Raw genomic sequence first — 144179 nt, 5'->3', positions numbered from 1 at the left:
AAGGATCTGCTATGAAGATCTCCCGAGTGAGAACTCACCTGCTTTTACAGGTTCCAGCACCAGACCAGAGAAGAGACTCAATATCATTTGGCAGGAAGATTACTCAGTACGGGAAGACAAGCGTTTACAAGCAATCACAGATACAAAGGTTAAAATCAAATTGATGCCACAATCAGGAAAAAAACCCCTTAAAAATCAGCAATTAATGTAGGCAGTGCTGGGGATAAAAGAGGCTTGGAGGAGAGGGGGAGATGATATATTGGGGGAGAAGGTTAGTGGACAGGAGGACACTCAGAAGGTGACTGGAGACTTGCAGGTGAGATGATACAAATATTTTTCACTTGTGGGCTGAAGATTCACATGAGAACTGAAATCTGCAGGGTGGTCGTAGGTTGTTGTTCCAGTTTCTGGTGGTAATTTTATGCCCCAAAACGTTTGTCCTCCTTTCTCACAGTCTCTGCCACGTTCAGATAGGGAGGCATGATAGACTTCTTCATGTTTTTATCCTTTGCCACCTCTCCTGTTCACCGCAAGTGTCTGTCCAGGTTGGGAGATCCTAAGATACACATCTCTCTCCCTGCTGGGTGTGAGACAGGCATTTTCGTCTTTGTGCTCTGGGCTACCAGGAGTGCTAAATTCTTTCCAAAACTATTCAAAACAAACAAGGAAACAATTTCTTTTTGCTGAGCACTTACTGTAAAACACAGGCGCAGCGGTAACTTTTTAAGGACAAATATTTCCTAAGGTTTCCGTTCACGCTTGGACACAGCGATTGCATACAGAAGCCGAACATACGCATACATCGGACCAAGCATAACAGCACCTGCTGCTGCTCCTGCTGCTACTAAAGAGAGAGCAACTAATCTCTTTAATTATTGGAGAAGAATTAAGGCTTTGATTTGTCTTATTGCAGAAATATAGGTATTTCCCCCCTGCAGGCTGGGGAGGAGATGCTGTTTGCCTTCCTGTTCTGCTGCAAGAGGAGCTTAAACCATTGGGTGGGTGGCCTCCGCCAGCAGCACCCGAAGGCAGGACAGGGCTGTATGGACACCCACCCCTCCGTTATCTATATGAGAGTTGGCACCTGTGGGTTTTACCCCACAATGGCAGCGCTACGTGTGAGGCAGAGGGGCTGGTTCACTCTCTAGAGCTGAGGTAGAAGCGATGCCCTTGGATCCCATGGGCGGTGGAGGGGGTCAGGCTGAGGGCAGGGTTAGGCTCTCTCTGGGAGCAAGGCGAATGCAAATGGCAGCGGGATTGTCTGGGCGCTGCTGGAGCCCGCTTGTCCGCAGGCGTGCTGCACGCTCCGGGCGCGCCGGGGAAGCACAGGGCTGCTGGCGCATCGGCTGGCTCCGGCAAAGAGATGGGCTTGTCATCAAGCCAGCACATCTGCTTCTTTCGCCTGGGAGGAAGAGGTGGTGGATTGGGAGTAGAAAATAATCACAGGGTAATTGTCTTCTTGATGAGGATTTTGTAGCACGTTATTAGGAGGACCTTGCTGGCCACATGCTGCGCAGTCATGCTTTAAGGGGTGTAGGGAGTCAGAGGAGTTTTTACAGGGCTTGGAAGGGTCTGTTGCCAGTATCCCCAGTTAAAACTGGACTGGGCTGGGCCACAGTGGTCTTCTCTTAAAGGCAACCAACATTTGGAGAGCGTCTGTTTTTCAACTCCCCTCCCAGTCCCCTCTTTCCCCCCTTCCAGACCCTTGCCTCCTTGTCAATGTTAAAGCAAGAGGAGTGCAGTCATGGAAAAGAGCAAAAAAGATCGTTTCTATCCTTTCAGCTCCCCGCTGCCCTCCCCTCGCTCCCTCCCCACAAAGGAGCCGTAAGTATTCCTCTGCACCACAAAAAGGACCTGCCAGGGTCTAGGACAGAAAGGGTTAAGCTCAGACGAGCACTAGCTCCAACACAGTTAATCCATATAAAGCTCATGGATTTCTCTGCAGTGATCTTTGTGGTTGTCATTTGCATTTTTTTCCTTTTGTGAAATCTTTTCTTCTTTCCTTTTACACTCGTATGCATGCAGAAATTAGCATATTGTACCGAGAGTGGGAGATGTAAGAAGCCGACCCCCTGCTGTTCAGCGGATTGTGCAATCTGCAGGCGGCATCAATTTTTCAGCAGTTTTCTCATTTCTCATTACAGTCAGGGCAGCGCACAGCTCCCGATTCAACACAATCCCTAGTGGTCCTACAGACAAGCATATGGGCTGTCGAATATCCCTACTGCTACTTTCATAGCATTAATATCCTTGTTTATGCTTCCACTGTAATTAATCCTGGTATTAATATAGTTTGGGTTTAGCTTTACTAATTATGTATGGGCTAGCAGGATAATTATGTCAGCAGACGCTGGCGCTGACACTTGACAGCAGTTTGCTAACCTTAGGAGCGGCACACAAACACTTTGGCCGATCCTGCCTTGGAAACAAGGAAGGCGAAGAGATGAGGAGGCGGGTGGATATGGCGAATCGATGTCTGATATCTATAAATAGTGTTTTTAAAATAAGGAAATTTCACAAGCACAATAAAGTTGTCCTCGGGTATCAAACTCCATGGTTGTCATAGTGATGTGTGCATTATTAAGAGGGTGTTGTTCACTCTGGCATCTAATCTTGTAATGAGGGCGGCTCATTATCGGCCCAACGAGAGTCCCTTTCCCTACTGACCGCATCACAGCTTGGCGGGTGCTTGTCGCTGAGGGGAGCTTTTTCCCCGTGTTCTTTCCCTGCCCTCTGTCCCACCCCACTCTGAATAACCTCGGCAAGCTCTCGGTGCGGGCTAATGGACGGCCAACGCTAGGCAAGCCATTTCCCGATTTTCCTCTGGTTTTGAGCATGCCTGTGACTTTAATGGGTACAAAAAATTATGCTGTGGCCACTTTAGTCTCTTTGGCTCTCCCTGGCCCTCGTGTTCATTAACACTGCAGATTAGAGAGTCTGAAACGAGCCGTTGGTTTGCTTTTATTTCTGCACCTGTTTCTGCTGCCTGACCATTCCCAGCAAATATCCTTCGTGGGGTCACTGATGCCCCTTCGCGCCAGGCACACAGCTTAATGGAACTTCCTTTGCTTATCATTAGCCACTTTGCATTTTTATAGAGCTCTATTAACCGGGATGCAGGCTCGCTTTTAATTCCCTTCTGAGGTTTGTGCACAGTGGTCGCATCCCTCTCCCGCTCCCCAAACAATCCAATTATCACAGTTTGTCACACAGGCGCGGGTGACCCACATGCCACCTGCTCCGCTAGAGGGCCCGATCCTTCGGGATGGCAGCCAGGCATGGGAGCTGGAGTTTTGCCTTAGCGGCACCATTTAAATGGCTTTTAAAATAGTGTATCTGCTTTTGTTGGCAAAACCAAAACCAGAACCCAAAATCAGCTGTGAAATTGCATTGTTTGAAGGTCTGGGATTTGAAAATGGCTTAAAAGAATTTCATTCTTCCCTCTCCCCCTCTTTTTTTTTCTTTTTTTTTCTTTTTTCAGAAATAGATTTATATCTAGACAGGCAACCTCTGCATTGTTCCAGCCGAGTTAAGATTAAAATGACCCTGGCGATGTAAGAATCTGATCAGCCGGAAAGTCTAAAAAATGGAAGTTAATGGGAGTGCTGCTGCCAGCCTCTTATACAGGTACATGTGTACCCGTGAGGTCAGAATTAAGGATGTGATTAAATGTCATCATCTTCAGTTTATCATGTGCTGATGCATTTTCCTGAAATGGCTCCCAAATCTTAACCCAAATACACGCGTGGAAATATTCCCCATGTCTGCAGTTAGTTTTGGAGCAGCCCCTTTGAGCTATGCCGTTAAACACTCTCAGGTTCGACTTTCCTTGGCTCAGCCCTCCCTGCGTGATTTCAGCCCCTTCCCAGCAGCTTCTGGCTCTTGGCCAATGGCAGCCCTGCCAGTGGCTGGGCCACCATCGTAGAGCACGGTAGCATGGGTCCTGCTCCTGCACCTATTTTTTTAATTTAAAGGGTCACTTGTTAAAACACAGAACCAGTCCTAACACCAGGAACTTCATCACAGATCTCCTTTCTCCCAGGCAGAGATTGCAATTAGAGATGACAGAGGCGTGCGCTCTTTATGGCCCCGAACCCTGAAGTTTTCTTTGGCCAGCAGCAGTGTTTCAGGAAGGGTAGAGCCCTGTCTGAGTGGGAAGTGCATGGCCTCATGAATGGCATGGCACTAGGCTCATGTACTCTAAGAGATGCTGAATCCGTAGCTTGGGTGATCCACCTACATATTGCCAAGGGTGAGCTGTGATTTGCCCAGAGAAGAGGTAGTCCCTCTAAGTTCTCCACTAAGTGTTAACGAGAGATCTCTTCTTATAGAGACCTGTATGTTTACAATATGCACCAGGGTTTCTCCACAACTTCCTTCCAGTTTTATTTTCTTTTTTCATTTGTCCATTGCATTTCAGCTGAAAGTAGTGGGGTCCCTCCAGTAAGGGTTTCGTGCTGTGTGTTCTTTGTTACACAAAAAATCAAAGGGAATTTTGCACATGACTAAAACAAGGGGCTGGAAGAGCCCCTCAAATTATAACTAGAAGGTCCTGAATTACTCCACCAGTCTACAGGAGAAATCTTCCTGCCCTGAAGCAGTCATCTCTCCAAGGAAAATCTATGTGTTTTTAGACTCTGGAGGAAATTTGGGTGGATCGTGGAACTGTACAAACGTGTTACCTTTCCACCAAATCCCACACTTCCAAATCTTAAGATACAGATCATCTGAAAGATATGTAGTGTTTAAATGCTGGACATTCCTCTTGGTTCTGTGTAATTTGAAGGCTCAGAGTTGGTAGCAGGGAGCAAAATAAGAGAAATGTTTTAAATATGTGTGACTAGTAAATGGATTGACATTTTGTCTTGTATTTCAAAAGGCTTTTTCTACTGAGAAATTAGTCTCTCCTCATAGCATTGTGATAATCCGCTTATAGTCCAGTTCATCAATATCTTAAGTACCCACATGCTTTTCCTCTACAACAAAGTAACTGTCATTTACGTGCTGGTTGTCAACCATCTCAAGTAAATTGTCTAGCAGAATATGGGTGAGTTTTAGCCAACTGTACGTACTTTAATAGCATAGAATAAATAGGGCTATCAGTAATTATATTTTCCAGTTACTGGGAGCTTCTTAGACCCCTCAGAGTACAGCTGCATTGCTCTCTACCCTCAGGACCTTGTGGGCTGACATGAGATGCCGTAGGAGAAGGGAAGAGCATGGAGGAACGTGGGCATCAGCATGAGAATGTGGCTGCTCAGCAAAGGTCCATTGGCAGAATGGAGAGGTAACAAATTGACAGGACAAGTAACAAGCATCTTTTGTTTGGCTCATTCTTGGTCAGCTACATCAGTCCGTCAACCTGGTCCTTTTGCATTCTCTAAAATGGCGGAACAAGTCCTCAGTTCTGCATGCCGGTAACTCACTGACAATGGAAACAACTTGTGGAGCTACAGCCACAGATTGTTGTGGCAGCCCTAAGTGTAAATGGTTTTAGCAAAGTTTTGGGTAGAAATGGGGAGGATGGATCTACTGGTAACTAAAATACAACCTGAAACTCAGAGAGTGCCTAATCTGCTGACAGGCAGAAGCTGAGAGGGCACGTCAGAGAAAGAACTTTGTATACAAACCCTGTTTCTCTTCTTTCTAAACTTCTGCTTCTGACCACTGCCAGAGAGAGGCTACTGGGCTAGACAAACCCTTGTTTTGATGCAATGTGGCCTTTCTTAACCCATTTTAGGGTGTACTGTTGCATACCCGGTGCTTCTGGCTTTGCAGCATTCCCTCTGCTGCAGGTAGCACTGCAGACATCTGGGCAGAGATCAAGCCCCTTGCGCTCCATCTTTGTGAGTCAGGATGATGGAAATTCATTTCAACCCCTGTGAGGCAGAATTACAAATGCAGAATACCACTAAGAGCTTGCCCTGTTACGCTGAGGTCTTGAAAAGGGAATCCTAGCAAACTGGGGTGGGTGTCAGCTTGTTTTCCATCACTGCCCTGGGTTACTACAAAAGTTACTACAGGGGAGCAGAAACATAAATGGAACATGGGATTTTTTATTAGTGCATGAGCACTGAAGATGTTACTCACAGTGTATAGTTTGAGTCAATGCAGTTTTAGGTTATCTGCTGCACGTATATTCACCATACATAAACATCTGACAGCAATTACACTTGGTGATGTCATTGGAAATGAGAATCGTATCTCCTCCCTGAGTTTATAAAAGGACCTTTTCGATTTTAAGACCCCAAATTAGCAAGCCAATTATTCATATGTGTTATTTAAGCATGTGCTTTAATCCAGGCCCACTCCTCTAAGCGCACCTTAAGCTGAGCAAGTAGGGGAGTGCTTTGCTCAACCAGACCTGGGTGACTTTTCCAAAGTGCTTGTTAACGAAGTCAGTTGGAGGAGGATAATTCCAATTTTGGACCAGCTTCTGAGTTTTGCCATTTGTTTTCATTCTTCCCATTCAACATGTTGGTGGCAGTGGGTGAGGTGGTGCCCAGCTTGGACACAGGAGGACAGCCAGGTTATTGGGTTATTGATTCCTGTCCAGAGCTGTGGATGACCCTGGGTTTTCCTTCCCAAGTGCGTAGCTGAACGTAAGCAGTGCCGCTCCACACTCGGTTTAGTCAATGTAGAATTTGCTCTCCTTTGATGTGCACTGAATAGGTGAGCTCACCCACTTTTTTATTCACCGCTACACAATGATCTTTGTTGCATACCAGGAGTTAATCCAGTCTGTGATAGCACCACATATTCTCTCTCATGAAGCCTTTCTCATGGAAGGTAATTTGCCTTGAAGCATTTGGACTTCAGCAAAGCAGAGAAGTCACCAAAAATGTGCCATCGACGATTTCTGCTCTTAGCATTTGGCCCCTTTCCCAGTGATGTGAGTAAGGATAGTGAGGGCCTGGGTACCACTTTGTCCTTTAGTCCATGTGGCATAGAAAGCTCTTGGTGACAAGGTCCCACTTCTGCACAAGCCCCAGGTGTGCCAGGGGTGAGCTGAGAGATCTGGTCTTTCACTGCAAATAAAAAGGGTCAGGACAGAAGGAGCGGGTGTCTGATGAATTGCGTGCTAAAGGAGATCCACATTCTGCCAGTTGCGTGATTATGCACTGGGACATGTTTTTTTAATGAAGACAGAAAACAGGCATTTTGACAGGACTGAGTTTTGCTCAGGGCTATCTGTGTGCTGCTCTCACTGAAGCCTCTTGGCCAGATTTGCTGCCGGTTTGAGAAGACACAACTCTGCTGAGGCACGATGGAGCAGAGTTTGATGCTGAGGTGCAGCTGAAGAAAAATATTCCACCCTGTCTCCTGTCAGGACAGTGTGAGGAGCCCTGTGAGAACCTAGATATGAAATCCTACTGCTGCCCTGTGCTTGTTTGGCTGGCAAGCATGCAGATTTACAGAACAATGTTTTGGTTCTCCAACTGATCTTTAATTCCAACTCTCCTCTTTTAAGCTTGTCTTGTTGAACACGCTTCCTGTGAATAAACTGTTATTGGGGCTTTGCCTATTCTGAGCACTAGAAAATCTCAAAGAATGTCTGATTTTCATGGGCATAGAATTTTATTGAAATATAAATAAATAGAGACAGAAAGGAAAAAAATACTCAATGGAGTAATCTGTAATAGCATTTAAACTCCTGCAATACAAGAGGAGAAAAACTTTGCAAAGTCCTTGGATGTGGATCTTGCCACAAGGGATCATGTCAGTGCAAGGTGACGTTTTCTTTCCTTCAGTGACGGCACAAGCAAAACTTTGGAAAGCCCTAGTACTTTAACTACTGCAGCATTATCATTACATAGCTATGGGTGGAATTTCTGTCCCCTTTTTCAAAAGTACTTTTGATTGAAATGCCTACACTGATGCTGAATCATCTGGAAGACTGCAGGTCAAGGCTAAGACTGTGTGGAAAGGGGCACTGTAGTCAGATGCAGGTGAGCTTTGTTGAACTGCAGAAGGGTAAATCTCTCACCTGTATTAGCCCTTGGCTCATATTAAAAAAGTTAGATTAGATGATTTGATAATCAAACCTAAACCCATTACTACTTTACTAATAGGAGATAGCAGGTTAGTAGGTTAATGCCAAAATGTCAACAGTGACGTCTTCCTCAGAAGACCTCAAGAAATATTGGAAAGAGTTTTTAGTTTGGCAAAAGAGGTTTCACATACTCTACGCATGTGAGGCAGTCCGACTGAAGTTGTGGTATTTATTCTTGTCTTTTGGCCCAGACATGTTTAGCTACCTTGGTGGACTATAAGCTTAATATTATCATGAAGTGGGGTTTGCATGCTGTTTCATAGAAAAAAAAAAAGGCCAAGTCCGTTGTGGCCTCAGGGATGGGAAAGGGAATGATTTGGGAATATGACTGGGCTCTTCCCCATGCAAGGGCTACTGTATAATGGTGCCAGCGATGGCTCTATCAGTGTGGTACTCATCGTACTCTATAGGTAGTCCCACCTAACTGTTTAATTTAACTGACCTGAGTTAAAGTATCCTGCAATAACAGTACTGGAGAAGAACATCCTTCATTTATCCATTAAAATCACTGAATGTTGCCAGCTTCACCTTGCCTAGCATGGTTTTAGTACCCTATAGAGCTGTGTGGGAAGCTCAGATTTCCTATATGATAGCTCATATGAGCTCATATCAAGTTCATTTGAGTTGTGTCCTGAGAGGTTCAAAAGGCCACCAGGCAGTGACTAATGGTTACCTACCAACTGTGGTAGTTAAAGCTAGCTGAAGTCACTCTATCTCTTGCGACAAAAGTGACTCTACCACCTAATCCCCTCCATCACTGAGCAGGCAACCACTAACAATTAATTTAATCATTGTCTGTCTCTGCAGGGCCCAAAATGAAGCTGTAGAAGACAAAGATCTCCGCTACCATTGCCTGTAGCAGCCCGTTTCCTCTGTGTTTGTGAAAGAGTGTTTCTTTGGATTTTTTTATGAAAAGTCAAATATGACAAAAGGGTGTGGAAGAAGAAATTGAAATCAAGCTGGCTGCAGTGAACGGAGAAATAATTCCGAGAAACAAGGCAATTTAGATACTAAAATCTTCTTTCTCCACGAGAGAAAAAACCATCCATTAAAACAGTCATAAAGCCCTTTAAATCAGCCTCAGGTACCTTTTTGGAAGATGATTGCCAGTTCAGGATCTGTTCAATGTGGAGAAGTACAAGTGCACCATTTTTAATCATGATAAATAACTTCTCTTTTATCAAGTCATCTCTGCTGGAAATAGTTTCGCTCCATGCAGTAACGATAATTTGCGCACTTATCATTCGGTACCTTCCCAAGACAAGCAGCCAGCCATGGGAGGTAATTTAACAACTTATCAACCACAGGTTCATCCAGCCCTTTCCAGCCAAAAGGGCATTTCACATTATTTAAGAGACTTCACCATATATTGCCATCAATTTAAGGTTGCACCAGCCCCTAGTCATTAAAATTTTCCACTGAGCACTTCATTTTATAACCTGGGGACGTGGCTGCTGCATGGTGCCAGCAGGCCCACTGAATTATCTGCTCCATGCAGGTGATGGGATAATTACCAAAAGGATGCAGATCGCTAACTGACTATCAAAGCGAGCAATCATTATTAGCTGTGTGTGTCACATACAGAGGTGGGAAAGGCATGATGGGGGAAAAGAAAGGGGAATCTGTGGCACGCTTATCCCCTTCCTTGTGTGTTTTCAGCTGGAGGTCTCTCTGAGGTTGTGTCTGTTGAGTGCTCAGAGCCGTTGCATACCGTCTCTGTTGAGTCAGCAGTGGAGAGGCAGGGAAGGTCGGCAAGGTCCCATGGTTCACTCCCCTGCAAACCTGTGTGTCTGGAAGAGCCCTGGCCTCTAGGTCAGAGCATGTGTTCATGACACTGCAAAGGTGCGTGCTGTGTTATCGAAGCTGGGCATGTAGGAGTTGTGTTCAGGAGGAGCAGGCAGTTATTTTGGTCCTAGCACATGAGACTGTTAGTGCACAGGCTTTTGTTCATCTTGTGCATCTCCCCAAATCTCTCTGGGGCCTGCAGCAGACCAAGAACTGGCTCAGCGGCTCCTTTGCTGCTTTCTCTGGTTGTCCCCTGCCAGAGGCACCAGGAGACCTTGTCTGCTACTTGGCCAGGAGGGGGGAAAAGACTGCATAGGAGGGGACGGCAGACTTTTCCCAGCTAAAGAAACCCACCCTGCCGAGTAACACGGGATGGTGTTTTGTGGCAAAGGCAGATAGCTGTTCGTGGAGGAGGATAGCAGATGAAGTCGTGGGACCAGTGAGGTCTGCTGGATCTGCTGATGGATGTTAAGCTCAGCTTGTGCTGTGCAGCACCTGCAGGCAGAGGCAGTTCAGGAAAAGCCTGCAGGGGATTTACCAGTATGGGGGAGAAGCAGGAGAAAAGAGGTGGCAGTTCTGCCACGCTGCAGCTTCTGCAAGAGGATACGTGGGCAATGAAACAGGTTCTTACCTTTACCCCGTGGTCAAAGACATGAAACAGGATGACTGCAGGAATCCTTTTAAAAAGAGAAGTTTTTAATAAGATTTTTTTTTTCTTCTTCATTATTTGCAGCGTCTGCAAATTAGGTCTCTGGGGGTGCGGTGCTGCTGGGTAGACACGCAGCCACACAGCTCGCTACGGCTGGCAGGCGGCTGGCCTGTAGCTGAGATCTGCCTTTGTCAAGAGCACTGTTTGGTCCCTCCATTGCACTTATGGTAGCAGCCTGGTGGTGTGCTCGCTCTCCCGCCTTCTCCCTGGCTTGAAGGACAGAGAATTAGATGGTGCTGTGGAAACGACTTGCAAAAGGAGTGCTGGGCGCAAGAGAGCGCTTCTCTGTATTTAGGGAGCAGTGCTCTGAGCCACTTTCCTGTGTTAGCTGACCTAGGGTTTGGGATCCCCTCCCTGCTGAAAATATCTGCTTATGGGAGGGTAATTTCTTTTTGGATGGCAGGCTCAAGCAAAGAGAGATTAGAGGGACTACTGGATGGCAGTTATCCACATGAAGAAGGATTTCACTGTCCTAGATTTCTGCAGCAGTGACCCTTGGCTTCCATTACAGTCAGTGTATGCGTAACTAACATAGTCTTGGGTCTTCCTCTTCTTGTCCTAAACTAGGTCGTGGCACCCTAAAACTCTGTTGTTCTTTTTCTATAAATAGAGACTGAGGTGATGAGCTTAGTGGCAGACTTCTGTGTTTCAATGTAAATACTGAGATGAGTCCTACTTGCTCCCATTGGGACAGATTTTATGAGACTGGAGACCACCTCCTTCTGACAGCCTTACCAGCTCTTACTGGCCCTGTTGTTGTTGTTGTTATCTTAAAAAAATGCACTAGTGTGGTGCTTTCTGACTTCCTGACAAACACAGCCAACTATTGGAGCTGTAGCTGATGCCCCAAAAGCCTGCGAGACTCTCACTGCAGCTTCCTCAGGTTCCTAACTGTGTCTCCTACCCCTCCTCAGAGCCATGCTGCTCATGACTTCTTCCTTCCTCTTACTCCTTGCTCACATCGGTAGGTGACCTAACGTGAGGCTTTTCTTCTCAGCTGGCTGCCTCGAAGCCCACAGGAAAGTGTCTGTCTGTTTGGCAAACCTGGCTGAGTCAGACCAGCCAGCTGAAAAGGTGTCTGGGGAATCGGTCTGCAAGTCTCATTTCCTTGAGAAACCATCATTTATTTAAAGATTTTCTTCATTTAAATAGACGAAGTCTTTCCCCTCCTTTGGCTACTTGCCTTGAAAAGGTCCTTTGGACTGAAAGAAAAAGCATATGAGGCCTTTCATAAATGGATCAAGATCCATTTTAAAACCCTAAAAATTTTGAAGAGGTCATCTGCCCCTGCTCCACTTGCTGCTACTACTTGGGGATTTGAACATAAGACCTACAGCACAGGAACCAGAAGTCAGAGACCTGGACCAGCCTTTCATGAGGCTGCGCTGAAATAAAAGGAGAGAGGAGGGATAGGAAAAAATGGAGAAGGTAAATAGGATGGAGAGAAAAATATGCACATTAAAATGAATTCTAGAAGTATTTTTTCCAATAATTTTTAATACTGAGGGGACTTTTGAGCAGATCAATGTGCATGGTATTTCAGCCAGACCCATTATGACAAAAGCTCACAGTGCAGCACAATTTAATTAAAAAAAAAAAAAAAAGTTGCAGGATTCCCAAGCGCTCATTAAGCCTCCCACCACCGCTGCAGTGTGGGAAGGCACGCAGAACAGGGGGCTGAACTGCCTGGTGTCACGCAGCACCCGCGTCCCTGGAGTCCCCAGCGCCTGTTTTAGTCATCGCATCGTTTTTTAACTCTGTGCATCTTACCTCTCTTAAGGCTTTACTGCCTCCAACGTAGGCAGTGCCTGGTGTTTTTACAGTTGGGTACAAGCTATGGCAATCAAGGAGGTGGTGAGTAAGAGGGCTGGCTGTGCTCCTGCTGTTGGCCACTGGCACCGCACTAACCTGCTGATTTGGGGACCATCTCACCCTTCTCTGGTGTTGCCCTCTGTGGAGACGTTTAGTGCCGGGTGCTGGAAGATGTGCGGGCCAAAACACCACCTCACAGATTTCAGCAAGTACCTTTTCTATTTTTTGCTAGCTAACAAAGTGACCCTGCCATCAGTTTGGTAAAATGCCACCCTACTGCTTGACAAAGGAGGAAAATCCCTACTACCAGCTGTGATGAATATATTCCTGGGTTTACACCTGTGTAAACATGAGGAGAATGAGACCAGGCTTGGTGTGACAGGGCTGGGAGAAGAGTTGTGGCTGAGAGAACACTATAGAAAGATGTTGAGAATAGTGGTCTGCCTCCACCTTTGCAGCCAGGATCATTATCTCTCATTGCCGTAACTTTGGGGTAGACTGCTTGTGTCTGTGTAGCTGTTCATCTTCCAGATGGCTTACAGGTTCTGAAAGGGATTGGCATTCATGTCTGCTTGCATAAAGTATTAAGGAGGGAGCATTTACTTTAAAAAAAAACAAAACCAACTTCTCAAAATGCAGGATGCCTCTGCTGTGTCACGTTACTAAAATCCAGAGATCGGTCCGTGGATTTTTTGAGCCACTGAGAAGAGGGCCGGGCTTTGCGGAGATGTCCCTGCTCCCTGGGTAGGTAACCACAGGGCAGGGTCTTCACCAACACCAGGACTTTGTGTCATGCAGGGAGCGGCTCATGGTGAGAGTTTCTGTTTTACAGAAGATGATGAGTATTTTTTAAGTCTGATCTCAACTGTATCTCTTCTGAAAAGACATCTGGTTTGTTCTTCAGCGAGGTGGGGAGACCTAGGGACGTTGCTGACGGGCCTGGAGGAAAGCTCTCCTGTGAGCACAGCTTCCTCTCTCGGGGCTGCAACCTTAGAGACTCTCCTTGTGCTTTTTCTTCACCCATGCGAGTGAGGATATTGTTGCATAAGCTCTCAGTCCTGGCCCATATTTTGGATTTGTGGAGGGGATGCCTGCTGACTATACTGCAGTGTTTGTGTTCAGTGTTAAAAACATTACTAGGGTGTGTGTACTTCTTTCCAGAAGTCCTGCAGGAAGCCTAACATGCATGCACCCGACCAAGCATGGCGCAGGACGATCCCTCCCACCTGCTCCGTGTTTAGCATCCACTGAACACCTTTGTACATCCAGTGGATGGGAGACCCCCCGTGCAGCCAGCAGCACTCGGCCGCACAGCCCCGAGTAGCTCAGCAGAGAACATCAGCGCTTCCCCCGCCTGCACGAGACCCAGGGCAGTACCAGCACGCTGCATTTTCTTGGTGGCAGCTGCCTAAGGAAAGACTACACCCACAGGGCATGCAGAGACATCTTTGTTCAATAAGACCTAGCAGTTGCTGGCAATCAGTGAAATAGGGGACTTCACAAGACAGAGACTGCAGCCAGATCCTCACGTTTAATAGCTGCCAGTGGGCCCAGTATCCATGAATTTGTCTAATCCCTTTTTTAACCCATTTGCAGATCCAGCCTTTGCAACATCCTGCAGTGACAATTGGGTCTTTTTTTGTGTTAAACCTGGTATCTGGACATATCGTTGGATGGCCATTTCCCCTCCTGCCAAAGACACTTGGCTTCACCTCGTTTCTTCAAAGAGGGCTGTGATGCAGCACCATAAATCATCATCGCCAGAAAGTATCCTTTGAATCCCACAGTATCGTTTCAAAGCTCCAGACTGTGTGTGGTCTTTTAAACACAAAATATACGCCTAAAAAATTGAAGAGTATTTTTTTTCCCCCAAGTAGTCTGGCAAGAAGCAGATTGTCCTTGGACTGTTTGCGGAAGCCAGAGTTCAGCAGCTGTCGTTCATTGACTTCTCCCCACCTCCAGGACTGATGATATCCTGGAAGGCAGGAGGGAAATGGGGATCAGAAGGGCTGGGGCAAGTGGAGCGAGGTTTTCAAATAGCTAGCAGTGATGCTTTCACATCCGAAAGATCTCTCTTCTCCCACCTCTTGAATTTATTGTTCTTATTTGTTATTTCCTTTGACCAGAGGCCAACAAACAGCAAGCAATGCGTATGGATTTTGTGGAACAAAACTAAAGAGTGGTTTCCAGTACAGGGCAGACGCAAAGTCTTAGAGTGTTATTAAAGTATCTATATTCACCTTGCATGATAGAAGGGGAGGAGGAATTAATGCTGCGATCAGCTATTCAGAAACAATCCATTTCCAAAGCTAAAAAAAAAAAAAAAGGGCAAAATTTCCACCTTTTAAAAAAGAAAGTGAAAAGGAATCTGAGCAAGTTTAAATTTTCTGGGCATTTTGGAGATGTGAAATAAAGTGCTACCAGGAGCTCAGGATGGAGCAAACCCTGGTTCACTGGCCAGAGATTTCAGTAAAAGAGTGAAACTCGCTGAACTGAATGTGTTGAAGGATTCAGAGCCTGATCCTGCTCTTCTTGGAGGTCGTGGGACTTTTGACTTGGTCAAACGAGAGTCAGCCCTAAATAACGGGCTTAGGTCCCCAACAAAGCAGATGTGCTGCCCTGGAGCGTATGGGCAAAGCAACTCTGTCTAATCAAGCAGGTCTTGTTGTCCTGGCAAGAAGAATTCCTGGCAGGGAATACCACTTTCCTTACTTCAGGACAGCAGTTTCCCAGGAACTGCAGCCATGCAGAATATCGCTTTGCAGCAAACATGAAAGTCTTATGCTCTTGTGGTGTCCCAGAGGAGGTCTGTATCTACTACAACCATCCTAGTACAGAGACTACGCATTTTATTTCTGCCTAACTCATCTGCTGCACATTCATTTAAACAAATGAAGGGGGCCACAAAATTTTGCCTTGCATGGATAGAATACAGCATAGCGAGCAGCTCAGCGAAGCTGGGCGGGGGAACGCTGTAGCTGTCTGCCTTTTCCAAAAAGGAGAAAATTCTTTTGCTCTGATATGTCGTGCTGGATCCTGACGGTAGCGGGCTATTAATAGCAGCAGGTCACTCTAGGAGAATGCATGAGGAGGGTGAAGCATATAGCATATGGGTTTGCACGTCAGGGGATGCAGCATTTAGGTAGCCAGAGGCTGGCTTCATCTGGGCCTCTCTTTCTGATCTCACAAGCTTTGTCCTCATAAATATGTTTGCTTGGAACAGGCTGTACCAGCAGTTTCGGTCACTTTCGGACTTCAGCCTCGAATTGTGCAAAACTGCACACGTGAACCGTGCAAAACCGCCTGTAGTGATTTGTTAAACTGAAAAATAAAAAAGAAAGAAATGTCGCCATCCTGACATCTAGCCTGGTGCATGAGTTTTTCCTGGAGACTGCCATATGTACACTTGTCTCTAGATCAGAGAATCTGGGTTAACCGAGGATAACAAACCAAAGGGCCAGCATCCGTTTTTGTATAGTGGTGTCATGAATGTGGACTAAGTTTACAGAGCCAGATCTTTATTTTGTTTATCCCTTCTCTGGTAATATCTAGATTAACATTTGAGGTGACAGGCCATATAATCCATAACAGGCAAATTAGACAGCATCATAGTGTCACCAAAATGGACTCACTGTATAACTGTAGAGTAGCATAGGTGGGCATTAAAAGTGAATATCCCTTTCTGATAGAAAGCAAAGCCCTCTCTACCCCCTTTTTATTAGCAGTGGCTCTGAAAATGACACTAGTTCTACTGCTGTCCTTAAGGCTAAAAAGAGGGGCACATGTGACTCTTTGGTCTTTCAATTAAAATGAACTTTACCGCAAGACATTTGTTCTTTTGTGGTCTTGCCAGCTGGGTGGCTTCAGGAGCTTGAATAATACATGTGCAGCGTTGTACAGTAATTGTTCCCCATCCTCTAAGATTCACAGATTATGAATTCATAGATTGTTTGTGCAGCTGATGGTGGCTTTGAGCTTCACCATAGTTAGAAAAGGACTGAACCCAGTGCAGGCTGCATGTTTACAGCTTCAGTGAATCCAGATTTAATATTTATCCTTAGCCTGAGTTGGGAAAACAATACATCAACCCCAAGCCTACCGCAAAGGGTACATCCAGCTGGCAGGGTAGAAAGCCCAGATTCATCCTGGCTGCCCTGAGACAGAGGGAAATCCAGCTGAGGTGCCTGATTCAAGAGCATCACCTAAGCGTATAACCTAGGCCAGTGCAAGTGAGAGCACTCCAGAAGGCAATGAGAACAGGATGAATCAGCTTGCAGGACCTGTTTATCTGTCTTGGGAGGAGAAAAATAGAGGTCCGAGGGTGACAAGTCAGCAATGCAAAGTTCAGGTAATGCACTGAGTTGACATGTACCCAGCCCTGTGTGCCCAAAAGTGTTCAGGTCCTGCCAGAGAGGGCTCTAGAGCTAGTGAAGTGTCAGAGTGGCTGCTGTTGTATTGCTAGGACTGCTCAGACCCGTGAGGAAGAGTGGCCTTGCAGCTGGAGATGGGAAGGAACGAGGGAAAACAGTGAGGTAAAGGCAGAGGAGCAATTGGGAGTAACGAAGGTGAGGAAAGGAAGGAGAAAACACAAGAAAAGCTAGAACAAAGAAGCTGAAAAGGACACAACAGTGCGGTAAGAGCACTTTATAATGGTGTACGTATCTACAGACCTGCTGTGAGCAGTGCATTTGTTCCTCTCTCAGCAGAATGCATTGGTGTTCCAGTTCCTCACTGCTGAGCGGCTCTAATGAACGCTCCTCTGTAGTCTCCTAAACACCTCCCATGGCTGATGCAGGATATGCTACCGTATTTGTAAAGGTTTGCTTTGCAATGAATAGAACTGCCCTAACTTCAAAATACATCAGTGGCATGTAGCCTCAGGACCCCTGGTATCTTAAACAAATTCCTGGTGGCAAGCCAGATTTAACTGTACACAAAAGCAATGCTGTTTGTTTGCTTTTTTTAGGGCACAGCCTTTACATTCAACTAGAGGAGTTGCAGCCATCTACAGCACGTTGCCCTGATGTGAGCCAGAAAGGAACAAAGGCGTTTTCTTCACAGGTGCATTCATCCCTGCGCATCATGTGTGCAGGCGTCAGCTTCGGCGCTGAAAAGCGTTTATATTTGATTACTCTTCTTTTAAAAGAATGTCACTCTCGGAGAGAATTTCAGTGCCTCGGGGCATAAGGAAAGGGTTGTTTTGGTTGTTTTGAATTGAGCGAGTGCTCTTTGCGTGTCAGGGTACTCCACTGCAATTTCCCATTTGTGGGCTCTTTGCCCTCGTGCTGGTGTCTTTCAGCAGACCTCCCTGGTAGTAGGGTAATAATGGAGCGGATTGGTGCCATCTTTCAGAGGGCTTGAAATGATGGTAATTCTCTCTCTAAAACAATGAAGTTGTGCCTGAAGTGAGGTCCTGAAGACTTGGCAGGTATTCATAGCACAAAAATTGGGCATAGAAGTCTCAATCCTAAATCTCGTTCTGGCCATACGAACACAAGTGCTCCATGGAGGATTCCTTTAGGATGGACGTTGCACCCGAAGGAATAAATTTTGCATGGAGAGACCGATCCCTGCTGCCTCTGAGCACCAGGGATGAGTGAAGCATGAGAGGGAACGGCACTGAGGACCCGCAGCGCATCTGTTCTTGGCTGCTTGACAGCCCTCAAGGGTTACTGCAGCTGGAGTGTGGTTTGGAGCAACCCCAGGTCACATCTCAAGCGAGGGGCTACGGGAATCTCCTCTGCCCTCACTTCTCTGGTGCTCAGATCTGAGTCCCAAAGGTTTGAGGCTTTGAAGAAAGCATTGCCTGTGTCCAACCACATAAATCCACAAGGTTACTGGACTTACGAAAGCTGCTGATGAGTATCTGTGATGGGAAGTGGCTGCTGCAGAGTAAGGATTTGCTTATGCAGAGTTGCTGAGGAAAACAATCTGAATTAACTAAACGTGTGGATTGAAAGTGGATTAGCAAGGCCACATAAATGGATGGATTCCTTAGATTCTTCTCTTCGGAATTAAAATGGTCCTAATTTATTTCAGCATAATTACGAGAACGTCATACAGGTCTTCAGTGAGATATAATTACCGACTCTAAAAGTTAGTCTGGGTTAATTTTTTTGTGTCTCCCAGCAGGGGTGAGATTGGAATAGAGTCCTGAATTTTTTTTATTAGGAAACTTGTATTGTCTTAACTGGGGATTTTAGTAACTGATTCTGATAATGTAGTAATCTGTTTTTGTTACGATTATACTATTTTTAGTAACTTAGGATATAAAAGCTCTGAATAAGCAACTAATTAATCCTCAGCATGTCCCTGTGAGGTTGGTAAAGGCGCTGTAACAATCACTTCATTCGTTGCTGTGCTATGTCTGCTTTTATTGCGGAATACAGCAAGGCAAAGAAGTGCTACAAGATATGGGAGGGAAGATGAATATCAAATCTTATTGAATGCATGGGAGGAATTAAGCAAGAAGAAAAAAATGTTACTACCCAGCTTAGAATTTGGTCAAGCCACCATGATGCACTCACAAGAAAATGTCAGGGGAGCTTTAGTGATCAGGGCGTCTGCTTTATGTCTAGCCAAATCCACAGCGCATATAATGGTACCACACACAGTGCACTGTGGTGGGGAATGGCTTAATAGCAGGGTGTAAATATCAAGGATTAAAAATAATTTATCTCATTTCCTTTTATTTGGAAATAGGATTTATCTATTTAAACTACATTTCTTCAAAAAAAAAAAAAAGTGAAGAAAAGAGAAAAAGAAAACCTCTGAGATCATGACTGCTCTCTGAAGGCTGACTCTCCGTTTTCATAGCCTGCTCCATCGGTGTTGCAGTGCAAAGCGGTACTCCTCACAGTCCCTTCTCCATACGGGCAGCTTCTTTCTTCTCCTCAGAGGACAGTTTATTTTCTACTCAATGCTAAGTCTCGTGTTTCTCTTGCTTCTTTAAATGAGAGCAAGCACTGTGCTTGTGTTCTGCTCCTTTTCCAGTGCCTTTTTGCTGATCTTCTCTGCATGTGTCAGAAAGGTCAGGAAAACAAATCAATACAGAAAAGGACCTCCTGCCCCTTTTAACCTAACCTGTAGGAGGGAGGAAAGGGAAATCGCCAATTACATGAAAGGGAATTATAAATATGCTTGAAAAAGCACAGTGGGAGTGGGAGTTTGGAAGGACAGGTGTTGACAAGACCAGTCTCTGCAGTTCATGGGGTGCCTGTATGAACTCACGGTCTTCTCATCCACGACAGCATATCTGGGCAGATCTGTAGAGCTGAAAGGCATTCCATGAAAGAGGCACTGTAACAGGGAATGGCCCTCTCACTTCAGCATCACTGACCATGAAGGTGTCTGCAAAGGAGACCTTGGTGCACTGGTAGCTGGACTGAGACTCACCACATGATTTCAGGGCTAGCAAATGCTGACCGCTGTCTTGTACTGGCTGGGTTTGCTTCAGTAAACTTTCTGGTTACTGCTGTCTTATTTCCACTCCTCCAGGTAACTGGCTCCTTCTTCTGCAAATAACCACCATGCATGATGCAGAACATCAGGAAGCAGGAGAGAGGGTCTATATCTGCACAACAACTGGAATCCTGCTGCACCACTGCTGGAGCAGTGAGGCCTATAATTGAGTTTTTGTCTGAGCTCAAGCCTGAATACTACAGCTGGGTTTACTAATGATGGCCTCTGCATGCAACATCTAGCATCAAGCGCTCAGCTGAGGGTCTTCCATTAGGAGAGCACTCCTGGGAGCTTCCTCAGCAGTCAATGGAGAGAAGATATCTCTCCCTTCACTTCTAATGATGAAGACTTCTAGATGGCTCATATAGGGTCTTCAAGCAAGTGTCTTATGTTAGATGCTAAAAATTCAGGCCTCAATCTCTTAAATTATTCTAATCTTTAGACATCTGCCTTTGAATTCAGCCTTGATTGATCTATCAGGTGCAAGACTTTTGGACACCCTGCTTTCCCCCCAACTCCACCTGAGGTGCCTTACTAAGAACTGCTTTTCACTTGCTACTAATATGGCAAATACCACAGTGTAGAAAAGTGGCTAATCTCTCTGCCTGTCTCCTAGCATCAAGATCAGCATGTAGAGAGCTGCAGAAAGCAAAGTGAGCCACCACTTTAAAACCCAGGAGTTCAAACAGTGGCCATCCATCCTGGGTAAGCAGCAACACTTTGCACAGGTATCAGTGGATGGCTACTGCACCCCTCGCTAGCTGTTTGCTGAACCTCTGGTCTCCTCTTTGCATTACATTTTTCTCACTGAATGAGCAGCAGAGATCAAACTCTCTTTTTAAATATATCTACATATATAGCCCTCTTGCAGGGGAAAACAACAATGTCTGTATTTCTCAGAAAGATCAACATGAGTGCTGCTGAGCACAGGATGGTGGTGCTCCTCCTGTGCAGTGGTAGAAAGTCAGTCACCAGAGCAAAGAGACAGAATCAGGGCACAGAAACTACAAAACAAATGTTTTTCCTTCCCGTGGTGGTCTGTTGTACTACTGAAATATTGCTTCATTAAAAGGTTTTTACAAATAAAGTTCATATGTTGTTTGCAGTAAGAACCTTTTGAAAAAGCAGCTGTTAGAAAAACAACATTCTTTTGCAGATGCTAAAGCCAGAGGGCCATATTATGGATGTTTTTAAGTGTTCACTTTTTCTCCTTCTTTGTGTCCTGCACTGAGTCATTACACTTTGGGCCTGTTTTTGCTCTTCAGCTGACTATGCAATGCTGATAGCAGAGCAAGGCTAGAAGATGGACGACGCAGGTGTGTTGCACCCTCCATTTTTAAATGCCTCCTGGAAAGGTCTGTTTGGATAAGCTGCTGACATCTGCAGTAAGGTTGCTGTGCCTCTTGGTACACTGTTTTCCTACAAAGGATAAAATCTAGGACTCTGAATAAAGCCACAAGTTAGGAAACCGTTCAGGGTTTTGGGGTGAAATTTCTCACACTGAAATACCCTATGTTGTCAGATAAGTAAGCCTAAGATTTATATCCCCAGAAATGAAAGCAGAAATTTGTCCATTAGACCGGGCAGAGAGTAATTTACCTGCAGATGCCTTTACTCTAAGTGAGAACATGGATGCTTTACTAGGGAGAAGCAATAGGCTTTGAGACAAGTTGAGACCGTGGCTTTGGCTTCCTGTGCAGCTCTAGGTGGTTCTGGTCTTCGTTCAGGGCTTTGGAAGGCTTCAAAATGCTGTTGATAAGGAATTATTAACATGAAGACCCCTTGCATTGCTGGATTATATACACCTTAATGGGCCCTCCTTATGGAGGGCCCCAGATTTTGATCCCAGTGGTGTAAACCTGGAGTAGTGTATTTTAGTGGATTTCAATGGAATTCTCTAGAAAAATCCACATAAAATGCAAATGAAGCAATTTTAAAGCAATATGTTTTTATGCTAGTTACCTGCCCCTGTCCTTCAGCCTCAAAAATTGTTTGGGATTCTTATGTTGATTTGAAAATGGCTGGTCAGAAAGATATCTAATCAATCACTATTCACACTGTTATAGGAATTTTCCTCTTGCAGTCCAATGTACCTCGGAATGTGACACAGAAGAGCTCAGCATCTCTCTGAGGTGACAGTATGGTCACCCATCTGTAACTTGCTTGGGAGCGTTTTGCAGACCTTTTGGGGTTTAGCTGCTCAAAACATCACGCAGCGATGTTTGGCATGAACTTCTGCTCACGTTTATCTCTCAGTGGAGACAGCAGCGTGGAAGCAGTAGTCCCCCCTGGGACGACTCCTCTAATGCGTGCTCTAAACGGTCAAGACGTGCTGCTTACCTTCTCCTCAATCACAAAAAGAGGAGTATGTGGCTCACTAAGACTTAAGCAACGAAAATCAGAGTAATGGGCTGTAATGAAGTAGATTGATGACAGAAAAGCTGTGTAATTAGCACGTAAAAGTTAATTGTTGCAGGCATTGCACGTGGACTGAGATGTTTTATGCAGAGGCAAGCTTGGCTGTTTGCTGCGACATGGCAGGGTACACTGAGTTCTGTGGATTTACACAGCGTGCTTCACGCCGCAGCTGCGCATTTATTCTGCTGATCAGACAACTCTGCGGGCAGTTACCCCCATCGCCCCATGCTGTTCGACTTGTACCGTGTGCTGACGTGCTTGTGCTGTGACACAGCCCTGAGTGTCCTGCCACTAAGCTGTAATAGCAAGCATGACAAAAAAATCCTCCTCATCTTTCCTCTCCTGCTATTTTGACTCAAACTCTGCTGGAAATTTGGCACCAGATTCCAGAAGCCCATCAAGCCCTTGTCTACCGTAGTTTACTCACAATTTCCCTTTAGAAAATGCTATTGACAACAACCCTCAAGCCAAGATGTTGTGAAATTATCCTGAAATCGCATGCGATGTGAGCCTGCAGAATTGGTTTGTGATTCTGATACCTCTAGTGTTATGATTTAAGGCTTTAGCTTTAACCACAAATGGAATATTCTGTGTGTATGTGTGTGTGCATAACACAATTGTATTTTTACTGCCCACAAACACACACACAATTAGACAGAGCAAGCTGTCGCTGCCCATAGGTTGGGGTTCAGGAAACAGATGTGCCTGTATCTTGCAGTGTCCTCAGATCTCTAGAAGAGATGAACAGCAAAGATCAGGAAGAGAAATTACTTTAAAAGTGATTTTGCAATAGTCCCCTAAAGGCATGAATGAATGGTAGACATTTACTCCAAAATCCTTCTACATAGTAGTTTTTAATCTGCAGCGTAAGAATTGCACTTGCTTATATAGTAACAGAGAATCCTGAAAATTTTATGGGTGTCTGATAAAGCTAATAAGTGAACCTCAGCCATCTTCTTCTGTGAAGTCCTTGAAATGGTGAGACTCATGCTGCAGCGCAGCGCCTTTGGGTTAGATGGCTACTTCATGGCACAGAAATGACAAAGCTCGGGGTAGCTTGTTGGAGGGTATGGTAAAAGCCTTTCCTGAGTGACTGGTCTTTTAAATTCCTAAAAACACCAAAGGTTTATGAAACACACCTAGCCATCGCAGACATGTTTATTCATACATAGCCATAGATTTGCTTACATGGGAGAGGTAAACGAAGACCTCTTTTTGGAGTCCTCTTTCCCTGGCAGACTGTTGGGCTGCAACTATGACAGGACCTAGATTTGAGCCATCCATGGTTTGAGGTTTAATTTTGAAAAACACAAATCTTCCACTTGATCTTTCCAAAGAGCAGCTTCCAACGTTACCTCATGTCAGATTTTCTTTTGTGGTGGCGGGGGTGAGAGCAGCCAAGCTGTGCAAGGAGACCTCTATAACCTTACGACTGCTGTCATGCTGGGTGATCTACTGCTTCAGTCCTACATGAAGCATGGGGGAAAGTGAAGGGTGTAGGCAGGAGCAACGATAGGTCCATCAGCTCTGCTGCTGAATCTTCACTGGTGGCTAAGCTAGTGTCCTTGGAAAACACTAAAATCCCAAAAGGTAAGGCAGAACAGTGCTTAGCTTCTTTGATATGTGAACAATGTTGGATACCACCTGCATTCCCACTCTCCAGTAGCAGTAGCAGCAGTAGCAGTAGTAGTAGTAATAATAATAGTAATAACAATAATAACAATAACAATAATAATAATAATAATGCACTGCATGCCCAATTGGTTTCCTTCATTATGAGTTAGAACTACAATAAGCAACATCCATCTAGTTTTAGTGTTTTTCCCGTCCTGGGTTTCTGAGACCTGTTTGTAAGTCTTCCTGAGGCAGCAGCTTGAATCTGTGACAGGAGGGGTTGCCTTTCCTCGTTCTGATGCAGCCTCTCTGACTAATCCAAGACCTTCCCTAAAATAGCCCTTGGCATGTCTTCTGGATGGTGGAGAGTTGGTAAAAGGTAGTGGAGGAGCCTCTACAGAAAGTAGAAGAGTGGAGGAGCCTCTGCAGAAGACAAGAGCTTCTGTTCCAATGCTGTGAGTCACTTCGTGTGGTCGTAGGGGTTTATCTGGAAGGGCGAAAGCCTGACAGTGGAGAGGCTGTGTCACTCCAAACGACACCATGGACATCTCTGCTATCATTACTCCCTGTAACCAGCGCCACAGCATGGCCCTGTTTCTAATTTTTCCTACTTATTTGATTATATAGGCCCCTTTCTGTCTGCAGGCAAGTCAGGCAGCAAGCTTTCCAGCAATGACAGCAGGCGACAGTATTTACTGAAGGGAGCAGAGCTGTCAGTTTGGGAACACATGGGAAGGCTGCAGGAAAAAAAGACACCAGCCTCGGTATCGGCCTCAGCTTCACTCAGGCTGAGCCGAGCCTACCAAAGTCTTAGAGGTCTGAGTGGGTCACGAGGACTCTGAAGAAAGCAGCCGTGAAGAAATCTGGGAGGGATTAAAAGAGTTAAGTCTGTGCATGGCCACCCAGCAGTGCGAAGGACTGGCTAACTCCAGAAACCAAGGCCAAACACGTAGGAATGAAGTACTAGTGTGATTAAATTTGGGTTTGCAAACTCCAGCCAGCATCAACAGGAGCCGCCATGGAAACAACCCGCAGGGTCCTGCTGCACAGGATGTCTAAGGCAGGGAAGCCTAGCCCTCTGTAGCTATCAAGAGATGATGGAGCCAGAGCATGTCACCACCAGAGGTACTGACAAAGCACAGCCTGGTTCCCAGAGGCGAATCCACTTCCATCAGCAGCTCAGGAGTGCTCACTCGCTGGCCATCTGTCAGAAGCCATGAAGGATAGGGAGCTGGGTGCATGTGGAGCGATTTGAAGTTACTGGGATGCTGCTCTGGGTTCTCAAGCAGAGGAAACACACTGCTGCTAAATCCAGGGTTGGGTCCATAACCATTGGAAGACAGCCCAGAAGTGTTGCTGGTTGATGACTTCTTTATAGCTGGGAGAAAAGCTTGAGTTAGGCTTAGAGATTTTGTTTTCTAACCATAACCTTGATTTGCTCTGACTTCGTATGAACAACAAAATTTGTGAAGTGTCACTGCTTATAACATACTTTTTTGGGGGGAAGACGGTCTTACACTCAGATGAACGGTGCCATACAGTCTTTAAGGGAAAAAAAAAGGCGGTTTGTAAATTGAACTTCTTTGGATGCCTGGTTATTACTTGCTTCACTTGATTTTGGCATCCCCCTTCTTGAAACCCGAACACATGCTTTGGAATAATGATGGTGATTCGGGCTTTTAAAACACCTTCTAGCAATTTTATTTGACAATGCAAATTCCGTCATCTCAGACAAGTTCAGACTTTGGCAGTTGCTTTTCATTCACGCTGGCGAATGCAAGAGCAGAATGGGATCCTGATAATTAAAAACCCTGGAAGGCATTCCTTGCCCTCCATGACTTAAGGGAAGGTTGTAAACACTGCATCCAATACCCCTGGTTATGCTGGCTCAGAAACAAATTTGACAGTGCAGGGTGTGAAACCATTAATTTTCGGCTGATGCGCTGAGGACTGAATTTTACTCTGACACTGGAAAAATGATGCAGCTCTGGATTTACATGGTGGAGGTTATGTTCTGTCTGAGACATTTGTAGTTCAATAAATTGGTGAAGATATTGGAAGAATAAATTTTGAGGGGAATGGGATCACCTCATCTTAATCCTGAAACTTGGGCTAAGACTAAAAAAGTACGGCGAACAGTTCCTAGTACTGCAGAGCAACCTAAGCAGATGAGACAGCCTCGTCATTTCTGTACTACAGAGTAAAGGAACAAATAAAGGCACCTCCTAAGAATGCTACTTTCTGCCTAAACTTTACAAGTCCCTTGAAAAAAGAGGTATAATGAATTGATAAATACAATGCGAAACTCTTTAGGAAAGAGGAAAGAACTGGAGTTAATGACACCGTTTTCCAGCCCCTGGATCTACTCAGGCTCATGTTCCTGGAATACTTGGGTTCTGGCATTTCAGCTATCAAGTAATACCATTGCACGGACATCGTGTGACAGGTCTCTTATCACACACAAGCTTGCATGTTGTCTGCATAAACATGCTTATCACGTGTCTCATGATGGCGCAGGGGTGCCAGTTTTTCTCTCCTTAACAGTAAAGCAATATTAATCCCACAAAAGACCTCGCATGAACCTGACAAGTCAGTCAAAACTGGTTTTGTGTGGAGTAGCTGCTACTTGTTTTGTTTGACTTGTTTGGGTTTTGTTTTTAATTCATATTCCTGCTCCAACATGGATTGCAGAAGTTGCCTAGAAACCATCTCGCGTCAGCTTACTCATCCAGGAAACACGACTACCCATACGCAGGCAGAGAGATGAGCTTCCTAATTTTTTAAAGAAATGCAATTAATCCTCCCCGTCCCCTCCCATGGATGTGCTATCTGAGAATTTAGGGTGAAAAAAAATAATACATCACTGAGTCAGAAAAGTCTGGCACACATATTGTGTGGGAGTGTGCAGATGGAGAAGGTGCTTTCAAGGTGGTGCCGGAGTCAGAGCCACATTTGCCCCCACTAGAAGGTCCGTCAGGCTTCTGGTGGACCTTCCACTTCTTCTGGTGACACAAAGCAGCCATAGACATAGTTTGACTGGGCTTTACACTTTCACCTCCTTGCTTGTGAAAATACTTGTTATTCTTTTGCTGTGCATCCTGTCCAAAATCTCCTCTTGGCTCTCCCTATCTCCCATAGTAGCTGTGACCCACTGCTCTTCTGCAGCCAGTAAGAGGGCTATGTGCTGGGCAGCCAGAATATCAGGGGAGTTTCTTGTGTTCTTCCAGGATAAAATCACCTTATGCGTGATAAATCCAGAGCAGCTGGTAGCACTAAACACAGATCTGATGTTGGAAACATCCTGTGCAAGTAGAGCTTGGAAAATAAGGCATTTGTCTGGGCTAGATTAATTTGGGGTATGAATCAAAACTCAAAGGTTTTATTAGGCTGTCCAGGAAAAAGCAAAACCAGAAAAATAATTTTGGGTTGACCTGTAACACTTTATTTGGAAAATACTTATTTTGGGGTGCCTCGCCTTTTCACTTGTAACTTCAGATGCTCTTTAAATAAAAAATGACATCTCAGAAAGAAGTGGTGAAAGGAATTAAATACTTCTTAAGTTGAAAATGAATGTTTCAACACTGCAAAAAAATTACTCCATTTGTGGGACCTGAAACAGTTAAATTTGGATTGAATTGCCCAATGCTTCTGCTTTTCCGGGAACTCCACTTTCTGGCAAGGTTTACTATGCCTTGGCCATTTTTATGTGATTGCAGGTAAGAAGTAAAGGTTTTCGGGACACGTGTGAATACCTGCACAATAGGAGGACCTGGATTGCAACTTCCAAATGTAATTCAGTACCAATTTTAACCTATCCCTACTCACTCCTTCCTCTCTCTTAATGCCTCTCTGCTGCTGCTGTTGGCTTTTTTTGATGGAGGGCTTTAACCCGTTCCCCATGGAATGGACTTTCCATTGCATAAAGTGGCTTGCATAGAGGAGATTATTAAAAAAAACAACTAACAAAAGCTGCACTTTACTGCACTGCTGCTGTGGTGAAGGTGGGCAGGCGTGGGGGGCTGAGACCCTGGGGGTCAGAGCTTGCTGCGCCTGGGGGAGGCAGGGGAGAGCCCCTTGCTCACCATTCGGGCAGTGGGGGCAGAGGCCCCCGAACTGACATCTGGACAGCGTGGTCCGACGCTGTTCAAAGTAGCAACCTCCTGGTGTAAATGGCTGTTGACCAACTGACTGACCTTCATGTTTTAAGCCAGCTTCTCTGCTCGCCAGGCAGGAGTCTGAATCTATTAGCACTGGGATGGTATGCAAAGCTTTCATTTAGAGATGCTGGCGGAGACGGTATGGCTGAGGATTTCTGAAAGCCTTGGGAGCTTGGGTGGTTTGGAGCGGAAAGGGTGCATACATGGACATGGTATGGATTGTTTATATGAGCTCTGATCCTCTTTTTTCTGAGCATTTTAGCAGGTGCTAGGGTCACAGAATCACAGAATGTTAGGGGTTGGAAGGGAACTCTGTGGGTCATCTAGTCCAACCCCCCTGCTGAAGCAGGGTCACCTACAGCAGGCTGCACAGGACCTTGTCCAGGCGGGTCAGAAGGAAGGGCAACTAAGACAGCTTTAACCATTAGGACTCAGTGTTTATTTATGACTTTCAGGAACCACAGGTAGATTTTGATTACTGCCGAGTAATAATGTCCTCTCATTTCTCCATGTGCACCCAAAATGCAAAGGGCTGGCTCCCACCAACTCCAGGCTTCGTGGGCAGCCCTTCACAAGGATGGCAGAGAAGGTCTTTCCCGACAGGTGCCCTAGTGAACATGCTGTATTGGACTCTCTGGGTGAGTCTGAAGAAACGTAAGGGATACTTTGTTTATACCTTTGTCTCCCCTGAGAGTGATAAAAACTATATGAGTACCTGGCTCAGGCCTCTGAATATGAATTTGCGGTTACTGATTGTTCCCACCTTTAACGGGGTGACACATGAGCTCTGAAAGACACATGGAATTTACTGGCACGGTAGGGGTCAGGCAGCAAGACATTGCTATTTGCAAGAGGGACGCTAAATCTGCTTACGGATTTAAATGCACATTGGTCTTGGCAATGCAAGCCATCCTGTAAGACTTGAACACTGACCTAAGGAAATATGTCTAGTAAAGGTAACTAATTTCCTGCAAATCTGAGCATATCACAGGCTTTTATCTGAAATCAGAATATCATTGTTCCGATCATCTAACAGACTGAAGATGGCTTCTCATTGCAGGAGCAATGGTATCGCTATCACTGAAGAAATGTTCAGATCCTCTGACCTCGAGGAATTCAAAGTGCTTTAAGGTGGAGTGTTTATTTCAGCAATGGAAGGATAAAAAGCATACTGGGGGACATCTGAAAGATATCTTTTTATGCTACTGCAAGAAAGATACAGGTTAAATCTGCCAAAAAATCCCAAATTTTCCCTGCAAAGGCAATTTAAATCTGTAAGCAAAAAACCTGATCCGGAGCAGTAAAAGCTCAAGCACCTTCTTGTGTGGTGGTGTGGCTCCAGTGTAAGTGTATGGCAGTATCTCTGCAGGTTACAGCCAGCAGAAGGGGGGTCTTGCTAGTCCAGGAGTTAGGCAACATTTGAAAGGGATGTAATGTGTTTTTGAGCACAAACAGAGCTACGCTTTAGGGATCTCCTAACCCTCAAGTTAATGCAATGAATTGCAAATCTTCTTTACTTCACCTGCGTAGCCAGTTACTTCTGGCAGTCTGGAATGCTTGCTTCAGACAGCGAATTCGGCAGCGAAGCAGAGCAATGTGAAGGAGGGTATGCCTGGCTTAACACCGTTTTGTCTTGCCTGAAAGTTCCTGTTGTATTGGTGGCAATCCCAAGCCTGCCTTGTCCAGCTCTAGCTAGATAAAAGCAAGGCGTTCAGTTTAGTTGTCTTAAGTAACTCTCTAGTGCAGATCTGTAAGGTGAGCTGCCTCTGGAGAGAGCTATATCCGAAGGTAAGTCAGGAGGGACTTGAATTGCCTCTTCAAAGTGTCGTGTTCTCCCTCTGTTTCTCCTAGAGAAAACTTAGGCAGCTAATTTAGACAGGGTGCAGGTGGAGCTAATAAGCCACAAGGGACCGAGTGCCCTTTGGTTGCCATTAGTGCTCTGACTATAGGCCGTGGCACGTTAGCATCCAGTGTTGCTGAGACAGCATTGCTGCTGGTAGTTGATGCGTAAACGGTCAGGCAGCTGTGGAAATGACTGATCTGTTGAGTGGACCCTGCCGGTAGTCTATATAATCTTACATAGACTTATATAAACTTATATAAATTATTACCAGCTTGGCTTAATTACAAGATAATGTCTTCAAATACAGCCTGGGCACACAAGAGTTTGATTTTTAACTGTAAAGGAGTGTTGAACAGAGGACTGGCAGAAGTGCTAAGTATCATAGAGACCCAGTCTCTACTTTTAACACCAAGCATTTTATGGATATTGTTGTAAATCTCCTGAAAATTCACTTCATGCTCAAAGTGCGGCAAGTTTTTAAGAGCATGAATGCATTAATCATAGGTAAGGAGGCTGAGTTCCAGTTTGCAACTGAAGGGGGGAGCTGGTATCTGAACATCAAGGTGCGGCTGGTGCTTCCCTGGCACAAGCAGCTGTGCCTTACGGCTGTTTTCTCCGTGTTCTTCGGTTTCCTTCCAGTTATGTCCTGTCTGTCCTTGGTTATCCAGGCTATATCAGCAACTCCTGCAAAAGTTAATCAAGATTTCAAGGCAGAGTTGAGGCCTCTTTGAACATATTTTCCTCGACAAGAAAGAATAAACAGGAGACCCACAAAACTAAGATGGGAGGCTAATTGCAGTCATTGAAATTTGGCACACTCTGCTTTTTTATAAGTGGAGGAAAAGGCATTATATTCCAGAAAAGTAGTAAAACAAGTGTCATTTTGGTTTTATAGTGCTATAGTCTATTAGTATACCCAAACCAGGCCTCTGCTACTGAATCTTTGGGTGCCAGGGCTGTTAGGTCATGCTGCTATAGTTTCTAAATAAGCAGTCATCTAATGAAGTTCTTTGGTATAAATTCATGTGTGCCTTTTGCTGTGTCTTGCAGCTTCCTCTGCAGTGGTAGTTAAAAGTTGTAGTCGCTTTATGCTCTTGTTTTGTTCGCATGGAGCACTCTGGTTACTATCAAAGTAGTAAACTTCAGAGAGAGACCACAGTGCAAAATTCAAGTGCTAAAAATAAATAACAGGCCAAATGGTCAAGACTTTGGGTGCAATTTCCACTGAAGTCAAATGCAGCTCAGCCGCAGTTCTTGTGCATGTCTATCTGCAGGGACACTTGTATCCAACTTGGTGGCCATAAACTGTGCAGTCAAATTTGAATTTAATAAACATTCAGAAATGTGCTTCACAAAGCTCTGACTAAACACATCCTCCCACACTGTTCTGTTTAGGCAGCTGTCTCCTATATCTCCCAACCCTACAAAAGAACCTGAGTAAGGTGTCTGTCTGGTTGGACTCGGCAATCTAGCCATAAATCCCTAGCTGTCATTCCTGTGCTGAAAGCTGTCAAGGGGCTGCTGGAGGAAAAATTATCCCAAGCTTCAGCCTTGCCTTCTGTCTAGACATATTCTCCTTACCTGGCATGCTGTGGAAGTGAGAAGGTACGCTGGGGTGTTCGCTGATGCTGCATCTGGGAATCACGATAAATAGAAAATGTCTGAGAGCTGAAACTCAGCTTAGAGCCTCTAAATGCACAAAAGCAACCCAGCACCTGCAGCCTTGGAAGCTGGGCTGAAAGATAAGTGAATTTTTACATATGCTGTTTAAGGTTGTTACTGGCCACCTCGTTGCTGAAGATAGTTTAGGTAGTGAAATAAAATGCAAGTGGCCAGTCTCTAACAAACAGTGGGTCAGACAAGTGGCTGGGTTAAACTGGGGTGGATAGATTGTAGCTGCAGCATCTGGGAGCAGAGGAGGAGATAGAAAATGTATAGCCGTGGACTGAAGCCTGCACCAAGTGATGTCTGCGCTTAGATGAAATATATTCCTTAGCGATATCAGGGCTGCTGTTGTAGAGTCTAAATGGGATCCTGTGATGAGCCCGATCTTTGATGGTGTTGGATTAACATCACTGCTCATTCCAGCTTATTATGTGTCCTGTAGTATCTGTCATGTCTTTCTGCCATCTACAGCAAATAATGACTCCAGCAATTACGAAGGCTTTGTGTGCCTACAGATCAGAAATGCTATCTCGCAAAGGGCAGACTTTCCCCATCTCAGCATTGCAAATTCTTCCTTCACGTCATGATTTGGCTCTTTTTGTCTCCCTTTTTCTCTGCACCCAATAGTTCATGAAACAGCAGAAGCTTTACGGGGGAGAAAAAAATGAGAGGCAGCTTCACCTCCCATCTTTCCCATTTTTCTACCCGACCCTCCTCCTTCTCTCTGGAGCCAGAACAGAATTTGGTATCAAACATGCAAGTTCTGCTTCGCTCAGCGTCTGATCGAAAGTCCTCTAAAATCAATGGAAAAATTCCCGCGGGCTTTGCTGTTCTCTAGATTATTTCCAGCTCCCATCTAGCTATGTCCCTTGGGCTGTACAGGCATGCAGGGTGGCCGGGGGAGCTCAGAGGGGGGGGATTTTTGGTAGAGCCGCTCACAAAAGGGAGCCTTGTCTCCCTGTGTGAAGTGTGAGGCTCCCGAGTTTTCCACTTGGTCCAAATCTGCAATTCGTCTGCTTTCCCATGCTCGTGCTCACACTGTAACACACCACCAGACAGGCACGGGGCTGAGTCGGGAGCATGTTTTGTTTTGCTCTCCCTTTTTTCTCTCATCTTTGGTTGCTCCCTGGTCCCCCACACACTCCTCACCTCAAGCAGCAGTGATCCACTGCCCCTTCTCCAGTGCATCCTCCATCTCTGCGGACACCTGATTTGGCTGTTAGCATGCTGCTCCCTAAAATGGTTGTGAAATCTAAATCAGAGCTTGCTCTGCCATGCTGTCCCGATGAGCCTTCCACCGTGCCTGCAGTACTGCCGTGTCCTTGACTCCATCTTCACAAAATAACCTTGAGACCACAGATGGAGGCAGAACAACGGGGTGCATGGGGAGGGTCTGCTCAGAAAGAAAGCCTTGGAGGTAACGCTTTACATTTGACACACATGGCTTCGGCATGGGAGCTTCGGTTTGGCAAAAATATGGAAATAATAGCACTTTTGATCTTCAAAGTGCTCTTCGTTCACTAACTAATGAGTGTAATGTTAGGCTTTACAAATTGGTCATGCTCTGAAAATATATTTGGTAGCAAAGACCAAGGGTCAAGCTTTAGCTACTGTAATGGCTTTGAAATGTTGGTACCAATTTCATGGTTGAAAATTAAGGACCAAAGTCTGTTCTAAGGGTACGACATCTTGTTTAGTCAATGGGAATTGCATGCCCGTTAATGAGAGCTGAATCAGATCCTAATTAATTTCAGGCTTGCCACATATATTCTTCCATTTCAATACACAGGATTACTGGCAACATCTGCCCTTACATGTGAACACACCTGAGCTTTGCGATATGTGAATTGGATATTGGTCCTAATATGAGACTTCCTATGCCAGCATTTCTTGTATTTGTTCCTGTGGGATCCTTTGCCAAGGGAGCGAGAATGACCCAAAAGTACCCAGCCAGTTTCTGTTTACGATATCATGTGCACGCGCCCCAACACATACACAGGGTCAGCTGTAGCTTTGTGGATGCCCTGGGGTACCCAGGAGTGAGCCTGGGATGTTGAGTCCTTGGTCCCCCCATGCAGTCAAGGCTCTAACAAGAGCAAGCTGCATAAGCTTTACTGTTCATGTATGGATGGTGTGGCTGTGGCTCCACTCATTCCATCCAGGTTTATGGGAGGAAGGATCCCAGCCTGAGCACGGTGTGGGAGGGATGGGGGCTTTCTCCAGGAGCAAGACCAGAGTCACAGCCTTGCAAGGTAAATACAAAATGAGCTAATTTTAAAGGTATCAAATTATTCAGGACGGAGTAATTCAGCTCTGCAAAATGCAAGGTCCCTGTCTGGTGTCCAGGACAGAGCTAGGTAAACTCTGTCCCATGGCAAGCAGGGCCTAGATCCGCTGCATTAAAGAGCTGCAGGCACTGATTCCCAGTTCTCTCGGGTGAGAGACAGAGCAGTGTTGTGTTTGTGTTTTCAAGATTAAGTATCTCAAATCATAAATGTCAATAGAATTAGGAAGTACATTGAAAGCTTCCAAATTATTTAAAATTAAATAACAACCCTGTAATGCAGCCAAGCCAAGTATGGCTCAGGTCGGTTCAACCCTTGCAGGAGGCAAAGGAGGCTTTCAGTTTCTTTGCTCAATCACTTCACTAAATTCCAGTTCCTCTTAAAAGCTTGGCAGTCCTTATCCTCTCCCACTTACTTCTGATACAAGTCCCCTTTCTCTACGCTCAGATTTCTGATGCTTCCTATGCTTACCCACCTTCCCATATCCCGGAGCCTTGCTGAGCCTCAAGGCAGTGCTCCTAATAAGGACAGTGAACGATATTTTTGCTAGAAACTTACTTGTCCTGTGTCACCACTGCATTATGCTGGGATGTGTCTGTGCGCGAGCAGGAGAAATGTTGCCCTGTTGTTTCGTGGGATTTGTGGTGGGAAGTGCACTGCACACTGTTAGCCAGTGATGCCTTTGGGGGACATGAGAGAGTCTTGGCCAGCCCTTGTCCTCAGCAAGGTGTGGAAATAACCTGAAGTGAGATGCAGGGCAGATGTGTTGGTGGAGGTATATCGTAGAGGTGAAGCTTCTGACCTCAGGAGTGTCATTATTACACAAGAAAAAAAAGCAGTCAAGAAATGGCCTGTAAAATCCCAGCACTGCTACCTAGTGAAAATCCCCACCCGCCCTGGTCAGGCACCTGTAATGTGGTTTTAGTGTGCGAGAAACACTGCTGCTAGCGTCCCTGGGCTCTCCAAATTCAGGATGTACCTCTAGACCATGGCAGTGCACATTTTTTCCTGTACTTTTCCTTCTGAGGAAAGATATGGTATTAGTGTGTTCTGTGGTCAGAAGGAAATACATCCGACAGGCTGCAGCTCAACCTGAGCGTGTGCTTTTATGCACGCGATTCATTAGCTTTCCTTTCCTGTTCTCTCACAGGTACTCAGCGAAAAGCAACAGCAGAAGATGCTGTAGGACAAAGCCACAAAAATAAACCACAGGTCCTGAAGGACGTGATTTTCAGCTAGAGTAGTTCTTGTTGCAGCTGAGGTTGCTTTGTGCTTTGACTTGTGCTTATAGCATCCTGTACTGGCAGCGGGCTTTACAGCCTCTAATGTGTTCGTATTTCTGCTGGGCCATCCCACGAGCACAGGACTGCAGTGCGTGGTCTTATTTTACAGAATCACAGAATCACAGAATGGTTGGGGCTGGAAGGGACCTTTGTGGGTCATCTAGTCCAACCCTCCTGTTGAATTTTCTTCTGTAATCTCTTTCTAGGCTCTTACTGAGATTACCTGTCTTGGGGTATCTTGCTTAGGCTGGATGGACTACTCAAATGTTCTTGGTCCAAGAAGATCTTCTTCCCTCTGAGGGTGACACAGCACTGGAACAGGCTGCCCAGGGAGGTTGTGGAGTCTCCTTCTCTGGAGATATTCAAGACCCACCTGGACAAGATCCTGTGCAGCCTGCTCTGGGTGACCCTGCTTCGGCAGGAGGGTTGGACTAGATAACCCATAGAGGTCCCTTCCAACCCCTACCATTCTGTGATTCTGTCCAGCTCCAATTCTGGTTGAATTTGTCTCTAGCCATTAGGGTTTCTGACTGGAAAACCCACCCCATAGTTTAATGCATTCTTACTGAATGAGGTGCAGGAGCTGACATGCAGCAAAGGTGTTGGGATCCCCATGTGCAAGGCTAACCGTTAATACTGTTGCACAAGCAGCTTGCTCACAGCATCTGCCTGAAGGGCTCTTGCCACCAGGAGGGCTGGTCCTCCTAGGAGTGAAGAACGTGGTTTTGCCCATTCCCTGAAGCAAGCAAGAGGGCGTAGGCTGTGTAGCTTTTTTGCCCATGGGCTTCCACACCTCCATACCCATGGGGGAGAAAGGGTCAGTATTACACCTTTCTTTGGACACTGTTAGTGAAGAAAAATCAGATCTGGATAGAGGAAGTTTTCAAATCCTCAGCATGCAACATGAGGGTAAATGTCATGCCTGCAGTACAGGGGCGTTTTCTGCACTGGTGCTGGGTACACATCTCCTTTGTTATGCCAGTCCTTGTTAATTCACCTCTGGGTACAATTCCTAGGCAAAGACCCTCAGGAAGGGCCTGCAGCAATTGGTGTGGGAGGATATATGTAGCTCTCCAATAGAAATCACAAAAAAAAATTGCGGGGCTTACCACTGTCTCTGTTAAGACAGGCATTCCTAATGGCTTTGGGCAGCAGTTTTGCAATGGCCAGTGAACTCAGATACCTTGGAAAGGCTGGACACGAGGCTGACTTGGCAAACTGCTCCCAGGACCCGTGTCTGAGGCATGAGTTTTGTCTAGTTCATGTCTCGACGAGGTACCTGGCTTTCAGCAGTCCAGTGCAAGCTGCACTCAAAGTTCGTCTGTGCAAGTCCCAAATGTCTTTCAAAAAATAACGCTCTATGACTTGAATACACACTGAGATTAACCTGAGGTTTCCATCAAGTCTTTCACCTCTGCTCCTCCATGCCCTTACATCTGTGCTAAATAAGTTTAAAGGTTTGCCAGTGCCAGACAAAAGTTAAATATGACATCAAGGGCTCAACATACTCCTGATATTCCAGAAACTATTCCACCATGCCATAGCAGAACACATTTTCTTGGCTTACAATATGTGGTCCACAACATACATTTCACTAGCCTCATATTTGCCCGGCAGGAGCCAAAGTTGTAAGTAAAACTAACCAGGACACTGCAGTATTTCTGACAGGTGATGCTTTAGTTCTCTTACCATGTCTAGAAAAAGACTGTGATTTCCCTGAAGAGAGGTTGTGTATGAGCCATACTAACTGCTGAAAGAACTGGTCCCAGGACTGTTCCAACTGGCTGATCTAGCGACATGAAAGTGTTGTCGTTTACACGCTCTGGAGAGCTTCAGGTTGCAAGGAAGACGGATGGTTATTCTTGTGCCTACTTAAACAATGTATTTGATCCTGTCACCTGCCCTGTGTGGACTGCCTTCTTTAGAAGTCAGTGTTGATGATGCAGATCAAATCTAGATGCTGTCACTTATCCCACTTGCTCCAACAGCCGTTTTTAAAAAGAAGAATCTGTTTGACCTTAAAAAGTGGAGGTGATACTACTTTTGTAAAACTGTTAGGAGAGGTTGTAAGGACTAGAAAAGTGCTTCATTGGAAGAATGTATTAGCACATGCTACTTGATCACAGGGACTCCTGTATCCTTGGTAGGAAATGGAGAACACAGACCTGTCATCACCTTATGTTCCTCATACGTTGGCATCACTTGCTTTCACAGTGATCTGGCCTTGCTTCATGGTGTTTAAGGACTCTTAAAAAAAGCACTGCTTGATGATATAACGGGTATATCTTTAGCAGATAGCACTCAAGGCCCACTACCACCTTCCCCCTCTTCTTCCCACAGCCTAGCCCCATATCATTACTACCCAGATGAATAGTCTTTTCAGCAGACTTTCTCAGCTGGAACTGAAGCAGAGATTTGAACTCAGCTGTCCAATTCTTCAGGCGCGTTGGCCACCCACCACATCTGTCTAGCCAGGTGTCAAGTATCTCTCTAGTGACAGACCAAGGATGTGCCTAGTGCTGTGTCCTGCTTCCAGCAGTGGCCAGATGTGGATGCCTGGGGAAGACTTCAAGCATATCAAGCATGCATTTCCTGAGTGTGCTCCCAGCCTTCAACTATCTTCAGGGATTTCCTGAATCAAATGCAGTTTCTATGCGTTAGTAACAGCTAAGGTATTTCTCTTCCATGAGCTTGCCTGCTCTCCCTTTGAATCTCTGTTCCAGCTGTTGACCTTGATGACCTGTTCCAGCTGTTGGTCCAGATTACTCACTCTCTCCTCTCCATCCCCAGCTAGTTGTCATAACTTTATTTCCACATCCTTGTCATCAGTTCCTACTGCTGTGTAACTTTACCATATCTGTGTAACTTTCTGTCAATTGTGCAATGACTAAAGGTCTGGGAAATTTTAAAAAATATTTTTAGTAGTAATATGTTCTCATTTTATTATTATTATTATTATTATTATTATTATTATTATTAAGCTGGAGAGTTTACAGGTTTGAGTTTGGAAGTAATCAAAGAAACTGTTTAAACGGGATAAAAAAGTGATTGTGGTAACTACCCTTAGTGTGGGGAAAGGCTGGGAGAATGAAGTGTGCTTGGGAGTGGTAACCTTTTCACCTTCATCAGCAGCAACTGGAACAGTTTGCTCTCAGTCTGCTTGTCTCCGGCTTGCTAAATGTTCAAATACTCCACGCAGATTGGAGCTGCCTGAATTTACAAATAGCTTTGGCCACCCTGAAACTGTGGGGTTTTTTTTTTATTTCCATCAAATAAATGATTCACCAGCCAAAAATATCATAAGCACCTATCACAACAGCACCAGTTGCTCCTAGGTGTCTAGGGGTTTACAGCAGACCTGTTAACTGGTAATCTTACATTGGAGGAGGTGGTGGATATGTACATCTGTCCAGGCAGAGTGTGCTTTCCACCAGGGCGTTGCTGATCAAGGCCGGCCTGCCTACTTCTGCCTAGCCCAGGGGGAACTCTTCCTTCTCATGCAGGAACTTGGAGTCCACCACTTGGCAACAGAACTAATAATAGCAAATGGATACAGCTTGCAAACAATGGGGAGGCTGAAATTTGTTTGCCCGGAGTGTTTGCCAAATAGTTACGAATACAGAAGAGGTTTGTTTAAAAAAGAACCTTGCCTGTGAACAAACTGTAAATGGTGAAGGCCAAAATCTCAAAAATTATTTGTGACAAGTAACTTGGTCAGTTCTATGAGCCTCTGTCTAACTCTTGCACAGATGGGAGTCATTCTGTTCCAGAGTAACCAGAGCAGCCCGACATGCTCTCTCGTTACCGGGCCGGAAGAATGCGGTCCATTTTCTGTGAATGTTTGCTCTGACTTAAAAATATGCTTGCTTTATCTGCGTTCACACCTCTCTTGCGTTCATGAGCTGTGAACACTCAAACAGTCAAGATTTACTCCTCTGGACACCTACCGAAAGCAAAATTAAACCTCATTATTTGCAAATGGAATAATAGGTTTTAAAGTGGGATCCTGTTTTCAGAAAGCCCTGCCAGGTCTCTGGAACAAAGGCTGTGAAGTGAGCCAGACATGGGTGTGCCAGTCTTCTGTAAATAAAAACATGCATGTACATAAGTACGTCTAACAAGTACTCAGACTGAATTAACTGTAAGATCCATATCTTGCCAACATATCAGTCAAGCAGCTGAAGTTTGGCTTTTTTTTTTTTTTTTTTTTTTTTTGTAAAGGTAGCTGTGCCTCAGGCAAAGGTCTGTGTGGGCCAGAGAGGAAAAGCTGAAAATGGTCTGTACAAAACTTGTAGTCGCAGCTTATCAGCCTCCTGTCCCTAGGCAGTGAAAGCCACCAAGGGCCTTTGCAAAACCTTCTCCTGATTACAAGATTTGTGCTTATCCAGGCACAAAGTTAACACTGCCATGAGACTTGGGTGGCCCGTTGCTACTGGAGAGGACATTTGCAACAAAATGTTGGCAGTCCTTCCCTAAGAGCAGGAAGAATATCTGTAACTTCAAATAAACCTGGGAGGCTGCAATCTGCCAGACGCTGGTGCATGATGAGTGTCTAGTCTTGTCGGGTAACATGTTTCTGGCCAACGCTACACTCTCTTCAAGCACACAGAGCGGGAGGGAAAGCTCATTCCTTCATTGCCTACTAAATCAGTGCATTGAATGAGACGACATGCCTGGTGGTTGGTGGAGAGACAACTGACCCAAACCACCCTTTTGGATAAGGCTTAGGAAGACGGCAGAACTGTGTGCTGCTGCTTGCTTGTGTCCCACATAACTGTGCTGCCTCTTCCCAGGCCTGCTAGAAGCCATGCCAGAGCAAAACAATTGATATAGTTGCCTGGGTGCCTAACCCCTGTGACTCAGCTGGCGGGTGTAGTGCTGCTCTGCATGGGAGATGGGTTTTCTGTCTGCTCTGGAGTTTGTGTCTCGGCTTGTGCAACCTGTGTGGTTTCCCTGCTCCCAGCAGTGCTCTGCACGCTGGTCGTGCCTGAAAATCTACCTTGTGTATGTGTACGTGTGTGCATTAACATGCTGACACGTACAAATTGTAAGAGAGGGCTCCTGCAGTTACAAAGTCAATCGGCTGAAAGTTAGGAGATGCTGTAAGTGACTGTTCACATCGGGATTCTGCTCCCCTTTGCCTCCATCATGCGCTAAAAATCAGACAGGGGTCCTGGGGAAAAATGCAGCCCTTCATTGCACATGCATATGTGGAAGAAAAGGTGTTCTGGGAAAGCTGATGTTTCCCAAGTCCCAAGTGTTTGACTTCATAACCTCCTTGACATTCCTGCAGGGGAAGTTTTTTGCATGCAGTTTCCCATTGGCAAGCAACAGCCCTCAAGCCAGGCCTGAGAACAGCTGCTGTGACAGAGCCCTTGTTCCTCTGCTTCTGTCCTTTGCTTTTGTTTTCCTCCCTGCTGCGTTCCTCTTCCCTTGGTCCCCAGCACCACCAGTGCAATATGTGGGACTGGTGTTCCAGCAGTGTGTGACCCCAGTGCCGCTAGAAGGTGCACTAGTTTGCTGTGGGGTATTTTGGCTCGGTGTTAAAAGGTTTCTGAGGCATACTCATGTGGGGAGGGGGAAGAGTAGTGGGGGAGGGAATGAGGGGGAGCAAAACAGTTATTCATTTTTAATGCTTTATGTACTGTAACAAAACTTGGGATAGCAGTTCACAAGTCTAGGAAAAGGCCTGGCTTTAGCCTGAGGGCTCTACCTGCTGCGTTTGAGATCTCTTGCAAATAATAGTAATCACCAAGCATTTCGAGAAACCTTCACAAATTGTTTATCATGCAAAATGTTAGGCAACCTAAATACCGGAGGAACGGTCTGAGTGATCGTGCCTCAAACTGCTTTTTATGCCTGTTTCTTAACCAACATTTATGTGCTCTGAGCAAAAGTGTTCTCCTCCCCCTGTTTTACCTTGGTTGATTTATCAGCTTCTGGGGACCCTGCTTGCCGCTTGCGCATCGTAAAGAATGTCTGATTTGGTAGTCCTGGTGAAATGTGTCCATATTTTCTGTTCTGTGGTGAGATAAGATGGCTATCGGGGCAGGAAGCTTGCTTGGAAGTCAATATTGGCTTGGCATGGCGGAGCATCGGGGTAGCAATGGAAATCTGCTCTCACAGCTGATAAGAGTCTGGAGTGCCACTGCCTGTGTCCAGCCAGGAGAAGGTGCATGGGAAAGGTCAGCACCGATGGTGATCTGTAAACTGCCTCAAGGAGGTGGGAGGATGCATAAAATAAGATGGTGGGGCTGGTGCAGGAGGGGAGGGAAGCTTTTGGCAAGCTATTGTGAAGTTTTCTTACTCTCTAGATGTTACTTGTGCACTGTGCATCATCTGCCAAGTTTCCTATCTTACTGATTCTTCAGGCGAAAACCCCCCACACTCAGCATTTCCCAGTATTTCTGAGGGGTTTTCTACAGGTGGAAATGAAAGCTGCATGGGAAGCTAGACTGCTGCTCTGTCCTAATGATCTGTGGGAAACTTTTTGTGCTCCCTAAGAGAAGGTACTCCTCACAAGGCACTCTTGGGCTATGTGAGATGACAAACACTGGATCCCTTTGCTTGAGTACTTTCCATCCTCACTGCTGGCTCTTAGCTAAGCCATGGTTTGGGCTCAAAGTTTCCAACTGGAGCTGGTTTTGGGATTACTGCTGGCAAACCAGTCTGTAGCACAATCACATCAGCAGCTCCAGAGTGTGGGAGCAAGAGTGTGGGCTTGGGCAAGGGCAGTGCGTGCTTAAGCAGGGCTCAGATCTTGGTCTATGTGGATATAGGATTGCGGTCAGCAAACGGGAATAGTGAGTCTAGAGCTGAAAAGATGCTTAGGGTGAGTGAGTCCAGCGGTACTCTGTGCACAGATGGAATGAACACACAGGATCTAGGGCAGAGTGACACAACATTATTTCCACACACGTTCTCTGTGATAAGTGCCCCTAGAAGCAGACCTTAGCTCATGTCTTACTGCCCCATAACATGTGAACTGTGGTAAACCCCTCCTGGCTTTTCTCAGGACACAGTTCAGATCCATTTTGAGCCCTGTGGTATTCCAACACATTTCTAGACTTATAATCTTGTCCTATTATCTCTGTTTTTTTTTCCATCCTTTCACTGACAGACAGTCCCCACTTCACATCTTGAATTCCAGCTGCCTGGAAAAAAATCAGCAAATAAACATTGAAGGAAATATTGGAAACAAAAACCCACCCCCATGTCTAGCAATTGGGCTTGCTGCCTCCAGGCAGGTGCAGGCTGCATGTGCACAGCAGCAATTCACTCAGCAGTGTTTTTGAAAGCAAGGAGCTGACGACCCTGGGAAAGCTGAGTGATGTGATGGGTCTGGGGCCAGGGAAGCATTGCGTGTGGATGCCAAGCAGGCGGCTGAATTTTAGATGCTGCTAATTTTAGTTCAGTGTGATTTGCTTCACTGAGCTCTCCTGGTGCTCCAAATGCTGTCATTCAGGTTAATCATAATCCTTTAGAAGACCTAAAACTCTTGGATACACAAGAATCTGATCTGAGCTTTTTTTTTCCTTAAGATGAGGTTTTCCTGTATGCTCTGGCCTTACCATGAATGTATGTTAGACCACTGCCAGTAATCATGAACCTGCTCTTCCATATTCTGTCCTCCTCATGATGTTCTTTAACCTATTTTACATGTAAAACATTTCATACTATGCAGCCAAGTGTTTAAGCATTCAATTCCCCTCCGTCACCCGCCCCTCCTGTTCCTGCGGTTGGTTGCAGATCTCTGCCTGGCAGCGGGCAGAGAGAGCAGGCAGCAAGGCGAGTTTTGTTCCCGTGAGAATAACTCTTTTAAAGTAATTCTTTATCCAAGGTGACCAGTGTGCAGTGATACCGTATCTCGGCCGAAAGCATGGCAATTTCTGACAGTGCAGTCATCTGACCCTACCCTTAAACAAAGCCGCACTCTGGTCCCCCGGCGGGATTGCTGTAGAGAGCCAGGGGCAGGTACAACTCCACACGTCCTCCATCTTCTTTAAATCCTGTAACTTTGTGCTGTGTTGGTCTTCTGGGCTCAGCTTCCTGTGTGTTTGCAGCAGTGAGCAGGGAGACGGTCTGCGTGAAAATTGCTCAGGTATGAAAATGAGAGAACAGTTAAAACCTGATTTGAAAATAGACCTGGCCTAGTAGAGTTTCGTTTAATCTCCAGGTTGCTGTTCAAGATCCAGTCTGAGTAGGTTGTGATGAAATGTGGTTACCACCAGACAAGTATTCAGTGCTTCACGTAATGAAAATTGGCACTTTGCAGCAATTTCTAAACAGACACAGCTGCAGCTGCTGTAAGAAGGCTGAGAACATCTGTTCTGCCCCGCAGCTGCTGGCCCCTTCCTGTGGCCCTTCTCATCCTCATGCAGCCGGGAGCACCCATGGGCATAGGGTGGGTGGTGATGGGATTCGTCACACTATGGCAGTCAGAGGCAGAACTGGTTCGGGAAACCTGGGGCTGGAGTTACATGATTCCCATGTATTTCTGGGATCTCATAGTCCAGAACCATCTATTTTAAGTGGGAGTTGATGTACAGTAGCGGTGGAATGTGAGAAATTTGTGTCATTGCCAGCCTTCTCTGCTTGTCCTGCATTCATTCAAAGCTGAGCACTTTTTGTGTTGCTGGTTTCAGTCTATCAGACTTCACCATCTTTCTTTGATTCAGATTTATAAAGCCATGCCTAGAGAAGGCAATGTCATATTCCTTTTTTTTTGTTTTCTGCTAGCAGTGCCTGCTCAGCATACTGCAACCAGTGTTGGCAGGAGTGTAGTCTTGCCCTGTGAAAGCCTGTTGGGTTTTGGTCGCTGCAGACCACCATCATTCTACAGGGGTTCTTCCCTGAATGCTTCTGCTCTGGAAGAAGAGCATGCATAAAGGCAGCTTTTCTACGATGGTGAAGGGGCTTTGCATTCAACTCTTGGTTTATTTTGTCATCATTTTGCTGCAAAGACAAATTTTGGACTTATAGGGAGTTCTAAGATGGATCCTTGGCAAGGCTGGGGAAAGCATGACAGTGTTTGTGCTGTATCTCCCACTGGCCCCGTGTGCTCACTTTGCTCCTGGAGCAGTCTCTGCTGCAGGATCAAAGCAAGAAAGGATTTGATTCTCCTCAGAGATATATTCTCAGCTTGTGTTAACATCCAAGTCACAAGTAAAGATCTGTGGAGATCGGGTGCACAACGCTGGTATAGATTTTGTGCAAAAATAAGCCCTAGCCACAGAAGGTTAACAGCTACAAATTTCAAGACTGGCCTGATTATCCAAAAAAACAGGTCTTGTGGTAAAGTTCTCCTTTCAGTTATGAAAATCTCCATGTGACATAAATTTGTCTTGCTACCTGGGCAGAATTACCACTTGTGTCAGCAGGATTCGTGCCCATGCAGGGGAAGAGAAGGAAGAAAGAGGAGAGCCACCATGCAGCGCAGCAAGTAGAGACTTCCTGCAATGCCTTTGTTAATGGTGTGTTTCTGGGAGCTGGTCCAGGGCCATTTCAGAGCGTCAGTATAATTTTGCTGTTATTTCTCAGGTTGAGTTTTGATCCATGAGGCTTTATCTTTGGAAACAACTGTTTCCCAGAGCAGTGTCCCCATCCTCATGATGAAAGGCTCTGCAGTACATCCCTTGGCTCTCTAAAACACGGCATGCTTCACAGACCTAAAGCATTTCCTAGCTGATTGATGGCAACTCATTTAATGTAACGTGTAGGTCTAAAATTATGAATGTGGAACAATATATTTTTTCTTCCTGGGGGTGCTTATCATACACCACTCGCACTAAAATGGAGGGAGCAATTGCATTTTATCACCTGTGTGCAAAAAGTCATTATCAGAGGCTAAAAAATTTACAGGCAGAATCTGATGTCTTGACACATTGTGTTTTTATTGTTTGTTCTGTGGCCGTGACCAAGACATGGTGAAAGCAGAGTCATAGAATCATAGAATCATTAAGGTTGGAAAAGACCTCGAAGATCATTAAGTCCAACCATCAACCCATCACCACAATGCCTGCTAAACCATGTCCTGAAGGGCCATATCTATCTATTTTTAGAACACCTCCAGGGATGGTGACTCCACCACTTTCCTGGACAGCCTGTTGCAATGCTTTACAACTCTTTTGGTGTAGAGTTTTTCCTAATATCCAATCTAAACCTCCCCTGATGCAACCTGAGGCCATTTAATCTCATTCTATCGCTTGTTGCTTGGGAGAAGAGACCAACACCTGCCTTACTACAACCTCCTTTCAGGTAGTTGCAGACAGCGATAAGGTCTCTCCTCAGCCTCCTCTTCTGCAGACTAAACAATCCCAGTTCCCTTAGCTGCTCCTCCTAAGACTTCTTCTCTAGACCCTTCACCCGCCACATTGCCCTTTGCTGGACACACTCCAGCAACTCAATGTTTTTCTTGTAGTGAAATACACTACTGCACACAGTATTTGAGTCCTCTCCAGCCAGGCAAAGGTATCGTAGTATCAAGGTACGGACAGAAAGTAAATTAATGTGAACTGTGAGTGGGTCAGCAGCTCCAGAGCACCTGCCTGTGTGCATCCTGCCACCGATGCTACGTTTGAGACTGATCACCCCACTTTCATCAAAGGATGGTTGAAGCAGTTAGTCAGAGACAGGCTGCATGATCCAGGGACGGCTGTGGCAAACAGACAATGGGAAAAGATATCGGGAGGAGATGTGACTGTGTGTGCAAGGGAGCTATGGCTTTAGAGCTAACCTCCTGCATCCCTCCGGAGTGCAGTCCTCACACTGGCTGCGTGCTGTGGCCACGTCCGAGGCTGGAGCCTCTGTCTTGCAAGCAAAGAAAATATCTGATTATCTGCTTTTCAGCGGTTTATGGGCCAAATGCATGTCTGGTGTAATCAGCTTTGACTTCTATGGGCTTAAATTTGGAAGAGGTTTCAAGCAGTTTGTCTCTTCTGTCACCTTATGTGTAACAGCCACCACACATTGGGATCCTCATGGTCGTGCTGTCTGAAGGAATGAAGTTAGTGCTGTCTGGCTAATCGAGAGCTCCTTTCAAACAACACCCATCTCAAAAGCTGAATTTTATTTATGTTTGCAGGGACTGGGCTTGGCTCAGCTTTGCCACATTCTGGGTTAAATATTAATATTTTTTATCAAAAGTTGACTGATTAGCTTAGGGCTTTTTTTAACTTGTCAGGATTTATAACAAATATGTCACTAATAGGGATTTTTTTGCCACATTATCCCCTATTGAATAAGGGGTGAATCCTTCAGATTACAATACACATGCATAGTTAATAGCTTAATTTATATTAATCACATATTGCACTGGTAGCAACTAATGATGAGCTACACGGTAACCATAAAGGGTTCTGTGCAACTGGGGATGTTACACATCCTTACCAGGGTTTAGGAGATGGAAATAAGCAAGAAACACAATGAGCAGTTTTTAGACAGCCATCACCAGAAATTACTTCCCCAACAGATTAGGCTTCAACACTGTGCACGGGTTATATTTTCAAACAAACAGATCACCTAGTCTGTAGCTGCTCATGTTTAATATACGCCAGTCTTACGCACAGAGGCTCAACTCCAGCTCCTGCGGCCACTTCAGCATTTGCATTTCCTTTGCTCTCTGTAACCGTAACCATAGAACCTACTACAACACTCGGAGAAATATAATCTTTGGCATTTAGTACAATTTCTCCACCCATTTGCACATGTGCTTTTGAAGAAGCAAACAGAAAATCCACATAACTCTGGTGTCCACAGCCAGGAAAAACTATGACTGGAGAGAGAGAGAAAAAGTAATAATTAATGAGGGGAAACTCATTAATTTGGGGAGTTACAGCTCCGCCTCTGGGAGCTGGTGCTGCACTCTGCCACGCTGCACCGTGCCATCCTGGCAGCACAGATAGGCTGCTAAGGCAGAAACTGGGCTGGTTGGGGGAACGTGACCTGCACCAAGGTGCTTGAAACAGCACCCGAGTGGGCTTTCAGCGCTGCACAGGGCTTGTACTGGCCATTATGGAAGAGGTGAGTTTTAATGGAAAGGAGCACAAATAGCTGCTATGAATGGCCTGGGGCTAAATGGCTCACCCAGACTATTTTGGCAAATGCTTAGGAATGACAAATATATTCATCCATCAGTGCTGGCTCAGCAAATAGGCTGGATTAATGATAATGATTGCAGTGAATAATTCAACTGGATCTACTGGTAGTCTGAGAGTGAGTCGTGGAGAAAATAAGGAAAATCAGATGGGTTGCTTGGTGCGGGATGGCAGGGAAAGAAACAGAAGAAGGCAGATAACGGAGAAAAAAACCTACCCAGCACCTGGGGCGCTCAGCTGGGATGCGAGACACAGATCCACCAGGTTTCTGCTTGGAGCTGAGAAGAGCGGCATTCAAACTGTGGAGCTGCTCTGGGGCTTTTCCAAGCAAAAACATGTGGAGAAGGAGAACAAGCGAGACAAGTCAGGAAAGACTTCAGTCCAGGCAAGGACCTAAGAACACTTCCGTAGATGTGGATGCATTTCCATGGGAAGTCTCAGTTTCTTTTCAAAGGACAGCTCACTGTATCAAAGCACCCTTGCCGAGCAGTTCAACACCATCTCTTCTGCATTTCATAATGTCCCTATAGGTGGTACCCTTATGCTGTCTGAATGGGCACAGCCTCAGCTGCACTGTGCCCAAACATTTCCACACCTTTTCCCCCTTCCTCTCCTGTGTATTTGCTTTTTCTTTCCCTTCCCGACATCTCTGTCCCTTCTGGCCAAGAGCTGTCCCCTGTTCAGCCCCAGGAAGGCCACCGAGATCCAGTGGGTTTTGCCTAGGAGTGGCGATCTGCTCATGGAGAAAGCGTTGAAGGATTGTAACCTGTTCCTGGGAGTGAGTGCTACAGAGGGAGATGAGATGGATGAAGCTGACACTGTGTTCCTAAAACTGCTCCTTGCAACAGATTTAGCACTGGCAGCACATACCTTTTTGCCCCATCCCTCTCTCCACACTCTAGGGCTGGTTCACACTGGTCTGGAAAAGCCCTCCAGTCAGCTTCTCCCTTTACTGCCACACAATGAGTTTTAGATTCATTTCAGTTAATCAGGCCCTTATGACACTGTTTCTGGATGCCTAAAATTTGAAGAAGTCACAAAAAGATATGTAGGTCATCTCCCGTGGTTTCTGCTCTTTCTTCTGGCATCGTGTTTTAAGGAGCCCCATGTAGTGTGGCTGTGTAGGGCCTCTTTTCAAAGCGCTTCTACCTGGAGACATTTGGATCTCTTTTGCTTGCAGACACCTTCCTGGTGGGGTCTGCTAGCTAATTGGGATAGATAATGAGGATGGCAGAATGGATTTGTAAATGACCAGGTTGCTGGTTAGGTTACTTTAATCACAGATCCTAGCCTTGCTTTGAGGGTAGGGGCTTGACCCTTCAGAATGGGCTACTGCAAGCTTTGAAGATAAAGAGGTCAAACTGTGGCCATTCCCACCTGAGAAACAGGAACAGGAATGGGAAGAGGGAGCAAACCACTCCTTCCCATGCAGTGCTGTGGGTCCTGCATCCACCAGTGTCCTCTGCCAGGATGCCTGAGCTGGCAGCCGGGGGAGGTTGGGGTGCTCTGCCTCTTCCCATTAAACATCAAGGGAGGAATGATGCTGCTGAAATTGGCCCCTGAATCATCCTCTCCAGGTCCCCCTCACTCTGTGTTGCCTGGGCTGCTTTGATCTTACACCAGCAGCACCCAGGAGAAGCAATTCAGAGATCCTGGACAGTGTATGGGTCCCAGTCTTTCTCCATCCCCTCTTGCTGGGGACGAAGCTTGGTGGGGACAGGGACAGGGTGAGATGGGCTCCGAGCCAAGGACAGGCAGTGTGACTGCTGGAAAGGGCTGAAACCTGCCGGTCCCAGGCGAGCGGTCCTGGCACATGGGCAGCCAGTGCACAGAGCAATGCCTGTGTGCAGCGCAGGGAAACTGGGAATGAACTCTTGCAATAATAATAACGATAATAAAAAAATAGTCAGGCCTGTATTTCACATTTCTCTCTGCCCTTCCAGCAACCCTTCCTTGAAAAGTTTATGTCTACATTGCAAGAAGCAGTTGCATTTTCAGGCAGCCAAGTCCTCTCCCCGCTGTTTTCCATAGCTGAGCTGGCCTTTGCATAGCCTCGGCGGTGCAGGGGCCTCTCACGGACAGAGCCGTGTTTGTCTCGGAGGCATGTTGAACTTGGCAGGTACCGAGTGTCTAACTCCAATTTAAACTACCACCTTTCCGAAGGAAAAGAGTCCGCAGTACACAACGGCAGCTGCCACAAGGAAAATCTGCTTGCCTGGCTGGAAAACCCAAGCAGGGTCTTTAACAGCAGTTTCACCATCTTTTCACACAACTTCACTCTGCAGTCTCGCAGACGCGGATGTAGCTGCCATTTTTTTCCAATTGAAAGAGGCTAAACTGGGTGGCTCAATCGCAATCAACTCGAATAGACTAACGTGTGCTAAACCAGGCAGAAATATAACCCCAAAAAACACGGGCCAGGTTCACCCCCCCTCATAAGCAGCCATCTGTGGTGCATGTGGGTTTTTTTGCGGTTGAGCCTGCTGTGCTCCTCGGCAGCCTAGTCCTTTCCTGTGGGTTCATCACCTCCCATGAACTACAGCAGAGTCAATATCTGATGGTGCATTTCTTTGGAGCCTGGCCTAGGTGGTTTTTTTCCCCTTTGGCTCGGAGGAAGCACAAGCTGTTTGCATATGGTCAGAAGGCTGATGGTGGGTCTCCATAGGTGGAAGGTCCTGCCCTGGAGCGTCTTAGTTAACTTGCTGGTGGGAAAGGGAAAAGCTGGTCATCCTGCACAGGGAAGAAGCATCTCTCTTTGGAGGGACAGCTCCCAGGAGGAGCAACCCTAGTTGGAAATCTCCTTGGGACACACATTGTGTCTCCAGGCAATGGGGAAGACTACATAGAGTGTTTCTGGATGCCAAAGACTGCGTGCACACCACTGTGGAGTGCAATCATTCCCCATCGCTATTTCCACCTCCACATTAAGCTTGCCATCAATAATACAGTGTTTCTTGTGCAGCTGAGAGTGGAAAGGGCGGTCACATGGGAGCTGACTCACTCTGACTCACATCTCCTGAGAACACAGGGTCATTTGGGCTAATCTCAGCCCACTGCACGCCTAGAGATCCCCTGGGAGAGCGAGGGCATCCCCTCTCCACTCTCTGCCTGTGTGCCCTATTGTCAGCTGCAAAGCTGGCTTGTCCTGGGAGAAGGAAAAGCCCCTTCCGAGGACTGGGCTGAAGCCATGGAGGAGGGAGCCTGGTCTGTGCCACCAATTTTACTGGTCCTCCACCAAAGCAGCAGTTCATCCTCTGGAGTTCCAGGAGCCCCATTGTGGTAGGAGTGCTCTGCATGCCCTGGGTCGGGCAGGCTGACCTGGGAATTCAGGTCTCCCTCGGCACTTTGGGGCAGCATCTAGACCAGAGAAATGCAGCTGAGCTCACTGCACTCTTTTTTCTGGTTGTTTGAACTTGCCCTTTTGGGAACAGCAGAGAGACAGGGCAGAACAGACTCCCAGGGAACAACATTTCGTTTCCTACCCTTTGTCATTTAATGGTGTGAATTCTGAGCTTGACCTTTGCTCAGGCAGAGTGGAAATTTATTACACTGAATTTCTTAGGAAAGGAGGTTTTGGGGGAAGGGAGAGCACAGGAGAGCCTGTGTGACTGCTGGAGAGTTGGTGTGCTGTAGTGCTGCCGTATGCCCAGGCTCTCGGCTTCGACAGGTACAGCCTCGTCATGGGGCAGCAGCCAGTAGAAGTCAATGCTGATCTTTCTGTGACTCCTGAGATAACACTTCAGCTTGCAGGGATCTTCACGTTCATTTTTCTCTTTGCCTTTGTTTCTCTCCCAGGACAAAAGGGCGAAGACAGGAGGGTTGATTGAGCAGAAAGGTGAATGATCAAAACCAGCCTGCATTAGCATCTTTCTGGCAGGTGCCATGATGAACAGCTCGTCAGATGGGTATAACTGGGGTTCAGGAAGGATGAGGGAAGAAGAAGGAGTGTTTTCTGAACTGCTAGGCAGTCTAGACACAAATACAAATTTTCTAGTAAGAAAAAAAAGAAAAAAAAAAGCTTTGACACTGGCAGCCTGCTTAAACATGTTTTTTATAGGAACTGTTATGTTTTGGAACAGGACAGCAACTGTGATTGAGCAGTAAACAAAATCTTAAATTAAATGAGAATGATTGAGGTTGTCTTTGTTGTTGTACGCTGATGATGCTTTCTGGATCCAGCTACATTTTCCTCTTAGGGGCATGCTCCTCCCTCATCTTCTCCCTCTCTTTTTTTTTTTGTCTGCCCACTTCCTATTTTCTATTTGCCCTCTTCCCAATCTATTCCTTCCATCATTGCTTTGAACCTTCATCCATCCCAACTTTTCATGATGCATAAGAGTCTTTGCAGTTCATCCAGTGCAAACACCTGTTTTCCAAGCCTCCAAGAGGTTTTCATGCCCTTCTCTGAGGCTGTGGGGTTTTTTTGCTCAGTTCACTCTGCGGACAGGAGACCACCACTATCCCAAAGTATGACTGGATCCAGTAGACTAGATCTAATCTCAGGTGCCGTCAGTGGTGGTGATGGATTTACCTGTTGTAACCTGCCTATTTATTGAATGTTGGATTATTGCTTTCCACTACCCCATCCCACTGAACTGGAGCAGTGGTGCTGAGTCCAGGGTGAGGCAAGTGGCCAACAAACCTGCAAGGCACCGCAGTAGCGCACCGATGATAACAGCTCTCTGGTAAAAGGTGTGAAAGCCTCTGTCTCCCTCATCTCATCTGGATACTTTGTATGGTACCCAGAAGAAATGTTGCTAACACCAGCCCTTGTGCGTTGTCATCTGGGATGTGTAGCAAGACCCTGTTATGGCAACCAGGGCTCTGATGCACAAAATTAAAAATCCTGTGGCAGCTTATTTCCTGTTAGGAGGAAAAAAATCAGCAGCAGATACATTGAATTAACCAGATGTGTTAATAATATAAAGTGTGGCTTGTCCTCTGCCTCATCCCTGTCTCAGTGTCCATTTATGCTGTTGCCCTGCACTTTCAATTTCATGTGCCACAGCTGAAAATCATGTTGGTTTTTTTTTCACGTGCAGCCCGTGCTGAAGTGTGCTGGCAAAGCTGCTGGGGGCAGGCCAGAAGTCCCGGCAGCGGCGCAGCCAGGCTCTTCTCACTGCAGGATTGAGGAGGCAGTTTCAGGCTGGGCAGCGTGAGGAGCCCGGTTCTGCTCAAGCAATCAGTAACTAAGCACGCTGAAAGCTGTAGGATCAAACTCAACTTTGCAGATTAACACTCAAGGGTCTGTGTGATTGATCATGTTTTCATTTGCCTTCTAGTTCTTGAGCTTTTTGTGCCAGCACTTTTAAAGCTTTCTCTGCAACTGAGAGGAAGTGACATAATTTGCTCCGTAGACAGCTGAGCTTGTTGTGTAAAGATCTGGGGAGTCAGGACTTTGAGAGGAACACAAAGTAATGCCGTACCAGCAGTGTAGTTGTGGCACCTTGCAACATTTGTCCCATTGCTTCCTCAGCAGCCTCTTCCAAACTTGGGGAGACAGATGAGTGTTAGTTCAACTTTTAAAAAGAAGCAGTATTTCTTTCAGATGGAAAGTCTAAAACATAAGTCTCCAAATTATTTAGTGAAGTTTTTCAGCAGAAGCTGGATTCAACAGCAACTGAATGGTTCTCTAAAAGTCATGGCTCTGTCTTAGCATATAGATATGTTTCTGCTTCCAGAGAATAAATACTGCTCTATGGTGCTGCAATTTATGCTCCTGGGGAGGCTGGCACTAATGCAAATACGCTGTGAAGCTGCATGCTTCCTGCTCACTCTGAGCATCAAATTACTCGCACCTTGAAAAAGCTGGTTTCGTCGTTGTTTACAGAGCTGGTCTTATCAGCAGTGTACTTCCCTGGAAACAAAGTTTCTTCCAGGAGTTAAAAATATGCATCACTCCATAAAGGGTTTAAAATATATCCTAGTGCCATTCAGTGAAAGCTACTTAACTGGAACTCCCACAAAGTACTTTGCAATTAACGGTGGTGCTGCTGTTTAGAAAAAATAGGGGAGAGAGTCTCAAAGTCAGAATACATAACGCTATAATGTCCTACCTGAAAACATCGTGCACAGCTGCAGACACTACCAGTTATCTTTCACATTTGTGTCTCGTGCTCACGAGTGAGTCTTGCTCTTCTCCCAGCCAATTTTTTTGTGGGGCCCTTGTGCTACAGGGGAGCCTGGGGGCTGTACAGATGAACCGCGGCACGTGCTCCTCTTCCCTGCACCGAGTGAGGGGTATGAGATACTGAATGTATGCTAGCTGTCTCCCAGGTCTTCCTTGCTGCACCATTTCAATCCTGGGCTCACTGGGCATCTGCTCAAAGGCTCGTGAAACTGGCGATGCTGCTTTGGGCAGAGCAGAGGAGAGGACCGGCTGATGCAGCATCCCTGAGTCATGTCCCAAACTCCCCTCTGCAGTGAGGCTGCAGGGTAACCTTGAGCTGCATTCCTCTCGGTGCGGAAGGTACAGCAGGACGCAGCCCTGAATTTCTGCATGGGAACATCTGCCTGAGGACCCCTCCAATGCTCCTCAGCTCAGGGCTAGTGAAAAGCCAGCTTCATAATGCAGTGAGAAACCGCATCCTGCACTAAATCTCAGAGGAACACAGCTGTAGGTAAGGACTGATCCCATAGCAAACGAGGATTTAATTTCTCCCTAGTCCTCTTGTTCTCCTTTATGTTCAGGCCTGCGTTTCCTCACTAACCTTCACGGAGTTTGCTTGGGATACAGATGTTGGGGGTCAGTGTAAGTAAGGGGCAATAATGCCTTTATTTAACTTCTTCTCAGACAACTGGCTGATGAATGACATGAAAAAACAAAGACCTCAGGCATGTGGAGTTATTAAAATTTGTGAAGGGGGATATGGCATTTGTCTCCGGTTGTGCTACCGAAGTCCCAGCAATAATGTGATCTTCAGCTCTGCTGCTGCTTTTTTGTAGGGCGTGTTGGTCTATGGGAGGAGAAGGCCCAGGGGCACCTGGGCTTTGCTTTGTTTGCCCAAACCCTCCCCTAGATTAGACAGAGCAGTAAAAAACCAAGAATCCCAGAACCCAAGGACAGGGATTTCCTTGTTGACAAGAACAGACTGGCTGAGCAATTCCTGGGGGCTTTCAGCAGACTAACCACAAATTTGCTGTGGAGCCTCACGCTCTGAGAGCGGTGTGGGTAGAAACTGCTCCCCTTTGATGTTGGACCTTGAACCCATTTCATTTTCAGTCTAACTAACCAGCCTTGTTGCCACGGTTGTTACCGTTTGCGAAGGTGAAGCGGTGAGTTCACATCAAGAGAGTCTGGAAGCAGTCGTGTTTCTTCCTCCCTCCTCCCGCAGCTGCCCTACACCCTCCGTCTGACCACACCGAGGTTTGATGGTGGGGAGATGCATTTAGCTTTCATCAAAACAGCCCCACCGCATTCAGCCATGTATATCATCCCATCACTGCAGGACAGGGAAAGCCTGGCTCCCCCACCGCCTGCCCCTGCCAACCTCATCGCAGCTGCCGGGGTAAAGAGTCTTGCAAGCAAGCCAAGTCCTTTGCACAGCCACCGCAACTCTCATCCCACCGCGAAGGCACTGTGCCCAGGACTGGTGATGATCAAAGGCCAGCTATGAGTCATCTGAAATCCAATGAATGATCATTAGTTGGGGGAAGAGGTAATTAGACTGGCTTCACTATCTTGCTGTTATGCTCGGGGGGAGTAACGGGGTGGTATTGCTGCCATTGAAGAACTTTATTTGTTAGGAGTGACTCACTGGGTATGCGTCACAAATTATACATGGGAAAAGCTACTGGTGCTCCCTGCTGGGAGTTGAAAGTCCAGTGCAATGTGACCAGAGAATCCTGGCAGCTGCCTGAGAATGATAGCATCACCTGGTGAGCGTTCCCTTTCCTTTCATCTCACCTGGAGGGAACTATCAAAGTCAGGTCTGCTCCTGCCACCAGTAACTCCATGGGCTACGTACCTGCCCCACAGCAGAAGCTGAAGGGGAAATGGCTTTTGACAAAACTAGCAGAGAATCAGAAGAACCACATGCAGAACTCTGGTATCCTGGGCTGCCAAAATCCCGTGAGGACTTTGTAGCCCTTGAGAAGGATTTTAACTTGCTGATCCAGGTCAAAGCTTCGTGACTGTTCTGTTTCAGTAAAAAGCTGCAGGAAAGTTTGATCACAAAGCCAAGACATTTGCAGTATCCAGATCTGTCCCCAGATCGGAATTTCACAGTTGAGTTGGCCAATCTTTTGTTTTAAAAAAGGTCTGAGTGAACTTTTATTCTTATCTGACTGATTTTTATCCTGTGTACTTGCAAATTTCAGTTGAACCAGGTCTTCTTAATAAACTTTTAAAAGATGTACTTTGTAATGTTTCTGCTTCCAGATCAGTCTCAGCTTTGGAAAGACAGAGGTAATCAACAACAAAAGGAGACAAAATAGTTGCTTGAATCTTCACATTCATTTTGCACTTTGAAACATAATTTTAGATTGCAGCTGAAGCTTAAGGTTTGTTCTTAATTTGCCCAAACTGTTTTCCTTTCTTCCACTAGAACAAACCCGGTCAAACTGTGTTTTCCCTTCAAAATTTAGTGCTGAGAAGTGCCCAGTGCAGAGTTACTCAATGTAATGAATGTAAACACTGGGAAGATTACTTATTTCCTTTCTACATGTTCTTTTGAGTTGGAATTTGATTACGGCACTAGAAGAATATCCTCTTACTGCATAAAAACACAATTATGGAGACCTGATCCTCACCCTCACTTTGGTGGAGGACTGCTGCTAAGGAGTGTAGCTGTAAAGCAAGCCTGTCATGTCTTCTGTCAGGATGATGTGCTCTGAGTCTGTTGGGATTGCTCTCTGGTGTCTGCTTTGAGATCATGGGTCCTGGGCCAGATATTTCTTCTTTTTAATGAAAACAGCCTTTGCATAATCTCAGGCACCCTGAGCGGGTAATGAAGGGCTTGATCCTGAAATGATGCTAAGAGCTACAGCACAGCCAGAAGCTGCGTGGTACCTTTCTGCTGCCCACCCCAGTGGTCCCAAAGCAGAACCTGATTTCCTGTCAAGGTGCTCATCGCCTCCTTCTCTGCCTGTGCCCCCTGGCTAACATGCAGCCATTGCTTTCCTGTGCAGGGAAACCCGGAAGGGGACCTGCGGATGTCTCTGCCCTGGCACCGGGGCAGTATTCATCTTAGCAATAGCCAGCTGGTCCACTGAAGGTGCATCGCTATAGCTGTTCATGTCCATCACAGCCATCGGGTGTGCCTGGCAACTGCAGCCTGTGCTGTGATTGATACTGGAGATATGTGAATTAAAGCTGCCTATTTGCTGAACACATGCAAAAACATCTCTCTCTCAGATACCCACATGCATGCAAAGCTGGAAGAAAAAGGGGCCAGAACTGCAGAGCACAATGTCATGATAATCCACTGGAAAAAACTCAATACCTGACCGGCAAAAAATCTTCTATTCTGCTCTCAATGTCCAAGAAAGAGACTGGTGAAACCAGGTATGCATTTTTCTAGGAGGTTTTGGAAGAAGACTGATGGTGGCTTGGTTGCAGGCTTTTAGAACACTATGGAAGATCATGGCATGCCCTGCAAGACCTGCACTGTTTTGGTTAAAGCCTGTTTTATTTTCCAGCCTTGAACTGTTCCCTGGGTTTGAGCTGATCCTTCCCAAAGTGCACACCTCACTCCCAGGTACTGGGAAAGCTGCAGACTATACAGTGTGCCTGGCAGATGACTGCCTTATCCAAGGGGTTAGCAGTTGGTAAGCTCTCCGGGGCACTGCCGGCCTTGCACCATGGACCAGGCGCTGTGCAGACACAGAATCACAGAATCACAGAATAGTAGGGGTTGGAAGGGACCTCTGTGGGTCATCTAGTCCAACCCCCCTGCCGAAGCAGGGTCACCTACAGCAGGCTGCACAGGACCTTGTCCAGGCGGGTCTTGAATATCTCCAGAGAAGGAGACTCCACAACCTCCCTGGGCAGCCTGTTCCAGTGCTCCATCACCCTCAGAGGGAAGAAGTTCTTCCTCGTGTTCAGATGGCACTTCCTGTGCTTCAATTTGTGCCCTTTGCCCCTTGTCCTGTTGCTGGGCACCACTGAAAAGAGTTTGGCCTCATCCTGCTGACACCCACCCCTAAGATATTTATAAGCATTTATTAGGTCCCCTCACAGCCTTCTCTTCTTCAGGTTAAACAAGCCCAGCTCCCTCAGCCTTTCCTGGTAGGAGAGATGCTCCAGTCCTCTCACCATCCTCGTAGCCCTCTGCTGGACTCTCTCCAGTAGCTCCTCGTCTTTCTTGAAGTGAGGATCCCAGAACTGGACACAGTACTCCAGATGGGGCCTCACCAGGGCAGTGTAGAGGGGAAGGAGAACCTCCCTCGACTTGCTGGTCACACTCCTCCTAATGCAACCCAGGATCCTATTAGCCTTCTTGGCAGCCAGGGCACACTGCTGGCTCATGGTCAACTCGTCATCCACCAGGACACCCAGGTCCCTCTCTGCAGAGCTGCTTTCCAGCAAGTCAGCCCCAAGCCTGTACTGGTGCATGGGGTTGTTCCTCCCCAGGTGCAGGACCCTGCACTTGCCCTCGTTGATCTTTATCAGGTTCCTCTGTGCCCAACTCTCCAGCCTGTTCAAGTCTCGTTGAACGGCAGCACAGCCTTCTGGTGTGTCCGCCACTCCTCTCAGTTTGGTGTCATCAGCAAACTTGTTGAGGTTACACTCTGTCCATTCATCCAGGTCGTTGATGAAGAAGATGAACAAGACCAGGCCGAGTACCGACCCCTGAGGGACACCACTAGTTACAGGGCTCCAACTAGACTCAGCTCCGCTGATGACAGCCCTCTGAGTTCTGCCATTCAGGCAGTTCTCAGTCCACCTCACTGACCACTCATCCAGCCCACACTTCCTGAGGTTGCCTATAAGGATGTTATGGGAGACAGTGTCGAAAGCCTTGCTGAAGTCAAGGTAGACAACATCTACGGCTCTCCCCTCATCTACCCAGCCAGTCATGCCACCGTAGAAAGCTATCAGATTGGTCAAGCATGATTTCCCCTTGGTGAATCCATGCTGACTACTCCTGATAACCTTCTTTTCCTCCACTTGCTTGATGATGACCTCTAGAATGAGCTGCTCCATCAACTTTCCAGGGATGCAGGTGAGGCTTACTGGCCTGTAGCTCCCTTGGTCCTCCTTGCCTTCTTTGAAGATTGGAGTGGTAATGGCTTTCCTCCAGTCGTTGGGCACCTCTTCTGTCCTCCAGGACCTTTTAAAGATGGTGGAAAGAGGCTCTGCAAAGATATCTGCCAGTTCCCTCAACACTCATGGGTGCATTCCATTGGGGCCCATGGGTTTGTGGATGTCCAGGTTGCTTAAATGATCTCTCACACAATATTCCTCGACCAAAGGAAGGTCTTCCTTTCTGCAGGCTTCCTCTCTTACCTCCAGGACCTGGGATTCCTGAGGGCTGGCCTTAGCACTAAGGACTGAGGCAAAGAAGGCATTCAATAACACTCTCTCCTCTGTATCCTCCATCACCAGGCCACCCACCTTGTTCAGCAGTGGCCCCACATTTTCCCTAGCCTTCCTTTTGCTGCTGATGTAGTTGAAGAAGCTTTTCTTCTTGTCTTTTACATCCCTTGCCAGATTTAATTCCAGGTGGGTCTTAACCTTCCTTGTTGCATCCCTGCATGCTCTGACAATGTTCCTGTATTCCTCCTAAGTGGCCTGTCCCTCTTTCCGCATTCCATAGACCTTTCTCTTCTGTCTGAGTTCTGCTAAAAGCTTCTTGCTCTGATGTCTTCTGGTCAGAGCCCCTGAGCGTTTCTGAGACTCGATGGGGAATCCTGTCCTGTCTTCTATCTATCTTCAGAGTAAAAGCTTATTTTGTTTTTCCCTCCCCCAGCAGTCTGGGTGGCCTTGTATAGAAGAAATTATACGACTAAATAAGAGCCAGTGTGAAAGGTCAAATCTTGAACTGATTCATGGGCACGGCTGCACGGCAATTGACGTGTGGACAGGTATATCTCTGGGAGGCTCACCTCCCAAGCCTGGAAAACAATACGAGGGCAGAGGCAGCCGCGGGGCTGTGGAGTGAGCTGTCAGAGGGACACCCAGAACCAGGGACACATGCTGTGTTTTCCAGCTGGTGGGAAGCCCGTGCTGTGCAGCTAGTATCTCTGCTGACAAAATCACGGCTCAGTCACAAGTCCCTCATTTTGCTGTAAAGACCTTACTCTCACAAAAGAAATTCTCTCTCCCCTCCTTTTTCTTTCACTGCATTCAAGCTGCGTTCACCAAACCACCCCTGTATCATCCACTGCTCACATCCTTCTTTTCTGAATTCACACCAGCAGCAAATTGGGATGGGTGGTAGCTAATTCTAAGTAATGAGAAGTGTTCACATACATAGTGTCCACACGCAGGTGTGCAGGCATGCACTCGGCGCCCGCAATGACCACCACTCCTTCCGTCTGAACATGAGGAAGAACTTCTTCCCTCTGAGGGTGACGGAGCACTGGAACAGGCTGCCCAGGGAGGTTGTGGAGTCTCCTTCTCTGGAGATATTCAAGACCTGCCTGGACAAGGTCCTATGCAGCCTGCGGTAGGTGACCCTGCTTCAGCAGGGGGGTTGGACTAGATGACCCACAGAGGTCCCTTCCAACCCCTACCATTCTGTGATTCTGTGATTCTGTGATTCCTACGGGGTCACCACTGTGGAGAGCAGGATGAGCTGCCACAGTCGCTGTCCTGCGTTGGGTGCAGACCAAAGGCAGCCTCTCAGGTGGGAGGGGAAGGGGAGATGTGATGCTGCCACGTGTTTTATGCTGACATCTTGCTGAAAGCTGCATCAGATGTTGGAATTAAAATTGTTTCTTCATACCCTTTTGGTTTTGCAATCAGTTTTGCCAGGACTGTGGTGGTGCCTTTGTGAAGCCACGAAAGGCAATTAGCAAAGGCAGGGCCAGATCCTGAGCTGGGTACAGGATGCTACACCAGGTTGCCCCTGCTGATTTTCTGGCCCATAGTTTTCAGTCATGCTGGCTGCAGGCACAGCAGAGACAAAGTCTGAGTATGCAGAGTGACACTGCAGATCCCCACTGAAATCAGTGGAAATCTCACAGTCAGAACCAGGGGCAGGATTTCACTGAACTTACTCAAAAGACAAAGATGGTAGTGACAAGGGGAATGGTGTGAACCTAAACCTTCTTGCATTTTTAAGATTGCAAATTTAGTCTTCTTCTAACCCTTTCTGAAGATTTATCGAGTGTTTCTTTTCCCCTTCCACTAAGCTGCTGCTGCTGGCTGCCAGGGGGACTGTCAGTCGGTGCCACACGTTTGCCAGGCCTCACATAGTTTCTCTGTCAGGGACAAGGAAACAGTGATGGAGAACAGCCTGTCATCCAGGATCCCTTCCTATGGGCGGATCATCGCTGTCTAAAGCAAACTCTACTCACTGACAGACAGATGCTTCGTCTTTGGGGTCTCCTGCAGCCTCAGTGAGCCAGGGTCAAACATCTCTCCCTGCTTCTTTTTTCTTTTCCCCTGCAAAGCCAGAATGAAAAAGCAAGTAGAGTATGGTCTGACTTGAAGTCTGAAAATGTTTCAGACAGGGTGTGGGAAGAGACCAGGTCCACAGCAGAGCTGGATCTCAAAGAGATACAGGATATTTATCATGGTCCAATTTTCTTTGTTTGCCAACTACAGTCTTTTGCACTGGTATAAAAGGAAAATAAAAAAACCCAACACCACTTATTATACCTTTATCATGATGATAAGTGACTATAAAGTATGTAAAGGATCTAGAAAATCAGGTTTTCTTATTTTGCAAGTTACTTTTTTAGGTGGTTAGTTTTCTGTTAGCTTGGCACTGCCTGACATACTGCATTATTTTTAATAAGCCAGAAATCTGCTCCAAGATTATTGTGGCTGAAGAATTAATAAGATAATGTTTCCATTTTAGGAAATCTCCTGAAAACAAAATGTAAAAAAGCCTAAAAGCCACTAGCCTGATTTTCAGGGATCCTTATTGCCCAGGGCTCCCATCAGTCAGTGAGACTGGAAGCAGCACAGTGTCTCCCACATGTTAGCTCAACAGTGCTGAGAGGTTTTACTGGTGTGGATGGGAGGAGAGCCTGGTTTGTAAAATGAGGCAGAGTTTGCCCCAGAAATTCCCATTTCTTGATTACTCCATTTTGCCACAGTGGGACCTCTCTCTGCCTGCCTGCATCCCTGCCTCCCTGGTGATGCAGTGCCCGTGGTACACACAAACAAGCCTCTCCATTTTTTTTGCCTAACCCTGATACTAGAAAAGCCATTTATCTGCTTCTCGGAAGAGGCAGCCATAGAGCTCTGAACCTTCAGGGAATGGGAGGGGAATTTATTAAAAACAAAGGAAGACTGCAGGTGTAAAATGTTTGTCATGCTAACACCTGAACAAACATATCACTGTGCCCTTGCTTATCTCCTTCCTACTCACTGCCTTTGTTGAGCCCAGTGTCCTGGTAACTGCAGACATATTAATCAGGCACTTAGATTAGAACAAAGTCACTGCCTCTGTACTGTCTTATCTAGACCATATAAATGTGTCATTATATAGATCAGGGCCAGGCCGAAGGGGTTTTTTATACCTTTGTGATGACCAAGCTGCTCGCTGCTTCCTGTTTACATGAACTCCCTGTACCTCAGAGGGAAAGCAGCCTCCTCAGCAACTACAGCGCAAACTCCTCTGTTGTCCCACCTATATAAAGAAGTATATATAAATAAATACTATTTTTCTCCTATTCTACCTTCATTTCATCATTTGCAGTCGTTTCCCCACAAATACCCTTCAAAAACAAGACTGATGAAGCAAGGTCTTTCTTAGACCCCATATGTTTTTCAGCCCATAGTTGCATGAGTGGTGTGGTTGTGCTCGGGGCAAATCTCTCTCTGCTGCTATGCATTTGCTAGTCCGTGGTTTGTTACTGAGTTTCCCACCCTTTTTCCGCTTCCCAGAGCTTTGCTATAAAGATGTTGATGTACCGAGATGAAGCTGCCCTGGCCACATGGAAAGTCGTTTGCCCAGGGTGGCACCGGGGTGGAGGAGCGAAGAAGGGAAGGCAGCTGGTGCAGGCAGCACCCCGCTGCCCTCACCATGGGACTGCGTGGTGTAAATGCCTCCTTTCTGCTTCTCTTCTGTGACCTGGGTTTTCGTCTTTCTCCCAGGGCCTGGGCTTGCCCTCTGTCCATCACCGGGTTTTGTCTACCCAGCTCACAGGCCTGCAGGCTGTGGCAGGGAGTGTCTCCCTGCATGAACAGAGTGTAATCCTGTTTCCACACGTGATTTAAAACCAAAATCTTGCCCTTTCCTTTCCCCTCGTTACAATTTTAATGTCAGTAGATAAAGCTGTGTACAGACAAGAGCTTTGAGAGTGTCACTGTCTGCCTGGTGTGCTAAAAGCATATCTTTAGTGGGCATTCAAAACGCAAGATGCTTCTGTGATAAAATGAGTTGTGGGCATCATGGCAGCAGCATACTGCTGTACTCTAGCTGGGTGTCCTAATCGCCAGCTATCAGAGTACTTCTAGAGAAGCTGCCCTGGTATTCAACCACCTCCTTTTTCTGTTCCTTGTTCCGTTTCTGGTTCATTAAAATTAGAGGTGGACTAAAGGTATGTCCTGGGAACTGAATGTCCTCATCCTTTGGAGATCTCTGAGTCACAGCTGAATGCAGAGGCAAATGGCATGGCTGAGTAAAGGGGATGGGGTCACAGCAGCAAGTGTCGTGCTTTTTATAAACAGCCAAGAAAAACACAGCAAAATCCTCGCAGCTTAATGCATGGATTAGTACTCATGTACAACATACATGGTTATAATATTCGTAATCAAAATAAATATGTGTACCAGTTCTGTAAATCTCCTTAAATCCTTCTTCCTCTTTTCCATGTAATATAATTCTCCAAAGGCTCAAAAATGTGCATAGTGAGTCTCTAATGCACATTTTATTTGCTGATTTCCTGTGGCTCCACATAGACATTTTAACTTCAACAGAACATCTCAGCAGGAACTTTCTTATCAGGATTTCTGAGACTCGCAACCATATTCAGAACATCCAGTAGAAAGATTCCTAAGTCTCTGGAGACATCTGCGCTTAAAACCATATTTGCTTTCCTGGCAGTTTCCTCTGAGAGCCTTTGAATGTGGGGAACAGTGCTGTGAGTGTTAAGCTTTTCTCTCCCCATTGCTACAACTCCAGCAGGCGTCGAGTCTCGTATGCTTGTACTCGCCATGCTGCCGGGGAATCTGGTGTGTTGCGAAAATGACTGAGACTGTTATGCCTAAAGGTTCCCTCCACCTTTTGTACCAGGAACCTCTTTTGCCCTAGGAAATGTCTGTGTTTCTGAAAATGACTTAGCAGTAATTTCGCTCCTCTCTTAAAGGAGCAGCTCCCGTTCGCGGCACCCTGTGCTGTCGGAGGGAGTGCGCTGAAACAGATGCATCATGTCTGGCAAATTTTGTGGTGCTAATTTCTACCATGACAGCGATTTTCTTAAAGTGGCTCTCTTGGATAAAATAGGATGTGAATATAGCACCTAAGCTGTTAAATACGAAGGAAAGATCTGTCCTTGCTGCAGATATGATGTGGGCTCCTTGCTCCTCGGTGTCGCTTCTCCTCCGCACGTTGAAGTCTGATGGCCCCTCACCATTGTGAGTGTCCTTACAGGCAGGCCATGAAGGCTACAGGTGTATGCAGTACGTCGCATCGTACCTACACTATACAGCCCCCTAAAGAATGAAGAGCCAGAATGTGCTTGGGAACTGCTAATGGTTCCATAAACTTTGAGAACATAACTTTGAGTGGCTGTAAGTGACAGGCAGGTGTCCAGAGTGGTTATGGTCATGTGTTCACTCCAATGCAATATGTACAGTAGCTATTCTTGCATGTTTGCATAATAAACCTCTCTCATAGGTTTTTCCCTTTTAAATTCCCCCCTTGAGTGGCATTTATGAAGGGTGAGATGACTGTCATTGTCCCTGTGAAGTCTGGGAGAAGGTGATGCTGTCACTACTTCTCTCATAGCTATGCACTGTAAGCAGGTTTTAATGCCTTCAGAGCAAGGATCTCAAAGCTCTTTGTAAACAGGACACCACGTAGTCTCAGAGACACCAAGACAGGCAAACCTTAGTTTACTTTGCAGCTGAGGCAGGGTGATGCAGGGAAACCCTGCACCAGTTTCAGTGAGAGAGTCAAGCATCAAGAACCCAGCCCTCATGGGTTCCTGTGGAACAGAACTTGGGTTTCTGAACCCAAAATCCTCCGTCACTCCAGTAGGAAATTCCTGCTTTCAGGTGGATGTTGTCTGTCTTGTGCTTTCAACTCTATGATTTGCATGAAAAGATCTCGTCCTGCTGTCAAAACAGCAAAGCCCTCACATTTTATACTCTGCCACAAACTAGTAAATATGAAATATATTCAAATGCAGAAGGCATTCTGTTGCCTTTTTGCAGAAGCAGATCGATATCTTCTGTCTAAGTGAGTGCTGCTTCAGTTAGCAGCAGACAAGCTGTTGGATTTAGGCTTCCTGGGCTGACTTTATTTTTAGCTGGGAGTGGCATTTTTCCTCTCTGGAAGATCTCCCTGCCTCACATCATGCAATGAAATCTGCTTGCTGGCATGACACTTTCTCCTCCTCACTACTATTTTCCCTCTGCTGACTTTGTAGCCTTCAAAACATCAGTTTGCTTGTTAAATTATCATGCTGCCCACAGTGAGAGAGAAAAATGACTTGGTGCACAGCTTGCAGCCGAGCATCGTGTTGGGCACCTGCCTGCGAAAGGGCCAGCCGGCGTTGGGGAGGTGGGCAGGCTGCAGCGGGCACTGGGGACAGGCAGGGCAGGGGCTGCGTGGGGGTTGGCGCTTCCGTTTTGCAGTGCCATTGAGCCCACCAGCACCTGGGACCACTCTCTGCGCCGGGTCAGACATCTCCCAGTTCTGGCCTGCTGGAGAGAGGTGAAGGTGCTCTATGCACGGCTGCAGGTGAAGTGTTTCTTTGTTGAATTTACAGGGGGAAAAAAAAATGTTTTGCTGCTGGGAGGATTTTGAGGTACATCATAGTTGGCTCTGGTGAGAAGTCAGGTTGATCCTGAGCAGGAGGATGTGCTGGGTGAGTCATCCCAGGCGACTACCATGTGGCTGGGATTTTGGCCAAAGTCCTCGGTGGGAGATGGAGCAGACCCCAGAGCTTGAGCTGATGGAGACAGGAGAGAATAATGGCATTGTATTATGTGGTGTGCTCTCCATGTGAGACCATGTGCGTTCTCCAGCAGGGCTCGTGCTGTTTTCTGTCACTCCTTGGCTAAAGAGTTTGCCACAAGCTCCACCTCTTGCAATGAGCCATGGTTCAAAATGTACACTTCTACTTAAAAAAAAAAAAAAAAAAGAGGAAAACAATAAGTCATGAGCGCTATGAAGAAATATTTAACAGTGTGAGGGAGTGTGCACCACTTCAACATCAAATAAATCTTTAGAGAGACCTGAAAATTTGCAAGAGGTGGATGAACTCACCTCCGTCTCTTAAACCTAGTGACGGTTTGTATCTCTGTGGTGAAATGAGCTGCGCACTGACCCATTGGTTCTAAAATGCACGTCCTTCAGTCTCCAAGCTCCTCCCTGCCCTTAAAAGCTGTATCTCCAAATGTTCCCTGCATAGCTGCCAAAATGTCCAGCGTCCACCCCTGTGATACTATAATGCGTAGTAAATATTAGCACAAAGGAGTACTGAACACCCAGGTGCTGGGCAGAATTAACGCAGTTTATGCTTCTTCTGCAGTCCGAGCATGTTTCCTGGGAGCAATGATAACATCGTGAGCAGGCAGGTAATGGCAGGCTTCATACTGAAAAGATGCACAGATGATGCTTTGTCCTTCCCTCCAAACCCTTCCAAATCAGATGCACAAAACTGGCTGCTGCTGCTGCTGCTGCTGCTGCCTTCTGGAGGAGTATGCTGCAAGAGTGAGAGCCTCAGCAAGCAGAGTATAAATTGTCTGTGCTATTTGAGCCTGCTTGAACTTTGCACTTTCCTTCCTTCACTGGATAACATTATTGAATTCCCAGTGTTAAAGACCTGCAAGGTAGTAATGCAAAACTATAGGGAAATAATTCTGCATGTCCCTGACAGTGTCTTCTGCTAGGATCTCCAGCTTGGGTCTGTGATGCCTGAGCCTGTGTGTTTTAAAATCTCTGCATAGTTGTGGCCAGATACGCCTCTAGGTCCGTGCTGTTCCCTGCTCCTAATATAGTGCATTCATGCACGTTGGGATTTTTCTTTATTATTTGCTTATGTGAAATAAACAGTCATGAGACTGGGCTTCCTTTTCAGCTCAGCCCTTCCTCAAGCAGTCTTTACTCCTGGTAAAGAAGACTTCTCTTGAAGTCTCATAACCCCGTACTATTTAGAGCAGTAAGAACTACCTTCTCTGGTACACGGGATGAATCGATGTAATGGTTCTTCATCTCTTCTTCATGTCGGGGGCAAGGTACCCACCCACGCTGTGGTTTTCACCAGCTCACAGTTAATTTCCCTTTGTCCAAGTGTCACTGACACTCTTGTCACTTCCAGTGTCACTGATCTTCCCAGAGTTTGCTGAGAAATACATGACATTGTGCAAGCACATACTCCTGATTACTTACAGCCAGCTGTGATGATTAGCCAGACCATAGGCAGTACAAAACATCCAACCTGCTGCTGTTTGTCATATTGCTCCAGAGAGGAGAAAAAAAGCCCTGCTATACATCATCGTCCCCGTCCCCCCCCCCCCCCCCCCCCCAAGAAAAAAGATATTGATTAATTTGACAGTACACCCCATTAGGGGTAAATGCATGTTCTTAGGGTACTCCATGACGGAGTATAAATGCCTCATTAATATTAGATATATCAACCTGGGAGGAGGAGCAAAGTCAGAGAGAACAGTGACTGGCAGTGCAATGAGTCCACCAGACCCCATGCAGGGATGTTTCCTTTAGTTGCTCAGCCTGCATTCAGATACAGCCTGCTCTCCAAAGGCATCATCTGTGCAAGTTTCCAGTGCCTGGGTTGTACCTCTGCAGCACAGCGCTGGCTGGATTGCCTGGGCTTTTCAGGGCTTTTTGACCAGGGAAAGCAGCTGTGGGCAGGCTGAGTACAAGCCAGACCCCAGCTGACCTTGGAGCTGCCTCCCACAAACTATAAATATTGCTTTCCTCTTGGTATGCTGCGGGAAGAGTTTCTCGTTAAGAAACCGCAATTCCTTGGTCTCCAGCTCTTCTGATCTCCAGAAGTAACTGCCGGGAAACCTGTAACACTGTGCTATGAGCCAAGCCTGGCAAGGGGACTGTGCCGCTCCAAGCTTTTTTGTCCCAGCACAGAGCTGTGGTAATTCGCCCATCTCAGCACTGCAGTTTAATGGCACCTTTTCCAAAGCAGAGTAGGAGTTGTTGGAGGGGCAGAGGTGGATGAAGGTCACCAAGTGGGGGTGGCTCTAGTGAACACTGGGGGGGACACAAACCCATGGAGAGAGCAGAGCTGATAGATGTCCCAGGGGCAGCCCTTGCTCCCTTCCTGCTCCTCCTGGGTAGTGGGGAGCAGACTGCTTCTCTGTCCTGCCCGAGGGTTGTCCTCTAGAAATGCCTTCACCAGCATTCTTCTAGAAGGACTCGGTGGCAATGGAGGAGATACTGAGGTGCTGGCAGCTGCTTTTGAAAGCTCTTTCCTTCCAGCACCTGGAGAAATACTTCACACAAGTCATATTTCTTTCTCGGGCTCAACTCAAACATGTACTCTTCAGTTTCCTCTGCTCTGCAGTCTCCAAGTTCATTAGTCCTCTCTGTGCTGAACGAAGCAATCTGGAACCATTTCAGTCTATTTCTCTCTATATACCTGGAGCCTTCAGGAGGAAGAATTAGTACGAATCACCTTCAGGATGGGTAAATGGTAACACATCCACTCTCAGTTGCTCCTGCTCTTGGACCAGGACACAGAAACGTGGCTTGCTCAAGGATAAGCACACATTTGGGACATCTGGCCTGAAGCAGTGATAAATTACAATACAAGTGGTGATGGTTCATGCAGGTGCTCGCAGAGCCTGGACACCACTAGTGTCAGTAGGGCTTTCCAACCGGGGTGTGGGGTCTGCTCTGCCCAGGACCTGGGTGGCCGTGTTTTCTGCCACAGGTGACCTCTTCCAGGGCATTACCATTGTGCTTGGCCATAGTCCTCCCCTATGTAAAGCCTTTGTAGAGAGGCCTCTGAGGGGAAATTGCTATTCCCTGCAAGAAGACTGGCCCCATATGAATATGTAACAGGTTATATTTCCTTCTCAAATCTGATATGCCTTTCATAACTAAAATTCTGTTGTATATAAACAGGAAAGTTTCAGTGGAAAATAGCATTGCTCATGTCTATCATCCTTCTCTAATTAACAAAGATAATTTTCTGCAATATATGTACACTGAATTACTTACCATTCTGAGTGATCATTAAGATGTACATAGAGTTAGCAGGAGCCTTGCTACTCACTCATCCGGAGAGATCTTATACCCCAGGGACGGAAAGCAGGGTAGAGGAAAGTGCCTGGAAGTACGGTATCATGCTCTGGATGTGTTCCAACCCACGAATGAGGTACAGCACGCTGCTTTACCCTGCCAAGGGGGATACAGCCGTGCGTGATCTCAGGGCTCACATTTTAAACCAAGATATACATTACCAAGTCAGCGATGAGTGCAAGCACACTCAGCCCTTTTTGCCAAGGTGTTTATGTGCCTCTCGTGTGCTACTTTCTGCGGGGCTTAGCGTGATGTCCATCAGCTCCTACATTCCTCGTGAAGCTGGAAATTTCTATCATCAAGCACCCAGCAACTCAGGCACGGTGTGTTTCTTCCTTTGTTGCACTGACTGCTATCTGACTGTTTCACAGTCTCGCCTCTTATTAATTCAGCTCTGGCAGGCAACCGAGCGCTTCTTGCTATGGCTGAGGCGCTAAGCCTAGGAAAGGGAATGCATTGTGTTAACCATCGCCGTATCTGACCCGTGTCTGGTTTTAATACGGTGGCGGGGTGCATGAGAAGGTGACAGCTACACTCAGAAATGTGGGAAGCATTTGCAGGGAGGAGTGAAACCATGCCAAGAAAATAACTGGGAATAGCTTCATTTCCAGCAGCTTGCAGCGGGTCACAGCACAAATCCGTAAGGTTAGGCTTTTCCAGGTACGCTGCCTTCGAGTGTTGTAGCACCTCATAAACGCTGACCGATGTAACACCACAGCCACAGAGGAAGGAGAGATTTTAAGGCCAGCAGCAGCAGGTCGGAGTGTGGCTCGGAGCCCATGCATGGGACCTCAATCCCAGGGCTGCAGAGCGGCTGGCAGCTCGCTCCTGCTACGTTCACTGCTTTTTAACTGGACCTCTGCTCTGAGTTGGGAGCAGTGACCCATGCAGGTTAAAGGTGAAGAACACGTTTATTCAGGTTCCCGTGAAGCAAAACTGTTCACTTTTGCAGAAGCCTAATTAGGGCAGACACCTTGTTTGCAGGAGGGAGAGAGCAACCCCCTCCTGCCACTGCCCCTGGGAAGGGCTGCGTGCCAGTCTTGTCCCCTTCCACTTCCAGTAGCCTCACTCTTTGGTTGATTGATGACCAAAGTGCAAATTTTTTTCTTATTATTTTTCCCCACCTTTGTTCCTGTGAAAGAAAAAAGTAGATTTATCACTTTCTCTCCCATGCTGGCCGGAAACACCTATCTCCCAGTCTGTCTTTCAAATGGTGTCCTCTTACCATTGAGCTTCTAGAGCATGGTCAAGGAGGGCCAGCTTCAGGGGTGGCCAGAACATCTGCAACATGATGTTTTGGGCTTCTTTTCACTTTTTGACAAAGTTGTGATGTGCCCTGGTCCAGCCTTTTCTAATGGGTTACTTTGACTCGGAAATCAATGTTTCTGGCAAGATGTAATTGCACGTCAACATTTAGAAGATTTTTCTTTTTTTTTCTGTGTACAGTACAAAGACAACACATCTTCCAGGTTGTACAGCCTTTGAAGCCATCAGGAACAAGCATGGTCCCTTTAATGGCATGACCCATATGGGCAGAGGTGAAACCAAATCAAGGAAGGAGATGCTTGGGCCATACTCATTAGTTCAAAACCTTTGTAGGACAGATGAGTATTTAACTCCAAGAGCAAACGGGAAAAGAGGATTTTCTGACAAGTAAAGATCAGGTGCCGTTAGTTATTTTCCAAAGCAAAAGAGACAAACGAACAACCGCGGCTTGTTCCAAAGCACAGTGAGGTCCAGGAGGGTCTTTCCTCTGGTCTCAAAGGGTGTTGGAGCAGGTTCCCAGTGCACCCCAAGGACAAGCTGATCTCTGTTACCGCTCCATTTGTTTCTTTCTTTCTTTCTGCTCAGGAGGTGCTGAGGACTTTCTGCTGATAACCAGCTCACAGTTTACATGTCTCACGCTGTGCTTGTGAGCCACTTGTGAGTGACTCGTGAGGGTTGGCAGCCACCTCCACCCTCACGAACGTCACTGCAAATGCCACGGGGAGCTGCTAGGAGAGGCGCTTGCTCTCTCTGTGTCTCTCCCTCCTCCTCTTCAGCAGCACACAGACTGAAAATCCCACCCTTGGTGATTCAGATCAACAGACGGCCCTGTTATTTCTCGGACTAAGAACTCTTAACATTTCCTGCCGGCAGCTATTTTGGGAATATTAAGCCCGAATGTTTTGGTGGAAAGTGAATTCAAAGGGCCACAAGAGCAGGGGAATGAGTGAATGAACTGAAGCAACTCAACAACACTGAAAATTTTGTAACGCTGTTTTTAAACACAGAGGGAGCTTTGATACTGCACATGGCAACAAAGACTTTTGTCATGTAGGCTGCTTGGTGTTATTATGAAAGTGTCTCCATTGTGCTGGCGTTTGGTCGTGGGAAGCAAAGCCTGTAGCGGAGCCTGAGATAAAAATATTTTAAAGGCGCATCACTTCTTGACATCTCCACTCCAACACCTCCTCCCCAAAGCAGTGTGTACAGACAGCTCCGTCGTGGCTGCTACTTCTGATCTTCAGCCTCACCCAGCAAACATGCTTAGAGCACATGTGCTGATGCAAACTGTATGAGGAGGTGGAAGAGCTTATGGTGACAGCCTGAAATCAACAGGGACAGCTCATCTGTTTCAGGTGTGCGAAAGCTGGCCTCCAGTGAGCAGTCATTATCTTCCACACTGAAGCACAAAGGAGTTGAATCTGTCTATGAAATTACATTATTCTACAGCAGCGAGAAAAATCGATATCCTGTGGTCATGATTATGCAGGCATTGGGCCAGGCTTGAGACCACTACGTGACTTTGTTTTGATTTTAAAGAAGCATCTGGGCATTCAAGTCATTCAATAAAACAAAAATTCTGATTTTCAGCAGAGGTAGTGCATGCACTGGTTTAGGATCTGTGTGCCTAATTTCAAAAACGTATTTCTTTTGGAAAAAAAACTTTGACTTTTTTCTCTTTTTGCTACCTTCTGCCTCAAGATCTCATGGCAGAGCAAGATTTGAACAAATCGCGGCTAACCAGGGATATGTAATATTTATTCACAGTAAATGCTTTTCCTACAAGAGTTCTTTGGAACAGTGACCTGCAGTGCAGTGGAGGCCCTGCCCTACTAAGTATTTCCCCACAGCTGCAACAAGCCTTAGTGTGGCCCTGGTGCTATAAGCATGCACACACTCTCTAATCACCTTGAGATTGGGTTGACACATAGTTCAGATGAGAACGTTTGTCCACACTACATCGAAATGCAGTGTGTACAACAGCTGCAGGGAATATAAAGGAAGATAGTTGGACATATGGTGTCTGCTACTACCAAAGACTGTAGTGTATATACTGCGTCTGTTTGGAATGCCTCAGATTTCCCAAGCTCTCTGTCAGTCTCCAGGCACATATTTTCTCACGCCACGTAGCTGATTCCATCCATCCATCCATTAGATAGTGTGGTTTGTGCAGGTAAGCCAGGGACCGGCTTTCAGGCAGACAGACCGTGGTTTGGCGATGTGCGTGGAGAGACTGGAGACCTGGATCACGTCCCTTGTGAGAGGTACAGAAAGCCCAGCACGTGGGTATCTGCTCAGGTGTGCTTGGGGCATAGTCTGCAACTCAAGTGTAAAATGAACTAGAGATGGGGTATAAATTTGGTTGTCATTCCTGGGAATTTGGCAATGGATCAGGCTTTCCATGCACATGATGCCTAGCCCTGCATGGTGCTGGCTGAGCAATGCTTTTCCCGACGAAACTCAACCCCTCTTTGTTTCATGGCTGCTTGCATTTTCTAGCTCCACCTCAGCATTCCAAAGGGACCTGACAGAGGGCAGAGGTAAGAAAGGGAACTTTTCTAGTGAACCAGTGTCTAACTTCATATTTAAATAATTTGGTTTCAGCAAAAGAGGGTGATTTTAAGTGATTGACAACATCATGGTTTCTGCTGAATTGGGCATTAGATTTTGGAGATCTTTTGATTATGCAGCTGGAAAAACAAAGGAGAGACAGGTTCATGAGACCCTCCTGGACCTCAAGCTGCTATCTGTAGTGCTTCTTTGCTACCCAGAAGAGTGAAGTAAGTAGGAAAAGAGAAAAAAAAGTATGTAATCATTTGAATTTGAAAGGGAACTCTTGTTTGATTGAGTCCAGCAGTCCTTCTGTGTTTGACTTCTGCATTTATTTGTATATTCAAGCTCTACAAGCATGAGGGCTTGCTGAGTGAATTTTAATCAGAGGTGCTCATGTAGTGACCATCAGTGAATTCTGAATAGTTTATTTTCTTGTAAAATTTACACTGTGCTGCTTTGTTACCTAACTCCCCTTACCAGGGAATAGAAAGGAAATAGATGGATATGGCACATATTGCATATTATAATTTATAATGGACTGCTCTACAGAGAGGAAGTTACTTGCTGACAGTACTATTGAACATCAATAATGAATAAATTAGACAATATTGTAATCTGTTTACAGAAAATTCTCAGGCAAATTTGAAATTCATGAAAAAAATATTAGTTGCAAATGATTTGCTCAGTTCTAGTTCTTACTGCTGTGGCTCTGAGGGACCTTGACTACTCATGAGCTGATTACCTTCAACAGCAGCACAGTAGGCTATGAACACCTTTACATTACTTATAGAACTAGAAGCACTTTGATAAAAAATACTTACAAATATTTATGCCCTCCTCCATCTCCAGAGTGACCTCAAAGCAGAAGGGGGATTTAGCTGACAAGAAATCTAGGTTGTTCTACTTCGGCCTTTTCTGTCACTGAATCTTGTGTGAAGCTTAGTTTTGCATCATGAGAGAATAACAGCAAGGGACTTAGTCCGTGAAAGGTCCTAAATTTTAGATGTTAAGCAGGTGAAGTATATTTGTACCTCTTGACCCTCAGTACAAGGTGGGTGGGGTGAATACAACACTGGAATTTTATGTCTAACGTAAAGCAGTGGTTATTGCCACGTAGGACAAAGGACACTTAGATCAATGATCACCCAGCTGGGGTGTAAGGAAGAAACTGCAATCTCATGTAAGTGCTGATGTGCTGGTTGGTGTGAACAGGACGCTGTTAGCACAACTTTTTTTGAGAAAACTCTTCTGGTTAAAGGACATCTCTGCAAATCAGGAGATGAGAGTTTGATTTTCAGCTGTGTCAGACACTTTAAAACAAAGCCATTCTGTCCAGACACTTTAAGACTTAAAGCACTGGTGTAGGTGCTTAGCTTCCTGTGATTTGTCCTCATTATGTTTGTGGCACCTAATTGGTATGTGGAAGTGAAGTTTGAAGTGGCCCATGCCCTCTCCCTGCCTATTCCTATTTCAATAAAATAAAGATTATAATCTCTGCTGATCTCACAGGGATGCTGTGAGGGGCCTTTATATGGCTTTTTGTCTTAGAAGAGAAGCTATAAAAGTTCATAATGTCTCATTAGCAATGCAGATCAGTCTGGAGTGTCCACAAAGCCTTTTCAAGACATTCTGGATAAAGTTTTTTGAACCAGTGAGGGCTATCCTAACCTCAACCCAAGACTCAGGGGGTTTATGCAAGAGCAGCTGGTTTGTCTTTGAGGCAGTTCCTGTGCCCTAGGTTTCAGCAGCTCTTTTGGACCAGTGTGGTTTGGGATGGCAAGAATGAGCAGTCCCTGAGCAGTGCAGTCGAAACATCGTTTGTTTCTTGCATGCTTGTCTCATGTACAAGAATTTTCCAGAAGTGGCTTTCTGAGAGCCTGTTAAACACTTCCCATACCTGCCCTGTGGCTGTGGGTGAAGAACTGGCCCTGGCCACACACAGAAGCTCCCACCACTTCTCCAGGTTTGGAATAGCTATGCAGATCCTGTCTCCTGAAGTACTCACAGGCCCACTTGTCTCATTTCAGGTTCCCCTTTATCCCTGGAGCAGTTCATAAAGATTGTAGAGTACATGGTAATCAGACTACTTTAGGCTTAATATTTTTGCATGTTGATACCAAGTTTGCTAATTATCCATGCTATTATATCTATTAGACTCCTCCTTACTGCCTGATACATATTATATTAATTTTAAAGATCCCTGCTCTGTGAACAGTCTAAGGCAGGCACCGGGTTATTGTCCTTTTGGTTTTCCCATTTGAGACTGAGCCGAGATTAGCCATGTCCTAAATGCCTGTCCCTGTTGCAGTGCTTTTGCATTGATGCATGCATTTCAGCTTGAAAGTCTTCTTCTCTCTCCAGCAGCTGTAAACCACAGCCCCACTCTCACAAGGTATTTTTCCCTGAGATTCACATGAACAGAATAAATAGAAATTTGCTTGGGTTTCACACATACGGGTTTGGCAAGACCGCCACCCTCTTCCTTACCTCCTTTGGTCTGGTTTGCTTTCATGTGTGCCTGACCGTGCTCCTGCAGTACTATAATAATACAAATAATAATTCCCTCAAGTGAGTCCTATTGGGAGAGAAGTCGAAGGACAGTACAGAAGCTGAAACAGCACATCAGGGCCAAGTGAATATAATAACAAGCTGTTCTGCAAATTGTGGCCTAAAAGAAACACGAAAACAAAATCTGGGGGAGAGCTGCTGTTACTATGTTATAGAGACTGTGATTTCTCTTGTTATGTTTTGCCACTTCTTGTTTTCAGCTTTCCACCTCTGTGCTGTATGACATTACAAGACTTCAGAAGCATTTAACTGTTATTCAGAATATAAAATCTCAGCATGGACTGCTGGTCCAGTCATAATCTACTATGACGTAATATGTGTCATGTCTTCTCTGTGTTAAAACTAAGCAGGAAAAGGGACCCTTCAGCATCTCCTCATCCATCCTGCAAACACCAGTCTGGTGGGAGCAACCAGGACCACTGTGGCGAGCATCCTACTGCCCATTACATTCTTTCCCTGCTGTTAGGGAAAGGTGGGACCTGTTACAAGCTGCTGAACTTCTGGTGGGAAGGAGAAAGTAGCTTCGTCACCTCCTGTTTGCTCCTTTTTGCTTGCCATCCTGCTTCAAATGACACCACGGCCTGCTGCTGAGTAGTGGCCCACTGTAACCACCGGCGACAGAGCTGTGTGTTGTTTGTGAGTGTCACTGGGGAGGTGGAGGTGAAGATTTCATTCTTACAGCAACATAACGGTGTGTTGCCCGGATCTAGCTCCTGGTCCTGCTGAACCAAGATGATGCACTCCTTCACTGAGGAGTTTCGTCCCTTTCCCCAAAAGCCAGTCCTGAAAAGGAAAAGTGTTTGATATTTAGTTCTAGCAAGTGTGGAAGCTTGTTTATAAATTGCCAACCCACACATCATTATGAGGGTTCAAAATTCATTTTTTCAAGTTTACTGAGACTGGAAAATCATTGTGTCATACCTTGCGGTGTGCAGTCACAGCCCATTCTCAGGTATTTGGATACCATCCCTTGGAGGGAGCTTACGGTTGACCACGTGGATGAAGAGCTCTGCACGTGCTCATCATCACCTCCTGTGGCATGTTCCACAGATGGGTCAACTGTATAAGCAACCCACCCCACTGCAAACAGAGGGCCGAACTCAGGACTTCGTGAGGTCTGCAGGGGAGCTTCCATCAGCTCTTCAGGGGTTTGACCAAAGCATGTGGTGGCAGCAAGGGACCCACCCTTCTCAAGAGCAGCTCCTTGGGTGTAGATGGCGTCAGCCCTGAGAACGCAGGCAAGTGCAGTTGCTGAGGGGAGGCAGGCGATGGGAAATTTATCTTTTTGCAGTCAGCAAAAAAGCTTTCACAACTGAATAGAAAGATTTACTCTTTTGGAGGGCAGAGTGTAAAGGTATGGAGAGCTGGCAGGGAGCGCAGAGGTGGAGTCAGAGTCCAACATGAGTAAAGTATAGGCTCTCAGGCCCACAGTATAAGTGGTTCGATGCCACTAGTCCTATAGCAGCTTTGTTTTCTTCCCTCTCACACTTCCACAGCATATCGCATATGAGATACCACTAAAGAGATGACATGACACAATATCAGAGCGTTTTTTTCCTCCTCATAGCAAGAATGTATAATAATCTCTCTGGGAAACACGTCTCAGGCTATCTCCAAGAACAACAGATGCTTGTAAGGCATCCAGTGAAGTCAGAATAGCTGGAGGCTGCAAGTCACATAATAACTTTTTGTGCTTGCATAGTGTTTCATTTTCAGACTGATCTGAGTAGGAGACAGGAAATAACCAGATTGGTTTTTTTTTTTTTAATTGGCTGCTTCTCAAATTGGTGTTTTTTTGAAAAATATGACTTGCCATCTTCATTATCGCACTGGTAAGTACAGGATCGTGCCGTGGGAACAGGGGGTCACCTGCGGATGATTGTGCTCTTCAGAGCAGACCATGGGAGCAGAAGTAGAGTACTAGGAGTTTGGAGGGGCCTTTAAAGGACACCAGGGAGCAGCTGAAGTGGTGCCTCAGCTTCTGCGTGGGAGCGGAGCCTGCAGATCACCAGACCACCGGGCTGTGGGCTGCCTGCAGCATGCCCTGAAAAGGGACGACGTGCACCACACTCCCACCAGTGCCGCTGCCGACGAGCAGCAAGCTGCAAGGCTGCAGCCATGGGGTGCAAAGGTGCTCTAGTCTCCTTATGTGAATATCGCAAGGCTGCTGGTGGTGCTAGAGGGAAAAAAACTTGCCACAGAAACTCATAGGACTCGACTCTTCTTTGTGATGACTGTGTTCTTTGAAAGGGGGACCCTAATATTTAAGATACTTTTTGCTACCTGTCTATGACAGCAAATCCAGGTTTCACTTAGCCTGATTTGGGAAACGAGATGCCATTACTATACATCATTCAGGCTGGGATGGGGTCCCTAACATACTGTGTTCTTCTCAACAGTGTAGACAAAATTGCGACACACTCTGAATCAGTGTTATTATATATTGCTCCTAATTATGTATTACATGATTTGGATTTCAGGAGGATTTTGAGGAGGCTTAGAACTTATTTGTGTTTGCTTGTCCCCTAAACACCCTTTTAAAAAAATTCATTAAGCTCTATGAAAACAGATCAAAATGTACAAAGTCATACTTACTGGAGACGGTTTTCAGCATTCCCTGGGAAGGAGTCGTTAATGATCGTCTGAATTACTGGGATTCAATGTGAGGAGGACAAAATGGACTTTGTTTAATTCCAGGCCCTGTTTTCTGACTGTGTGACTGTCACCCATATTCTGGGCGGCTGCCTTGTGCTACCAGGGACAGGAGAGGTAATGCAATTAGACACAGCTTTGACTGGAGGGCAGGTAAAGTTACGGTGTTTAAATCAAGACTTGTGTCATGCTTTTTCCTTTACATGGATTAAATTTCAGCTTTCAACAGAAGCTGGGTTTCTATGTACGTGCTTTGGCACAGGGGCATAGATGCTGTATTCTACTTGGCTGACATATTTAGTTGAAGTATACAGTGCTACTAGTGTGAAGAAATTTTTTGATCAGAAAATCATTTATTTCAGTGTCAGGACAGGAAAAATGATTCAGTAAATATTTTCAGTGAATACAAGAAGAAAAAGGCAGATGCATTCAATGGCCTTACTAGCAGCATTTTCAACCCAGAGATTTTCCTTTTGCAGTTTCTGTGATTTGACAGAATCTTAGAAAATCTGAGAATTGATATTGATAAAGAAACCCTCTTTTACCTCTTTCTTCCCCGTCCCCTCCAATGCATCCTTATATGCGTCTTTACACGCACACTCACCATGTAAGCAAGAGGACACACACTTGGGATAGGGGAGTGCTGAGCTCCAGTGCCTTCTCTGTCTGATTTATAGTTTTGGAAAGGCCCATCACTATTGAGTGTTAGGGTATTTTTGGATATTGTCTCTCTTTTCTGTTGAAATTCTTTCACTCAGGTTAAAAATACTTGAATATGCAGAGCAAAATATACTCAAATGTTTGGACCAAAACCTGACACTCAGCAACCCTTGCTGTATAATCACCCAATTATTCTTGCCTTGTCTGAGCTGATGAGTATTTGCCCCTTTCAGTCTCACTCCCTTCTTTGTTGTTTGAAATTTCACCTTACTTTGTCCCTCCCCCCCAACTAATTTATAGCCTCGTACCAAAAGATAAACAAAAAACAGGCATCTCTGTGCACTCTATCTTGAGTGTCTTAGCTCACCTTTTAGTTCCACTCCATCCCATAGAGTAACCCCACATTTCCCACCTACTTCTCTGAAGTCTGACCTTATTCCAAGCCTCTTGCACAACAGCTAACTCATGCATGACCTCTTTCATTTACATGGCTTTTAACCCTGTCCTGGGTCAAAAATCAGGCACTCAAGGATGCCCGTGCTCTGGATCACCTCTCCGTAGTGGTACTGACCTTGTTCCCCTGTGCCTCTCTTCATAGAGCTTACGGCATCTTGCAGAAAGTGTAGATGGGGCTTTTCATGTTGATCCAGCTTGTTTGCCATGTTCATAGAATCATAGAATCATAAAATCGTAGAATCATAGAATCATAGGTTGGCAAAGATCTCTAAGATCATCAAGTCCAACCATCAACCCAACACCACCATGCCTACTAGACCATATCCCGAAGTGCCATATCTATACATTTTTTAAACACCTCCAGGAATGGTGACTCCACCACTTTCCTGGGAAGCCTGTTCCAATGTCTGACCACTCTCTCAATGAAGAAATTTTTCCTAATATCTAATCTAAACCTCCCCTGATGCAACTTGAGGCCATTGCCTCTGGTCCTATCACTAGTTAGTTGGGAGAAGAGACCAACAGACACCTCGCTACAACCTCCTTTCAGGTAGTTGTAGAGAGCAGTAAGGTCCCCCCTCAGCCTCCTCTTCTCCGGACTATACGCCCCCAGCTCCCTCAGCCGCTCCTCATAAGACTTGTCTTCTAGACCCCTTCAGCAACCTCGTTGCCCTTCTCTGGACACGCTCCAGCAACTCAATGTCCTTCTTGGAGTGAGTGGACCAAACCTGAACACAGTACTCGAAGTGCGGCCTCACCAGTGCCGAGTACAGGGGCAGGATCACTTCCCTACTCCTCCTGGCCACACTATTCCTGATACAAGTCATGATGGCGTTGGCCTTTTTTGCCACCTGGGCACACTGCTGGCTCATATTCAGCCAGCTGTTGACCAACACCCCCAGGTCCTTTTCCGCCCGGGCAGCTTTCCAGCCACTCTTCCCCAAGCCTGTAGTGTTGCATGGGATTGTTGTGACTGAAGTGCAGGACCCGGATTTGCCCTTGTTGAAACTCATACAGTTGGACTTGGCCCATTGATCCAGTCTGTCCAGAATCTTCCTACCCTCAAGCAGATTGACAGTCCCACCCAATTTGGTGTCATCTGCAAACTTACTGAGGGAGCACTCAATCCCCTCATCTTGGTCATTGATAAAGATGTTAAACAAGACCGGACCCAAAACTGTGCCCTGGGAGACACCAGTCGTGACCAGCTGCCAGCTGGATTTAACTCCATTCACCACCACTCTCTGCACTTGGCCATTCAGACAGTTCTTTGTTCAGTGAGGAGTACGCCCATCCAAACTGTGGGCATCTAGTTTCTCCAGGAGGATGTTGTGGGGAACAGTGTGAAAGGCCTTACTAAAGTCCAGGTAGACAACATCCACAGCCTGTCCCTCATATGTTCCACCCATATTGCAGGGCAGGGCCTGAGCCACTGGGCTTTGGGAGAAGGAAGTGAGCAGCCCTTTGACCACCTGCATCCTCCTCAGTATTAAGAGTAACTCCTGAGCCCAGATGGGAACCTAGCCCTGCATTGCCCTTTTCCTCTGATGAATGATGTGGGGAAACAAAATACTTTGGATTGAAGAAAATGTTTCTTTGGCTCAGGGCAGTTTATTTTTTCCTTGTTGAAAAAAGAGGAAAAAATGTTTTTGGACAACTCAGACTGATTTTTTTTCCTCCTTTTTTGATTCTGGCCACCTAACTGAAAATATCAATTATTTCCACAGTCACAGGCAATCTGCCAAAATCCTGCTCCTCATGACTAGCACTCTGGTATAACTTTATGGATTTGTTATCACAGCAGATTCAGCCTCAGCTGTTTGGCTTCTGTAAACAATGTTTTGCTCTTCTTTATGGTTCCTCACACCTCCTCAGAGCACAATGCTAACTGCACCACTCCCTGCACATCTGCTACCTGAGGTTAAAAGCACTTGACCCAGCCAAAACCCAGGCACTCCTCTTTCTGTTGGAGCTGCGCCCTTCTCGGCCTTTGTGCTTGTTCCTTCTGTTGTCCAAGGTGTAATTCAGCTATTGCCACCATTCCCCAAATGGCTAAATCTCTTATGCTTCTTACAGCTGACACAGAAGCCAAAGTACTTCATACTATTAAACAACTCTTTGTTTAGCCTAGTAGGTCGTTAGACTACCTCTGCCATTAAGGCTGCCTTTTCGTGAAAGTGCACAGCTGGAGTGTACTTGGCTCTACTTCCCTGTGTGCAAAACTGGGACGGAGTAGCTGTGATTGAGCATGGCGTATCTTGTGATAAATTCAGATGTATTGGCAAATGCTTCTGTCCAGTTTGCTGCCGGTAGGAAAGGCACAACTTGTAAGCAAGGGAGCAGAACACAGTGCAGACACAGGGCACCATCCTTGAACACTCGAACAACGGATGGATCTTTCAAGACTTACAGTATAACCTCTCTTTCCTTGGGAGCTGAATGCATGTGTTTTTCCTTTAAAGTGTTAGAAAAGGAAGACCAAAGCCATCAGGGCAGGTCCCAGCATTTCGAGATTCTCCAGACTATAAAACTTGAGGATTTTGTGCCTGCAGCTGGATTAATGCACAGTTTTTTCCTCCCAGAGCAGAGGTGGCCTGATATCTCCAGACCTGGCCTTGGTGTGTTTATGACATTTTCGATTGCTGTAAATTCAATTTGCCATAGGTTTTGGATCACATATGAACAACTCAGGATTTGGGAACTGCGTTCCTCAGCCACAACCAAGGATCTGGAGCATGATATCCTGATGAAAAAATTGTATATTCCCTGATTAGCACATGCTTATTCGCGAAATTAATTTCTTCTGTTGTTTAGAAGTCAAGATGAAGTTTGACTGCAAGCTCAGTGGTATGGTTGATGACACATCACCCGAGACATAGAAGTCACTAAAAATACCATTTCTGCCATGAGAATTCACCATGAAGCAATGTATGATTTCCAGGGTTTTTGTTCATACTACACTTTAGTGCATAATGCAGGGGTTTTTATTCATTAGATAATAGATACTTCAGGTAATGAAAATTCATTCTGTGTAGCAGAAATACCAAGAAGAAGTGGCTTCTTGTAACTGTTCAAGGGCTCAAAAGTGGATACTTGTATGCTTTCATGTTTGATTCTTGTTCCACATCACTTCAGAAGCATAATTTTTGTTGACAGAAAATTGGCGAGGCTTGATAAAGCAAGATATTTCTGTATCAGCTTCCGGGTTCTTTCTAATGTGTTGTCATTGTAGGTGCTAATTGACTTCATAGGCAAGACACGCTGGGACCAAATTTTCAAAGGCTTAGGGCTCTGTGAAAAGATAATCCATGGGAAACTTTATTTTTTTAATATACTGGCAAAAATTAATCTGTCTTACTTCCCAGCTCTGCAAGAGCCAGGGCACCACTGTGTGTTATTTCAGAGACACAAAGCATGTAGTTAAACTCCCAGCTCATGTCACCCTCCCGGCTGTCACACATGGGTGACACTAGGGCCGTTTTATTGTCTGGAGAAGAGGAGCATCTCAGAGCACTCTCTGGTTTGTGTAATGGGAAGCCGGAGAGCTGACCCACTTGACGTAGTTTCAGGTTCCTTTAGAGGTTTTCTGCCTCCATCTCCATGGCAGCTGCATAATTTCTGATCCCGCTACCTCCAGAGAAACCACAGCTCCAAGAGCTGAAGTCACTCAATCCAAGGGAAATAGATACACTCGTTCCCTTGGATGTTACTGTCTCCCAGTTTGTTTTGCAAAGAGAAGCAAATCACCCAAGAAGACTTCAGAGTCAGCTTGTCAGAAGATATTATGTAAATTAGGAAATCACATGGGCTTGTATTTAGAGCAGGCAAGTGAAAAGAGAGAAGTGTTTAACTGTAATGTAGTCTGAATTAACTGCCTGACTTTGAGGCACAAGATTGTCAAGTGACTTGCTCACTCAGATGAGATGTAAGATTGGAGGAAACCAATCATGTATCAAAACTGAAGTTTCCAAGGTAAGCAATTATATATATGTATATACACACGTATGTATGTACAAAAAAATTAGGATGTGTATGTATACACACACACACTTCTCAATTGTACCCTCTTGTAAAGCTATCCTGGTGAAATTACTGCGTATTTCACAAGGTCAGGGATTGTTTCAATTTAAAGTTTCTCACGCACCCCTTCCTTTCTCATAATATTCAAACCTGCAGCCATCAAGAGCAGTCTGGCAAAGCCCTGGAAAGGGAATTGGCACCATGGGCTATTGCTTCTGCATTCAGAAGGAGATCCTTTAGGCCCACTGATCTACAGATTTGTGCAATTCATGTTTTGCAGTACGTTTCTTGCTAATTATCAGAGACAGCATGAGGTTGGTTATTGAAAAGACAGTCGCTGCTCCCAGGCCAGCCATTCCTCCTGGTCCTGAAGACAAGAAGGTCACCTCAAACTGTCAAGTTTTTTGGGTAAAAACAAGTGAATAGAGGTGGCTCCAATCTGAGATCCTCCATGGCTCTCCCCAGACTTGCTCAGCAGCTCTGGAAACACATTTGGACGGAACGGGAGACCCTCTCCGCTCAACCCCTGCTCAGCACCGGCTACGCAGAGAGGCACATTTCTCTGTTTATCAAAAACAAAGGTTTCGTCTCCCAAATATTGCAGCGTCTGTGCGAAATGTGGATGAACAGGGCTGAAGAGCAGCTGTCTGAGGTGCAGCGAGATCAGGCTGAGGCAGGTGGAAGAAAAGTCACAGAGGCAGCAATTGCCAGTATGGTACAGAAGTGTAGATTCCTGCTGAATTAATGCCCATGAATGCCACAAAAAACAGGAGCAACACCTTCTTCTTGCAACATAACCCTGCTCTGCACAGTATGAGAAAGCTGCCTGTTTCAGGAGGTCATCTGCGCAGGAGATCAGCTTGGGCAGGTGGTCTTGAGCATGGTGACCCCTCATCCACAGAGCTGTCCTCTCCTGGCCAGTCACACATTTACTGGCTGTTGTGCTTACAGAGCTGGGAACCCTGCTTGTAGCCCTGCAGACTGTCACGTCTTGAAGGTGTTGCTTTCTAATAGCTGATGCAGAAACTGGATGAAGTAATTGAATAGAATCAGACTCAAAAAAGGGATGTAGGTGAGCATGTTTCTTTGAAGCCGAACCCCCACAGATTCACAGAATAACAACGATAATACTAGTGGGCTGGAAATACTGAATTTTGCATGTCAGCTTTTCCCGAAGATTTCCATACATATATTTCAGTGAATTACATCTTATTTATATATTCTGTAAGTACTCAAGTTCATGGGCAGCACTTGACTTCCTGTGAATGATACAAACCTGCCCACACCCCAAGTGCAATCTCTGAAATAGTTTTTCAATGTCTGCAGATGAAAATTCGGCAAATACTCCCGAAACCTCCATCAGGCCACTGTACTCTCCCTCCCATGCTGCGGTCAGCCAGATAGCAATGACTCCTCAAAAGGGTCAAGAACATCCCCTTACACAAGCGTTGCAATTACCAGTTTCCATCTGTCACTTCCCCCCACCCTCACCCCCCACCCTGCCGTTGCCCTCTGTAACCTGGAGTTAAGAAAGCACTTCGTCTGATAACACCAGGAAAGGTCAGAGCACTCGGTTTAGCGTTTTACTGGAAGAATAAGCAGTCTGGCTTACTGGAGTGCCAGGGATGGTGATCTAGTGGCCTGCACACAGGACCAGGAGCTATAAATTCCTAAGTCTTAATCCCAGCACTGAAAATTACTTCCCCTGTGACCTTGAGCAAATTGCTTAACCTTTCTGCTTCTGCCTTTCCCCATTGTAAAATTGGGAATTGTGCCTTGCCAGGCTTGTGTGAGGGTTAATTATTTAATGTGTGTGCTTAAGTGTCCTTCCGCCGGTGTCTGTTGTATTCCGTGTGGACTTCGGTGGCTAACGCAGCTGATAGCTGCCTCGCTGCCTCGCGTGGGTGTTCAGAGCCTAATGGGGAAAACACAGACAGCAGTTTCATCTCAAAAAGAGGTCGTCCAGCAGGCTTGGGGCAGGAAGAAGGAGTTAATGCAGGAGGCTGTGGGAGACTATTGACCTGGCAGACGGTCTTTCCTGTAGGAAGTCCTGTAAGAGTTATTCCAGAGTGGAGGGAGAGGAGCATGGACATCACTGTCTGTTGATGCTCCAGACTACAAGGAGGTTGCATTCCTTTCCTCTGGCTAATTGCCTGCTGGAGAAAGCAGGGCTGTGGCTTGGAGTTGGAATGATGCTGCAGATGAGAAACATGGTGTGTATGCTGCTTCTTGTTCAGGTCTGCAGACAAAATGTAGCACAAAATCTTTAACTTGAAAGAAGTGTGGAATCAGGCCCTTCATGACAGTTGCGCTCTGAAACGGGGAAGAAAGAGACTGGCAGCAGTATATGCTCCAACAGTTTCACTTCTCTCCACACTTACATATCAATGTTACTTCATGTGCCATTAATTAGACTTAATAGTCTATACTCTATCTCCCTTGTCATAAATAAATTAAGCGTGAAATGATTTCAAAAAAAAGCACTCAAGTGATCTCAGCATTAACAAGCTTGGGTTTCCTGAGACCTGAATTTAACAAAGTGCTTCAGCATCTCCTCAAAGTTCAGCATGAGCTTAGCTGAGCTACCGTCTGAGACAGTACCAAGCAAAGGGCAAACCACCAAGGTTGGGCTTCTCAACCCTCCAAACTGATGTTAGTAGCTCTGCCCTGGGCAAATGATTTCCTCCATTCCAGCAGCACTGCTTACCTAAACAAGCAGATGGTGCGCGCCTTTCATTGGTCACTGATACTCAGCTTAAGGGCAAGTCGTTCACATGGAACCCAAATTTTCCAGCTCAAGTGGCTACCTTTTGGCTTCCAAATCTGGCTGCTTATATTTGAATTTTTAGTTAGGCAGGAGATCAGCTCTGAAAACTTCGGCTCCAGGCAGAAACTGCATTTCAAATAAGCTAGCCTAAGCAAACATCACAGAAATGTACTACACTCAGAGCTGGGGAAGGGGAGAGCTCTCAGGGCTGCTACTCAGCTCTGTTCGGTTCCAGTTTGGGTCATATATACTCAGACTCACATTCTCAGACTTGAAGGACTTGAGCCATGAAAGGTGAAAACCTAAAAGACAGAGGCATCACTGAAGGAAGAGGTCTCCACTCTCCAGGAAGCATCTAAAACTAGATCTATAGTAGATTTTGCATAAGGTCAGTTCAGTTGGAGACTCTATCTGTTCCACTAAAGCAAACAGGATCTAGTTCCTGTTGAAGGTTCCCTGATCTTACTGAAAGTCCGTAACATCTTGAGGGGTCAAAACCGTATGTTATAAAAATATTGTCTGGAGCTTTTGAATATTTTAGTTTCTGATCCAGGCCCAAATTTGGAAGAACAGAGGAGTTCAAAACAGGAACGAAAAAAAACCCCAAACCCAAGTGCTCACATTTTCATTGGATCTCGAAGGTTTTGATTTGAACTTTGTTTGAGGGGGGTTGTTTGGCTGCACTTCTGTTTTTATTCCAAGTGGGTTTTGCACTCCAAAACAAGCACTAATGCAAAAAGTAGCATGGCACAAAATAATCTAAGTTTATGCCTTCAAAGCAAAAACCAGAAATATGTGCTGCTGTAAAGATTACTGCCGTGCTGAGGTCCGAGACCTGTGTATATCTTTATCGGTGAACACCTGCAAGAACAAATAGCAGGAGAAGGCATGACTTGAACCAAGTTGCTTGTTACTGCTGCAACAGGAATTTGGCCCCTGCTGCTGCCAATTAGCAGGTTAATTGAGAAGTAGATCCTTAACCCCTTTGGAAATTGCTATCATCTCAAGGAAATTTCCTGCCTCTCAATGGTGCTGTGATACCAAGCCAGGCAAAGGCTGTGCTAACAGCAGCTGGGAGAGATAGGCACCATGAAGGGAAGTGCTGTTCAGGAAGAAAAGTATAAGGCTTCAGTATTTACGCAAAGCTTAAAGAACATAAACAGTTTGGAAGAAAACAAGAATGCAGGCTTGTTTTCTTGAGATTCAGGGACTTCACTCCCAAAGACCAGAATCAAGATAGGTCTTCAGCTCCTGAGTTTGTCTCATTAAAAATCTGCTGGAATATGGCATGCTGGACTTTTCCCATGGCAGAAGCATTTCAAGCTCTCTCCTGATAAGGCCTAAGAAAACGTTATTCATTTAGAAATTCTTCCAGAGTGTCTGTTTAGTATTCAGCAACCCACCTTCGCCATTTTTCTTCTCCATCTATGGTCTCACCCCAAAAGCCAGCTGAGCTGATTAGTTGTTAAGAACTAATGCATAGCCAGGACTCTCACGTGAAATCAAAAGATTAAATCTAGATTAAATCTGATTGCCCACTGGTGAAACTTCATTGAAATTGTTTAAGCTTAAACAAGGGACGAATTTGGCTCAGAGTCATTAATTGGTTTGGGTAGCTTGCAGTTTGTTGCCTGAAAGACATTAAATAGTCATTTACTTGTTGCAAAACAGTTTTATGTCATGGCCAGTATCTGGCATGGAAGGAAAGAAAAGCAAACTACCCAAAATTGCCAGGAAGCTGTAATCCTCAGGGAATTTTCTGCTATCTAACTTGGAACTACCTCCGTAGCAGAGGGTTACTCGGGCGTATTTTAACAGGAAGGAGCAAAACAGATCTTCCATTGTGATCATTCATGCAAGTTCCCTCTGCTTTTGGTAGAAGTAGGATTGAATCTCATGGTAGGAATATATCTGGACCACCACCCAAACCTGAACCATCATTTTGCCTTTCAGAAGTGTTCATTTTTTCCCCAGCTACTTTTCCAAGTTCGTTTGCCAGACTCTGCACTTTTAAGCTATGACTGGCAGCAGAAGTGCTGCAAAACAGAATGAAGAAAGAGGATTTTCTCCTCGGATTCCTGACCTGAGTAGAAATAGGCAGTACTGGAAATAGTGCAAAGCCCATCTTCCTTGAAAACTTTCCAGCCCATTTTTGCAGACTGTAGGCATTTGGGCAGTCCAGATGAACTCTGGATAACCACCCAAATTTTGGGGTTTGCCCATTGCTAAAAATAGCACAGACTGGAAGGCACTGTTTTGAGCTGAGTCTCCAAGCATTTTGAAATTCACCCAGCCCTGGTTGAAGTGATCATTATAATCTGGCAGGGAGTGCAATCCGCGTTCCAAACAGTAGCTATTTTAAAAATCATCTTGCCAAAGCCCTACTGGAGGCTAAAAAGAAACCATTTTAGCCCAAAAAGAATGATCAATAGTTTCCTCTTCTTGATGTAGCATTCTTTTGTAAGAAGGGTATATAATAGCGTGTGTCTGTAGGTAAATTTCATACAGTTAAGCAACTGTTAAGATCTGTAATCTTGCTGTAGAGTCCAAGATAATAGTAATGATGATTGAAAAACCCTCCAAACTCTGTTACAATTTTTAGTTGCCACCTCCTCATGGCCTCCCACGCATGCCAGGAAACCAGCTAGCTTTCCCAGCTGCTCTGCAGTGAGCTCTTCACAAGCACGAGCACAATTACACTCTAAACAAGGCTAGAGATTTCCCACGCAGATGACTTTACTATCTTTTCTTACAACGCGTGAGGCCAGAGATGTCAAGCCGTACGGTGGGCATCTGCACCAGCGTGGTCAGGCGAAATGAAGGGAAGAAAGCCTGGTTGCATTTGATGTATTTGGGAATCCCCTTCCCAGAAAAGCTTGATATTCCCAGACAGAGAAAAAACATTAAAGAGCAGCTTGCAAAAGTGGTAGTGGGCAGGTTGTTGCCAGGGACACCCAGCTTGGGAAAACACTCAGTTAAGATGAGACCTGTGTGTAGACTAGGAGAGAGTAAGGGTGACAGGAGTGCATGATCAACGCAAAGAGGACCCTAAACAGAAGTAAGTGAGCAGGGCATGAAATCCAGAGGAAGTACGATGTGAGCCATAGAACAGTGAAGAAGATGAGAGTAGAAGATTACGGCAGTATCACCTGTCCTAAAGTATGTGGAAGGGGGGACACAGGGACAGTGGTGGCTTGCTGGCAAATCTCTTACTATTTTTGTCTTCTACCTGCATGAGACAATAATGGATTATCTATGTTTAATAGGAATTTATGACCCAACAAGTGATATTTAGAGGACTCAATGATGCATTTAATAACCAAACATTCTTCCTGATTAGCGCTCATTTGATCTCTTGAGGATAGTGCTTCCTCTGACTGAGAATGTAAAAAATGCCATTGTCTCCCTATGGCTTGTGCCAGTCTGGGGACTCTACAAACCTCAGGAATATCGTGGAAATTAAATTTGCCTGAGAATGTATGAACAATACACTTTATGCTCTTTTAGCTGTGCGCTTTCTCTCTCTCTCTCATAGTATGCTTTTAGAAGGATGTGAAAGTTGGAAAGCAGAAGTCCTGCTGATTCTTCATTAATCGGATTTTTTTCATTCTTTGTCAGATTTATCAACTCTTTGAGCATTAATGCAATCACTTAGCCATTTGCAATGCAATTTGAACAAAATTGATCCTGAGTAATCATCTGCATGATTTTAGTCATTTAAATAAACATGTAAAGAAATGAACTTGTACCAGTTGGCAGAGGTTGTGTGTCTTCTCTTTTTTGGGTTGCATTTTCACAAATACACTAGCTCAGATTCTTAGCTATCTGATGGGCAGAGAAGAATCAGAGCAATAGGGAATGGGAAAAGGAGCATTATTCTTGGCATTGCTAATTCACTCCTAGAAAGAATACTCCTTGTCCACTATTTCTGGTCCCAAAGATTATCAGGCATTTGCAGTATCCTAGGAAAAATGGGTCAGTGCATTTCTCTGGCCACATCGCTTTGTCGGTATCCCCCATGCTTTTTGTCTTTCCCCCCAAGAAGAGGATATCAGCCTTCACCTGACTCTTGTGAAGGTTCCTCTTTTCCACTCTAACCCCCTCAAAACCTCTTAAATCTGTTTCATTCAGAGGCTCAGGAGCATACCCTAGTCATCTATACCACTGCCGTCCTGAACTTACAGGCAAACATAAAATGACTCCCTCAGTCCATGTATTGCATCATTTTTAACTTTTTGCTGTAGGAGCTCTGAAAGCAGGATTTGTATCGGGAGGCCACCAGCTGATGAATGGTGGCTGTTTCCTTCTCATTTACTCTGTGACAGCCTTCCTAAGTTAATCACCATTAGACAGACATGGGCAAACAAATCTTTGCCCAACACTACAGCCTTATGTTCTCCTGTACCATAGGTTACTGTGACACAGCAGATGAGGGAAAACAGAGGCACTTCTTCAGGGTTTTCTACAAATCACCCCATAGCAGAGAGGGATTTACCACCCACAGCAGAGTAGGAGACGGTTTCCACCCATAGAAGCCTCTTGTCTGCATGCCAGCTTTGCTGCCTCTAACCAAGGTGTTCAAAGAGGGGTTTTACAGGCAGAGGCATCAACATTGACCAGATCAGCCTTAACTTAGTAACCACTCCTCCACAGTAAGGAGAAAATGTTACCTCCCTCTGCCCCCCATGCCTGCCTCTGCTGTTTCAAGGACGCCTTCCATCTTCAGCAAGAACCTGCTGCCCACAGCAGTGTGGGAGCTTTCATCCATTTCATTCAGAATGGACTGGATTTCACTGAATGCCTTTGCTTAATTTCCTCAGAAGAGTCACAAAACTTTTGATGACCTTGCTTTCTGCCCCTGAACAAAGGTCAACAGCCTTTTGGGCTTTTCGTTTTTCCTTACCCTTCAGAAAGCCAGCTTAGTTTCAATGATAAAAATAAACAAGGCAATTGAAATTTCCCCGTGGATCCAAGCCTGGTTTAACTCGGCAGAGCAGCACTTCATCCTCTTTCTTTTGTCAGTTAGGCTTGCCACTGAAAATCGCACTGGAATTTCAATGCTTTTTTATAATTTGAATTTGATTTATCTCTAAGTTTATCCTGCTAATTTTCCTTCTAAAGCTCATTTTTCCTTCATCACAATAAAAACACTGTACAACGCATCACTTCCTAAAAAAATTTTTTTTACAGCAGTTAATATGAGAAGTCATTTATGAACATTGTTTGTATACTATGCTGTTCTAGTGCCCTGTAAATAATAAATTATATATTCTCCATAGCTTGATCTAAAGCTTTACATAGTAGTACCCATTCACAGAACCAGCCCTGTCTAGTGTGTGACAGGTTGACACGTACACAAATTTGTTCTTATTGTATTTGAAATACCAAAATAAAAGTGCTTTCTGTACTTTCTGCAGACTATTCTACCTTAAAAGGGTCCAGGTAGTCTCACTGTAGATGCAGATGATTTTTCTGCTGCTCATATTGCTGCAGTTCTTAAATGTATTATTCATTCAGAGTGATTGATTTGGTGTGCTGTCCACATAGCTTAAAAGCCTCTGTCTGTTCATCTGTCTGTTAATTTTGTTTTGGTATCTTGCAGAGACAGAGCTATAGAAAATACTTTTTGTTTCTGTTGAAGTAGCGACCAATAAAAAAATCATAAAAAAGGAACTACTTGATCTTTGGATTCATATACATTAAAAAAAATCTATACCGCTGAGGTGGCTAAATAGCTGAAAGGACAGATTTTTATATTCTGCCAGTGGTGTGCTAGAAGTATGGTGCATTTGTTTCTGCCTGATTAGTCAGATGCTGGGGCAGGGGAACCAGGAGGAGACGTCGCAGCAGAGGAAGAAGATGCTCTCTGTAAGATCATGACCTCCATTCCAGTGTCATTTCACACCTCAGGCAGTGATCTTGTTACATCTCATAAGCTAAGCAAGGTCAGTCCTGGTCAGGCTCAGCTCTTGAATAGGAAACTTCTGAGGAAAAACTCAGGCACTGTGGAAAGCGGGGCTGCTGGCTGGGTAGGCGACATTATTCCCTTGGAGTTGATACAAAAGACGTGCTCTGTTAAGCAGCCTCTGTGCAGCCGCTGTGACTCTGCTCCAGCAGCTAAAGGCACTACCTCGCAGGTGAGTCAGACCCAGGGGCTGCCACGGCTGCAGTTATTAACAACATTTCTTCCCGGTTCTCCCCGGAGCAGAGGTGCTAACCCCGCTGGCCTGCCCAGGCTCCGCATTGGGTGATTACATGTGTCCCCAGCAACTCTCCCCTGCGGTTCCCGCAAGAGAGGTCACGCTTTACTGTACCCTCCTGGCAAGCTGGCCCCGGCAGTGTTGTTGGCAGGCTCCATCCCCAGGCACTCTGCAGATCGGGAGGAGGCAAATTAAACATACTTGCTGGGCAAGAAAACTCTGCTATTTTGGAAGGGTACTTACTCAAGCAACAGAAATAGTCAAAAGCCAAGAAATACTTGCTTGAAAATCCCCCTGGCACTCCTGGCTCTCCTGCCCTCTTCACTCGTGTTCCCAGTCACAGGCTGTCTTCTCCTCCACCTCAGCTGGACCCCAGATCCCTTTGATCCCCACTGCCTGCCATGAGGAAGAGCGTTATTCCTCTCACATCCTTGCAGAAGGCTCTTCTTGTCATCAGAACTTTCTGCTCGAGAAGTGGATGCGTCCTTTTGCTGTAGTTTTTGACAGCAATGCAGGGATTTTGGAAAGAGAGGAGGACAACTCTGCAGCGCACGTTGCTCATCGGATGAGGTGCAGGACTTCCTGCTATGGAAGGTGGGTGAGATAGAAAACCTCCCCAAACCCACATCTGTAATGACAACTACACTTGAAAGTATGCAGATAAATGGTACAGTGTTTGGAGAGATGACTAATTTGGTATTTAACCAAAACAATAATTTTAGCCTTATTAGTGTGGTCTACATTTTCATGCTGCATCTCATGCCAGAAAGTGTGTGAGTAATATTTTAATTCTGAATTTTTTAAAGTGGAAGAGGTTTCCTAGCCCCAATCTCTATCTCTCCATTACAAAACAAATGATGAGATGAACACACAAAGTCCTAAGGATAAACCAATTCAGGCCAGCAAAACTGGAACCAGCTAAAAAACTTTGCTTGGTCTTCAGATTAAAGGCCGGTTCCCTTCACTTTGTGCGAAGCAGTCCTTCAGCAGACAGCGGCTCATTCCTGTCCCCTCTCATCCACCGGCTTGCGCTGTAGTTGCGTCTGTCCCCGTCTGAGCACCCGTGCGTGGCTGTGAGTGCCTGTGGTTTCAGATGCAGCAGAGATGGCACCTACATTTGAAACCTTTGACTTCATGAGTGTTTCAGACTTGATGTTGGCTCCCTGGCTAGCACCTTGGAGGAGCTCTTCGTAGCCCTGTCCCTGTCACAACGAACAAACAGCCAAAACCAGCCCACAATCCCACTGGAGTGTCTTTAAAAATATTCTTTGTTTTGGGTGCTTGCTTTCCTGGTCATCTATATAATGCCATGCCCCAAAATGATGTTAGGTGAACAATAGTCATTTTCTGAGACAGACACTTTCTGAAATCCGTTTCATTTGTGTTTGTTGCTGTTGTGATTCTTCACCCGCTGGCCTTTATCCAGCAAAGCAAGGTGAGTTCAAAGACAACTCTGGAGGTCTGTAACGATTTTAATGACGAGGTGAAGTTGGAAGGTCTTGTGTATTATGAACTTAATGGGGCATTCTTCTCATTTATGCTGACACCCTTTACATGGAGTTGTGAAAAGGAAAAGGTATGGACAAGTGACCACAAGCGATTGATTTATTAAGAAATAACTGCCCCTTAGGTGTACCTGAAGGCCCAGTGAGACAAACAAATACTTAATAAGCCCATATAATCCTACTAGAGTAACAATGGTCTTAAGTCCCAATTGTCTTCTCCCACTTGCTTTGCTTTGCTATTTGAAGCCTTCAGATAAAGAACAACAACAAAAATCAATAACAGAGCTATGTGAATAGCTGAGATTTTATTTTTCCTGGCTATGCTGAAAAATCATGAGATAGATAAATTAATTTGCAGTTGACCTTCAATGAATTCTTTCTAACAATTTTGGCAATAACTTTAACTGTAGTATTTTCTTCAGCCTCAGATTAAATATTTTTTCTCTGACTTCAGCATCTACAAGTTTTTAAATTAAAAAATAAATTGAAAGAAATATCAGAAGTGGAAGAAGTTAGTGGAACAGAAGTGGGACTAATTTTTTTTTCAATACCAAAATGAAAGGTTTAGATTGTTTTTACTGGATTTTGTTTGCAGTAGCACAAATAATCCACTGAAATTTTCAAACCATTTTATTGTCACCAGATCACATGTGTTTGCTGAGGAAATAACATATTGCTATGAAGAGATTTGCCAGGGCTCCACTCAGTAGCTGCGTTCCCAGTGCTGATGCTGTAACTGTTTATTCCAGGCACTTCATGATCCTGTAGAAAACCCAGAGTAATATGAATGAGACTGTTGCAGGCACACAACAGGGAACTTTATTATGGAGCATTCTGGGGAGGTATGGCTCTGGCTTTTGGAGTTTTGGGGTAATTATGTAGAGATAAAATGAATGTCTGAGGGACCGAAAAAAAAATCTCTTTTGAAGAAGTTTTTCTGTTTTTAACATTGAAGTGTCACACAACTTCCATGACAAGCATTTTCTGCAACAATTCCAAAGAGCTAAACATTTTCAAGCTAAGTGTGTAAATCCATCCATGCCTGCTTTCCCAGAGCCTGGGACAGACTATTTTAAGATTGCGCTAGAAGACAGACAATACATTGGGGTTGGTCAGGAAACAGTCTCAAGCCAACAGCTCAAGTCAGCATTGCCAGCCAAAAATAAGTAGCTGAGTGACTAGAAGTTATAGGGGAAATACTCAGTCTAATACATGCATTTTGTTCCAGGAAGTGATGTCAAACTATTGTCAATGGGAAGTGGTGAAACCCAACGGGCAGCGCAACAGCAGGGAAGTCTGTAAGCATTTGCAAGACCCCCCCAGTGGCTTCTGGATGAACTTGGCCCCTCACCTCCGCTCCACTTCCACTCTCCCCTATTTATTCTCACGACACCCTGTCATGTGGGGACCCGAGACACTGAGAAGCAAAATGACTTTCTGAAAGTCGTGTGGAAAACCAGGAATACAGCTGTCCCCTGAGTTTTCTCATCATAGACTGGTGTGCAAGTGGGACACCTGTGCCTTTCAGCAAGATTTTGGGTCTACCACACTGAATAAATAAGATTGTTTTGGACTGCCTGCTTATTTGTCCTATTTACAAACAAGTAGGGTAAAAAAAATTTGCCCTTTTTTTTTCAGAAGGTGCTTCATGCAATGAGAGCCACCAGGTCTTTTTCTTCATTTATATATTCCCACTTGTAGTAGGAAGGCTGCCCCATTATTTTTGTAAAGGAAACATCAAGTTCAGGAAAGGCAGGCAGGCAAGTAACCCGAAAGGTTGGTGGATGAACAGCTGTTTGATAACCTTAATGCACCATGACTACAATAAAGTAACCTTTGAAGAGGGTCAGCAGCAGCCCAAGCTGGACTTGGAACACAGTGTCAATTAAGCTGGAAAATCTGAAACAACAGTTTACAAAGGAGAAGAGGGAAGCAACGGGAGAATGGGGCTGCTTCTGTACAGAAGACCCCAGCAGGTCTCCTGGAGTAAGAGCTGAGCCACTCCAGGGCTAAGCAGACACCCATACAAGGAGAGCAGTCGCAATAAAATGGCTAAACCAAAAATTGTTCACTTGTGTCACAAAATAGGCAGATTTGCAAAAAATGTTGAGTCTGTCTCCTCATGGACAGCAGATTCCAGACAGGCAGACATGTGTTTCTGAACCTGAGGAAGAAGCAGAGCCTTGTGACAAAGTGATGGCATCTCCATGAAGATAATATTCTCCTTCCCCATGGCTGTATTTTTAGACACGTTACTGGGCGAGGAAACCTGACAGTCAGGCGTGTGCTGAAATTCACCGTAACTTTGTTCACAGTGGGACGTGCACTCATGCTGACCATCAGCCAGCAGATCCACCTCTTGGTGCATCTGAAACAGATCTTTTCATGTTCAAAAGGGACAGGAGGTTTGAAGATTTGGAGGCTGGTGCAGGGTGTGAAGGTGCCTGCCTCTGATCTTCATATGCCTCAGTTCTTCCAGGAAAACCCAAGCTAATTGCTGTTTTAAAAGACTATTTAATTTTAAAACTTTCCCCCCCTCTCCATTACTGAGCTGACATGGCTTTCATCACGGAAAAGTTATGTGCCGTGTGAAGAGAAAGCAAGGAAACGTGAGGCGGGCTCTTGCATGTACTAAAAATAGTGCTGGAAGGGGGAGGGCAGCCAAGGAAGTCACTTCACAGGAGATAGGGATTGAGTGGCTTCCACTCTATGGGGCTTTGCTGAGTCCAACTAATTAATATTTGCAAAGCACTTTGAAGATGAAAAGCATCAATTTATCGCTATGTTTAATTATTCGCATCATGTTACTTAAGACTTTCACTAGCTACCTTCAAACACCACCAAACTCTTCCCTTTAAATGGCAAGCAAGCTGAAGAGTTCAAGGCAGAGTTTCAGAAGTTGGTGTGAGGACGCTGGGATGGGAGCAAAGCCACAGCAGTACATTGCACCGACGCTTCTTGTTCTGTGGCCAGAGGGTGGGCTCAACATGTACACCTTGTCTTTGACTTTACTGGACCTGGGGTTTTCAGAGACACTTCAAGAAGGGTGCCTACTGAGTTCCTAATGAATTCCAGCCCACTTTAAATTTACAGTGTGTCATTAGGGCTCTTTTACGCTAGCAATTAAAAGGAAACCAATTTGGGGTAGGATCGCATTTACACTGCACAATCTAACACGTGCGATTGGCACTGGTGATAGAACATGAACTTCTGCTGCTAATGGTGTGCATGCTAATTGGCAGTCCTGTTAGCTAACACACGTTAAGAACATGAATGGAAGTGCAGATGTAGGTGTACCAACAGGACGAAATGTAAGGAAAGTAATCACTTAAACAGCAACCTCCACTCTTTAGAAGAGAGAGGTTTTAAACAGAACGGACTAAATTCACTGGGCAGCTCATCAGGTGAGATAAATCAATGTGATGCCTTAGACTGCAAACTTTACTCTGAAACGAATGAATATTGTTCACGTTGGGATAGCCAATATTCTTTTTGCAGATGAAGTAGTTAAAAGATCCCTCATCACGTTCTTACACCTGTCTCTGCAAGTGAGGCATTTTACATCTTCAAATAGCATCCCTAGGGGACATTTAATTCGGAATGATTTTCTCATTAAAAAGTATGGTTCTACTCATGAGAAACAGAATGTCCTAGTGAAATAGGACGTGGCAGGGCTAGAGTTTTATGGTTTCAACACAAGGATTGAAATCTTGATTACTGAATAGAAGTGTCTGCAGAATTAATGATAACTTTGGGTTCTCCACTCATCTCAGTGGGATGCTGCTCATCATTTCCCGATAATTAAAAAGGAAAGTGTTCCTTAGCATTTGTAAACCCTAATCAGAAAGACAACATTGGTGCTAAGGATGAAAAAGCAGCATCAGACAGAGGTAACTAATTTTTTCGCTCAAATCGAACTTGGAATTAGTTTAGGAAACTCAGTTTGCTGCATCCTCTCTGCACCTCCTTATTCAGCTACAGACTAGAAAACTGAAGCATGGAGGGTGTCTCTAAATGTAACATTTTCTCAGGAATCTCCTGAGAGACTTTGTGAGATTTCCAAGTCAGCATTTAGCTCAACAAGATTTGTACACACAGAGTACAGAAGCTCTGGAAATTTTGGGCACCTTCTCCCATCATTTGCAATAGGCAGGGTCCGACAGTGTTTGCTGTGGAAGGGGCTGGAGGGATAAAAGCTGCTCGCATCCCCAGCACTCATCTCAGAGTGGCTGCTCACCAGTAATTGGCAGTCAAATCTGAACATCTTCTTTTAGGAAGAGATTTAAAGGACCTGGCAGGGAAGGCTTCCTGTAACAAAGAAGTAAATATATGTAAAGGAGTAAATATTTGTACTTTTCCTTCCTTAAGGAAGACCCTCTTCTGCAACACCATGGAATGTGTTCTTAGCTAGAGAACTGAGAACGGATCTTTTTTTAAAGTACACACAGAAGGCAATTTGGGTCCACTCCAGCAGTGGTGCGCTTCTGTGATGGGCAATGAATCCATACATGTACAATTTTTTTTCTCCTTTTTATCTGCAGTGCAGATTTCCATTACACATTCCGCACTTGTTTCACACACACAATTCCTGCAGAAATCAATGGAAGTCCTATGTGCAGAAAAAGGCACAGGAAGTGCAACAGAGATTTGCACCATGGATTAAGAGATTCTCAGTGCTGATCAAAGAAAAATTTTGTCCAAGGTTTGTAAAGCACTTTTGAATCCTTCTTGATGAAAGGCTCTATAAAAATGTAAAGCTGCTGTAGTTGTTGATGTTCCCTTGGTACACAACAGGAGAAAAGATGCTGAAATTAAAGTCACATATATTAATATTGATTAAGAAAGAAGCAAATTCTTCTAGAATTTGATCTGCCTTTCATTATGTACACTTGATCTTCCATTTTCAAGCAGGGCATAGTTATGTCCTGGAAAAATCACAGCCTTGAACTCCACCAAACCACAACTACAGATTATGTATTATTATATATAATTTTGGAAATCTGTCTGGAATACACTGTAAAGCAAGAATAAAAGAAAAACTGTAAGGACATTTGTATTTGTCAGCGTCTCCCCAGACAGAGCCCTCAGGATATGATATTCTTAGAATAAAGCTTTCATTTCACAGTGCATCAGTGGGAAAATTAACAAGCTCTCCTCGTACTGTTCCATAATTCATTTTCTTTGTTTTAGATATTGAGCTGAGCTGGTATAGTAACTTAAATAGATAGGGGAGATTTTAAACTCAGATTTGGATTCTGGCTGGTTTGGGTTGCTTAGTTTTGTTTTGCTTTTTTCCTCTCTTATCCTGCAACTTTCTAGTATCTAAATAAGAAGTTGCCTCAATTTATTTTAGCACTTGCCTTTTAAATGGAAAATGCCAAATACTCTTATAATAATTTAAAATACATCAGAGCAGGCTCACTTCATTTAGTGTAAGGGAGGTAAACTGCATCTCCTATGGCACCAGCAGTGATCTTCCTTCCTCAATGGAAGGAGTCTGCTCGTCTCCAGCAGTGACAACTGGAGACCAAGATACCACAAAGCTCAGAGAGAAATTCCTTGGGGTGAGATCAGTTACCACCTGTGCTCCAACTGAACCTCAATTAACAACAGGCAATTACCTTAAAATGACAGCAATTTTTGCTGTTGTTTTCTGGAAATATGAAGTTACATTTTTGCACGAGATCACAGAAACACTTCTGAAGCAAAAGTGATATTCCTGACACTATTTTCTATCAAGAAGTTCCTTCTGTCCTTAAATGTCCTGGGGCTCCAGAAAGAGAAAAAGGAGGCAAAGCCAACTTTCTCACTGAGAAAACCCCTTCTTGAACAGCAAAAACATCAAAACTCTGAGAAAAATGTCATCTTTGTCCCCCTGTTCTGCTCATTCAGATGTTGGGCAAAAGGCAACACTCCACCAGAAAACTACAGTTTAGATGTGTGAGTACGTGTGTATAATAATGGGACAGAGTGGTGAAGGTGCTGTGGTCCCTGAAGCCCAATAGCCAGCTCCAACACTGCTTTGGTAATGTTACTGCTTACAAGACCCACTGCCTGCATAGGAGCAGAGACCAGCATGTGGCTTCTCTCAAATACGCCCAGCAAAGTGCTTGCCCACTTGCCCATGCAAACTCTGCTTGTCTGTTTAGCAGAAGATTGCCTACATCCTTCCCCCTCAACAAAAAATTAAATTCTGGGGGAAAACGTGGTATGCCTGGTACAAAGTAGCCTACTGGGGACTTGTGCAACTTTAGTTTGCTTCCACCTGACCGTTTCCTTTGGCTACGCCTGTACAGCGTTTAAGAAAATTGAATCCCCCAGAAGTACCATTCTGTCAATCTCGGCCAGGGACAGCAATGCTGAGCCGGGAGGAGGGCACAGTCTGCGACGCTACCTGTCATAAACAGTAAGAGTCCAAAATAGAACTATCACTTCCTACTTTTAAATGGTCTGGCAGCTGAGGGGAGTCCATTGATCTAGACGCCTTCATCAGCCTTACGCAAAATACTGTTAGTAGCAGTGAGGACTGGGGCCAAATATGTAGAAAATCCCCCTCTTACGAACAAAAATTGGAGTTGCGATGGAGACAGATGGCAAAATTAAATACATTCTTTGGGCATAAGTTGTAGGAAAGCCTTCCCTGTTCCCCACAGGTAACCTCAAAAAAACCACTTCCGCTTTTCCATAAGTCTTATAAGATGGGAATCTGGAACTGGATGAAGCCGGTGTCACTGTGATGTGGCTGTTTTCAACAAGAAGCTGGCAGTTTTCAATAAGAAGTGATGCTCTCTGGTCCAGAGATATCTCTTTCCATGTGCCCATCTACACAGCGGCTGGTGCACTGTGTCATTATTGCAACACAAATAATAGTGGGGGCAAAGCATAGTGAAAATGTATTCTTCCCTCAAATAAGCTTACTCCTTAAGGCAACCAGTAATAGCACTGTATTATTCTGCCTTTTGAAAGAGATGAGCCTGTTTTTGCAAACGAGCAAGTGCCCTCAGTTCCCGTTGACTTGTGGTGTCAGCTAGCTTGTTCGATGCTCTGTAATAGTGAAGCTCTGTGAGAGCAGCACGGAGGGAGGATGAGGATGCTCTGAAGATGTTAACCCTCTTAGATGTACGGCTACGCTTCTGCTTGTCCAGAAGGTCACTACCACAATTGTGACCCCTGTCCGTGATGGTGTCTGCTGTCAGGTGGAAGATGTGGCTCTTCCCCATCCTATCTACAACTCAGAAGGATGCCTGCATCAGCCAATAGAGGACATTTCTTACTCTGCAGCAGAGTATAGCAGGAGAGACAATATCCTCTACAGTTCCATACCTGTGCTTATATAACTGTGCATACTTTAAATACTTGTATAAATGTCTTGGAGCCCTATAAAATTTCTAAAAACAATGGGCTCCAAAAGTTAAAGAAGGATCAAGAAAAACATACAGTACTGCAATTTTCTAGTTCAATGAATCTGCTTCGTGCCACAATCGCAACTAGCCATGCACCAGCCCCAGTATTTCCTTTGATGTGTATAAAATGTATTTTTAATTTCACTAGGCTGCTACTTACTCTCATTTGAAAGGGTGTTTGAAAGGGTAACTGGGATCAGCCAGGTTGCCTTCTCTGCACTTTTCATTGTTTTACTACCTCTGTCAAGTCACCTCTTATTTTTCTCTTGTGTAAAATACAGTCTGAACCTCCTGAATCCTTCCTCACAGAGACCCTTCTGTGCCTCTTAACATTATCATCACCTTCTAGACCTCTTTCTGGCTACTATTACTTTTTTTACAGTGCAGGAATGAGTGTAGCCAGACCTGAAAAAAGGTATTGAAGCTGGGCATGTCCCTGCATTTACAAATGCCATTATAGTGTTTCTGATTACAAAATATTTATTGCAACCTCTACTATGTGGACATGCTACAAAGCCATGTTTCTGCCGCTAATGGGAAAGATTCGTGCTCTACTAGCAGCCTTGTTTAAAGAGGGGCTATTGGGACTGCGAACTATTTCTGAGCAGAAGAGATGACAGCACCGCAAGGCATCCGTGAGCTGCTTGCTGGGATCTCCCCTGTTAGTGAGTGGATCTTGCTCAGTGCCGACTTCTCACTCAGGGCTTTGTGTTCCCTCCACCAGATGGACATTGGCAGATGGCAACACCATTTTGCTGTTTAATTATTTAAAATGCTGCATGCAAATCAACCTTTGGCATTCAATGATAGAACAGGGTGTTTGTGCTCCATATCCCATCTTTGATATGGTGTTTCATATTTCCTTCTTCATGAGGCTGTAGAGATTATTCTGGTTTGCAGTACTTGCACACTACCATGTTCTTTCTGTGGGTCTCCCACGGAGGGGGTTGCACACTCGCTGTTGTGCACTGGGACTACCTGACAGCCAGCATCTAGCTGTAAACCAAAGGGACAGTCCACAGCCTTCACTCAAGTTAATGGTCCCCTTGACTTCAATCACCAAGTGACAGAAATCTGTCTTTTCAAGGAAAGCAGGAAAGAATTTTTAGTAGTAGAGATTATTAAAAATAGTTGAATGTTAGAAGCTATTGGAAGAGTTGGAAATGGTGCCAGCTCGCCACTGACTGAGGACTGGGGGTTGTCTATCCTGGTTCTCAGGACCGCCTTCAGTAGAATTGGAGGGACAAGTCTGGGCTGTAACACAGTACCAGCCTCCAGCAGGATGGAAGGATTTTGTTTGTCATGAGTACTAGAGGTAACATGCAAATGAAATTATTATTTTTATAAACTTTTTGGAAGAGTTTCCATCATTTTCATCTAGTCACCACCTACTGGCTTTAGGTTTTTGCCAGTTAAAAAGTTATTATAAGCCATTTGTCTGCTTGGGTTGAAATTTTTGTGAGACTGTGGAATGCAACATGACAATAGAGCCTCTAAAACATCAGTTCCCAAACTGTTCCATCATTCACAACACTCCACACAGGGTCATGACCCAATCTCTTTTTTGAGGTCCTCCATAAAATAGAACATTGCCCTAAAAATATTCATTTCTTCCTTATCTCTCATGTCCTGTGTGACTGTGCCAAGACTTCTTGGTATCTGATCACATGTGCATCTGTTTGTACGTCATCTAAAAAGGCACCTGTACTTGCAAGTGTTCAGATACAAACCTTGTCAGAGTGGCAGAGCTGAGGGCAGTTGACTGAGCCAGCAGAATATTGTTTTGCAAGTTATGTCAGTGCTCATATCAGCATAGCTTTTAAGAATAATCAGAGGACATGCATTTTCACACAATGCATAATTCAGTTCATTGGATTCATTGCCACAGGATCCTATGGAGGTGGAAAGTATGAAGACCAGGCAACTTACTGGAGGAAGCCAACTGTAAAGCCATTTGTTAAAGCCTGGCAGTCGCAATCAAACCTTGATCTCACATAGCCTCTAAACTGCCAGCTGCCGGATCCTGCTCACGCATGTCCCCCATTTGTTATGCCACTGGCCGTGTGATGAGCTCCTCCCAGCTGCTGGGTCTTGGCACATGGGTTTGTGCAGTGGTGGCTCTGCATGGAAAGGCTCAGATCCCCGGAGTAAAGGACCTTCTCTCCTCAAGGTCTTTGGGTTCAAAGAAGGGTGATTGGGCAAATGGGAGAGGAGAAGCATTTCAGAGCATCATATCCTGCTCATCAGCCAACCGTCCAGTGAGGAATAAGAAGTGAGGAGACAATTACATGCTACGGTGAGGGATTAGAGTTGTGAAAGGAGCCCCGCAAAACAGCTTTTATGACAAACAAATCACAAGTTAAACAACAGAACCCAAGTTAACCTGAAGATTATTTTAAAAGGAAAAGCAGCAACAACAAACACATTAATATAACTTAGTGAGATAATAACTACCCCAAGCTGCACTGATTGGAAACAATTGGCAGAGCCTGGGATATAAGGAATCACTTCCTGTAGCAATTTCCTTTTATTAAAAAAGCATTTAGAGCATTTATAAGCTTTTCATTTCTCAAGGATCTTATTTTTAACTCTGTGCTCTCCTAAAAGACACTGTTCAGTCTAGATGAATGCATGGCCAGGCCAGTAGGAATTCGATCAGAACACAGATGTTGCGATCCCAGCATCACTGCAAAGGCTATCACCCAGAAGATGTTATAAATTTTCTTGAAGCAAGAAAATTCATACAGACACTTGGTAGACCACCTAGCATTCCAACCTCAGCAAGAACAATTCAAGTGCAGTCCATCACAAATGTAGCTACATAAATGTAGCACCCTGATTTTCAACACAATTGAAAACAATTAAATCTCCAAGTTCCATAGAAATCCCAAATATCACTGAAATTAAAGTCAAAACCACCTTAAATAAAGGCCTAGTATTCCTTTGCTGTTGGGGCCATCATTGGTGATTCTGAGTTTGCTTTTGTTTGTTTGTTTGTTTCATAGTACACTGGTCCAACAAAGGGATTTTAAAAAGATTTTGTTTCTGAAATACTGGAAATGAATTTTTAGTTCTGTTTTGTTTTCTCATGTGGGAAAAAAAGAAAAAATGTGATTTGGTTCAAAATTTGGGTCAAATATTTAGCTCAAGTAAAAATACAATGTTTTCATGGTACCAACAGTGGGCTACTTTTATTTTGATGTAAGTAGCCTTCTATGCTAAGCATGAGCTTGAAACAAACAAACAAAAAATTCCCTTTTACCAATATGGAGGAAAGACTGAAGGTTTTCTGCTTTTCCCCCTTTTTCTTGGATAGGGAGGAACTGAAACACTGTGACACATGACACAGTTGCACAAATGTTTTTGCCCAAGCTTTGATTTTTTGTTATCCTGAAATGAAGTGAAGAGGAACACTTGCCCAGCTCCAGCTTCGAGACTTCAGCAAAGAACCGGTGCCCATCCTCCCTCTTTCCCGCACCCTTCATGTCCTGTGTGTTGTGTCTCCAAAAAGCAAACCTTCGGAGTGCGATGGTGGCACAGGATGAGTTGTGCAAGCCTCTGCAAAAGAGACTCTTTTCTACCTCTCCATCTGCCCCAAACTGCCAGCTGGGCCTTGCCTGAAGGTGGAGGTTTGGGCAGAGAAAGGGCAGAAGGAAAGGGCTGCCAGGGTAAGGTGGCAGCACTCAGAGGGGTCAGAGGAGCATCCTTGGGAGTGCTCGTATAACCCAGTGAGGATTTCCACTGACCACGTACTGTTGGGGAGTGAGTGCGATCAACCAGCAGGACCTTGCTCGCCCATGACCAGGGATCTCCTCCACCTGCATCTTTGTCCTCCTCCATGAAGGTCCTGGATCTCCTCCCTTGTTCTCTCTGAGCAGGGAGCAGAGCACAAAGTACGGTGTAGGTAGGAGAGGCCCAGCAATAAGCACCGAGTCATTCCCTGGTTGTAAGATAAAGCATCACAGGAATCATAGCCCTGCTGCGAGGCTGGAGAGAGGAATCAGAGACCAGAAGGCACACAAACACAGCTCCTGCATAGCACTGGAACAGCATTGCCAGCTCGCTCCTTTAGTGTGCATGTTTCTCCAAATAAAAGCTAATTTTTTTCTAGTCAAAGGTGACATTTTCTTTGTGTAAAGTTTTGTCATATCTTAAAAAAAAGTTGATTTGGTATCTCAAAAAAAAGTTGACTTGGTATCTATTAGGACAGACAAATTTATCTAGCCTACTTTAGCTCTAGCTGCCTCTCCTCCCTCTCAGATCAGTGCCATTTAGAGGGGGAGTTTATATACGCAGTGAAGAAGGGAATAAGGAGTCTAGTAACACATTTATTTCAACGGCAACTGCATGACACTTCTCCCATCTTTGCAATCATAACTGGTCTGCTTTACCAATGTGTGTGTCCAATTATAACTTGCAAGAAGCCACATATAAAGAATTTAGTTAATTTTCAATATTTTCCAAAGTCCTGCAACTGAACAATGCACTTTTCACAAGTCTTTCATCAAGGAGTTAATAACCAGATGAAGGTTCTCTTTTCATCAGTTCATAAGTGATGCTCCATTTGATTGAAGAAGATTAAAAATGATGATCAGAAAATAAAAAGGAAGTTTTAAAGGCAGCCTTTGTACAACACTTTAACTGTCTCATTCCTGTTAGCTCAGAAGTATCACTGGGTTTCTTTCATGCTTAGAAAAAAATGTGTAAGATTCTTGTGGATTGCCAGTACTTGCCTTCCTCTAATTTTAGAAACTGGTGTGTTAATGGTGAGCACTATGTCTCTGCCAGATCGTGCCCTGGTCCTAAGTGAAAGCAACACCAATGGCAGAAAATAGATTCTGATACTGTCTGCTACGGTACCTATGGTCCTAACCTTGCACCCTACCCCATGCCAGCCTGCATGGTGCTGCCCCACAGTGACCCTGCCCCATCTCACTGACACCCGACCAGCTACCCCATCCCTGGGGGCTGGGGTGGCGATACCCACAGGGGCTCTGCAGGGCAGGGGAGGTGGAAGGAGAGCACAGCCCTTGTGCAGGAGGTGCTTCATCTTCAGCACAGCAGAAGAATGTCATCCTGATGCTTCTAGTTTTACCCGAAAATTTCCTGTTTTCTTTAACTGTTTCTTGAAAACCCTCTGCATACATTTTCTCTCCCCAGCTGATTTCGCTTTTTTCCACTTGCTGACCCCTGATTTACTACTTTTAATTAGAAATAGGCAAATTCTCTGTGAAGATGTGAGATGCTTCTTCCATGAACCCAGCTCAAACACATAACTGCTCTGCTGAGCTCTTTACTTTGTCCTTCTTGTCCCCTCTGTCCCATCCCCTCTCTCCTGTGACCCAGCCACCTCGTGCATGCACTCCCTTTTCCCATCCCTCCATCTAACCAGGGTTCACCCCCTTTCTGCTCCCCTCTCTCATTACAGCATCCATAGAAAAAACAGTATAACCCTCCTGCTACCACCAAAAGAAGCTCCTTCTCTGAAATGTCCTGCTGTGATTAAATGTCGGTCTCTTGCTCCTTGGCAGGGTTTTCTTTTGGAGTGGGTGATTAATGTGTGACTATTAATAATGAGTGTTTGATGCAAGCTGGCATAGCCCATTGAGATGCTGGATGCTGTCATGCAAACATCCAAATTCTATTTTCTGTATTGACAGAGTTGTAGCCCTGCCTCTCTTGCAGGGAGGGAAACTGAGGCATAGCAGGACCAAAGACACTTTGTCATCCTGAGCTATTCTGTCATGTAATTTGAATCATTCCCCTGAAGTGAGTGCTCTCATTTAAGTGTGATTTCAATCCAGGAGCTATTTGGGTTTCCAGCACTCAGTATTTCATAGCTTTTAATCACCCTGCATAGTGAAGCCTGCAGAGAATCAGAAAATGTTGCATTTAATTTGGGATGAAGTTTAATGAAGCACTGGTCTTTAGGAGAAGCACTGTATTTTTGGGCAAGCTCAGAGCACTCAAAAAAAGGCACATTTTATTGCAGGTGCTTTGCTCAACCTTCGTCAGTATTAAATATGATGGAAAAGCAGATAGCTAAATATGGCTTGATACTATACCACACTTTTTACAAAATGCTTGATCCCACAGTTCTGAGGACTAGTTATCTTGAAGATCTGATTCTTAAAATCTGTTATCTTTTCAGCAGATGTATAAATAAATCAGCAGAAGAGCCACTTAATGACTCACTGTTGTAAATTAAATGGAATTTGTTATGAATATGATTCATTGAAACTTTCCTAACAAATCAATTTGTCTCAATCAGACTGTAATTCAATAATCATATTTAGCATTTATATGGTGCTTTCAATAGCTCCTGAAACCTTCCAAGCATTAATTGTCTGCATTTCACAATGATATTGTGAGCTGCTGAGTTTGGCTGTCTCTCCCTTACAGGTGAGAATACTGACTCCCAAAGAGGTTAAGGAAACGTTTCAGCCTCTTGAAAGTGTTAGCATTTCTCTGTTGTACCTGTTCTGGTACCCGCCCTCAGACACGGTGCACAGCAGTGACTCAGAGCTGTGAGCGTCTGTGGCAGTAGGGCAGTGCTGGAGACGGTTTGGTCTGTCATGGCAGAGCCGGCATTTAAATACCACAGCCCGCTGCCAACCTTGACATCCACTGCTTGCAAGCTTTGCTCCCCACTGTGTTGCCTTCCCAATATGATCCTTTTTCTGCCCTTTCCCCATTCAAAGGCTGAGCTCCAGAAACCCTGTGCTCCTGTGTCTGCACCCAGGGACTGTCCCTCTTCCTGCACCCCATGGACAAGTCCTGCTCTGGCCCTGACCCATCCTCCTTGGCCCCTCTTCAAGGATCAGTTCATATGTTCCTTTGGCAGCTCACATCCGCCGAACTGCTGTGAACTTCAGCTTGAGCTACTCATAAAACATATCCTACAGAAAAATGAAACATCATAAACCACATAAAAGCAGTTCAGAATAAGGACTTAGCTTTCAGGTAGTCTATGCCTAAAAGATGGAAATGAATGTCATATAGGGGTTTTAAAAGCACAAAACCAGAATAGATACTTTATTGCTACTACCGTCAGCAGGTCATAGCCTAATTCAGAAATCTGAAAATCCCATGAGGAACATCGGCTTCTCTAGGATCTACTAAACTCTGCTTTAATCAAGGTAACATAGCCTTAGAGCGAGCTGCTGTTGGATGTGGAGGCAGGATTAAGACATACTTTATCTCACTACCTTCTTCCATGTCCACCTATGAGATGGTGTTACTGGAGTGTTAGTTGTTTACCTCTGTTTAAAGCTACTTATGGATCTCTACATTGCACAGTACCACATGAAGAAGAACATATGAAGACAGTTATACAGGAAACTGTAGAGATCTGTCATCTGGGTTTCTGTCTAGTACTGTGCAGCACTGTAAGCCTAGAAGGTCTGTAATGCTCCAGCTACCATATCCTGAATGTACCTGATCTCATCTGTTCTTTGAAATGAAGCAGGATGTGGTCTTTCACTAAGCACACTATTATATTATGCAACTCAGGATACTGTGGAGGCCAAAAGCAAAACCATCTCTGTAAGCAATTAAAGAATTCATGGAAGGAAGGGCCACCAAAGACAATTAAAGACATGATGTGGATATGCTCTGTAGCTCAGGGATTCACTAAATGACAGAACTCCAGAAGCCGGAGCTTGCTAGTGGGAGAAGATCCCTTAGAGAAGTCCATTTATTTATTATATTCTTTCTTTAGGTGTTTTCTAGTTGTTGCTGTCAGAGACAGGATGCTGAGGCAGACACACCTCTGTCCCAGCCCTGAACAGCTATTCTTATATTCCCATAAGGATTTGGGTGGAATACCAGCTAAAATGGGGCTGTGCCTCCAAGAAGCTCATCTGTGTCTGTGAAGTGGAAGAAAGAAAGTAGTCAGCACCCAAACAAAAAGTTATCAATCATCACCCACCATATGACATGATAGAAAAAAATTAGGCTGTTACAGTGTTTTATTGCCCAGTTTGATTTCTTTTTTTAACAACCTCCCTAGTCCTCTGCAAGTGCATATGATAGTCTGCAGTCAACAAGGTTAGAGCTTCCACATGCAGGAAAGGGCAAAACTCTTCCTAGCACGGAGACAAGTACTCCCTTCATGCCAAGATGAGGAAATGCTGAGACAGAGCATTAATTAATTTACACATTGTTACCGTGGATGTCTTGCTGCCAGTGCCCTGTGGCCTTTGTGGGACCTTGCACCCTACCTGGTACCAGGCTATGCTGCCTGGAGTGACCCACTGACCGTGACTGACCCGCTGCTCCAGACACAGCAGCACCTTTGTGGTGACCGTGCGCCCATCTAGCCCTCATCTGTTATGCCCAAGGCTCCTCCTACAAGCACCTAAGGACCAAGACTCGCATACAAGTCTTAATAATTAGCTTTCCCTCCTTGCTTTGCATCTACCATTTTGAATTGCAGATGTATAGCATTGCTGGCTGCCCTTGGTCTTCTGCGTTCTTGCTTGCACCCTCTGCACTGAACACTGTCACTTAGGGTAGAAAATACACGTTTAGCTCCCTGCTTAAGGCAAAACGCTGAACTGATGTCTGGTGGTCCCTGCTGAGGACCTTTTTGCTATGGGCTTCACAGGCAAATAAGTCACCTTGATGCCAATATTTGTCCCTGTTTCCTGATGCAATGCATAAATCATATTGCTGTTCCTTATCAGCTTGTAGCGCTTGCTTAATGGGTAGCTCTGCTGCTTCAGCAGGGAATTAGCTAGAACAACATTACAGTGATAAAGTAAGGAGAGTAAGCATCCATCAGTGGGTCAATTAGTAATGTTTAAAAGGAAGGTCTGAAATAACTCACACAGTAATACATTAGTTCCTGTGCACATGTTCAGAACTCTTGTTTGGCGAGTATGAAATGAGGGAAAGAACAAATAATTAGGGATATGTTCTTTTTTAGATATATGTCAAAAGCTCCCTTTAGTAACAATATCTCTCCTGGCCGTATCAGCTTTTATCTCTAAACTCTTTAGATGATATCTGCAGTCACTTTTAGTGAAGCTGGATTTGCAGCCAACCCCCAGTTCTTATCAACCATGGACAAAGCTTGACATATTGGCACCAAATAGGTAGAACTTTGAGTTCAAACACCCATCCGTGAGACGCTTCTCACACACTCGCCAAAGAGAAGTAAGACTCCATTTGCATTCCTTGCAGCTGTAAGAGGCTTCCCTAGCAGTGGGACTTCACGGAGCCATGGCAGGGGAGCCAGGCACAGCCCTTCGCAGAGCTGCTGAGAGCCCATCGGTCCCCGGCATGCTGCAAACCGCCATGCATTCAAAGCCTGTGAAACAATGCCAGCTCCTATTTCATACGAATCTGGATAGAGAGCTCTAAATCTGCCTAAATGATGTTTTATAGTCACTGCTGAGAATTTCTCTTACGTGGAACCTTCATCATTTTGTTACAAAGGTCTTGAGCGACTATTTTATTCCAAAGGTACATGTGACAGCACGCTCTGTCAGTCGGTGTCATGATGCTGGAAGGTAAGTGAATGGTCACCCAAGACCAGTAACATCCCCTGGAAATGCACTGCCTGGCCCCAGCCTCGCTGCAAGAGTGATGGAAGAAGTGAGGACATCAGTGAGAAGCGCAGCCTGTGTGTTGGCAGCTAGGGAGAGGCAGAGATTGGTGACATAGTTCGGGTTAGAATATACCTTCTGGTGAAAAAAGAGGTGACTTACTTAAATTTAAAATAAAAAAATTCAGCAGTCACATTGTCACCACAGAGGTATAGATAAGCAGGGAGCTCCTTAGACTTTCTCCAGCATGAAAGCCATTGCAATTGCTCAGTTGCTGACCAGAGTTATTTTCCTCAACACTATAAATGTTTGTAATGTTTATAAATGTTTTGAGTCAGAACCCTCTACACTCCCAGACCCTTTAGGTATTTAAATGACCTGAAATTTAATTGCTAATCCAGGAGACTGTAAGAATAAAATCAGGAGTTTAATTTCCAAGCTACCCCATGACTATTATTCATTGCCCGAATGCATCATTAACACAGCATCAAGACTGACACAGCAATGCCTTGTACCCTCCCAAAATGTCAGATGCACTTAAATTTAAATGGCTGAAAACCAGGAAATACAGAGTTGTGGTAAAATCAATACATGCTCTGGAAACAAGTTAGATCCACAACTGCTGTAAATTAGCATGGCTCCAGTGACCATAATAGAGTTACCCTGGTGTATGCCAGCTGAGGAGCTGATGTCTGTTTTCTCATTGCTGGGCATCTGTATATGATGAAAAATACCTCAAGCACTATAGTCTCTAGATGCCTAGAAATTTAAAACTGAATGAATCAAGATGTTCTTTAGATCACAGTGACAATTACGTGGAGAGAGTACAGTATACTGAGTGGTTTGGGATCAGGTCCCTGTCAGCGATAGTGAAAATGCGCAAACAAAAATGTGAGTACTCCTACAAGTAGCTTCAGAAGGAAGCACGCGGTATCTGTGCTGAGGCATCAACCTTGGAAATATTTATGAATTGTCAATATTTCTTCTAAAGATGCAAGCCACACCAAAGATTGAGTCAGGCATCGTAAGTCACCTAGAAAAAAAACAAAATAGGAAACTACTCTGAGTAAATCCGGGCAGCCGCTCTGCAAATGCAGTGTGCACTATATATCACTGCTGGCTGCAAAAGAGAAATTAAAAAGGCATTTATTGCTGAGGGGTTCAGATAAGCATATTTATCCAGTCATTCTGGACACAGGCAACAATTTTACAGTGATAGCTACTCTGGTGAGTTGCTTGAGTTGGGCTGTGAAGATCCAGGTCTATCCTCACAGATGTCCTCATGGTAGCTGGGCTATCACGGCCACTAACCTTGCAAATTATGCAGCAGCATGCTACCAGCACTGCCAGTGCTCCATGATCAGATGCAGACTAGTCCTCTCAGGAACTCGGTAAGTTTATCAAAGACCTGCTAATTCCCACAGGCTCAGAAACGCCTTAACATTATGTGATATTTTAGTTCATTTGGTTAATATAATTGAAGGTGGTTTGCTGCAGCTCAGTGCTTGAGAAACGTTTCCTAACAAAGCAGTGAGGAAATGACAGGGAAGCCGTGCTTTCTCCCTTCTTTCGAGTTAAGTGCGTTCATGTTTTTGCAAAGCTTCCTGCTATGATTTCAAAGCTGCTCTTTGAGTGGTAGTTTTTGGCCCTATCAGCATTTTCCTCTCCCTGTTTCCCCTCCGCCTCTGCTGAGATGAGCACTTTCGAGCCAAGGGCCAGGTCTGGCCAGAGGCTGTGAGCATGGGGAAGGGGCTGGGGGGAGCCCTGGGGACCCTGAAGAGATGAGTGCATGTGGCCCTCACAAAGGCTCCCTTCACTCCCAGCTCGCTCTGACACAAGTGAGACAACCCCTAGCCATCAAATGCTGAAGAAATTGTCCTTTCTCTTTCTACAGCCTGGTGGCTTGGATTTTTTTTTTTTCTATTTAAATCACTGTTTTCTACCATTTTCTTCTGGTGTGTCTTTAACCTTAATTTCAAATGCCAGCTTTTTTTTTCGCCCTCCTAAATCCTTATTTTATTGTCTTCCCAAGTCAGTAGCAGTGAAAGTCTAATGAATTCCTGAAGGTCAGATGAGCGTTTGGAGACCAATAGTTTGTGATGTAAATCGAGGGCCCAAGAATAGTGTCCCCCTTGCAGCCGCCACTGCAGTTGGCACTAATCAGCAAACATCTAATCAATGGGAACAGTAACACATTCATGGGCAAGAGATATTATCTTGGCATATAAATAATGAAAGCCTCTAAAGCGCTCCCAGATGTTGGAAACAAGATTCCTTCTGGGCATGTGAAGAATTTGCTTAGGGGAAAACAGAGCAACCACACAAAAAGACTGAGCTGTTTTAGTCTGATGAAGTTCTGTTTACAAGAATGTATTACTGAAAAATGAAAAGAAATACCTATATGGCTTGAGTCAGCCAAAGCTGACCTCTCATCTGCCAGATACCTGTAAAGCAGACAACTGGTTTTATCTGGGGTATTCAAGTGATATCGCTGCTTGATGGTCTTTCACACAAAAGAGGCCCTGCTTTCTTACTATCACCAAACACCCAGTTTACAATCAGGTTTTCAATATGTCCTGGAATCTAGGCTTTCCTGAGACAAATGAGCTTTTTGATCTCTTATAATGACAACTTATTCCATGAGATAAGGCGTAAAAAAAAGAGAAAGAACAATTAACAATTAATTATTTCTCATGAGGAAATGCTTTAATTCACAGTCCAAGCAAGTAAAATTTTTAACTCTAGTAGTTAATGTTCTGACTTTTTTAAGAAATCAAAATTTACAGAAAATTTAGAGTTATGGCAAGTTTTCTTAGCCTTTTGGCAATCAGGATATAATTTGTTTACACATCTTAGTCTTGCTTAAACTCTTTATTATTGCTGAGGACCCTAGTCTTGCTGATCCAATACAGCTACTCACTGCAGTATATTACTCATGGGAGTATGGACCAACAGTCTATGAATAGACTGACAACAAGTGATCCTTGCTTACACAATCCTTGTGTTACCAGCCAAGTTGTTTTAACAGTGCTTATTTAATCTGAAAATGTAGAAGACGTTGTTGGTGCAAACCCACCTCAAGGTATCAGTGACAGAAAATAAACTATTGTTTAACCTTGTACAACATAAAAAAAACCAAAACAGTGGTGTGTCTCCAGGCCCTAATGGGTACAGCCTGCCTCGAAGACCATCCTCAAGTGACGTGATTTAGCATTAAAAGCCTCTTCAAGTTTATCTCTTAAAAAGCACCATAACCTTCAGGAATATAGTGGCTAGGATTTGTTAAAGCACAATCTTTCTTTCTATAAACCAACACATTGCTATACGGCATTGAATATACGAAGATGTTGGTTTTTGGAGGTCGCTGTGGTTCTTGCCCTTCCAGTAGTTGGAGTGTTACAAGGCACACCCTCAAACAGAGGCTGTGACTGGACCCTGCAGGGACACAAGCACATACTTTATGTCTTCTGGAAACTTCAGAGACTCCAGTGAGGCAATACTTACCATTTTGAAAGACTTTGTTGGATCAGGGTTTGATTTGTAATGGCAGCTCTGTTTTGTCACCTCTTAATGTCAACCTCTCATACATTTCACAGTATCATTAGTTACTACCAAATCCTTGCTTTCTCCCAAGCAGCAGATACCTAGTGTAGCAAAAATAATACACTTCTGTCAAATATAAATAAATCCTGAGCATTCTTCTGAAAATTCAAGCCTTTGTGAACAGATGGTAATAGCACAAGACTTATGTCTATGGTAACCTCTGACAGTGCCTTCCTGTAGGGCTTAGGGCGAGTTAACTTAAACATCTCTGTCCTTGTTTTTTGACTTTCGTGGTCATAATACTTGTCTCATAGAAGAGGTATGTGTTCTAAACAGTATTTAGAAAGTGCCAGGAGGCTCTCTGAAGGAATATAATTGTAAATTAATGAGTGTATTGTCACCACCTCCTCCAAAATTCTTTGGATCAGAAGTCAAGCTTTACGTATCCCATCACAGGAGTCTCAATGTACACTGCCCCGTGGAAGAAATGACTGTCATCAGTATGCTGTGCCAATTATCTGACATGCAGGTGAATAAATACTAAGTAATGGTGTAGTGCTTGGGAATGTGTCACAGGCATGTTTCCTTTGCTGGAATAATCTGTAGGTGGCAAGAGGAATAATCTGTAGGTGGCAAGAGGACCTCAAAAATGGTTCAGAGACACTCAGGCACAAGACTTGGTGTTGTGGTTTTGTGTTTTTCCCAGCCTGAACTCTCATGACCTAAAGTGCAGAGGATGACTTCTGACAGCAGCACGTGGAGTCCCTGGCCATGAGGTTACGCACAGCAAACGTGAGGGGATTAGATATTGCCTCCATCTTGTGCTTCAGCCTCTATTGGCACATCCAGGGCTCTGCTCCGGCATCTGGCTGCAGAGCCAACTGGTATCCTTGCCTCGTATCAGTCTGAGTTTTGGGCTTGCCTTAAACACTACGTTTCCTGGTTTCAGTGGAAGAGAAAGGCAGGCGTGGGCTGGACAGGAGATGCGCTGTCTGTCCAGGAGGCTTTCATCCTGTGAGCAGGGACCCCTGGCCAGCCTGGCATGCTGAAGAGATATTCCCCGATTCCCTGACTAGTGCTGAAACAATGGCACTTCTCTACCACATGGGAAAACAAAATAAAACAAATTAAAAAAGCCCAACAGATGGAATTAGATATCTCAGCCAGTAATTTATTCACTAGAGAAATTGCTGTAAGCCATAGTACAAGTGAACTTTTGGCTTCAGTAGAATTTTGTTGCACAGCTATACTAGAAGTCCTTTTCCCAGACCTGTGATACACAGACATTTTGTGCAGCTGGGGACATGTTATGGATCTGAATTGAAAGGACACCAGAAATGTGGTTCTGTATGTAGTTTTGACATAAAACCTGGTCATTTTGCAGGAATTTTGTCTGAAGAGTCTGTTCAGTCTATCTCTGCCCCCCACCCAGCACATTGTGCTTGGAAGGAGAAGATACAGGTGGAGCTATTTCAGAAAAAAGCCCCGACTTTTGTGTACTTCCATTTCTTTTATATTGCTGGATAATTTAATGTGACGCATGGAGAAAAATATAGTGTTTTATCAGCTCTGTATTCAAGCAGGTGGTGCTGTGTTTTGTATAAAGGACAGTGCTTAATTTAAGATTTCTACCATAGCAGCAATTCTAAATGACAGAATTTGTATTAAAAGAGCTGCTCTTCCCAGCAGCACTGTTACAAAAATACTGAAACAGTAGTGATATTATTATAGACCTGCTCCAGTAACAAAAGTTCTACTGTAAGAAAATCTCTGATTTAGAAAAATTCTTGCCATCTTTCGTCACTGACAAACGTTCCCTTGGTTTCCATACTGGTGTGATTTAATCCTCACGATTCCAAGAGCTCACAGGAAAGCAGCTGTGTGCAGTAAAAGTGCACCATGCTGTATTAGCTTCAGTGGGAGCAAAGGTGGCAAAGTCGGGCCGGGAGCAGTACGCAGGGTAACAGTGCAGAGAAACCAGCTGGGAGCTAGGCTGTGCTTTCCAAAAGCCCTTTGTGCACCATGTGTGGGCACGTGTGTACATAGTGGCAAGAGGGACATGCCCCCGCTTCCCCCCGAGCCCCCAGGCTGGGAGTGCAGTGTCCTGCTGCAGGGCAGATCCCCTTTGCTTGGGGGAAGAGTTTAATTTGCTGTTTGCATGAATTGGGAGGAGTACAAACATGCTATTAGTCTGCACATGAAGCTGACAGCTATCCCGTCACCAGTGATTCAGCAGTAAGGAGTGGCGTGGCTTCATCCCTTCTACCCCATCCTCTCCACCCCACCGGTGGCAGGGTCAAGGATGGGGCTGACTTCGACCTCTCTCCGGCAAGACAGCTTGAGACATCTTCTGCCCCCGCACTGCATGGGTTTGTGTTTCAGAAAACCATCCATTTCTCATCCATGACGAGAAGTGATTGGCCTCAGTCCCATTACATCGTTGTTAACATTTTCAGAGCAACTGGAAGCCACAGCCTAGAAGAGTTGTTTCCACTTTCCTGGGTTTTGTGGTAGGACTTAGAGTGGTTCTCCTGGGTTTTGTGGTAGGACTTAGAGTGGTTCAAACCAATGTGACTATAGGATTCCAAGCACATGTTCTGGTGGGCTGGGCAAGGGGCTGTGAAAGGCATTTCATGCCAAAGTTCGTTCATCCTTTCTCTTTGTATTGTACCTAAGTGATTTTTTAATTACATTAATGTTTTTGTCTCATGACATTTTCTCACAGGTCACCTCACTCTGCAATTACTGCTTGTGTAAGGAAGTGCTTCTTGACACTGCCCTCAATTTCTTTTTACTTTATTTCCATTTGTGCTTATCTGCGATGGAATGAAAGTATGAACCACAGCTGAAATTAGCCATTAGGATTTTTACATACTTCAATTAGTATTCTTTCAAGAAAATTCATTTCTCTCTCTTTTTTTTTTAAATTATGGTCCATATATAACCATTTCTTTTTACCCCCACAAGCTTCATGTCTTAGTTTTCACATTAAGCTTCCCAATTCTTTTGCGAATCTTTCTGGTGCTGTAGTAATTTCCTTATAATATGGTGACCAGGAATTAATGAGCAATTTATTTCATCTTCCTCTGATGATATTTTGAGCATCAGCCTGTACAGGAAACAGTCTTTCTTTTGAATTAAGTGCTGCTGTGGCCTACCTGAGATCTGCTGTGGCTGAGATCTAAGTTTAGCTACACACTGCGGGGTGATGAGGAGAAAATTTAAACACAGGCTGCGTGACCAGACTCAGAAGCGGGTGCAGGACACCACGGGTCACTCTGCTCTTCTCATCTGTCACCTTGCTTGGTGTTCACCCAGCACTTGAGGGAAACTTCACGGAAGAAAAGATAAGAATTAATTTAGCAGAGTTTATCCCCCTGGGTTTTTCATACCTGTCCTATCCCAGAAATCTTATGTCTCATATTCTCTAGTCACCTGTCATCCCAGAACTTGCATGGGAAGGCAGTTCTGAAGGAGGTGACGGTCAGGGGAAGATGCAGAAGTGGTTGTCGTCTGAAGATGTGGTTTTGTCCAGGTCACTCTTCCTCCCCACGCCTCAGGGACGAGAGGACAGAGAGGAAGGGAAGGGCTCTCTGTCCCTTCTCAGGCCACCTGGGATTATTCCCAGAAGGGCAGCCTCTCGGTTGATTCATCAAATGGCATCCCAAGGAGTTCTCTTACCCTCTTGCTGACTCCTGTGGCGCAGAGCAGGTTCGACTTGTTTCAGGATTGGGGGGGAGTTGGCCAACAGTAATTAAAAGTGAGTGTCAGCTCACAAGGAGGTTCCACATTATTAGTTTAAATGAAGATACTTTCCATGGACAGTGAGCCTTGCATACCTTCGCACAAGCTATTGCATGCAATTAGCTTGCGGAAAAAAACGTGACACACCAAAGGAAATATCAGGCAGGAAAAGACCAGTGTCCGTGCCCTCCTTCAGTAGGAAGAGGTGCATCCGGCAAACTGGGCTGGCTTTCTACTGACACAGAAATCGCATGCAGGACCTGGGGAGACTCTGAGCCCAGGCCAGCCTGGATGTATGCAACGGGTGTATGCAACCCAGGCTTGCCTGCCCCCTGGAAGGTTGCTTCTTGCTGATATACTGAAATCACAGCCTTTTCATTATGAATCACTCAGCTCCTTCCCAGTTAAATAGTCAGCTTCATTTGCAGTCAGTCTGGCTTCTTCAAGGCCGGGTTAGCTATGTCAGTGTCATTTCCAATGCATGTTTGTCCAAGCTGCCCATAAGCACCTTTCACACTGAGGACTGCACCACCTACCCAGACAATCTACTCCAGCACTTACAGCAGCCCTGCTATTACAAAATGCTCTCTAATATCTAGCGTAAACTGTCCTTGCTGCAATTTAAATCCATTTCTTCTTGTTCTACCTGCCGTGGCAGTGGAGTAAAATGGTTTTTCCAGCTTTTCTTCACAAGTCATGTTTTCAAGACCTTTGATTATGAAGACTGTCCTCTCTCTCCGTTTTTTTCACATCTTTCTTGAAGCCCAGTGCTCAGAACTGGACATGGCATTCCTTTAGTATTGAGCAGAAATGAACCTTCCATTTATTTCATTTAATCTAATCTAATTTACTGCCCGTGTTTTGATTTGGGGAAATGTCTCATTCACGATTATTTTAAACCTTGAGCTGGATAATGCTGATATCACTGCCAAAAGAGTATAAGCAAGTGTTTGGCGGCTGTGAGGAAGAGGCAAGACCTGGGGAGAACAAAACCATATCCCATCCACCCATTATCATCAATCTTCTGCAATGATCACCTTCCACCCCAAACTTACTGAGCACAAAGCTTGCTCCTTCCTGCAGGGACAACCAACCATGCAGTCCATAGTCTGCATGAATTTACCTAATGCAAATCAGTGCTGTGAGGCCTAAAGAAGTAGTGCTTGTACTATACCAATGCCTGTGCTGTAAAAGAGATATACCATGTAGCTACAGTGGCTGTAGCTCTCCCCTGGTGATACATAGGTACATAGAAATCATAGTAATGAGGAGTGTATGAACCCCTGGACCCCCCATTCAGCCAAAGGCTACCTCCAAGGCACTTTCTAGGTCGAGGCAACTACTAGAGTGAGTCTGCAATGAGAAGGGGAAAATAGCAATTCCAGTTCTGTGCTAGGTTCTTACATGCACTTTCACACAGCTACATAATGTATCCCTCCTAAACATCCTGATGTTAGAAGAAGATGTTTCTCTGCCAATTCAAGGACTATTACTGACAATTTATGTGTCTCTGTGCAGGGATGTATCTGACCCAGCATGTTTTCAGCAAACTTCACAACATAGATATCAAATGGGGCTCCTGTCCAGTCTTATTGTACATACAATAACATCAGTATTAAGCTACCTAGATGAAACACGTTACATGTGACACAAATCAAATACCTTGCCACTTATATATCATGAAGAGGACACCTAGGACTTTCCCACCAGCGAAGCTGCTTGCCATTAAGTCTGTGGTGCTTTCCATGAAAAAAATAAAAATCAAACAGAGAAGACTATAGATTCACGTAATTTCCATGGTGAGTACAACTGAGACATATCCAGGTCTTTTTGTCTCTTTTTTACATGCTGGTACAATCTAGGGACATAGTCTACAGCAATGACTATGGGTATTAGCACAGCTGCTTTATGGTAGTGGATGGTTTATGAGTATTTGTGCAGAGCACTGCAGATGAAACGAGTATGCTACTGGACTGGCAGATTATCCCCATAACTGGTTAGAGCAAGGTGACCCAGGCAGGTTACTGTGATCAATATAGAAATCTTACGGCAAAGTTATGTATGTACAGCAGCTCCCACATAAAACAAATTCTTCCCATGTTGCCCATGTAATTCAGCTGCCTTTAATTCTAAATTGGCACTTTCAAGAACAAAATGAAGCAGCATTTCTGTGGGTAGTGGATGTTTTTCTGCTACTTCATTGCAAATACAACAACAGGCCACCGCTTTTGCTGCGCTAGCTGTTTCATTGCATAGCCAAGTCTCTATGTTTTCATTGGCAGGGCTATATTGCAGATTTTAGGAGCCACAAGGAGCAAATCATGCTTTTGATTCTGTAACATAAGCGTTAAATAGTTCTGCGCTGAAATACACTGTGGGTGCAATTAGATATCTTTTCCATACCCCAAAAAAAGTAAACACAGCTCTTGGCTGTTCACCTAAGCTCATGAGCAAGCCTGCACAGCGTGGGGTTATTCATGTGGGGCAGCCCTGGAGCATAAGCCAAGCAAGGAACAATTCAGGGTCTTGCACAGATTTGGCAGGGCAGTAGATGGATCAACCCTGCTCCATGCCCTCCCAACAACAAGAGCAGCAGCAGCTCGTGGCCTCATTTCCCAGCCTGATGGAGGGCTCTGTGTTTGGCTGGAGCAGTGCAAACCCTCACGCTGGTGCAGAACACAGGACCACAGGTCCTGGAATTGCACTGATGACACGAGAAGTTTGCAGAGATATAACCGTGTCACCTGCAAAATGAAATGTATGACAGATGTCCTTGTGATTGCTTCAGTCAGCCTTCCCTGCTTTCTTGCAGGCACCTCATGTGGTTTGATGACTACGTTTCTTGGCCTATTTCAGAGCCAGCTCAGATGGGGTTTATAAAAATTTCCAGAAATGTCCCAATTCAGATGCAGTTTTTCATGGGCTCTAACTTACTGCCACTGAAATCACAGTCGCCTGTAATCTCAAATGTAAATTCAAGTTTTGAGGATCCTCAGGGTCTTGTGTTCCTGAAACAGACCTGTTTTCCAGAGTTTTGAACATCCTCCTCCAGAAAGGAGCCCTGGTGCAAGTTGGCCATCCAAAGACTTCAGGCACCCTAAAACTACTTGTGGACATTTTACTTGCAATGTTGCTTTTCCTGGGAAGGCATCGACAAAGAGCAAGGTTTTCTCTAGACCCCCCATCCTCCATTCAGGCACTGCTTTCTTTTTTGCTATGCTTCATTTTAGAATGCAACATGCAACAAATGTTTTAGGACCGTTGTCATAGTTATTCTTATCTCCTTCCTCAGCAGAGGGAAATCACTTATAAACATTTCCAGCTTCGCTCCCCTTTGCTTAGATTAACGAACTGACCAGTACGTCACTGCTCTTGGTGATAAGCTTCACTGCAGTTCAGGGCAGAGTAAAACACTCCTTCCATGAGAGCGTTATCAGACCAAAAGCCTGGTGGTGTATTACACAGTTTCTTTGTCTTGCTGTAATGCTGTTTCAACATGAGTCAGTTTCTGGCACGGAGTCACCTACAAGCAGTGAAGAGTCCTACTAAAAATATATATGTATATATTGCTTAACATTGGAAGCTATGCCATCAACTCTTGGGATTTTGTACCCAGCCTCACATGATCTGGGTTGGTTTCAGCTTTTTTGAAAGGGACAGTCATCCGCATCTGTTTTCTTCAGAGCTTGTCACATTTCACCAGTCCAAATAGGCAGTCATGTCCCCTTGCTTCTGAGGAGGTGGAAGAGACCTTCTGCTGAAGCAGCTGCCTGCCATGTAGCTGCAAGCTGTGGGCAAACAATATTGCCCATGGTGGGGAAGCTGAGAATGTCCCTCCATGGCTTTCTGTGGGTACTGCCCTGCTGTTCTACTGGACACCATGTCTCTTGCTTCAGTATCATGGTTACAGAGGTCTGCTTCACTCCCGGATGCCACTCCTCTCTTTCCTGTAGTTCTGTGCCACAAATTCAGTCTTCGGACTGTGAGCCCAACTGTGTATTGAAACGTGTTGGTTATCATTGTCCACGGAAGAATGTGTTCTGCCCCATGCAAGAAAAGCTCACATGGAACCAGAAATAGCAACAGAAATCTATCACCCTAGATTATCATACAGTGCCCTTCTTCTGACCTTGATGTCCAGAAGTTCTTCACCCCCTTATCCACCATCACCAGCAACATTCAGCCTTTGTTTGGGACTTCATTGGATGTTTCCCCTTCCATGTCACCCCCATATTTATATAGTTATCTCTTTGCGCATCGCATGGGCATCACCTCATTGACCCAGTCAGCAGTTTGGCCCTTGGGAATACCCAGCAGTTGCTGGACAGCTGTAGGGGAAGTAGGACACTCGTGAATCTCACTGAAGCTGGTGACTATATTCCTGCTCAGCTCCTAGTGTCATTCATTACCCTTTTCCTCATGTTTCCAGAAGAGACAATTGCATAGGGTCAAATATTCCTCATGACTGTTCAATTTCCCGAGCGTGAGTGCCCAGATGCCTTTCCAGAAGACCCACTTCCTCGAGTGGGGAGATTTCCCCGTGCATTCAGTATCACAGCCTCACTCCTAGAAGCCTTCTGTGAATAACTCACCCTCTCCCCACCCTCACCTGAGACTTTCAGTGGGAAATGTGGGTGCTGAGGGCAGGCAGGGTCAGCTCTATCCCACAAAGCCCATGACAAAGCCCATGACTTCCACCATGTCTGAACGAGAGCCACTGCCTGCAGCAGCCCAGAGACCACTGTCAAACTGGTGAAGATGTTGTGCAGAGATTATCTCCCATCTTACGGGCAGTGCCATCTGGCACAGATGCACATGTGGGAGATTAAATATGTAAAAGCCAGCAGCAGCAACAACGACAACAACCACCATTTCCATAATAGTTTTCTTTCTTTTCTTTTTTTTTTTTTGAAGGAAAATGCGTTGACCGTCTAATTTGGATTCATAAAGGAAACCTGTTAATGAAAGGCTTCAAAGAACTGTCTCAGAACTTTTAATCAGTAGTTGCATTTTAGCATGGAGAAAAAGCAGAGGGGGCCGGGTGGTGGGCTTTTTTTATTGTTTTTTGTAGTTTTTGTTTAAAGCACCAGACTATTTGAAAGTGGGTTGGGCAAGGGAGCCCAGCAGGGAGGCTCTTCTCGCCCACCTGGAGAAGAGGCCCCCTGAATGCTTGTTTTCATTAGCATGGGCCTCTCTGGCTCTTCAAAACCCTTTCCACCTGTTGCCAAGGCAACCCAGAGCTGTATTGCGGCACACGGGTGTTGCGCATCAACTGGTGTGTTGCACTTAACTGAAATAAATAAGCAAATAAACATGGAAAATGGCCACAGGCCAAAGAAGGGCACTGTCTTTTATCATGGACATCTAACATTTATAGGGATTTCAAACACTCTACTAGGCATATCAGCAAAGAGGTAGTCGATCAAAAAAGGAAAATGCGTGTGCATGCACAGCCAGGTCTTTTCATTTTAATGGGTCTTCTTGCTTGAATAATGTGAAAGGAATTGGGTCTAGAATGTGCAATCCTTCTCGCAAGCCTTGAGTTACATTTTCATGTCATTTGGTGGCTTTTAGCTGGGCCTGGGTTTTTGGCCTTCTTCAGCATCAGCACGTTTTCTCACCAGGCCTGGACACCACCCAAGCTACAGATGGAGCTGCTGAGCACTGAAAAAATAGCCTTAACAGCAGGTGCTGTAAATCTGGTTTTCGGGATCCAGCTTCTCCTGGACTCTCACCTGAGTCAATTTATACAGCAATACACACCACAGTTGTGGAGACAAGAGTAAAGACCATAGGCCTGAAGCTTTGGTTTCCAGGCAGTGGGAGCAACCAACCCTGTGGAGAAGCAGGGTGTCTGGGGAGATACCACAGACTGCATTTGTGGTTGAGGATCAGCACCTGCAGCCATGCTAGTGAGGGGGTGTGAGGGGAACGGTCTCTAGCACTGTCTGCACGAGGCCCCAAGCATCAAGGCTTAACAGTTGCAACACCCCTCCAGATTATTAGAGAACCACCAAGGAAAAACTTGGTGTCCCTGGGAATATTTGTAGCAAGTGCAGCTAGGTATGGCTGCAAAAATAGTTTTTCTTCAGACTCAGGAAGGGAGGTGCTGGCTGCAACTGCTGGCAGGGGAAGAGGGAAGGGAGTGGGGTGGGAAGCTCTGCAAGGAGCAGCATCCATTGTCCAGCACCATGCCGTGCCATGCCGTACCACGCCATACCATGCCATGTCGTACTGTGCTACGCTAGCAGTCGTCAGAGCAGGAGCTTGGCAGAGGCCAGGCAGGGAGCTGTGTGCAGATCCTGCATTCTGCTTGGTGTAGGTGCGAGGTGGGGGAAGCCAGCAGCAAGGCGATGTGAGGGCTGCCTTACCTCAGCAGGGTCCACAACAGACTCCTGTCCGCTTCAGTGGAGCTTGTGCTTCCTTCAATGTGACTGAGCAATGAAGAACTGCAACCTTTGTGGGGGCTAATTGAGTGATTTCTGAACGTGGTCTCTGCTACCAACTGTAGACCCAGAGCCGGGTGGTTAGCATGCCCAGAGTCAGCGCTTTGTCAAATCCCATCCATAGCTAGCACCTTCTGCCTCACAGTTTAGAAACAAAACAGAGAACATGGCGTGATGCCACACCAGCCGTCTCCTTTCTCCTTGCTTCACCTTGTACGCCCTGCTTGCAGCTTCACTGGAGTAAGCCCCTCTTTGCCAGCACACAGCCCCCTCCACAGGACCCATATGCCTGTGGGTGCCCTGGCCAAGGTCCCTGAACACCTCCATCCCTTTACTCCCTTCGGAGCCTTGTGGTCCAAAGAAGAGTGTGTGGGCTGTTTGTCCCACCTGGGGTACGCATTGCAAGCATGTGCACAGGCCATACTATCAAACTGCAGTCATTTTGACTGTATGTGTATGTGTGTAGTATTTGCACACCAGCTAAAGGTATGGGCTCTCAGTGTGTCACCGAGTCCCCTCAGTGCTCCCGTGCATCACGCAGTGAACGGCAATGCACACCAAAGGATTTTCTCCAGCCCCTCATCCCTCAGCACAGCCCATGGGTTTCTCTGCTGCTCTCACAGCTCGCTTTTCTGAGAGGACTTGCAGTGCTAGCAGCTCCTCCAGCATGCACTAGCTCCCAAATGTTCTTTGAACACGGACTTTCCAGATGCAAGAATTCAACAGTATTAAGGCACCAAATGTGTGGACATGTTTGCACATGTGTGTATAGACAGGTGTGTATTGTTCTATGTTGCATCATGCATTTCTATATCCAATTGATACACAGATGTTTATATTTGTTTTACATATCTATACTCAAAGATAGAATGCCTTTGAAATGTATATGTACCTATCACACGTACAAAACATGCCGGGTATTTGTTAAGGGCTAAGACTTCAGATGATGCATTTGATTCTAGCTTATATTTTCATTTCATTTTACTTCTTATGTGAGCTGTAACCTGTTTATTTAGGACTTTCAAATATGTAGCTATATATAACTACCATTGCTGATTGCTGAAATGAGTGTAAACATCATTAAAAAATGTATCTTCTTGTGCAAGCTCTGCAACTGTCACAGTCATAAATACACAAATGGAGATGATGATCAATCATGGGTGTACTACCAAAAAATACTTATTTATACAGCTAGGAGGAATTCTGACTTGCCCAGAAATACCTGAAGCTGATCATGGCGAATGTATTTCATGTAAGCCAAAGACTGAAAAATGGGCTTATAATGAGGGCTTCAAAATTCTTAAAAAGTTCTTGTCACATTTAAAACCTAAGACCTCAGAAACAGGCAGAGCAGAAGGAAAGTTCTGTGGAAGGAGCAACAGTGTGCACCCTATTTGGGGTCCACGTTGGTTTGGATTTCGTACCTGTGTTTTGCCTGGATCACCTGTGTTGGTTCAAAAGTGTGTTAGGAAACATAGGAAAAAACTTGTCTCTCTCTGACATGGATGATGAGACCTACTTGGTGTTGACACCACATCCACCCATTTGTGACAACTTCTGTTCTCACATCGTGCCCGTTATGGGGTAGCATAGCTGTATCATAGCCTCTCATGCAACCTGATTTTCAGGATTTGGCACTGATTTGCTGAGGGTTTCCCAGCTGCTCATGCCTGAGGACAGGGAGCAGCCTGCCGCTGGGGCTGTATCCTGGGAGGCAGAGGTGTAGACGTGACCGCATGCAAGGAGGGGAGCCTGAGTCACAGGAGACTTGCTTGCAGTCACACACGCAGAGCAGAGGTGTTGTTAAAAACGAAAGGATAAACATTCTGAGCTGCTGCAATGAAAATGATTGTCCGGATCCTCAAATGGTGAAAACTGGCACAAAACCCATTAACTGCACCAGAGCTCCACTGATCTGCGTCAGCTGAGGACATGGCGCAGTGAAATTGGGCAGGCTCGTAGCATATGCAATAGAGTATACTTTGTCCTCCTCCCTGGCTAACATCTATCAGGTTCAGTAAGGCTGTAATGATACATATTAGAGGATGTCCAGCATGATCTATGGAGTGGTTTAAATTGCATCAGACTCAGAGTGGCCTCTCACACTGCGCTGAATAGTGAAACTCCATAATTCTGAGATACCGTATCTCTGAAAAATTGTGCCCGTAAATCTCTTTCTCATCTGGCTGGTCGCTTTTCCAAGGATGATTGTGATGCGCCTCTGCATCGAATATGCACCCTACAAAGTGTGTGGTTCAAAGAAGCAGACTTTGTTTTTTATACACAGAGCATGAGCATTTCAGTTCAGTTTTAAGGAACAAGCTCCATTTCACGAATCTGTTTTTTTGGTAATACATCTGTTAGGAAGAAAAAATGTGCATGGGTCTGTTCTGAGGAAAAGCAAGCTCCTCTCAGTAAGATCAGGTCCTCGAGCCCGATAGCACCAATTCTTTCCCACATGAGATGAAACCCAGCCCAGGAGCAAGGAAGAGCAAAAGCCCTATGCACCACTTCAGCCCTGTTTAAACTTGAGTGCAGGAAGGGGCAGGGGGAAGGGGAGGAAACCATTTGTCAGCTGTCTGTAAAAGTATCAAATTAAGCTGAGAAGTAATCTTTGCTCCAACAGGAGTGTGCTGTTGGTCTTTATTAGTCTCCTTTCTAGATTAGGCACAAGAGCGAGGAATAGCAGGGTTTGGCAGTTTATTTGCTGATCATTTTCTGGTCATGTTTTCCAGGCATTTTATGAGGAGTAGGATGAATAGTCTCCATTTCAAGTGGCTGAGGTGGTATTTCCCTGGAATGAGGAAGGTACAGATTAACCTAAATTAGAAAGAAAGAAAAAAAAAACCCCACACAGCAAAACCCCATACCCACCAGAACAAAACCAAACAACAGCCTCTGTGGCTCTGGAGAGGGACCTGGTGTCCGAGGGGTAAAAAATAGCTTCCCTTGATTTCCACAAGCCATGGTTGCAGTCCTGCTGTCCTCAGCCCCCCCCATCCCGAATGCCACTCCGTGTGGGCAGCCCCACTGAAATCAATGGTGTAGCTTAAGGGTAAGGACATGCCAATCAGCAATGCACTTAAATATGCACTCAACTTAGACATCTGAACAATCTCTTTGAATACAATGACTGCACTCATGGAGTTAAAAATAAGCTCGTTGTTAAGTGCCTTCATCAGATCACAATCTAATTATTTACTCTACATGAGGAGTTCCAGAGCAACTCGGATCTTTGCTGTTTGGGTTAGTAAACTTAAGAAAAATAGCCTACTCTTCTGATTTATGTAGTGGCAAAATGAAGGATACTTTGAAGAGGTAAGTGGTCTTAAAACTTCTTTGTGCAACGAAACCTGTGTTAAACAGATTAGAATAAAATAGCAGACAGAGATTTCCTAAAAAAAAAAAAAAATTAATCTTCCATATACAGTGAAATTTTGCCAGAGATCTTATGGATGCTTGAAAGTGACGTCTTAAGACAAGGCTTGTCGTTTGGGGGCTTTTATTTGCAATGTATTTTTGAAAGTTAGTTGCTGCTTCTGGGTGGATTTAAGATGGGGTTTCAATAAGATGGAATCTTACATGAATTAAAAAGAAAATGTGAAGTCCTCACATTAATTTCTGAATATTGTTTCTGCTGTCTAAGGACAATTTGTCCCTGTGCGTAAAGGCTCTCCAAAGCCTTGTGCTGCATATTATGTCCCTAAAATAGGGCTTATTTAAAGTGGGCTTTAAGGTATGCGATGCTTTTATACTCCCCCACTGCATCCGATCACCTCTGGACCAAGCCAGCAGCCCTGGTAGTAAAAACGCTTAGCTAAACAAGTGGGTTAGAGTGCCTCTTTGACTGTTTAGATCAAGACCCCCAAGTCTGGTCCTGGCTGGATATTTTCCAGAATCTCTTGTGGCCCGCAAAATCTGAGGAGAAAACCTATGGAAGAGTCAAGCTCCTCCAGGAGCCCCAATACAGTTGGCTTCTGGTTGAACTGGAAATGCCAGAAGGGCAGGGTCTTACCTAATGAACGGCGCTTCCAGTAATGGTCCCAATGTGTGTTTGAAAGCGAGTGAAGGCAAGAGTGAAATATCTTTAAAAGTTAATGAAGTCTTTCATTTCAGTAATTGAAATGAGTGTTTAATTTATGCTTGGTTCTTTCCTGGCTAGAGGCTCTCCATCAGAGACAGTTTATCCCATCCTCAAGAGCCAAGGCTAGGAATCACCTCACAGCACATCAGATGCTTCGTTTCCAGCAGCTGGGGTGAAACGCAGGCTCTCCCAAGGGTGATTCAGATCGTAGGTGGGCTGAGTTGCCCTCAGGAGGTTCCTGTCTCTCTCTGCCTTGACTATACTGTGATCCAAGGGCTGACAGCACTCCAAACTTAGCCACCTCGACGACATGCCTACAGCATGATAGGATGAATCCGGGCTTATACATATTTTTTCCTCCCTCCAGGTAAAATTTCACTTTGCATTGACCTTCTGCACTGTTCTTCTCTCAAAGGCAGTCTCCAGGGGAGCATCAGGGCTCACAGAGCAAACAGGCACTGTGTTGACCCTGCAGACTTTCGCTATTGAAGTCCTTACCATGAGTGTTTCATAGGTGTCTTCCAGGGTTTGCATCCTTTCCATGAGATGCCGGCGCTATTAATATTCCTGATCATAAACTCCAGAGAATCACAAGCAAATCTCCTGCACTCTGAGAATAGCTCCAGTGCTAAATATAGGGGATTTTTATGAATCTGTTTGCCACTTCCATTAGTCAGGGCAGAAATACATTATTGTAAGATGTCTAAGCATTTTTTCATTGCTCACTGGCTGTATCAAAAAGTATTCTAAACAGTTATCATTGTATTTCTCATTAATATTATAACAACTACCAGCTAATCACAGAGTCAGCAGTGAAAACTGCTCTAGTCGCTATCTTTCTGACTAAGTAACTTCCCCCTTATTTGTTGTATACTACGTATTTTGGCGGGTGGGTGTTCTTTTTTCTTCTAATGTTAAATGTGAGATTTTATCCTCAAAGGAGTGATTATCTCAGAGCAAAATTGGCAAGGTTAAACACTATCTATAAAAAAACATTCAGCAGTGTGCCATGAAATGAATTACATAATATATCAGTCATCTACCTGGCTTTTGAAAAAGCGCGAATACGTGTTTGTTCAGTCTGGGTGAGTATTTTATATTAGGCTTCTTTTTTCATGAAGGTAAAAATGACCTTGGTTATTAGAAAGCAAAGATATATTGAATCGGGTAGAATCAACACTGTTCTATTTCATTTAGTCCCCACTAAAACTGAAAGAAGAGAAAATATAGATTGAATTTATTTTACTATATATTGCCTCATTTGAACTTTAGTAAAGCATTAGCCACTAAGGAAAACCCTTCTCCCACCTCCCTTCCATAATCTCTTACAGATGGCATGTTAAAGAAATTGCCTTGACTTTATTGATTCTTTGCTATGAGGTTCAGTTAACAGCCAGTGTGTTACTGGGGAAATGTATGCTGTACTATAGTTACAGGAAGGTAGCACTTTGACCCGGCAGCTGTGTGTACCTATACAAAAAAGTCCCTGACACTCTAAAATCACAGATTGGTTTATTTTTTTCTCCCTTAGACGTTAGCAGATCTTCTCTTTAGGACCCCATTTTAAAAGCTGTGTTGTACCAATCTGGGTATTTTGCAGCATGAAGGAAAAGAGTATCCTGACAAGATGGAAGAGTACCGGCTGAAAACTATCTGCTGTATTCTGCTGGATCACCATAATTTTCTATTAGTTTCTTTCCAGAAATAATTCCTTTGCAATTATTGTAAAATGACCAGTGTGCAATGCTGCATGCTACTGGCCTCTCACAGCTCAATCATACATCAGGTGGGACATCTCCAAATTTAAATTTCCTGTTGAAGTGAAAGCATGAATGTGCACACTTTCTTCTCTTTATCTTGATTTTAAGATTAATTGGTATCTTAAAAAATCTGGGGAGCATTTTCATCTGGCATGAACCAGTTTAGCTCTAGTGGAGTCACAGAGGTACACCCATTTCCACCAGCTTAGCAGCTAGCCCTCTGAATGTGAAAATCTACATTAGCACCTATTTCATAGGTGATAATTGCTGCCTAAGTACTGCAAGCCCAGAATATTAGCACTAGTTCTGTGAAACTTCACAGTGGGTCAAATTCATCCCTGTGCCGAGGAGCTGGCTGCACATCTTCCAACAGATTTCATCATCTCCCACGTTTTCCTCAGCCCCACGACTCCTCTCCCTTCTTCGTCTCCTGTCCATAATGGTCCTTTCCCAGCTTCCCAAGGGGCTGCGGGTTGCATTGCAGAGGATGAAATCCTAGCTGGAAGGCTAATGAGGGAGCAGATGAAAGCATGAAGCACCCCACCTGCAACTCCCACAAGACTTTTGGGAATCGGTATAAATTGCTTGCCTCTTTTGGCCAAAATATTTCACACTGGGGCTGGGTTTTTTTCTGAAGTTGTGAGAAGTGTAGAATCGCCTACAATTCTTTGTTAACCTTTTCGATGTAATATAACTTTAAAAAATAGCTGGTTCTCATGATATTACATTGTCCCCCACAATATTTGCTGGTGTTCTCCTAGAAACCTGATTATCGGAGAGCTCAGTTCCCGTTTAAAAAAATACATTGTTGTCCTTCACAACTGGAGGGCTCAAAGCCCCAAACCTCCAACCTTCCTTCTGGTTTGTGCTGCTTCTGCTTCCCTTTAATACATTCCTTTTTAAGCTAAGTTCATCTTCCTGTGGGTGCTTATTTTAGCTCATAGTTTTTTGACACTTTGGCATAACAACACTGTGCCTAAGCTTTCAGAAGAGTGCTTAATCGAGATTGATATGGTGCATGGGACTTGTAGTGAGATGGCCTGCAGGAAAACTGGGAAGCAACAGACAATGTGAGCCACACTCCTTTATGTCAGTTGTCTGATACTTGCCATATCCTGTTTTGGGGTCTGAACTTACTCCCTGGATGGATTTCAGTGGGATGGATTACAGTTCAACATTGCATGTGTATATCTCTATTTGACATGTCTCTGCAAAATAAATAGAACATATTAGTGGTACAAAATCTCCTAAGGGCCTGATACAAAATTCTTCCATTCATCAGTCAAATTATGCTACTAGTAAGAAGCACAGCCAACTTAGCCTACGTCAGGGCCAAATTCAAAGACAGTATATACAGCAATGTAATTTAGCTCTCTTGGCCTCATTCCTTACCTCTGCTGCAGAGCTCAGTGCTGCAGAGCTCACTAGCACTAGCAGGGAGGGGCTTCCCATTTTGGATATAAAGCCATTTTCACCCCCATTAATTCCCTCCATCATGCACTAAGTCTAGACTAAGAAAAAATTTTGTGTCCATTTGACCAGGTGCTCCCTTGCTGCTCCAAGGCAAATTTTGGGTGGTTCCCACGCACGAACTGCACTCTGTGACCTTCAGCCATACCTGCAGTTCAAGTCCCCAGAGACCTTTTGTTGGCTCTGCTGATTTCACTAGCAAAATCCAAGATGAGAAGCAAAACCTTCAAGGCCAGTATATGTCTCTTTTCACTCAGTGACTTCCATTCCTTTCTACCTGCCTTCCATCTTTGCCCTCCCCAATTGCTCTAGGTTTTGAGTGCCTCACACCGATGCAGGTTTCTCTCCGTCCCTTCCCAATGATCAAAATGTTATTGCTTGAATTCTGCTCGTTGAGAAACTGATCTACAGCGAGATTAAACAACTCCCTGAAAGCCCTATAATAAGTCAATAGCAGAGCAGGTATTCTCCAAGGTCCCAGCCTGCAGACTCACCTCCTGCACTGTTCCTTCCTTCCCTCCTTTCCTACACACCACACTTCTCATGATCACTGGCTGCATACAGCCCTACCAGCCTGCTCCTCCAGAGCTTCATGTCGCTGAAACATCTGCGTGTGAGGGCATACCCCAGTTAATTCCCTTTTGCCTCTGCCTGCAACAGTGGAAGTCTCTCCGTGCCCTTGTAAAAGGAAGGATGATTTTAGAACACTTTTTAAAGCCAGCTCAGACAATCCGATGCAGCCTGGAGATAGGAGGATTCACAATTTGGTCACCTGGTGTGCCCTGGCGCCATGGACGGTGTGGCACTGTCACATCACCTGACTGTGAGACCCTCTGCGGTACGTGCCAAGTAGTGAGAAGCTGGCTGGCTCTGCTTACAATCCATTTTGCTTTTCACTGCTACTTTAACACTGCCTATTTGCAATGTTTAAACAAGATGTGACATTGCACCGAAACTCTCCCCACATGGCTTCGTTCCCTTTCCCTCCCCAAACCCCAGATGACTTTGAAGAACAAGGAACCCAGCTCCAAGAGCTGGGCCTGCTGCGGGCTGCGATATTCGAACAGCATTAGATCATGTTAACGTTAGGCATAATCCAGTACAAATCCTCTTAGTGTCACTGGCACTGTAAGGGTTGTTATAATTGCTCATAGCTTAAAACAATTTTGCAGCTTTTCTTCACCTCCGTGAGTCGGTTCCAATTAGAGGAAGGGAACTTTCCGAACCTGCAGAGTTTCTATTTAGGACACAGCCCCATCCTGAAAACACGCTGTCAGTCCTGCCGAGCAGCTGGGAAAATGTCCACCGTATTACAGAGACGTGACAAAAACAGAGGGAGAAGAGGAACATGAGAGCTCCGGTTTCTTTCAAAGTCTTTCGGAAGCACCTCCTCAGGCGATGATTTTGTTCTGCATGACACTGCGTTCCTGGGGCAGCGTGGCCTTCTTCTGCGTCGCCTGTTTTTCAGATACTGTCCCCATTTCAGAAAGTTGGAGGAAAGAGAGAGCAGAGGAAGAACAAATCAAGCGGCAGCGAGCCTGCAAACTTGCCTTTGGCTGGTGGTGAGGCAGGATTTCAACTGGCATGGACAACCCCCATCACCTGAAGGAAGAGGTGCATGGGGTGGAGGAGACCATGCTCAGCTGCAGCCGGCAGCAAGCAGCTGGGGCTGGCTACAGTCACCCTGGTTGGGGAAATGTGGCTCTGGGCTTGTGCTCCCCCATGCAGTGGGGCAACGTGGGGTGTCTCTAGGGTGAGGCAGGCACCAGGGCACCCCGTGGTTGTGTGTGTGATGCACATGTTGGGCAGCAAAGCCACAATGACCGGGATACAGATTTGACCCCTCAGCCCCGCTGCCTGCACACCCCTCCATCCCACTCCTCCTGTCCCCAGTGCTCACAGGCACACGTGCTCTGCATCCGTGGGCAAGCGATGGCAGGAGCAGGATGGCTCCCCTGCTCCGTGCTTGCAAGAAACCAGCTGCCTGGGCACTGTAAGCAAAACGATGCTCCCTACCAGGCCGTTTAGCTGCCAGGCTCTCTGATGCCATCCACATTTTCCCAGGAGTGAGCCGATACCAGCACTGGCTTTGTGCTGAAGGACCAGGCAGCCAGAAGGAGCACCTGCAATATCTGGGGTTGCCTCCAGGATAACAAGGGAAACCAGTTTCCCTATCCTTGTTTTCCAAAGCATTCAGTGTAACAGCCTAGCATGCTGTAAAAATGTTGGCAGAAAGAACGACCATAAATGTGACCACAGTGCTGGCCACATACGTTCTGTCGGAGAGTTCAATGTGAGGCCAAGATTGCGGTAGAAAGCTTGAAGTACATGGGAGCTGAATCTTTATTCCAGGCTGAAGGGGTGATGTTTGAAATGGAGGTGCCTCCTGAGAGCATGGAAAACAACAGTATGCCAAGATATCAGCTGATGATTAAGTTGCACACAAGAGTGAGAACCAATACAACAGGTCACCAAAGTCAAGCATGAAAACCCTTTGTCCTTCAATGCTTTCCCCCTTTCTTGCTGCAAGCACTTACTCTTTCTGTCTCTCTGCCTTGCCTGTCTGAACTGGCTCTGCACCAGTTCAGTTCACTAACCCAGCAAAAGAAGGTTGCTTCCAAGTTAAGTGAGCTGCTTCAGTTTGGTGGAAGGTCCAGTGATGCTGGGATGGGGGCGATGGAGGAGATTGTGCACCTGATGGCAGGGAAAGACAGAGTGAGGAAGAAGAGTGGGAGACAGTGGAGCAAAACTCCCTCTGCAGCAGAAGAAAGGGCTTAGAGTGGCTCGACCATAACACGTACGACAAATATAGGACAAACAGTGCACAAGTAAGCAGGTACAAAGTAAACAAATAAAGACTCTGGGGTGTGAGATCCAAGAATAAAACAAAGAATTTTGCTTTCTTTTCTTCCTTCCTTCCTCCCTATCCACCCACCCATAATAACAGAAACACACAGGAGGAAATGAATTTCAGGAACCAGGTCTGGAGAGGAAGACGCACTCCTTGGTTCCTCCTGTTATACTTGGCTTGAATCAGACGGACACACCTGGCCTTCCAAACAGGCACTATTTATACACCTCCTTCCCCACAGTGGTGTGATCCTCTTCCCACTTCTCCCCCCGCCCTGTCTGCTGGCAGCCTGCCACGGCATGGTGGAGAAGAGACCCCCATGTCGCCTGGCAGAGGCAGTGGATGGCCTCAGAGAGGCCATTTCTGCTGTGATCACACTAAGCAGCCAATCCATCATCTCCTAGCATTGATGTCACCTTTCCTCCTCCAGCTTTGTTTGGTGCGCATATATGGCTGATGTAGCTAAGCTGCATCTTTCTTCCGCTCTCTCAGCTGCCCCTGGAGCATGGGAGGGGACCTGTTTTGTGGGTGCTCCCTGCTTTCATCAGCTCTCTCGAAGCTCCTCTTTGCTTAGCTCCCTGGTCCTGGAGCCCCTCCCCAGCCCATGGCACCTTCCACTCTCAGGTGACTCATAGCCAAGGTAATCTTCCCCAGATGAGAATGCTTTGGGGGTATCATGCTGATTTCAATACTATGCAGCAAACTCAGGTAACTCCATGCAAGAAAAAGAGGGAGTTAGACCTGGAAATATGGCTAGAAGTGGACTATGGGATTGGAGCAGAAGAGAAGCAAATCCATAGATATGGTCAGCTTCGTTTCTCCCTGGAAAATAAACCAACCAAGTGGAAGTAAAATCCAATTTACCTATACCACTAAATCTACTTTCCTGATGTTAACATAAGCCAGGCTTAGAGGTTTTTTGTGACCAGCAACTGCAGTGAAGACATTCATCAAGAAATGGAGCCAGGCTACTGTATCGGCTGACAGTCCCATGCTAAGCTTCTCTAAGACTTCAGAACAAAGGTGAGGAAAGCTGGTTCAGCCTCTGCATTGCAGCTGGTCCAGAGTCAGGACCTAGCTGGTGGATCTGCAAATCCTGCTTGACATAGCAACCAAGTAAATTACCATAGGAGAAATTAGAGTGTAAACCTGCAGAGCCAGCAGCTAGTCAGCCATATGTGCCTGTTTCTACCCTCTGGTACCTGCAAGGTGACCTCCTCATCGGTGAAGGAGAGGAGTTCAGTTTAATAAAGCAAACTGAATGTTTCAGTCACTTTGCCTTCTTCTTGTGGTGATAGCTGGCACTAAAATGAGACGATAAAGAATAAGCCAGTAAATTAAAATGACCCAGATCTATGATGCTGAGAAAATCTGCAGAGGAGCTCTGACTTGCTGAGATACAGACCACCCTCAGCTCCCAGTAGCCTCTGTGGGGCCTGAAAGCATGCCATGATAGACAACAAATTACTGCTTTTTTTGCACATCTCTGGAGATTTTCCAAGAATTCCTGCAGGACTTTGTTGACTTTGCAACAGAAAAGTACACTGTTCAGGAAAACAGTGATTCATTCTGGGAAGTGTTCGCTTTCGTAAGATTCATTAATAAGGGGGAAAGGAGGTTGAAGATGGCTGTGTGTTTGCACCATGTCTGTTTACATGCGCAGGCAGAGTGCCAGTCAAGGATGTCCTCTTATTCTCCTGCAACTGAATCTTTTCCTCGTGAAATGCATCCTTCCCTCCTGGCTCCCAGCACGTCCCCAGCCATCGGACATTGGATGAAGTTTGCCCAGAGCATGCTCCCTTCCCTGGTTCCTCACGATCTTGGCTCTGTTCTCAGCCCCTTTCATCATATTTTACATAAGGTAAAGTCACACATTAAAAACAGTTTTTTAAAGCGGCTCTGTCATTTACACCAAAGAAGATACACTGATAAATAAGGAATGATGCTTTCCCCGTGACGTCACGGCATCTTACATTCAAATTCATTTGATAGAAACAAATGTGCTTAAACTTCTGCAAATGGGAGAAGGTTGCCTCTGAAATTATTTCCATTTTCAAGGTCAGTAAGCAAAGAGTCAGTCCATGTTCCTTGGAGACAGCCTCCAATCAGAAACAATGGTTGCCCTGTCAGCCAGCTGTTATCTGCATAGTCCTCCTCTGCTATTTGATGTGCCATGGGCTTCTTGTCACTTGACTGTGAGATATTTTCATCATTCCTCTAGCTGACACCCTTCTCATTCCCTCTTCCCTGCTGCAGAAATCCCCACATCTAATAGCAGCAAGGGATTAGGATGTGTCTAAGCCAGCTTGGGCTCTTTCTCATACAGTTACCACAATGTCATTTTTCCAGGACACATTTCATATACATCTTACGACCTCTTTAGCACCCTTCCTGGCAAATAAATACATTGATTTTTGTAGCCACTTGAATTCGACCCAGAGGAGAGTGATTAGGCTCTTAATGATCTATGCAGTGCACATTCTCTATCGGCTAAATCTTGAGGTGCTTACTCAGGCAAATTGCCACAGAGGCTGAGGCTTTGTAAAGTGCTTCCAGATGTGGCCCCTTCACATTAACTAAAAGACTAAGAAAGGAATACCAGCATAGCACACTGGCTGATTTGCAGCCTCTGATCTCCCTTACCTTACCCCTCCTGCCCTAACTGTGAATGGAAAGGTGAGGAAGCACAGACAGGGAAGCCTTCGTGGTGTTCCCCCAGCTGACAGTGCCTCCCTCAGCTTAACTCTGTGAAGCCCTGGAGGAGATGTGAAAGAGATTCAAGAAAGGAAATAACTCCACATGCACCCTTTGGAAAACCCCAGAGCGAGCAGTAAGCAGTCTGCCCATGCCGACCCATCCTGAGAAGGGTCGCAGAGCATCTTCTCGGCTGAGAATCAAAAGCAGCATGAATGCCCTGGTCCTGCTGTGGAGCAGTGCGTGTGTGTGGGTGGATGGGTTTAGGTTAGCACATGGGTCCCATGGGGGTGAGACTGTAACTTCCCATGGATTGGTAAGTGACTGCAGTGCTTCGCAATCCTCTTCTGTTTCCTCTGTCACAGCAAAGGCAGCATTGGGAGAGGGGTGGGGAGAAGAGGATGGTCAGTGAGAAGCATACTTGGGATGTATCCTAGACTGACTTCATCTCTTCCCACAGGAATACTCCTCTCCCACCTTGTGTCAGTGGGAAACTGCAGCTCATTCATTCATTCTGCATCTTCATTCTGGTGCAGATAATTTGCCACCATTTGGGTCTGTTTCCTCCAAGCAAGCAGATGGCTGGATTACAGAGTGGCTCTTACGCTCTTCAGGGTGTGATTACATCACATATTTTTCTATGTATTAAAGGCAAATCCCTGATGCACTTCTTTGGCCTTGGGTCCCTTACCAGTTTCCATATACTCCAACGAGAAGCATCTCCAAATCCACCAACACCATGAAGTGATTTGTCAAAGGCATCCATCCTCCATCAGATTACCTCATGCATGTCAGATGCGGCACTGCCAACACGCTGCACATGTTGACGGCAACATGAAGCCTGAAGGTCCTCCTCCTTTGGCTGGCCATTGCTGCTTCCCAAAAGCACAGGTTGGAGTGGCAGTGCCGCCACGTCCTCGTGTGCAGAATGCAAGTCACCTGGAGGGCAGCAAGCTGAAGTGCCGTGGAGAGCTGCAAGATGAATTGCTTTATGCTGAACACACATGGGGAAGGGGTTTACATGCTACAGTTACTATGAACAGTAAATTGCTTCAAAATGCTAAAAGGCAGAAAAATCTTAAAGTTACATGGCCAAAACCCTTGGGTTCGTACACAATGCTATAGGTTTGCTTCAGTAAAAAGGAGACAGTGTTATTTACATAACATGGAGACAACAGAGCAGAACAGAACGAACCACTGGTTTTAGTAAAACCAGAAACACTTATTGCAAAAGCTCAACTTTTTCGCCTGGGATCTTTTCCGGTATTGCAAGGAATTCTGTCCCTCATGGATTTGTCGCAAGAACTGATGGGAAAGGCACCTTTTTGTATTGACAGGCCTGAAAATGTCTACAAACATGGAATCAGACTGAAATATCTCACTCTTTCTCTGCTACACTTACAGAACTGTTTTAATATCAACACATACCAAGCAGAAATGATTTCTCGTACATTTAGATTACTTCATATTTCTATTAATGTCATAATATATCTCTGTATTATATATAGCTGCATGCCAAGCAGGCACACATAGCAGAAGTACCCTCTCTGTATATCACAACTCTACGTGTGATATAAACATGACAAATACACCATAAAACAGTACAAAATATTCTGCATAGTGTTCTGTAATATACTGTGTATCAGTTTAATGCCATATATAGCTTATATTTCATAGTCAGATATAGCAAGACGTAATCTTTCACAGTTCTCACAAGTAAAAGTTGCAGGAAAGAAAATAAAGAATAAAGAGGACAAACCTGAACAAACATTCCGTTTTATGGGCACAGGACATTCGAGACGATTACCGATACAGGGTGTTCCTTACTTGTGCCACCAAAGGCAAGGCAGGCACAAGGGTATTTTTAAACAGTGGTTTGGGGGAGCTTTTCCTAGGCAGAATCTGGTCTACATGGACATGCACCTTTGCAGATTCTTTTATGAATTTGAAAGGGGCCTTGCAAAGCGCACAGAGTCCACACCTGTGACCCAGCTGCAGTGTCCGAGCCATACTGAGGTGCTGGCTCTCTGCTGGTCACGCCAGGGTGGCCTTGCCAGTGGCTCTGCACGCTCCTTGAAGCTGGGGGGGTTACACACCTGCAGCAGCCCTGATGCTGTGGCTGTCTAGGCGACATGCAAGAAACTGAAAGAGTTATTAATATACTGTAATGCAGCTGGGGCCCCAAGCATGACTGTAGTAGCAATGATCTCAATAATTATTAATAATGTCCCAAAGAGAAGAAGAAAAAGGAGAGAGAAAGCTTTCTCCTGTCTGTTTCTTTTGCCGAACAGGAAGCGATAGCTGGTCTGAAAAGTGATAATGAGAGTGGATTGTCTTGTCCTGGGTGTCCTGGTGGACGACAGGTTAACCATGAGCCAGCAGTGTGCCCTGGCTGCCAAGAAGGCCAATGGCATTCTGGGGTGCATCAAGAGGAGTATGGCCAGCAGGTCGAGGGAGGTTCTCCTTCCCCTCTACACTGCCCTGGTGAGACCTCATCTGGAGTACTGTGTCCAGTTCTGGGCTCCCCACTTCAAGAAAGATGAAGAGCTACTGGAGAGAGTCCAGCGGAGGGCTACAAGGATGGTGAAGGGACTGGAGCATGTCTCCTACGAGGAGAGGCTGAGGGAGTTGGGCTTGTTCAGCCTGAAGAAGAGAAGGCTGCGAGGAGACCTAATATATACTTACAAATATCTGAAGGGTGGGTGTCAGGAGGATGGGGCCAAGCTCTTTTCAGTGGTGCCCAGTGACAGGACAAGGGGCAATGGGCACAAACTGAGGCACAGGAAGTTCCGTCTGAACATGAGGAAGAATTTCTTCCCTCTGAGGGTGACACTGCACTGGAACAGGCTGCCCAGGGAGGTTGTGGATTCTCCTTCTCTGGAGATATTCAAGACCCGCCTGGACAAGGTCCTGTGCAGCCTGCTGTAGGTGACCCTGCTTCGGCAGGGGGGTTGAACTAGATGACCCACAGAGATCCCTTCCAACCCCTACCATTCTGTGATTCTGTGATTCTGTGAACGCTGCAGTTTCCAAAGAGTGACTGCAAAGTCAGAGGTGTGCTTTGCAATTTGTTTTTGTAAAAAAAAGCCCCACTAGTTTCCTCATATACTGATGTACCTCTGTTATTTTACCATTTTGACCAAATGCTGTGTTACTGAAAATTCACATGGGTTCTGGTGAAATAGTAAAAACAAATAAATGGGTATATAAATACTATTGTGAGTAAAGGAACTAAATTTATCTGTCTTGGACTTCCAGGAAGTCATGTTTATCATGGTCTTTGAATACTTAGAAACCTGTTAGCATTGATGAGAATGTTCATGAATCCTGACCATCTTGCTGATTTTTGCAGAAGTGCCTGTTGTGTTTGGTGAATAAATACATTCTTTGATTGCTCAGTCAACCATCCAGTACCAAAAACGGGACTCTGTGACTTGTATGCTCGCTCATGGGCTAAGACTAATACCATACTTTGCTCAGCTGTTGAGGGTTTGATGCAAGTGCTCTGCTGAGGGCTTGATGCATACACTTATGTGCAAGCAAGTTACGCCTTTGGTTGGTATTGGTGCAACACCAGTTGCTTCAGCTGCTATGGATGCGATTCGAGTGAAATCAATGACAACTGAAACAAGCGGAGGAATTAATCCAGCACATCTCATAATTGAAATAATGACTGGCTCACAAATTATTCACGTGCTAAAATGGCTAAAGTCACACTCAACCTTAACTAAAATAATCAGCGTTGCTAGAATGCAAAATGAGTTCCTGCTTTTCAGACTCCTGCAATAAATTAGCCCCCTTATCCCATGTCAGAAAGACCTATCTTTTTCCATGATTCTTCATTTTAAATAGTTTGACTCATGAGCTAATGCGACTTTAGGAAAAAGACAGAGAATATATAGCTATTCTTGGTTTTCTGTAGAAAAATTTCTGTGGGTCATTGCAGCTTTAATGCAGAATTGTATTGACTGATTTCTTTCTGCATCCCAAGGAGTTGCTAAGCAACATGGATTGTCTCTCGCCATGCATTTGTCAAGACCAAAAAAAAATGGGACGAAATAGAAAAAGATTCACCTTCTCTAATATATCCATCAAGCCACAGAGTATCAGTTACTTCAGTCTCACCTACAGTTATACTATTGATATATTATTCACTTCCTCAGTGCTGTAGCTGGTTCTAGAGTCTAAGTTCAAAACTAATGAAGGTCTCATTTTTGCTCTCATTGATAAGGCACTATTGGATGATGACTTTCACCCATGAGCCCACCCTTAGCCAATGGCTCATAAATCTGCTCATAAATCATAAATGGGCAGTGGCGCATCATGCCAAATTCTTCGGTTGTTCTTCTCATGAGGAGCAAAGGCTCGGGGAACTAAGCCTTGGCTGTCCTCAGCCTGGAGCTCTCTGAGGTCTTTAGAAAAGATGAGTCATTCCAGGCAGCCAGTACACCCTGAATGTTATCATTTGGGCCTTACAGACACTGCATGTATGGTTTGTGGGTCACTGCAGTAACATGATCAATCAGAGAGGGTATGGCAATGCTGTGGTGATTACCATGGTATGCACTGTAGCCTGTATATTCAACATGGGCAGACCATGGTTTCACGGCAATGCTGCTTAAAAGGTCTGTCAGAAGCCTGCATGTTGTCCCCAAGCTTATTAAAAAAAAAAAACAAAACCATTTTAACATCTAACACACCCTCCAAGACAGTGACCACCAAAGGTTATGGATTTTCTTCCTTTCTTTGCTCCTTGGTAAAATGATTCTTTGCTGGGTGGTTTCCCATTACAGCAGAGGTTTTGTGTCCATCTCTGCTCAGAAAGAAGAACCGGTATTTTCTACCTAGTTAGTAGTTCTCTTGCTCTCCCAGAATTGTAGTGCAAACAGATTTGTACAAGCAATAAATATATACTTTTTTTTTTGTTGCTGAAAGATTCAGATATAAACTGGAACACAGAGAGGTAAAGCCAAATTTTGCAATCCACTACGCTAAGGAAAACTAGGAGAAAATCTATTGACCTTAATGTCTTTGTGCTATGTATAGTCAATGAAGTAATTCCTGATTCACTATGGTACAACTGAGAGCAGAATGTGGACCTCTTTGCTGCACTTTAAAGTCAGATTTTTTGCCCTCAGAAACATCTATTTGTAACTTCAATTGACAACATGTATCTGAGGGCTCTCAAACTGGAGAGCAGAAAAGTGTTATTGATTGACTTTCCTCCTGTTGTTTATAAAGTATGATAAGTTCTGCTTCTCCTAAACAGCCTTTTGAGGGCCAAACCCAGCAATTCCATTTGTTCATTCTAAAAGAAATACCACAGTAATTTTGTATGGAAAATTGTAAAACTCTGTTTGTATTTCAGAAACATTGTCAAATAACGGATGTCACCCACTGTGTTTTGTGTGACAGATTAACTGCAAGATCTGGAATGTAGATTCAGAAATGCGTTCATAGTGTTGGTTTATTTTGAATATATTTTTAGCTCTTAATATCCATTTCCTGTTGCTATTCTCACATAGAGTTTTATCGTCAGACACTGGTGGTAGAAAACATTGGTTTTAATTATATATTGGGAGGCTGATGGTATACATTTATAATGTATAATCACAAATATGTACACCAAGCCCCTAACTATAGAAATTAACCTAAAGCAAGTCAGAAAAGGGAAGCATTACGTGTCACACCACGTGCAGGATCAAAGGAACTTGAAGTTAATCCACAACCCTGCTCCATGGTGTGGTGGATGAAATGGAGATCCAGTTTCTTTTGGCAGTTCAGTGAGCATTTCTAAGTTCTCTGGAATTCTGCAATGTGCAGGAAACCTCCTCAAACTCCTCAGTCTCAGTTCAAGGACTATAGACATATTCAACAGTTTTATAGTCCAAATGCAAACACTCTGCACACTGGGAAATTCCACTCCCAATCAATAAATTGCAAAACTTTTCAGATCTGAAAATTTTAATTCAATTTCTACAATCTCCATGCCTTTTCTTGTCTTGAAAATATCAATATGATATACAACTCCAAAGCCCACTGACTATACAGTTCAATTTACAGGTCTAGCGCAAATATCTGTGCTTATGAGACACTCTATTCTCAGCAAGTCTGAATATTCATAGAATCATAGAATGGTAAGGGTTGGAAGGGACCTTAAACATCACCTGGTTCCAACCCCCAACTCCTCTGTTCACATGAACAAAGCCTGCTAAAGTGACTTCGGTATCAGGCTCCATTTCTTAAAAACATTGAACTCTCTTTTTTTCAATTATACTGACTTGGGCTATAACATGCTGGTAATGTGTCTGAGTCACAGTCTGTTTGTGTGTGTCTATGTATGTGTGTGCATTTATATATAGCTCACTGTATTTATAGCTGTGAATCTCAAGTCTGGTACAGATACGCAGTGAACAAAGCAAATTGGAAAAGCACCTTTCTTAAACAATAAGAAGACATACTATCAGTGCCTTTCTGCATAATTACTGCCTGCCCCAGGCACTGCTCTAAGGCACAGAGTCAAAGGTTGGCTTTCTCAACCACTCAATAAATACTTTAAATCTCATTCTTATTGCTACTGTGAAATGAAAAGGGGGGTGGGGGGAAGGATTAATAGGTGTGCATTCATTAGGAGCTGTCATATTGAAATTCTTTACCTGCTCAGATCATCCTCCATTTGAGAACCTCAGAGATCTTTATAAATGTTAGTGAAGCACGTCTCACCACACCTGTGAGACTTATAAGCCTGATCTTGAAGTCAACAGTTGTCTTTCTGTGAATGTGCCTGGAGTTTGGCTCAGTCACCCATTTTCAAAAGCATCTGCATTTTTACAGACAAAAAATTATTAGGGAGGTTAAGCAGCTTTGCCAGGTTCACACACTGGGTTGTGGCAGCTGGGGACGGAGCAAAAGTCTCCAACTCCTGGTCTGGACTTCATGCCCGGGGTGGCATTTGCCACCTCTCCTGGGGAGAATAGACTAGGAAGATCATATTTAAAGTCCCTCCTCCCCAAGCTAATTCTTTAAGACCCTCTACTCACTGATGCATTTGAAAGGAACCAACCTTTCTGTACTGAAGTTTAAACACATTAGTGGAGATATCTGTCAGCACACCCTGTTTCCTAAGACATAGGCCACTCTTCTGAGAAGCTGTCACCAGCCAGTGAGAACAATGCTCCATTCAGTCCTCCTATGTCAAATTTGAAAGCTGAAGGGATTTTGCTGATATTTAGAAACA

The sequence above is a fragment of the Opisthocomus hoazin genome, chromosome 4 (assembly GCF_030867145.1).
Source record: "Opisthocomus hoazin isolate bOpiHoa1 chromosome 4, bOpiHoa1.hap1, whole genome shotgun sequence".
Taxonomy (NCBI): Eukaryota; Metazoa; Chordata; class Aves; order Opisthocomiformes; family Opisthocomidae; genus Opisthocomus; species Opisthocomus hoazin.
This window is presented reverse-complemented; position numbering follows the sequence as displayed.